This window comes from Heptranchias perlo, chromosome 1 (genome assembly GCF_035084215.1).
Source record: "Heptranchias perlo isolate sHepPer1 chromosome 1, sHepPer1.hap1, whole genome shotgun sequence".
NCBI lineage: Eukaryota > Metazoa > Chordata > Chondrichthyes > Hexanchiformes > Hexanchidae > Heptranchias > Heptranchias perlo.
Genome location: NC_090325.1, coordinates 73,543,907 through 73,688,085, shown reverse-complemented (window position 1 = coordinate 73,688,085; position 144,179 = coordinate 73,543,907). Strand labels below are relative to the sequence as shown.

At 44.3% G+C, this 144,179-nt stretch overlaps 1 protein-coding gene across 1 annotated transcript; it reads right to left on the bottom strand.

Moving 5' to 3' along the window:
• Positions 1 to 53,441: 53,441 nt before the first annotated feature.
• Positions 53,442 to 141,354, bottom strand: LOC137323287 (plasma kallikrein-like). The gene is made up of 20 exons (XM_067986780.1): positions 141,269 to 141,354; positions 140,500 to 140,603; positions 128,307 to 128,466; positions 124,863 to 124,969; positions 121,400 to 121,559; positions 120,880 to 120,989; positions 116,366 to 116,531; positions 110,538 to 110,647; positions 92,571 to 92,730; positions 92,194 to 92,303; positions 91,380 to 91,539; positions 91,043 to 91,149; positions 75,943 to 76,093; positions 75,759 to 75,865; positions 73,264 to 73,441; positions 72,352 to 72,527; positions 69,271 to 69,363; positions 55,986 to 56,125; positions 53,814 to 53,970; positions 53,442 to 53,677 (listed from the first exon to the last, which is right to left on the bottom strand). The coding sequence occupies exons 2-20, from the start codon at positions 140,582 to 140,584 to the stop codon at positions 53,670 to 53,672; spliced, it is 2,445 nt and encodes an 814-aa protein (XP_067842881.1). The 5' UTR covers positions 140,585 to 140,603; positions 141,269 to 141,354; the 3' UTR covers positions 53,442 to 53,669.
• Positions 141,355 to 144,179: the final 2,825 nt, after the last annotated feature.

Below are 144,179 nucleotides of genomic sequence, written 5' to 3'. Positions count from 1 at the left end.
ACCATGCTGGGACCAGTGTTCTGGCAAACGAATAACTAGGGCGGTAGAGAAGGCTTTAAACTAAATGCGGGGGGTGGTGGGGGGTGCTCAGGTGGGCGAAGTTTAGATTGATAAAGACAAAAGACAAGGAAGTAGTACAGGAAAGTGATGGGGGTAATGATAAACAGAGTGTGTCAGGAAGGGACAGAGCGTACAAACATAAGAGTGCACTAGCAAATAGGGCCAGGATAGGAGAGAATGGTAAAAAGATAAAATTAAAGTTTCTTTATCTGAATGTGCGCAGCATTCGTAATAAGATAGATGAATTGACGGCACAAATAGAAACAAATGGGTATGATCTCGTGGCCATTACAGAGATGTGGTTGCAAGGTGACCAAGGTTGGGAGCTAAATATTTAGGGTTATTTAACATTTTGGAAGGATAGGAAAAAAGGTAAATGTGGTGGGGTAGCTCTGTTAATAAAGGATGAAATTGGTATAATAGTGAGAAATGATCTTGGCTCAGAAGATCAAGATGTCGAATCAATTTGGGTGGAGGTAGAAAATAGCAAGGGAAAGAAATCACTGGTGGGAGTAATATATAGGTCCCCTAACAGTAGCTACACTGTAGTGTTAAATATTAATCAGGAAATAAGAGTGGCTTGTAAAAAAGGTAATGCAATAATCATGGGCGATTTTAACTTTCACATAGATTGGACAAATCAAATTGACAAAAATAGCCCTGAGGAAGAGTTCATAGAGTGCATTAGGGACTATTTCTTAGACCAATATGTCGGGGAACCAACCAGGAAACAGGCCATTTTGGATCTGGTAATGGGTAACGAAGCCGGATTAATTAATGATCTCAAAGTAAAGGATCCCTTGGGAAGGAGTGATCATAATATGATAGAATTTCACATCCAGTTTGAGAGCGAGGATCTTGGGTCTGAAACTACTGTATTAAACTTAAATAAGGGCAATTATAAAGGAATGAGGGTGGAATTGGCTAAAGTGGACTGGGTAAACAGATTAGATGGTATGATGATGGATAAGCAGTGGCAAACATTTAAAAAGATATTTTATGACTCGCAACAAAAATATATCCCTGTGAGCAGGAAAGACTCCACAAAAAGGGTGAACCAACCATGGCTAACTAAGGAAGTCAAGGATGGTATCAGGTTAAAAGAAAAAGCATACAACATGGCAAAGATTACTGGTAAGTCCAAAGATTGGGAAAACTTTAAAAACCAGCAAAGGATGACCAAAAAAATAATAAAGAGGGAGAAAATAAATTATGAGAGTAACCTAGCAAGAAATATAATAACTGACAGTAAAAACTTCTACAAGTATATAAAAAGGAAGAGGGTAGCTAAAGTAAACATTGGTCCCTTAGAGGTTGAGACTGGGGAAATAATAATGGAAAGAAAGGAAATGGCAGAGGAATTGAACAGATATTTTGTATCTGTCCTCACAGTAGAAGACACTAACAAAATACCAATGATAGTAGAAAATCAAGGGGCAAAGGGGAGGGAGGAACTAAAAACAATCACTATCACTAGAGAAAAAGTACTTGGTAAACTAATGGGTCAAAAGGCTGACAAGTCCCCTGGAACTGATGGCTTGCATCCGAGGGTCTTAAAGGAAGTGGCTATAGAGATAGTGGATGCATTGGTTGTAATCTTCCAGAATTCACTGGATTCTGGAAAGGTCCCAATGGATTGGAAAACAGCAAACGTAACACCCCTATTCAAGAAGGGAGTGAGGCAGAAAGCAGGTAACTATAGACCAGTTAGCCTAACATCTGTCATTGGGAAAATACTAGAATCCATTATTATGGAAGTGGTAGCAGGACATTTGGAGACTCATAATACAATCATGGAGAGTCAACATGGTTTTATGAAGGGGAAATCATGTCTGACAAATTTATTAGAGTTCTTTGAGGAAGTAATGGGCAGGGTGGATAAAGGGGAACCAATGGATGCAGTATATTTGGATTTCCAAGAGGCATTCGATAAGGTGCCACATAAAAGATTACTGCACAAGATAAGAGCTCATGGTGTTGGGGGTAATATACTGGCATGGATAGAGGATTGGCTAACTAACAGAAAACAAAGAGTCGGGAATATAAGGGTCATTTTCAAAATGGCAATCTGTAACTAGTGGGGTGCCGCAAGGCTCAGTGCTGGGGCCTCAACTATTTACAATATATATCAATGACTTGGATGAAGGAACAGAGTGTGTTGTGGCCAGATTTGCTGATGATACAAAGATAGGTGAAAAAGCAAGTTGCGATGAGAACACAAAAGGCCCGATATTACCATGGCGGGGGGTTCGCGGCGGGGCTAGATTGGGCGCATGGGTAACGCGCCCAGTGAAATCAGTCTGCTCTGCACGCAATCGAAGGCTGATTGGATCCACTTACCTGTTGTTCCAGGTTCCCCGCTGCTAAGCTGCGCAGTGGGCGGACTGCGCATGCCCAGTAAGGTCTGTCAGCTGGAGGAGCCCTATTTAAAGGGGCAGTCCTCCACTGACTGATGCTGCAAGAAATAGGAAAAATTACAGCATAGAGCAGCCCAGAAGGAAGGGTGCTCCCAGGTTAATGATGCTTCACTCCCGCTCTTATTGGATGGGGTGAGGAGGAGGGGGAGGACAGATATCTCCCCCCCAGTGGGGGGGAGGAAGCGGCCTGCCTCTGCCACCAAGAAGGCCTGGCTCGAGGTGGCAGAGGAGGTCACCTGCACCACCAACATATTGCCCACCTGCATACAGTGCAGGAGGCGCTTCAATGACCTAAGTAGGTCAGCCAAAGTGAGTACGCTTACTCATTCCCCTACACTCTGTCTGCCACGTTACCGCCCCCACCCCACATCTCCTTCTGCACAGCCAACACTGCTCTGTCACATCACCCCTCACACCCACTCAAACCTCATCCTCATCTTACCTGCACTTACTCACCTCGCCAGTACTCATCCCGCCACTACCACTCAACCCAATCCTCATACAATCTCATGGCTCTATCTCATACTCACCCTCTCGTGCATCTCTTTCACGGTCAGCCTCACTCAACCTGCCACTACCTGTGCTGCAGCCACAGGGCATGCATCACATATTTGCAGTAGGAAGCGTAAGGCAAACATGTCGTCAGCATGAAGGGGATGCACAAGGGTGTTTGAGGGTTTGTCATGGTTTTTACTTATATTTAATTTCTGACCAACTCACATTACATATTATATTGTCACCACTACTGCCACGTCTTTGCGAATCTTGTCTGGTTTGTGCAATAATGCCCTTTCCTGAGGATCACTATGAAGACCCACAACTGATGCTACCTATTGTGTCACTGCAGAGTGGGTGTAGGTGTATTTTCAGGGCTCTTTTGTGCAGATGACTGAGAGACGTCGGCGATGTCCCCGGTGGCACCCTGGAAGGATGCGAAGGAGCAGTTGTTGAGGGCAGTGGTGACTTTGACAACGACAGGTAAGAAGATGGTGCTCGGGCCAGCCGGGAGCAGCTCGGCATGAAGGAGGCTGCAGATCTCCACTACCACATGTCGAGTGTCTCTGAGCCTCCGTGTGCACAGATGCTCAGAGAGGTCCAGGAAGCTGAGCCTCGGTCTGTGGACCCTGTGGCAAGGGTAGTGCCCTCTGCGACGCATCTCTCTCTGCGGTTGCCCTCCCTCCTGCTGTGCAGGTGGATGTGTCACAGCACTGTGTTGTGCAGCTCCACATGTCAGAGGTGGACGGCGTGGCCGGCGAGGCTGGTGATGCTGTTCGCCCTCCGAGGAGGTCATGACTGCAGCTATGGCAGCCCCCATCTGGAAAATGTACATCTGAGGGGGTCCGCTAGGTAGGTAAATGTGTCTGGACACTGGGGTAAGTGTGCAAGTTGGTGAATTTTGTTGTTAGGAGGAGGGTGGTGGAGGCCAAACTTTGTCCCAAGTGACAGAGTGGCCTCCTGCAATGAGTGAGGGTCTTCCCCCCCCCCCCCCGTCCCCCACCTATCAAATGGACCTTTGCAGCTGCCACAGGCTGATGGCTGCAACACATCCATTTCAACTGGGAGTGCTTCCCCCAGTACCGGAAACAGTCTCAGTCAGCTGCAAAATCCCATCCCTGATAAAATAACAGGTCAATCAGGTCTGTAAACAACCTGAAGTACTTTAAGTGGCATTCCGCTGGCTTTAATTACAGGCGGGAGTCCCACATGCGGGGGCTGCGCGCACATGTGAGCGCGTCAGTGGGGAACCCGGAAGTGGGCGGGTTGGAGCCGGGCTCCCGACCCACCCAGGGAATCCCTGATTTTTGCAGCCCCCCCCGCCACGAACACACCCGATTGCGGGTGTGAAAATCGAGCCCAAAGTGTCTGCAAAGGAATATTGACAGGTTAAGCGAATGGGCAAAAATTTGGCAGATGGAATTTCATGTGGGAAAATGTGAAGTCATTCACTTTGGGAGAAAAAATAAAAAATCAAAATATTATTTGAATGGAGAAATACTACAAAATTCTATGGTACAGAGGGATCTGGGTGTCCTCGTATATAAAACACAAAAAGTCAACATACAGGTGCAGCAGGTAATCCGGAAGGCAAACAGAATATTGGCCTTTATTTCTAGGGGAATGGAGTATAAAAGCAGGGAAGTCATGCTACAGCTGTACAGGGTGCTAGTGAGACCACACCTGGAGTACTGTGTACAGTTCTGGTGCCCTTATTTAAGGAAGGACGTACTTGCATTGAAGGCAGTACAGAGAAGGTTCACCAGGTTGATTCCGGGTATGGAAGGGTTGTCTTATGAGGAAAGATTGAACAGGTTGGCTCTATACTCATTGGAGTTTAGAAGAATGAGAGGAGATCTTATTGAAACATACAAGATTCTGAGGGGACTCGATAGGGTAGATGCTGAGAGGATGTTACCCCTCATGGGGGAATCTAAAACTAGGGAGCATAGTCTCAGAATAAGGGGTCGCCCGTTTAAGACGGAAATTAGGAGAAATTTCTTCTCCCAGAGGGTCGTGAATCTTTACCCCAAAAAGCTGCGGAGGCTGAGTCATTGAATACATTCAAGGCTGAGTTAGACTAATTTTTGATCAGCAAGGAAGTCAAAGGATATGGGGAATGGGCGGGAAAGTGGAGTTGAGGTAAAAATCAGATCAGCCATGATCTCATTGAATGGCTGAGCAGGCTCAAGGGGCCGAATGGCCCACTCCTGCTCGTATCTCTTATGGTCTTATTGGTCAAAGTATGCGGGTTAGAAAGAACATGTGGTGGAAGAGGAGCAGGCACTTGCTCCCCTAAGCACCAGCTCCAGCAGGGAGAATCACACGCTTGTAATGGAGTCCATCTCATTTTCAGTCCATGTAGATTATTGAACGGAAAGTTGGATGAGCTATATTACAGCTGTGTGATCCTCTCCGCCCTTTTTCCCTGTGCATGCTCCACCCATGCTATGCTTTATGCTCAAGTGCTAAAAAGGAAAATCTGTCCTCATAAAAATTGATTTAAATGAATAATAAATGAATATTCTACTTCAGAGAAGCACACACCTATATAATAAAAGTAAACTACTTAACTTGCCAACCATGTTGTATAGAAAGAGGTATTAATTCTGTATATTCTTTTCACATTTCAGTAGCTTAACTTGCAGTCATGATTTATAACACTGGATACTTTTTGGTGATATATTTTTCCTGCAGTGACACTATAACTGTTCCCAGATATGTGTCAATTTTATTTAACTTTTGTCTTTTGAATCAAATACTAGTTGCCTGCTTGATTAACAGATAAATCATTGTTATTTTCTCTTACTATTAATGAAGAGCTAAGAATTGAAATTGTTACTTTTAAGGACAGTTTTAGAATATTCTGCCACTATTTATTGTAATATATCATCCGGTGAACATTAGTAAATAACTTTGAGGAATAAGAAAGAGCATTTTAGACCATTTTGCAGCTCAACAGATCAGATAATTGAAATCCCCATTTGTATGAGATGCACAGAATGTAAAAGCTTTAATTCAAACACGAACAGGAGAACAAACATGAAAAGGAGATTGCGATTTTAATATTCAACAGTGAAAACTGAAAGTACCAATACTAGCTATTGCAATTTTCTTCAGGGAGTGAACAAAGTGATCAATGATCATTCCTTACAGTTTCAGACAAGAAAGAATTCTGATTGCTTTGGTAGGATTTGTTTAATACCTTACTCCTGCACTCTGAATGCTGAAGATAGAGATATTTGTATAAATTGTGGGTAGATTTTCTGATCAGCTGTAGGTGCAGAATGTACCCAGACAGATTGTAAAAGTGGACAAGCGGTCCTGAGGCATGTTTTGCACTCGATTCCTTCTGTGAATGATTTTCTGGCCACTTCCATTTTGTGTGTTTTGAGTCATTTTGTGTCATTTTCTACGTTTCATGCCACAGCCTCATTAAGGCCCCAGAAAGCATACAAAATATCTGGTGCTCATGACAAAATATCTGGTGATCATGACAGCGTCTGAGCTGAAAGACCCACTGGTTGCTCGTTCCACACCAGGTGATTATCCAGCATGGAGGTGGGGGAGCGATACATTGCACACAAGGCGGGGTGGGCAAGGAGCCAGGAACGGCAAAAGGCAACGGTGCCAGAGGTTTTTTTTAAAATCCAGTGTCCCCTTCAGTGCCTGTTCCAATTGGGTGCAGTGTGGATTAAGTGCTGCTCAGGCATCCCAGCCACATTATGGGGCAGCTCATTAATGTTAATGGGCCCAAAATTGCTTGGCATTTCTAGTGCACTTCCCAGAGTGCAGTGGAAGGTGCCCAGAATTTAGTCAGGACTTGGATATGCCAGGAGTTTCAGCTGGGCTTCTAAGTTATTATTTATTGAATTATTTCTATTTACTCACTCTAATTTATTATTTTTACCTAATATGTTTTGAAAGTCTCTTTCTATCCTCCCTCCTGAAGGTATTATATAAGAAAAGTAGTAAATTAGAGTTCAGATGGATAATTACTTTAAAAATACTTAGCACTTTCTAGCTCCTTCTTGCCAATACCACTCTTCATGTGTAGATTGTTTTTTCTGGTAGGTGGAAGGGGGGCAGAAATAATCCAGTAATGAATTATTGGGGCTTTTACTAAGTAAAAGATGGCAGCGGTGGTGATGACGCCGAATGCAAATACCCAGTCTACAATTCGCTGTATCCTAATCAGCAAATCCCAGTGTTAGCGAAAACTCCAAGCATTCATTAATGGCCACCTTATTCAACTGGAGCCTGGATGATGCCCTGATGCCCTTTGAGGACTTCTTGCTCTCCAGGCCAAAAAAAGCTGTACCCTCCTTAGCCAGATTGCAGACAACATAGTAAAAGGATAGTCAAAGAAAGGATGGGGCCAAAAAGGAGATCTTCTTGTGGAGGCCATGGTTGAGCCACTAAATGAATAATTTGCAACTGCCTACACCAGAGAAGTGGATGCTGCCAATGTAGCAGCGATATTGGATAGAATAAAAATAGATAAAGAGGAGCTATTTAAAAGGTTGGCAGTACTCAAAGTAGAAAAGTCACCCTGTTCAGATGGGATGCATCCAAGGTTGCTGAGGGAAGTAAGGGTGGAAATTGCAGAGGCTCTGGGCACGATCTTCCAATCCTTCTTAGATTTGGGGACAGTGCCGGAGGACTGGAGGATTGCAAATGTTACACCCCGTTCAAAAAAGGGGAGAGGGTTGAACCCGACAATTACAGGCCAGTCAGCCTAATGTCAATGGTGGGGAAACTTTTAGTGACAATAATCTAGGACAAAATTAATTTTACTTGGAAAAGTATGGGCTAATAAATGAAAGTCAGCACGGATTTGTTAAAGGCAAATCATGCTTGACTAACTTGATTGAGTTCTTTGATGAAGTAACAGAGAGGGTTGATGAGGGTAGTGTAGTTGATGTTGTATATATGGACTTTCAAAAGGCGTTTGATAAAGTATCACATAATGGACTTGTTAGCAAAATTAAAGCCCATGGGATTAAAGGGACAGCGGCAGCGGGGATACAAAATTGTCTAAGGGACAGAACGCAGAGAGTAGTGGTGAACGTTTGTTTTACAGACTGAAGGGAAATATACAGTGGTGTTCCCCAGGGGTCGGTATTAGGACCACTGCTCTTTTTGATATATATATTAATGACCTGGATTTGGTATACAGGGTATAATTTCAAAGTTTTCAGATGACATGAAACTCTGAAATGTAGTAAACAATGAGAAGGATAGTAGTAGGCTTAAGAAGGACATAGACAGGCTGGTGAAATGGGCAGATACATGGCAGATGAAATTTAACGCAGAGAAGTGTGAAGTGATACATTTTGGTAAGAAGAATGAGGAGAGGCAATATAAACTAAATGGTACAATTTTAAAGGGGGAGCAGGAACAGAGGGACCTGGGGTGTATGTACACAAATCTTTGAAGATGGCAGGACAGGTTGAGAAGACTGTTAATAAAGCATATGAGATCCTTGGCTTTATTAACAGAGGTATAGAGTAGAAAAGCATGGAATTTATGCAAAACCTTTATAAAACACTGGTTAGACCTCAGCTGGAGTATTGTGTTCAATTCTGAGCACCACACTTTAGGAAGGATGTCAAAGCCTTAGAGAGGGTGCAGAAGAGATTTACTAGAATGGTACCAGGGATGAGGGACTTCAGTTATGTGGAGAGACTGGAGAAGCTGGGGTTGTTCCCCCTAGAACAGAAAAGGTTAAGTAAAGATTTGATAGAGGTGCTCAAAATCATGAACGGTTTTGATGGAGTAAATAAGGAGAAACTGTTTCCAGTGGCAAAAGGGGCACAGATTTAAGTTGATTGGTAAAAGAAACAGAGGCGACATGAGGGAAAAAAATTACGCAGGGAGTTGTTGTGAACTGGAATGCACTGCCTGAAAGGGTGGTGGGAGCAGATGCAACAGTAATTTTCAAAAGGGAATTGGATAAATATTTGAAGGGAAAACATTTACAGGGCTATGGGGAAAGAGCAGGGGAATGGAACTAATTGGATAGCTCTTTCAAAGAGCTGGCACAAGCACAATGGGCCAATGACCTGTTGTGCTGTATCATTCCATGGTTCTATGATTCTGACTGAAGTGTCTTTGCACTTGAGAGTTCTGTGCTCTAAAGAAACACCAGCCTCAGACATTGTAGTGAGTCACATTGTTGCAGACACAAAATAGCTGCATGATTCTATGATAATTTGTATCTCACTGAACTTTGCCTTTTTTCAGTCCAGCCCCTTTATCCTTAACTCTTCATTATCCTCGATTCTTCATTATCCTCTCTGTCTCTGGCAATACTCTTGACTAGAGGGTGCATCTCCACTCCAAAAAATCCATCTTTCTCTGTAATACCTCTTATAGAAGTACCTTGGAATGGTGTTCTGCCTCTGTGCCTTGCTTCAGCCATGAATTAAATGTGCTGTTTAAGGGTGGCCACAAACCCTTTTAGAGCTACAGCTATTGGATAACCTGACCCTAAGTGCCAGGAGCACAACAAATTCATTGAAATGAACTGACTCCACATTAAAGCAAGAGGTCTGCTGGGCAGAGCACAGGCGCGTGCAATGGCCAAAGAGCAGTAGTTTCACCATCACTGCAGCTGCACCGCATATCAGACATTCAAAAGGAATTGGGATAAATATTCAAAATAGGAAGAATGTAGCATAGCAGGAAAAGGCATGGGAATAGGATTAGAGTAGGCAGCTCCAGCTGGAAAACTATCACCATTAAAGCTGCGGTGGGCCAAATGATGTTTCTCAGTGCTACAGTTTCAATGGGGTAGATTTTCACATTTGGCAGGGGCAGAAAACTGATGGTAGTGGAGCGGCCGCCAGTTATGCACCGGCCTGATTTTCCTTTCATTGGGCAGGGTGCATAAAGAGTGGGCAATTCGCTATCATCAGTTTCTGCCCCCACTAAAAGTGGAAATCTACCTCTGTGTTTCTATGATCCTTAAACATCACAGCTCAGCCTGACCCTCTCCTCTGTTGCCACCTACCTAAATGTACACTTCCTGTAAGGGTCACTGGATATTGGCCCAGACCAGGAGCCCTTCCAATTTTTGATTTCCTACTTGCAGATTGTTGAAGCCCATTATTATATCTTCCTTTCCATCCCAGTTGGGGTTGGCTGATTCAGCATAGACCAATAATCGAAACTGGACTTAAACATGGCTCAGCACTGCAGCGCAGGGTCTATTTACCCGGTGAGCCACTGGGGAGCAGCTTGGCCCTTTTGTATTTCCTCCCTGTTCCAGATCATTCCAGCGTGACTTCGCCACTTGAACTCTCAGCATCCATTCACAAATTAGATAATCCTGGGCCAGATGCTACTTTAGGGATTTTACATGCCAGTGGCATTGTGTTTAGCTTGGTCCTATATCACCTCTGCCTGCAGAAGCTAAATCACTCAATCAGGTGAGCCTCCCTCTGTCCTTTGGACTCCAGAGCTTGTTGAATGCCGATATTCACTGATTTTTTTGCTCTTTTTCTATTACTTTTGTGTTCTATGGAGCAGAGGCTCCAGGCTGTCTGGTTCCTGAGCCACATGGATAATTTACACACGGAATATATTTCAAATGTCATGCAAGATTGCCTAAAGATATCTTAGAGTTAAGGTGGATGACGACAAGGAATACAATGAGAAATTTGTGCCTGGAGTCATATTATTATGTCTTGAGGCAATAGGATTTATTTCGTAGTTACCAGTTTCAATTTGTGAATCACTTCCCAAATCATAGAGTTTGAGATTAGACTACAGCAGTTTGCACAATTTGTCCAGCCTCAGGGCACAGAAGATATCAAGCTCAGTGTGCTGAGGCTGAATGTTTGACGTAGTCCATTGATGTTAACTGATAACATTTTTATTTTAAACAGGTTTAACAGGTTTATATTTTTGTTAGACAAGCAGGAATGTCATACAAATGCATGCTATTATGTAGTCTGATTTCACCCCATCTGTAAATATTCTAGAACTATAAAAGTTTACAGCACAGAAAGAAGCCATTTGGCCCATCTGGTCATTTGGTCATCAAGCCATTTGGTCATCAAGCCTGCCCCACACCATGATGGCTGGACCACCATGGCTAAACACTTCTTCTCTCCCCCGACCTCCTCCCCTCACATCCACCCCCGCAGCCATGTAATCTCCTGGGTGAGGCAAAAAACAGAAAAAAACACGGGCCAATAAAGGAAAAAATACTCTGTAAAATTCCTCTCCAACCCCCTCAGGTGATTGAAACCAGTCCAGGAGATCACATGGACCAAGTATTATCTATAAAGACACTTGTCTTCTATATGATGTGATCTCTGCCCCAGTCAGGAACCAGACCAGCTCCCTCTTGAAGGCAGAGAGTCAGCACCCACCACACCAGCCAGCAACACATTCCAGAGGCTCATAATTCTCTGGGAAAAGAAGAACTGCCTAACACCCAGTGTCTTCCTACTCTTCCATAGTTTAAACTCGTGTTTCCTGGTCCTTCCCATCCTGTTAAACTGGAATAAGCTATCAATAGGGATGCAATCCAGCCCTTTAATTATTTTACAGACCTCTATCAGGTCACCTCTAAGTCTATGCTGCCACTACCCTGCTCTCTCCCCTGTACCTTCCTCTGCTTCAAATATTTATCTATTCTCCCTTAAAGATGCAATGGTCTTTGCTTCAACTATTCCCTGGGGCACAGTATTCCCTGTTTTAACAATTCTCCCAGGAAAGAAGTTTCACTTAACCTCTTTCCTCACTTTATTAGTAACAATTTTAAATTGTTGACTTCTCCTCACTGAATTCCCAACCTGAGGAAATAGTCTTTTCCTATCATTTTAAAACCTCTATTAAATTCCTTTTAGCTTTCTCTGCTTCAGTGGAAACAATCCCAGTATCTCAAGTCCCTCCTCACAGCTGTAGTTTCCCATCCCATCTTTCTGATGGGTCTGCACTGTACGCTCTGATTTTAATGTCTTTCTATAACGGGGTGCTCAAAACTGCACAGAGTACTCTCATTGCAACCTAACCATTGCATTGTACAAATTTATCTTGAATAGGAGCATCTAAATTCTACCTTCACATCACAATAAAAAATAGCACATCGTATTATAGAAGATCAATCACAGGCTTCGGAGCCTAAAATTAGTCGTTAATTCTATCTTAAACTATTTATTCTCATTAGACTATGGTCTGACATTTTTGTAATCCAATTATAGGATTGAATGAACTGATCAGAGTCTAAATATTAAGCTTAGTTCAGTATTAATTCCAAGTCTGAATTAAATTGAACTGAAGAATTTCAATTCTTAAAGAACTGCATCATTACCAAGGATAAAGGAACAATATTCTGTTGAAGAGCTGTGAAATTTGCATTGATATTTTATCAAGTAAATCAACTTTTCTGTGATTGCTATTGGAAATATTTTAATTAATACTAGAATTAACTCTTCATTGCTGTTTCTTGATAATTACCTCATGACTTGTGTAAAAATATATAATTTCCTCAATTTGAGTTTTCCCAATTATAAAAACAATTGTTTTTGATTCATTCATATCTATACAAGTGTAATGCCCTTAACCCTTAGACTGGCAGCAGGTTAAGGAACATTTCTGTCTCTCTAGACTGACTCTTCAGTTTGTTTTGTGCTCACACAATCTGACACTGAAATGCACATTAATAAAGCTCCTACAACTCTATTATATTACAGTGGAGGCTCATTTATGCATCACAATGGAAGGCAGCCCCTTTCCACAGCAGATAAAGAAACTGGAGGATAATTAAATGTCCCCAATTTACTATATGCTGTTGATATCTCTGCCTACTTCAGTTCTCTCCAGTAGCACTCACCTCCATTACTCCTGCTGCCAAGATTTGTTGGTTCTGCAATAGTTCATCAATTAGCTGATATGCTGGCTCACAGCTCTCCGTGCATGTGCCAATGACTCCTGTCACGGAACCTGTCGCAGGCCCAACTGAATTGACCAAAAAACCACTCCCTTGGCTACAAAGCTGACTGCCAAACTTCAAGGTATAGTCACCTCCAGTTATTGAGGGAAAGCAGGGAGTCAGGAGGTGAGACACTCGCCGCAGAATACCCAGCCTCTGACCTGCTCTTGTAGCCATAGTATTTGTGTTAGCCTCAGGAGAACGGCTTTGGCTGGCTGGCTCAGATCCATGGCAGTCTAGCAGCTGTAGTCTCAGGCAGGGGTTTGGTGGGAGCTGTGAGAAGGCTGATCAGATGGTTAATCAGTTGTTGCAGCACCAGATCATCCTGCTGACAGAGGACTATACTCTGAAATAAAGAATGCCGCAGCACTGACTCCCACTATGTCCAATTATCCACAGAAATTATTTCTTTCTTGTTTATTTGGCCTTTTTTTGGCATCACAAATTGTTTGGGATGATTATGTGTAAATAAAACCAATTGACTTGTCTGCAAAATCCCTGCAAATTTCACATTAATTGAAGCATTTACAAGAGTTGTAAGAGTTGACTGGAGAAGCTGGGGTTGTTCTCCTTAAAACAGAGAATGTTAAGGGGAGATTTGATAGAGGTGTTCAAATTCATGAAGGATTTTGATAGAGTAAATAAGGAGAAACTGTTTCCAGTGGCAGAAGGGTCACTAACCAAAGGACACAGATTTAAGGTAATTGGCGAAAGAATCTGAGCTGAGATTAGGAGATTTTTAAAAAATCTGGAATGCACTGCCTGAAAGGGTAGTGGGAGCAGATTCAATAATAACTTTCAAAAGGGAATTGGATAAATACTTGAAGGGGTAATTTTGCATGGCCATGGGGAAAGGGCAAGAGAGTGGCACTAATTGGATAGCTCATTCAAAGAGCCGACACAGGCACGATGGGCCAAATGGCAGCCTTCTGTGCTGTATCATTCTGTGATTCTATAATTCTATGAGTTTGAAGCACATGGAAATAGTAAAAGAAGAGCAGACACTTAAGGGGATTCAGTAACCTCAGTGCAGCCCATGACCTGCTGCCTCACACATCACTGGATATACTGACAGAATGCCCAGCAGCAAGAGCATGGCAGGAGTCAGCTTGGATGAAAGAGTTGTTTCTCACAGTGACTCAACATACATGCCAACCAGCCACCCCACTTAAATGACCCATGCAGAGTCAGAAAGAAAGCTGGCCCATGCAGCCACCCAATTATCAGGTGTGGTACCAGCAGTTGCAAGGACATCGTATGACCCAGTAAAATGAGGCAAAGAGCCACTCTCATCTCAGAAAACACTCAGTGACACCCATCAGCCAATCACCTCTGATAGAATAATAAACTATTGGAAATGGTTTTTGACTTTGTGCAGAATTCACTTATATATTTCTGGAATGGGAGATGAACAGCTAGGTGAGCGCTGTAGCTGAGTTCGAGTAGAGGATAACAGTGTGTATGGGATTTGGTGCACCAGTACTTGTAGAACAAGTATTCAGCAATACTTGTCCTGAATGACTTGGATTTTTCATTGAAATTATTGTCTGTTAGATGCTGCCTCATTCGTCTTCCTTGCTGCAGCTCTAGTGCAGCAGAGAGCTCTTAGGCCTTGGGCTAATTCTAGGGCCTCTTTAGGACCTTCCTGACCACCCTTCTTCCATATGCTCCATGATGTCTCCTCTATTACTTTGGATACCACTTTTGGGGCTGTCCACCAAGGCAGCCCCGATTTGACCAAGCAGTGGAAATCTTGCTTCAGCATGCCGTGGTATGATCTGATTGTATCCTTGTGCCACATTATATTTTGTTTTAGCTGCGGTTGATAGGTTTTGGAATGGCATCATGAGCCACAACTCAAATGCATATCCCTGGTTCCCGCAGGATCCAAATGTCTAGGTGCAGTCGTACTTGTTTATTTGCAACTCACTTTATTGCAAATCCCATTTTAATGCAACTATTTCTATAATTCTAATTTTTCCTCTATACTTCCTATTGTGAAAAGCTTGTTTTATTGCAATTTCATTTATTGCATTTCCCTCTTATATGCAAATCTGGTGCACAGAAATCCCGCTTTAACAGGACTTTTCACCTTTGAACCTGAGGCTTTCACCTTTCTATCTCAATAGGTTTGTTGGTCAATTGGCTAACACTTTCAAAGAACAGGCACAGGCACGATGGCCCGAATGGCCTCCTCCTGTACCTACTATGAGACTATGAACGTGCCTAAAAAACGGTTTGGCCTGGTTTCCAGTCATCTCTAATGTTTGTTAACATTGTGTAGAAGTCGAATTGCTTTTCAATATAGCTCAACAATATAAGTCCCATGTCTTGTCGCTGCGCTAGTAAGTGTGAACATACGAACATACAGATAATGACGGACAGGGAAAGACCCTCTGGTCCATCCAGCCTATCCCACACAATTGTGATACCTTGGGCATCATAATATGTTCACTCCCTGCTCCACCTGAAACCATGTGATCTCCTGGGAGAGGCAAAAAAGGATAAAAACTCAGGCCAATTTTGGAGGAAAAAATCTGGGAAATTCCTCTCCGACCCCCTTAGATGATCGAAACTAGTCCAGGAGATCACTCTGACCCCAACAATTTTATGCTGTACCTACCTTTTGTACGAGGTATTTTATGAAGGAATTGAAGATTCAAAAGCTAGTTGTACAGAAGCATAGCATTCCTGAATTTCAGGTTTCTAGAATTCTAATAAGAAAAGTGGACATCTTGAAGGACTGTGAAAGAAATGAGAATGGGGATTGGAAACGGATGCATGGCCGATGTTGACAAAACGCTGTTTAGGTGGTTTAATCACAAACAGCTCAGAAAATCCTGCCTAATGGCTGCATATTGAAAGTTAAAGCTATGAGCTTGCCAAAGAACTTGCCATAGATTACTTTGAAGCATCAAATGATTTCCAGTACCACTGGAAAGTGAGATGCAACTTTGTTTACAAAAAGCTGTGCAGTGAAAAAGCGGACAGTGACAAATCGCCTGCTGATGCACGGACTGAGGAAGTGTTGCCGGGTTTGTTAGCAGACTATCCACCCGACTGCAATTCACAATTACATGAGGTCGGACTTATCTATCATGCCCTGCCTGATCAAACCTACGCAAACGAAGGAAAGTGAGCGGTGGCAAAATTAGAAACGAATGCCATACATTGTTGTTGTGCACCTGTCAAAGTTGAGGAGGTTGATGAAGGGATTCTCGATGGTTTGGGTGAGGTGGAGTTTGATCTTTTTGTTTTGACGCATGACGACCGTGACATTTACGGAGAGATGACTGATGCAAAAATCGTTTCTTCTCTGAAAGACTCAGAAACAGAGGCTGCAGAGGATGTAAATGAAGATGTTGCAGAACTGGAAATTCCCAAAGTTAGAGAGGTAGAAAGAAATAATTTGCATTTATATAGCGCATTTCACGATCTCATGACATCCCAAAGCAATTCACAGCCAGTGGAGTACTTTTGAAGTGTAATCACTGTTGTACTGTAAGAAACGCAGCAGCCAATTTGCGTACAGCAAGGTCCCACAAACATCAATGAGATAAATGACAAGATAATCTGTTTCAGTGATTGTTAGCGGATTTTCCTGTTACTGTCGCTACAAAAGGGTTATTAATCCTTCAACAATAACTGTCGTGTGATACAAGCCCAAGTGGTTATAAAATAGCAAGCTTTAATAGATTGACTCACAACAATATTTTAGTTATAATGCAACTGTCTTCAGATTATATTAAATGACAAGCAATCAATACAACCTGATTCCTCCGGCTTCAGGATGATCAGACCTGACCTGGCCTGTGGCAATGGACTTCCGACCATCCCCTCTCAAGAGCTCTAACTTTTGGGAGGGAGCATGTACTATCTTTACACTATTCGGCTGCATTGTTCTGCACGTAAACACCTCTGTCCTTATCTTCTGGTTGTAAAACATCCCACTCTGCTGACTCTGTCAAAAAAAACAAGGATGGTCATACTGTGTTAGCGTGGCTACCTTATCCCTTATCTCTGCTGCATAAACAACATGTTCACCTTGGCCTTGGCAGCTGTGGTGTCTTATTGCTTATGTAGCCTTTCACTGTTATCAGGTCTTAGTATGTTTATACTATTCGGTAAGAACTGTCTCTCGACTTTTACATGTTTTTCACCATCTAATGCCTCAGCATTCTTTCAATGACTTCTTGGGTTTCTGTAAGTTAACTTTCTCACAGAGATGCTGACTTTTTCCCTCCTTTAACATCCGCCCTCTTGCTAAGATGCTTGGTACTTTGCTAGCTGACATTTTTGTCCATGCTTGTTTCAAACCATATTCTTACAGTGATGTTCATTGATTGATAACTATTGGTCTTGACACTGGGGAGAACTCCCCTGCTCTTCTTTGAAATAGTGCCATGGGATCTTTTGTGTCCACCTGAGAGGGCAGACAGGGCCTCGTTTTTTTTAAATTCGTTCATGGGATGTGGGCGTCGCTGGCAAGGCCAGCATTTATTGCACAGCCCTAATCGCCCTCAAGAAGGTGGTGGTGAGCCGTTTTCTTGAACCGCTGCATTCTGTGTGGTGAAGGTTCTCCCACAGTGCTGTTAGGAAGGGAGTTCCAGGATTTTGACCCAGCGACAATGAAGGAACGGCGATATATTTCCAAGTCGGGATGGTGTGTGACTTGGAGGGGAACGTGCAGGCAGTGTTGTTCCCATGTGTCTGCTGCTCCTGTCCTTCTAGGTGGTAGAGGTTGTGGGTTTAGGAGGTGCTGTCGAAGAAGCCTTGGCGAGTTGCTGCAGTGCATCCTGTGGATGGTACACACTGCAGCCACTGTGCACCGATGGTGAAGGGAGTGAATATTTAGGGTGATGGATGGGGTGCCAATCAAGCAGGCTGCTTTGTCCTGGATGGTGTCGAGCTTCTTGAGTGTTGTTGGAGCTGCACTCATCCAGGCAAGTGGAGAGTATTCCATCACACTCCTGACTTCTGTCTTGTAGATGGTGGAAAGGCTTTGGGGAGTAAGGAGGTGAGTCACTCGCCTCAGAATACCCAGCCTCTGACCTGCTCTTGTAGCCACAGTATTTATATGGCTGGTCCAGTTAAGTTTCTGGTCAATGGTGACCCCCAGGATGTTGATGGTGGGGGATTCGGTGATGGTAATGCCGTTGAATGTCAAGGGGAGATGGTTAGACTCTCTCTTGTTGGAGATGGTCATTGCCTGGCACTTGTCTGGTGCGAATGTTACTTGCCACTTATCAGCCAAGCCTGGATGTTGTCTAGGTCTTGCTGCATGCGGGTTCGGACTGCTTCATTATCTGAGGGGTTGCGAATGGAACAGAACACTGTGCAATCATCAGCGAACATCCCCATTTCTGACCTTATGATGAAGGGAAGGTCATTGATGAAGCAGCTGAAGATGGTTGGGCCTTGGACACTGCCCTGAGAAACTCCTGCAGAAATGTCCTGGCGCTGAGATGATTGGCCTCCAACAACCACAACCATCTTCCTTTGTGCTAGGTATGATTCCAACCACTGGAGAGTTCTCCCCCTGATTCCCATTGACTTCGCTGGGTCAAAATCCTGGAACTCCCTTCCTAACAGAACTGTGGGAGAACCTTCATCACACGGACTGCAGCGGTTCAAGAAGGCGGCTCACCACCATCTTCACAAGGGCAATTAGGGATGAGCAATAAATGCCTGCCTCGCCAGCGATGCCCACATCCCATGAACGAATAAAAAAAATCATTTCCACCGAGCGGGGAGGGTTAAAATTGACACCTGCTTGTCAGTCAAATTTAAAGGGAAGGGATCAAGGTCATCCAGCCAGGTCTTGGGTGCAATACTTTTCACATTGACCTGTTCATGCATCTCTACCCATTGGTGTGGGGCAACTTGTCTTGACACCTTTCTGTCAACCATTGGGAACAGCATCTCCTTCCTCCTGCTCACTCTCTCAACAAGAACCACCAGAGCAGCATCTGAAAATCGGGGGGCCCTTGTTTGCATCAGTGGGGACACAGATCCGGGACCCAGTGGAATTGCGACAGCTGATATTGCCTTCTCTCAGGACAGCAGCACAAGCCAGGCTTCCAGCTTCTCCTCAGAGCACTATGCCAGTGGAATGTAGGAGACAACACCGGGCTGCCCAGGAATAAGCTCCAGAGATACAGCCAGCAGCTGTACCATTACATCAGGTGCAGTCTTAGTTCTAATTGACTACTCAGTTGCCCATTAGTTATAATGCACCTTATGTGCTAGAAAAAGCACAAAGTAAAGTTGAGCATTTCTAAGAATGTGTTAAAAAAGGGAATAAAACATTTTCCTAATTAAAACATTCTTCATGAATTAAGAGTAATTTCACCCCATCATGTTCAATATTATTGTTGAGTGGCCTACACTACCAGCTTCAGGGTTCTTGTTTTCCTTTGTCTTGATTGTTTTAAGCTTATTTTTCTTTCATCTGTTTAGTATACCATTTCTTATTCTTGTTTTCTTCTAATGTAATTTGGTCCATACCTCATCCATTCTCATTTCTTTGGTCTTTATGTTTTTGTTATTTCATTCCATGAAAGAAATCCTAATCTTTCAGAAATGTAAAGGATTGCAGCACAAAATTTCATTCAGACATCACACGGGTTACATAAATGCCCTCAGATCTGTTTTCGCTATTTTGAAGATTGACTTTGAACTTGTATTATGGACCCAGGGCAAAATAGAAACTTGAATTTACATTCTATCACCAGTTAAAGAATTTATCTCAATGACTTTCTGTGCTATTTCAGCATCTCATCTTCCTGGTAATGATTTTGGTTTGTATGGAAGGTCTTGGGAATAATGAATGTCTTTGATCATTATGTCTTATGATTCATTTGATATTTCTTAATACGCACCAAGTCTAGAGTACAGACAACTTTTGATTAGTCAAATAAAGATCACATTGTTATGAGGATAATGTAATCCAAAAAAGAAATCTTTTGATTTAAATCATCAAATTCAAAACATCCGGAGTCAATTTCTCTGTGGGAACAATTACTGCTGTTTTGTCAGTAATATATTCTTCAACAGACATCAGTAACTTTGTGAATGGACCCAAGAGCACTACCCAGTAACATGGGCTCTGAGTTTTGTACTTACTGGCCTAAAACATCAAAAGCTTGGTTCCTTTTTATGTTTTCAAAGTGATTTGTTTGAGGATATATTTAGTTCAGTTATCCAAATTTGTGTTCGCAAGGAGCTTTTAGGGTAAAATAGAACTATGACACAAAAAAGTAGGCACCTCCCTTTGCTAAATGTACTACAGCCTCTTGGATTTTTGAGAAAGGGTAGTGCAGTCGTTAACTTTTTCCTACAATGTTGTGCCTATATTTATGAAAGATAGATATCAAGTGGCTGTAGTTTTAAAAAGTCAAATCCATTCTTTATTTATCTTTACAATTTGGAACCATTGAATGTCCTTTCATTGGACTTTTGTAGAAATATGATCAAAAACAAAATTAAATGAAAAATCCTAGAGATGCACACTCTCAAAACTGGAGTGCTGATGGAGGGAATAAAGCACAGAAACTCAAATGCAATGTAGATTCATTGAGAATTATATTCATACATAGCATTGTAAATTAATTGTCATACCTATATATAACAATATGGCATAACTGACAGCGATCCCTTTGGATTATTGTGGACGATGTGAGGGAATGGAGAAATGCCCTTTTTGGGTCAGAAGGGCAACACACCGCTAAACTCGAACCCTGCAGGTGTGGGAGGCAATCACACAGGAGCCAACTTGTTCTCCACAACCCACCGTGCTTGGTGGGGATATGCAGAAGAAGTATGGCCAGATAACCAATAAGGATTACAACCTCTGCATACTGTAGCCAGGCACTCTTGCGAGAACAGGAAGTCACACCAACAGTATAGAGAGGCCGCAATCGCGCCATTAGCACGAGTGCACCACTGCGAGGAGAGAGAGACCTGTCCAGTACATTAACAGCTGTACTCTGGAAGAAGCAGGCCTGAGCAAGCCCCACCTGTACATCAGAACCCATGAACACAACAGCATTTGTCCCAACTTATCTTAATCTGCTTCATACCAAAGAAATAAGTGTCAGAAGACATTACCATATCACCCATCCCAACTTTTATTAGCCCTTACAATGTGTTGTGTAGGTGGGTTCAGTGGATTCTGCAGTGGTGTTTCCCCTTTGTGACAGTGTAAGGTGCGTGACTTCTGCTTCCTAACTATGTGCTCTCTCTAAGTGTTTTCCCCAGTGCAAAGAGGAAGTGAGGTGGATGGTCGCTGGGTGTCAGTCTCTGCCCCTAGGGGTGGAAGTGGCTCAGGAGCTCCTTGTGCTGTATCAGCAGATGGGTCTGTAACTTCAGGCACCATGGTTAATGATGCAGTGAGTGCCTCAGCTCGTGTGCTATGTAGCACCTCTGTAGTCATTTGAGTAGGGCTCCTGGACTATACAGATGTGGCTTTGCGCTGAGAGATAGCCCCATTTTCCATGCCGATACCTGCCACTCTCCTGCTGCTGGGCACTACCTCACCAGGGCCAGAGCGATGTATGGGAGCAGGCCACAGGGAAGCTATGAGGTTGTCAAAGCCCTGCATTATCTGGTTCCCCAACATTGTGATTGCAAAGATACAGACTGCTATAAATTAGAGACCAAAGTCTCTAGAGCCCCATTTGTTAAGAGAGCTATTGCCGAGCTTAGGACCTCAGCCAAAGGCACCTCCACCACAGAAGGCTCGGCATGATAACAGGAAGTCAAAGGAAGTAAAAACCACATTATGATTTTTAATAAGAGATCTATAGTCAGATAGGTAGAGATTACAATTAAATTATATTTTGAAGTGCAAAGTTTTGCCTGAAGGCTATAAAAACCTTATGGAGGTGTCAACGGCAATCCCTCATTTTATAGACATATTCAGAATCTAGGATGACTCCTCAGTCACATTTGTGGATTAGCCAATCAAAGGCAATTATATATGAAGCAGAATTAAAATTACTTTGAAATAGAAGTTTAAATATGACAGCCAGGTATGACAGAACTGGCTTAACAGTGTGATAGAGATGGTGTGGTGTGACAGGAAAAGCATGATGGGAAGTAAGTGTGCTACATTCAAGAAATGTGTGCCATACAAAAAAACCTCTAATATACTATATAGATTAACTTCAAAGTGAATGTTACATAGAATTTAAAGCACAGAAACAGGCCATTCGGCCCAACAGGTCTTTGCCGGTGTTTATGCTCCACACGAGCCTTCCTCATTTTATCTCAGCCTATCAACATATCCTTCTATTCCTTTCTCCCTCATGTACTTATCTAGCTTCCCCTTAAATGTTGTTCATTACTGAATGAAATTCTGTGGAAAACAAATTATTCGCCCATAAAATGGTTATAAAACTATGAAAAGATTTAAATTCTTCTGTATGTTTCTATGAATTTCTGCATAGTCCAATCTGGGAATGAGCCAAACATAATACACATCCATGAAGCTATTCCTTATAGTAAAAACCATTTGTATATTGTAAGGAATGTCTTCTTAGTACTCTGTTGCTGCCATATTGAGGAATCTCATGCAGTATCTTCCTGAGCACAGCAATAATTTGAGAAATGTATTTGACCATTACTGCTGATGTCCATGATTGCTCTAATGGGAGGTATGAAGAGTGCTAGTAACATGGAAAAACAGGACTGTCATCACATATGTTAGTACCAGCGTGATTAATTTGTGTTACTCTGACATTACGGAGGGAATTTTCTGACATCGCACTGTTAGCAGGAAAACTTGCCTAAAGCAGCACAAATTGTAAATTTGGGTTTCCAACCATTTTAATAAATGGTAAAAAAAAAATCATGTGCAGCACTTGAATGAATCTCCGACAGCTTCTGCTGGCAGGCAAAACTCCATGCTTGGCATATGAAGACGGAAAATTACCATTTACTCACCCTCCTTTTCTCATCATATGGGTTGTAGGACCCTGGAAATTGCCTTAAATGTGTCCTCAAAATGGAATTTCAGTTTAAACATTTTCTCAAAATGGAGTCAGTAGTTAAACTGAATGCTGGAAAAATCAAAGGATTAGTGCTAATTAAAACCACAAAACATTTCTTACCAGTGATAGAAGAGAAGTCATCATGGTCAAAGCCTAGAGATAGCTTGTTAGAGGAATATGAATATGTCATGCCTTAACTGGACCTTTGTGAGACCCTTTTTTAAAGAGAAATTGAGGAACTAGGGTGTAGAAGTGTGATCTGGCATGTGTGGATATGGATGCCTCATTAACCGAGAGATTCTCAGAGCTACCACCGCGGCTGTGTGAGGTGAATTCTTCTGACATATCTGTCACTCAGTTGAATGAAAAGGGGTTTCTTTGAAAATCAAGGGTATATAGTAAGGTATTTTGACAGGCAGAGCGAGACTTTGATGGAGTGAGAGGTTCAACAGAGTGAGAAGTCAATTACTTTGGGAGTTGAAAACAAAGGAGTTTGGTGCAGAGGGAGTTCCCTTCATCTTTACTCTTTTGTCTGCTGATACCCTTGCAGTTTTCTGTGCTTTGTCATTTCTTGCCTCTTTTTCCACACACAGGACACTTAAAACACTTCCAAATATCATGGCCACCTCTAGAGCTGTACCTAGAGGAGAGCATCTCCGGTGTGAAATATGTAACATGTGTACATCTAAGGTAAGTTTGGGAAGGGACGGCGTTGATGTTACGGTTCATTCATGTGCTCCAAATGTGTAAAAATTGAGAGTCTTTTAAGCAGGAGATCTGTAACTTGAAACAGCAAATAGAGGACCTGGAATACCTGATGAATTTTGATGACTTCCTTAATCAGACAACTGGTAAGTCTATTCCTCCACTTGACGCCACTTCTTTCTGTACCCTGGATTGTACTTTTGCCTCCGAGAAGAGGTTTGCAGCTCTCACACAGGAAGAGACCAATTCCGATGCAGAAGACAGCAGCACGTAGCCATGCCTGACAGCACAGCCCACGTTGCCTCCAAAAGACAACGAAGCAAGGAAAATCAGAACGGAAAGGTACAGTCAAAGGAAAAGAGATGGGTAAGTCATCGGAGACTCCATTGTCAGGCACACTGACACCACGCTGTGCAGGGGTAAGATGTTGTCCCGGAGCCAAAGTTCTTCACGACAGAGTGGATGACCTCATGAAAGGTGAGAAACATGGAACCATCGTGGCACTGCATGTGGGAACAAGTGATGTGATGGATAAAAAGTCCTTTCTCTTGCAGGATAACTACAGGAAGTTGGTTCATACACTAAATGACAAGGGAGCAAAGGTGGTCATCTTCGGCTTTCTTCCAGTGCTACAGGGTTCTGCAGAAAGGAACAGCAGAATCAATGGACTCAACCTATGGTTTGAGGATCTATGTAAGAGAGAGAGACTTACTTTTATAAACAACCTGGAAATTTTTCAGCGGCAAGGTAAGCTTTCTGGAAGGGATGGCCTCCATCTTAACTTTCTGGGTGCACAGATATTGGCCGAGAATTTTGAGGTAGCCTCTGGGGAGCATTTAAACTAGTTGAGCCAAGGGTTAGAATAGATAAACCAGCCAGTAGTTTTAATGAGGTAGGTAACAGAAATAGACTACCCAGATTTTCTAAAGGTAAGGCACAGAAAAGGAATGGTACCAAGGGTCAGCTAACTGACAAATCATTGAAATGCTTCTGTGCTAATGCAAGAAGTCTTAGAAATAAACTGCTGGAACTACAATCATACACAGCATTAGAAAACCCAGATGTTATAGGTATTACTGAGACATGACTAGATTTAAATGATGATGCCGAATGCCATATCACAGGATACAACTGTTTTAGGAAAGGTAGAATAGGTCAGAAGGGAGGAGATGTGGCCATATTTGTCAGAAACAATCTGCTTGCTGTGGCAAGAGATATTAGCACATCAGCAATACTGAAACTGTTTGGATTCAATTAGTCCAAGCCAATGGCCCTAAATTTATGAGATTTTTGTAGACACCATGAAAGATTGTTTCCTTTCACAGCATGTTGGTGAGGCAATTAGGGATAAACAAATTCTAGGTCTGGTTTTTAGCAATGACCCTAGTGCTGTATCTGCTGTGGGGGAACATCTGGCCAGTTCTGATCATAATATAATTAGATTTAATCTTATTGGCCAATCCAAGGCTGCAGCCAATCTAATGCTGGTCCCAGATTCTAAGAGGGCTAACTTTACAAAAATAGCTGAAGATCTGACAAAAGTTGACTGGGCAATCCTACTAGATAGGCAATCAAGTACCGAGGACAAATGCGCTCTATTTAAAACCATTCTCAAACAGAATGAAGTCATTTATGTCCCAATAATTAAAAGAAAGGCACATGGTAAAACAAAACCATTATGGTTGACAAGGAATGTACAGAGGCAAATTCGAAGGAAACAAAAGGCAATCTACACACTTAAGGCAATTAACTCACAAAAGAACAGGAAAAAGTATTGCATCCAATTAAGGGAGACAAAAACAGCCATAAGATTAGCTAAGAGATCTTTGGAAAAGGAAATAGTGCGTAATTGTGGCAATAATAGCAAAAGCTTTTTCAGCTATGTCAGTAGTCAGAAGACCATGAAGGACATATAGGGCCACTAAAGGATACCATAGGGCAGATTCAAACTGATTCTCAGTTCATGGCAGTGCTGCGAAATGACTATGTTGCATCAGTCTATACTCCTGTAGACGATGCTTATGTTCCAGATGAGGGCTGCTCCGTATTGAATAGTATTATTAATATTAAAATAGATAATAATGTCATTTTGGATCGATTAGGAAAGCTCAAAATTGATAGGGCTCCAGGTCTGGATAATATCAATCCAATGGTGATTAAAGAGATGGGACAGGTACTCTGTGAGCCCCTTGCCCGTATCTTTAATAGTTCAATAGAGTCAGGGATAGTTCCTTTAGGCTGGAAGCTAGCTCATGTAGTTCCTATTTTCAAAAAAGGGACAAATCAGAGCCAGGGAACTACAGGCCTATCAGCCTGACATCCATTATTGGGAAGATGCTAGAAGGGATGATAAGAGATGCCCTTTATGATCGCTGGGAAAGGGAAGGGGCCATTAGAAATTCACAACATGACTTCTGAAAAAATAGGCCATGCCTAACAAACTTGATAGAGTTTTTTGAAGAAGTCACTGGGGTAGTGGATGAGGGAAATCTGGTAAACATTGTCTACCTGAACTTACAGAAAGCCTTTGATAAGGTACATCACACTACGTTACTTCACAAGATAGAATCTTGTGGTATCAGAAGGAATTTGATATGCTGGATTAGGAATTGGCTCCAATCCCGCAGCCAAGAAGTTGGAGTTAACGGATGTGGTTCAGCTTGGAGACATGTTACTACTGGAGTCCCCCAGGGATCGGTCTTAGGCCTGTTATTCTTCACAGTCTTTATTAATGACCTGGACAGCAGTGTTGGGAGTATGGTAAGTAAGTTTGCAGATGACATCACAATCTGCGCATGGGTTAAGACAGTAGAGGAATGCAATGAAATCCAACAAGATTTAAATGTGCTGGGGAATGGGTCATACATTAGCAAATGGTGCTTAATTTAGATAAATGTAGTGTCATTCATGTTGGTAGGTCCAACACAGAATACACATATAATTTGCAGGGAACAATACTGAAAGAGGTTGAAAGAGAAAAAGATCTTGGTGTTACTGTGCACAGATCACTAAAGGTTCATGATTAATGTAGAGAAACTGTAGCTAAAGCTAACAAGGTATTGGATTGTATTAATAGAACCATTCAGTATAAATCAAAGGACACCATTTTGACACTATACAGGTCGCTGGTCAGACTGCATCAAGAACACTGTGCCCAGTTTTGGTCCCCCCACATGGTGGGTGATATTGTGGCCTTGGAAAAGGTCCAGAGGAGAGCTACAAGAATGATTCCTAGCTTAAAGATCCTCAGCTACTCAGATAGGCTCAAGGACCTTGGTCTATTTACTTTAGAACAGCATAGACTTAGAGGTGACCTGGAATACATTGCCGGCTGGTGTGATGGGTGTTGGCTTTCTGCATTCCTTCAAGGAGGAGCTGGACCAGTTCCTGACTGGGGCAGAGATCGCATCATATAGAAGGTAAGTGTCTTTATAGAAAACACTTGGTCCATGTGATCTCCTGGACTGCTTTCAATCACCTGAGGGGAGCGGAGACGAATTTTACAGGGTATTTTTTCCCTTATTGGCCCTGGGTTTTTCCTCTGTTTTTTGCCTCTCCCAGAAGATGACAAGACTTTGGAGGTGGGGGAGGGGGGAGGAGATCGGGGGAAGGAAGAAATGTTAGGCATGATGGTTCGGCCAACATGGTGTGGGGCAGGCTTGATGAACCAGCTGGTCTTTTCCTACCTGTCAATTTCATATGTTCATATGCATTTTGTTTTTTAGGGGGCTTTCTTCGCTTTTGTTCTCTGCTTGTTCGTATTAGTTCTTAAAGCATGTAGAAGGGTGGCTCTGTAAAAGGTGAAAGTGCTTCTTTGACAGAAAGAGAAAGAGAGAGAGAGAGAGGAGCACCAGAAATCTGATTGTATGGCTATAACGGTTACAAGCAGACTTAAGCATCTTAATTAGGTTTACAAGTTTTACAAGTTTCATGAGATTAAGGGAAGTGAGATTTAAGACAGCTAGTCCAGATACAGCTACCATCATGTAAGGTGAATTTGCTCAGAAGAAAAGGACCTGAGAGGAATGGATAGCACCTCTACAGAAGGGGCTTCATCACCCAATGTCCCAGAAAACAACATCATTGTCCCAGGATAAGGCAAGCAAACAGCTCAACCATGCAGTCCATAAGGATGAGGTTGTATAAGTTCTGGAAACACTGCTAACTACAAGCATATAGACTTTAATTTATTCAATAGACTGGCTGTTAACTTCTTAGCCATGTAAGGAGTCTAATCCTAAATTAATCTCACCAATTTATATCAATCTCAGATTTTTTTTTTTCAAAAAATATACTTTATTCATAAAATTTGCAGCAGTACATACAATACAGTTGTCATATCACTTTCCAAACGTACACAATACAGATTATACAATTTGCAGGTTACGTCAAGTGCAGTACAATGAACACATTGGACATAATTACAGTTCATGACACTCTAGGGTGTCTCATTGCATCATACTCAACACAGATTATTGCTTACAGATTCATTTCTGGTCCATTTCAGATTCATTACAGGTACATTACAGCAATTTGAATTTTACATTCTGCCCGAGGGGGTTTTTCCCTGATTGCAGCCCCTCGGTTTACAATGGCGGGAAGGCTCTAAACAGTTGCCTTTCCCCACAGGGCCTTTGCGGCGGCCGCACCCATCCTCAGTGCGTCCCTCAGCACGTAGTCCTGGATCTTGGAATGTGCCAGTCTGCAACACTCGGTCGAGGACAGCTCCTTGTGCTGGAAGACCAGCAAGTTTCGGGCAGACCAAAGGGCGTCTTTCACCGAGTTGATGGTCTTTCAGCAGCAGCCGATGTCCGTCTCAGTGTGCGTCCCCGGGAACAGCCCGTAGAGCACAGAAACCTGTGTTACGGAACTGCTCGGGACGAACCTGGACAGATACCACTGCATCTCTCTCCAGACCTTCTTTGCAAAGGCACATTCCAGAAGGAGATGGGTGACGGTCTCGTCTCCACCGCAGCCTCCTCTGGGACAGCGCGCGGTGGCGCTGAGAGTCCGGGAGTGCATGAAGGATCTGACGGGAAGGGCCCTTCTCACCACCAGCCAAGCTAGGTCTTGGTGCTTGTTTGAGAGCTCTGGCGATGAGGCGTTCTGCCAAATGACATTGACAGTCTGCTCGGGGAACCAACCGACAGGATCCACCATCTCCTTTTCCCGCAGGGTCTCGAGGACGTTACGTGCGGACCACTTGCTGATCGCCTTGTGGTCAAAGGTGTTTTCCTGCACAAACCTTTCCACGAAGGCACAGCTTGATGCAGCCGCACACAAAGGTGGCCATCAGGATGAGGGCCACGTTGGGCACGCCTTTCCCCCCTTTCTCTGGAGATTTGTACATCGTGACCCTGCAGACATGGTCCATTTTTGATCTCCAGACAAAGAGAAAGATGGCTCGGGTGACTGTCGCGGCGCAGGAGCGAGGTATGGGCCAGACCTGCGCCACGTACAGCAACACCGAGAGCACCTCGCACCTGATGACCAGGTTCTTGCCCACGATCGAGAGGGATCGTTGATGCCACAGTCCCAGTTTCTGTTTAACCTTGGAGATACGCTCCTCCCAGTTTTTGGTGCACGCCCCGGCCCCCCCGAACCAGATCCCCAGCACCTTCAGGTAATCCGACCTGACGGTGAAGGGGACAAAGGATCGGTCGGTCCAGTTCCCAAAGAACATGGCCTCGCTCTTGCTACGATTTACCCTGGCCCCCGAGGCCAGTTCGAACTGGTCGCAGATGCTCATCAATCTGCGGACCGACAGCTGATCCGAGCAAAAGACGGCGACGTCATCCATGTACAGGGAGGCCTTGACCTGAGTATATCAATCTCAGATACTGATCTCAGACAATAGTGCCGACTATAAATTGAAAATCAGCAAACCAGTTAATGTTGAATTACTATGATGCAACTGAGCTGCCTTTTTAGCCACTGTTACTTATTTTATTAGTTAACATTTATGTTTAATATTGAAGTTTAGGCATTGCTAATTATAATTCTGAAGTTAGTGAACAATTCATTCACCCAACAGCTTGTTTGTATCCCTAATTGGAGGTTGGAAGGGTCAATGTAAATACAGTCTGAACTGGATTATGTAAAACAGAATGGAGAGCCAAATCCTTCACTCCTAGGTGTAAACTGAGCAGTAAATCCTGGACAGTTCCTTTTTTGTTTTATTCGTTCATGGGATGTGGGCGTCGCTGGTGAGGCCAGCATTTATTGCCCATCCCTAATTGCCCTTGTGAAGGTGGTGGTGAGCCGTCTTCCTTGACAAGGAGTTAAGATGAAGTGGTTATGGATTCATCTGGTGCCTTGATAATTATTTGTCAGGGTATCGATTCCAATGTTCTTATAGGGTCATGCTTATTAAATTTAAATCGCCAAATATAATGTGTTACAGAGCAAACAATAAAATGAATACACCCCCTGTAAATTCTGAGAAAATAAGTCTCTTTGCTCAATCTCAGCGTGTTTATACCATTAATGAGCACTGAAGTAATACAATGGCCCAGATATTGCAGTCAAAAAAGCAGTGATGCTAATGGTGCTCACCGTTATTTAAGGGTAAATGGTACAGCAACTTCAGACGAGGGACGGATGTGCCGTTAAATGCCAATACCCTAAAGTTGCTGTCCGAGTTGTGCCGCTCTACCGTCAGCTTCGCAAAAACTACATTTCACTGTCTGCCTCACCATTGAAATGCAATGAATGGCATGAAGTTGCTGTATTTGCACAGTAGATACAAACTAAACTCATCACAGAAAGTTAAGTCTTGTAAAAGCGCAAGTACCCTTTTAACAACCTGATAACTGTTAATTACTGCCAATCAACCTCTCTGGCACTGAAAATTAACTTCTACAAATGTGGAGTCTCATTCCTTCATTAATTGTAGTTGGAGATTTTAAAAATGTCACATTTAATTTTTTTTTAAATGTTTACTTTTCCTTTCTGTCTCTTTTGACTCTCTCTCTCTTAATCCAATCTTTCTTTCCCTCATTATTTCTCTTTCTGTACCTGATTTGACATTGAATTCATCCACTAAATTTATATCCTTCTCCGTCGTTCCTCTGTTTATTTCTCAATCCTTCAATCTGATTGTTTAAAGAGATACACAGTTGCTTGCCCTGTTTACTCAGGTCCCAGATTCCCGGTTTCTGTTACTGCGACGTTATCAGCTCGCACTTTCAGCAACTTGCCATGCAAAAAGTTTAAAAACATAATTGTGCAAGGGTAAGTCTAACTAACAGCAGACACCGTTAGATGCCTTGCTAGAGCAAAATCTGGGTCAATGAAAATTGCCATTTTCAACAACACATTTAGACTGACACAGAATTCAGAGGAAAATAAAATCACCATTTAAGCTAAATTGCCTAATTAAATAAAGATCAAATGAAACATTGAACATGACGCAAATCTTAGACTGCCACACAATAGAATGTGCTTCCAAATTCAATATAAAATGAAAATTGGATTTAAGCAATTTTATATAACATTAGGCCATTATTTCACAGAATCATAGAATCATAGAAAGGTTACAGTGCGGAAGGAGGCCATTCAGCCCATCAAGCCCGTGCCGGCTCTATGCAAGAGAAATCCAGCTAGTTTCACTCTCCCGCCCTATCCCCGCAGCCCTGCAAATTTTTTCCTTTCAGGTACTTATCCAGTTCCCTTTTGAAGGCCATGATTGAATCTGCCTCCACTGACCCCCTTGGACAGTGCATTCCAGATCCTAACCACTCGCTGTGTAAAAAAGTTTTTCCTCATGTCACCTTTGGTTCTTTTGCCAATCACCTTAAATCTGTGTCCTCTGGTTTTTTACCCTTCGACCAATGGAAACAGTTTCTCTCTATCTATTCTGTCTAGACCCTTCATGATTTTAAATACCTCTCTCAAATCTCCTCTCAATCTTCTCTGTTCCAAGGAGATCAACCCCAGCTTCGCCACATAATTAAAGTCCCTCATTCCTGGAATCATTCTTGTAAATCTCTTCTGCATCCTCTCTAAGGCTTCACATCTTTCCTAAAGTGCGGTGCCCAGAACTGGACACAATACTCCAGTTGTGGTGGAACCAGTGTTTTATAAAGGTTCATCATGACTTCCTCGCTTTTGTACTCTATGCCTCTATTTATAAAGCCCAGGATCCCTTTTTTAAACCACTTTCTCAACCTGCTCTGCCACTTTCAACGATTTGTGCACATATACCCCCAGATCTCTCTGTTCCTGCACCCCCTTTAGAATTGTGCCCTCTAGTTTATATTGCCTCTCCTCGTCCTTCCTACCGAAATGTATCACTTCGCATTTTTCTGCGTTAAGTTTCATCTGCCACTTGTCCACTCATTCCACCAGCCTGTTTATATCCTCTTGAAGTCTATCACTATTCTCTTCACTGTTCACTACACTTCCAAGTTTTGTGTCATCTGCAAATTTTGAAATTGTGCCGTGTACGCCCAAGTCCAAGTCATTAATATATATCAAGAAAAGCAATGGTCTAGTACCAACCATTGGGGAACATCACTGTACACCTCCCTCCAATCCGAAAAACAACCGTTCACCACTACTCTCTGCTTCCTGTTACTTAGCCAATTTTGCATCCATGCTGCTACTGCCCCCTTTATTCCATGGGCTTCAGTCTTGAAAACAAGCCTATTATGCGGCACTTTATCAAATGCCTTTTGAAAGTCCATATACACATCAACCGTATTGCCCTCATCGACCCTCTCTGTTACATCACAAAGGTCCCCGTTTGTAAGTTCCAAACAGTTTTCATCTATACCTATTATACTCCTGAACAACCTTTGCAATTACAGCCTCCTGGAGCACTTATTTTGCCAAATTAGACAGTATACTATTATAAGCAGGTGCAGGGAAGGGCTGCACCAAATCTCCCAATATACTATGTGTACTGTTTAAATAGACTACAGGTACATGAAATGCAAATAACAAACATTTATCTTTTCCCTTTAAGAGCCCTTCAAAACACCAAAAAAATAAAGATGAATGGGGGTTGGGGACAACCTACCCAAGAGTTCTTCACGTCCCCGGCCTTTCAGTAGCCAGGTGGATCACTGGCAACTAGTCTGCTGGGTGAGACCAGGCATGCCAGTCCCCTACCTGGCACACGCAGCGACCAACTGAAGGTGGAGGCCAGTCCCCAACCTGGCACACGCAGCGACCAACTGAAGGTGGAGGCCAGTCCCCAACCTGGCACACGCAGCGACCAACTGAAGGTGGAGGCCAGTCCCCAACCTGGCACACGCAGCGACCAACTGAAGGTGGAGGCCAGTCCCCAACCGGGCACACGCAGCGACCAACTGAAGGTGGAGGCCAGTCCCCAACCTGGCACACGCAGCGACCAACTGAAGGTGGAGGCCAGATCCCCAAAGAGGAGCCAGAATTTTATGAAAAATTTTGGCCCACTTACAGAAATCCGAGGGGGCACCTCTCAGCTCTTTCCAGTGGCGAACCAGCGCATTCTGCCCTCCCTCCAGACCAAGCAACCAGCGGCACAGTTTGCAGTCTCCATCATTGGGTAGGCATCCCAGAAGCACTCCTAGTGCCAGAGGTGCCTGCCGTTGCCATGCAGAGGAGAGAATCTCCCCGTGATCCTGGAAAGTCCACCAGAGACCAAGGCAAAGGTTCCCGGCGGGAACATCGCTGTAGTTGCACTAGGATTCAGCTGTAGATTTTCAGCCTCAAGTTCTGTGGGCAAAATGGAAATTGTTTCCTTTGCACCAGCAGCCTTGGAAGCAAAGATAACTACTGTAAGTAAAAATATATACCAATATGCTTTTTACTTAAACTGTTCTTGTCCTTAATAAAGGCTGCAAGGCTGTTGGTTCCAAAGTATAATAGCTTCACTAAGAAGTTATAACAAATAACAAAGATGTTTAAAATACAGAAGTACAATCAAGCATGCTGGTTAGATTGATACAATCTGACTTAGTGTTCACGTAACAGCAGACCCCAAAATGCACCTTTGGCAGCCTGATCTATACAGGCATCCAGCCTCGGCCCGAGAACATTCTGGTTAGTTACCGAAAAGCACCTCACACAGCCAATTCGATTCACTCCACGTGATATCAAGAAACGGCTGAGTGCACTGGATACAACAAAAGCTATGGGCCCCGACAACATCCCAGCTGTAGTGCTGAAGACTTATGTTCCAGAACTAGCCGCACCTCTAGCCAAGCTGTTCCAGTACAGCTACAACACTGGCATCTACCCGACAATGTGGAAAATTGCCCAGGTATATCCTCTCCACAAAAAGCAGGACAAATGCAATCCGGCCATTTACCACCCCATCAGTCTACTCTCAATCATCAGCAAAGTGATGGAAGGTGTCATCGACAGTGCTATCAAGCAGCACTTACTCACCAATAACCTGCTCACCGATGCTCAGTTTGGGTTCCGACAGGACCACATGGCTGCAGACCTCGTTACAGCCTTGGTCCAAACATGGACAAAGGAATTCCAGAGGTGAGGTGAGAGTGACTGCCCTTGACATCAAGGCAGCATTTGACCGAGTGTGGCACCAAGGAGCCCTAGTAAAATTGAAGTCAATGGGAATCAGGGGGAAAACTCTCCAGTGGCTGGAGTCATACCTAGCACAAAGGAAGATGGTAGTGGTTGTTGGAGGCCAATCATCTCAGCCTCAGGACATTGCTGCAGGAGTTCCTCAGGGCAGTGTCCTCGGCCCAACCATCTTCAGCTGCTTCATCAATGACCTTCCCTCCAACATAAAGTCAGAAATGGGGAGGTTCGCTGATGATTGCACAGTGTTCAGTTCCATTCGCAACCCCTCAAATAATGAAGCAGTCCGAGCCCGCATGCAGCAAGACCTGGACAATATCCAGGCTTGGGCTCATAAGTGGCAAGTAACATTTGCGCCAGACAAGTGCCAGGCAATGACCATCTCCAACAAGAGAGCGTCTAACCACCTCCCTTTGACATTCAATGGCATTACCATCACCAAATCCCCCACCATCAACATTCTGGGGGTCACCATTGACCAGAGATTTAACTGGACCAGCCACATAAATACTGTGGTTACAACAGCAGGTCAGAGGCTGGATATTCTGCAGCGAGTGACTCACCTCCTGACACCCCAAAGCCTTTCCACCATCTACAAGGCACAAGTCAGGAGTGTGATGGAATACTCTCCACTTGCCTGGATGAGTGCAGCTCCAACAACACTCAAGAAGCTCGACACCATCCAGGACAAAGCAGCCAACTTGATTGGCACCCCATCCACCACCCTGAACATTCACTCCCTTCACCACAGACGAGCAATGGCTGCAGTGTGCACCATCCACAGGATGCACTGCAGCAACTCGTCAAGGCTTCTTCGACAGCACCTCCCAAACCAGCGACCTCGACCACCTAGAAGGACAAGGGCAGCAGGCACATGGGAACAACACCATCTGCACGTTCCCCTCCAAGTCACACGCCATCCTGACTTGGAAATATATCGCCGTTCCTTCATCATCACTGGGTCAAAATCCTGGAACTCCCTACTCAACAGCACTGTGGGAGAACCTTCACCACACGGACTGCATCGGTTCAAGAAGGCGGCTCACCACCATCTTCTCAAGGGCAATTATGGATGGGCAATAAATGCTGGCCTTGCCAGCGACGCCCACATCCCATGAACGAATGAATAAAAACGTATATACGTTTTAAACACAATAAGCTCTGTATGTCTGTGTGAGCTTCCCATCAATCATCCTCTCTGCCTTGAAGCGGGGGAGGCGGCTATCAGACCCTACTCCCTTGATTCCCAGAAGGCACTAACTATCCTCTCTTGTTGAGCCTTTGGGCCCGATGTTACCAGGGCTGCGGGTTCTCGGCAGGGGGGCTATCGGGCGCGTGGGTAATGCGCCCGGCGAAATCAGTCAGCCACTCGCGCGATCGTAGCCCAATTAGATCCACTTACCTGGTCCTCCGGGTTCCCCACTGCTGATCTGCGCGTCGGGCGGGCTGCACATGCGCAGTAAGATCTGTCAGCTGGAGGAGCTCTATTTAAAGGGGCAGTCCTCCACTGACAGATGCTGCAACAAATAGAAAAAATTACAGCATGGAGCAGCTCAGGGGGAAGGCTGCTCCCAGTTTAATGATACCTCATTCTAGGTATCAATACATGGGGTGAGGAGGAGGAGAGGACAGAGATCTTCCCCCCGGTGGGCAGGAGGAAGCGGCCTGCCTCTGCCACCAAGAAGGCCTGGCTCGAGGTGGCAGAGGAGATCACCTGCACCACCAACATATCACCCACCTGCATACAATTCAGGAGGCACTCCAATGACCTCAGTAGGTCAGCCAAAGTGAGTACACTTACTCATTCCCCTACACTCCATCTGCCACATCACCGCCCCCACCCCACACCCCCTTCTGCACTGCTAACACTACTCTGTCACATCACCCCTCATACCCACTCAAACCTCATCCTCATCTTACCTGCACTTACTCATCCCGCCACTACCACTCAACCCAATCCTCATACAATCTCATGGCTCTATCTCATACTCACCCTCTCGTGCATCTCTTTCACAGTCAGCCTCACTCAACCTGCCACTACCTGTGCTGCAGCCACAGGGCATGCATCACATATGTGCAGTAGGAAGCGTAAGGCAAACGTGTCGTGAGCATGAAGGGGATGCACAAGGGTGTTTGAGGGTTTGTCATGGTTTTTACTTATATTGAATTTCTGACCAACTCACATTACATATTATATTGGCACCACTACTGCCACGTCTTTGCGAATCTTGTCTGGTTTGTGCAATAATGCCCATTCCTGAGGATCACTATGAAGACCCACAACTGATGCCACCCATTGTGTCACTGGAGAGTGGGTGTAGGTGTATTTTCAGGGCTCTTTTGTGCAGACGGCTGAGAGACGTCGGCGATGTCCCCGGTGGCACCCTGGAAGGATGCGGAGGAGAAGTTGTTGAGGGCAGTGGTGACTTTGACAGCGACAGGTAAGAAGATGGTGCTCGGGCCAGCCAGGAGCAGCTTGGCATGAAGGAGGCTACAGATGTCCACGACTACATGTCGAGTGACTCTGAGCCTCCGTGTGCACTGCTGCTCAGAGAGGTCCAGGAATCTGAGCCTCGGTCTGTGGACCCTGTGGCGAGGGTAGTGCCCTCTGCGACAGCCCTCCCTCCTGCTGTACAGGTGGCTGTGTCACAGCACGCTGTTGTGGAGCTCCACATGTCAGAGGTGGACGGCGTGGATGGCGAGGCTGGTGAGGCTGGTGATGCTGTTCGCCCTCCGAGGAGGTCCTTACTGCAGCTACGGCGGCCCCCCATCCAGAAGATGTACATCTGAGGAGGTCCGCAAGGTAGGTACATGTCTCTGGACCCCGGGGTAAGTGTGCAATTTGGTGACTTTGATTGTCAGGAGGAGGGTGGTGGAGGCCAAACTTTGTCCCAAGTGACAGAGTGGCCTCCTGCAATGAGTGAGGGTCTCCCCCCACCACCTGTCAAATGGACCTTTGCAGCTGCCACAGGCTGATGGCTGCAACAGGTCCATCTGAACTGGGAGTGTTTCCCCCAGTACGGGAAACAGCCCCAGTTTGCTGTAAAATCCCACCCCTCCTCACATAATCCCTTAATCAGGTCAGTTAATGACCTGAACAAGCAAACTAAATAGCTTCAAGTGGAACCCCGCTGGCTTTAATTGCCCGCGGGATTCCCACATGCGGGGGCTGCGCGCACACGCCGGCGCGTCAGTGGGGAACCCGGAAGTGGGCGGGTTGGAGTCGGGCTCCCGACCCGCTCCGGGATTCCCCGATTTTCGGAGCCCCCCCGCCAGGAACGCACCCGATAGCGGGTGCTAAAATGATGCCCCTTATCTTCACACCAAGCATTTAAACTTCTGAATAACTCCCTTGTACATTCCTCCGGCAATACTACCACCTCCCTAATGATTAGTGGCCTCTAGGAGACATCTTCAAGGAAATCACAACAAGACTTTCTGTGACTCCCTTTCCCTGTTCCACAGACAAGGCCCTTAAGATGGCACCAGGTGCTTATTAGCCAAAAAGGGTCTTCTCTTTCACAAGGTCGTAAAAAGCTTGTTTTGATAAAGACAGCAAGCCCTTTGTTCACAGCTAACAAACATGTGTATTACTTTAACATAAGGTTTACAATAATGTAGGAAGCTTGTATAGTGCTAAGGTTTACAATAATGTAGGAAGCTTGTATAATGTAAGGTTTACAATAATGTAGGAAGCTTGTATAGTGCTCAGGTTTACAATAATGTAGGAAGCTTGTATAGTGTAAGGTTTACAATAATGTAGAAAGCTTGTATAGTGCTAAGGTTTACAATAATGTAGGAAGCTTGTATAGTGTAAGGTTTACAATAATGTAGGAAGCTTGTATAGTGCTAAGGTTTACAATAATGTAGAAAGCTTGTATAGTGCTAAGGTTTACAATAATGTAGGAAGCTTGTATAGTGTAAGGTTTACAATAATGTAGGAAGCTTGTATAGTGTAAGGTTTACAATAATGTAGGAAGCTTGTATAGTGTAAGGTTTACAATAATGTAGGAAGCTTGTATAGTGTAAGGTTTACAATAATGTAGGAAGCTTGTATAGTGCTTTTCTTACATTTCCAAACAATTCAGTTGGCTTTAATGATTCATGATTTACATTTAATGCAAATTGGGATACTCTGGGTTATTTGCAGATAAGTTGAAGGCCACTTTCAATTGAGAATGAGTCATAATTAGTGAACTACCCTGCTCTTCTTCAAATAGTGCCGTGGGTTAGGAGCATAGAGGGAAAAATTGGATAAGACTTATTACTGGGCACGGATAATGGGATCTGCTATAAACCCATGCCCAATGGCCCCTGCGCAGGCAGGAAGAGAACTTCATCCGGCCTCAGTACACGCCTTCAAGCAACGCTGAAATCTAGGCCTTGCATGTCGATTCAAGTAAATGTGCACTTTTTACCAACGGGGGGGCCCCAACCTCTTAAAGGCAGGCTGTCTCTTAAAATCTCTTAGAGGTAGCTGGTACCTGTTATTTGCTGAAAATAACAGTCTGCTGTCTGCATGGAGTCTGAACGGAGATCAGATATCGCACACGTAAAATACAGATGTATGTCCCGTCTCTGCGTTTACAAACTGACGAGTTATGTTAAAACATTGAATAAAGGTTGCGCACTACTAAATCCCACATCCTCCAATCTGCATACCAGACCTCACCAATCTGCTGATCTGAGTTGGTACCAGGCCTGCGAGAGTGTGTGCACCAAGGTTCTCTACTAATGCACTAGAGGCTTTGGTGCAAGAGGTGGACAGAAGGAGGGACTGATAGGATAGCTCTTTCAAAGAGCCGGCACAGGCTCAATGGGGCGAATGGCCTCTTCCTGTGCTGTACCTACTATGATACTGTGTAGTACTCGGCTAGTCTTACAGGATTTTTTCTTTATACACTTCTTGTAATAATTTCATTCAAAGTTCATGGATATTTGTTGTCTACCATTAATTTGCCTACATGATCACAATCCAGAAGGTGAAGGTGATTTTTCCTGATTCCAAGTTCATGGGAGGTTGGTCCCATCTATTAGTTGTTCTTACTTTGCGATGAAAGATTAAATTTAGTTTTTGTGCTCTCTGTTACATGTTTTATGATTGTCGATTAAGGCAGCTCGCCTCCTGCTCTAGCTGTGGGGTTCCATTCTGTTCTAACAACAAACAACAATGACAACATAAGAACATAAGAACATAAGAAATTGGAGCAGGAGTAGGCCAATCGGCCCCTCGAGCCTGCTCCGCCATTCAATAAGATCATGGCTGATCTGATCCCAACCACAAATCTAAAGAACACAAGAAGTCGGAGCAGGACCCGGCCACATAGCCCCTGGGCCCTCTCCGCCACCCACAGGGCTTTGACCGATCCGAACTCAGCTTCATGTCCAATTTCCTGCCCGCTCCCCATAACCCCTAATTCCCTTTACTTCTAGGAAACTGTCTATTTCTGTTTTAAATTTATCTAATGATGTAGCTTCCACAGCTTCCTGGGGCAGCAAATTCCACAGACCTACCACCCTCTGAGTGAAGAAGTTTCTCCTCATCTCAGTTTTGAAAGAGCAGCCCCTTATTCTAAGATTATGCCCCCTAGTTCTAGTTTCACCCATCTTTGGGAACATCCTTACTGCATCCACCCGATCAAGACCCTTCACAATCTTATATGTTTCAATAAGATCGCCTCTCATTCTTCTGAACTCCAATGAGTAGAGTCCCAATCTACTCAACCTCTCCTCATATGTCCGCCCCCTCATCCCCGGGATTAACCGAGTGAACCTTCTTTGTACTGCCTCGAGAGCAAGTATGTCTTTTCTTAAGTATGGAGACCAAAACTGTATGCAGTATTCCAGGTGCGGTCTCACCAATACCTTATATAACTGCAGCAATACCTCCTTGTTTTTATATTCTATCCCTCTAGCAATAAAAGCCAACATTCCGTTGGCTTTCTTGATCACCTGCTGCACCTGCATACCAACTTTTTGATTTTCTTGCACTAGGACCCCCAGATCCCTTTGTACTGCAGTACTTTCCATTCTCTCGCCATTAAGAAAATAACTTGCTCTCTGATTTTTCCTGCCAAAGTGCATAACCTCACATTTTCCAATATTATATTGCATCTGCCAAATCTCCGCCCATTCACCCAGCCTGTCTATATCCCCTTGCAGGTTTTTTATGTCCTCCTCACTCTCTACTTTCCCTCCCATCTTTGTATCATCTGCAAATTTTGATATGTTGCACTCGGTCCCCTCCTCCAAATCGTTAATATAGATTGTAAAGAGTTGGGGACCCAGCACCGACCCCTGTGGAACACCACTGGTTACTGGTTGCCAGTCCGAAAATGAACCATTTATCCCAACTCTCTGCTTCCTGTTCGATAACCAATCCTCCACCCATGCCAGAATATTACCCCCAATCCCGTGATTTTTTATCTTAAGTAATAATCTTTTATGTGGCACCTTGTCGAATGCCTTCTGGAAGTCTAAATACACTATGTCCACTGGTTCCCCTTTATCCACCCTATACATTATATCCTCGAAGAACTCAAGCAAATTTGTCAGACATGACTTCCCCTTCATAAAGCCATGCTGACTTTGTCCTATTAAATTATGCTTATCTAAATGTTCCGTTACTGTCTCCTTAATAATAGACTCCAAAATTTTACCCACCACAGATGTTAAGCTAACTGGCCTATAATTTCCAGCCTTCTGCCTACTACCCTTTTTAAATAACGGTGTTACATTAGCAGTTTTCCAATCTGCCGGGACCTCTCCTGAGTCCAGGGAATTTTGGAAAACTATCACCAAAGCATCCACAATCCCTACTGCCACTTCCCTCAAGACCCTAGGATGGAAGCCATCAGGTCCAGGGGATTTATCCGCCTTGAGTCCCATTATTTTACTGAGTACCATCTCCTGAGTGATTTTAATCGTATTTAGCTCCTCCCCCCCGAGAGTCCCCTGTTTGTCCAGTGTTGGGATATTCTTAGTGTCCTCTACTGTAAAGACTGAAACAAAATATTTGTTCAGCATTTTTGCCATCTCCATGTTTCCCACCATTAATTTCCCGGTCTCATCCTCTAAGGGACCTATGTTTGCCTTAGCCACCTTTTTTCTTTTTATATAACTATAGAAACTCTTGCTATCTGTTTTTATATTTTTTGCTAATTTCTTTTCATAATCTAACTTCCCTTTCTTAATCAATCCTTTAGTTACCTTTTGCTGTCTTTTGAAGAATTCCCAATCTTCTATCCTCCCACTAAGTTTGGCTACCTTATATGTCCTTGTTTTTAGTCGGATACTATCCTTGATTTCTTTACTTAGCCACGGATGGCTGTCATTTCTTTTACACCCTTTTTTCCTCAGTGGAATATATTTATTTTGAAAGTTGTAAAATAACTCCCTAAATGAACACCACTGCTCATGTACCGTCTTACCCTTTAATCTATTTTCCCAGTCCACTTTAATCAATTCCGCTCTCATACCATCATAGTCTCCTTTATTCAAGCTCAGTACGCTTGTTTGAGAATCAACCTTCTCACCCTCTAATTGGATATGGAATTCAACCATGTTGTGGTCGCTCGTTCCAAGGGGATCCTTAACTAGGACATTATTAATTAATCCTGACTCATTACACAGGACCAGGTCCAAGGTTGCCTGCCCCCTTGTAGGATCAGTTACATACTGCTCAAGAAATCCATCCCTGATGCACTCAATGAACTCGTCCTCAAGGCTGCTCTGCCCAATTTGATTTGTCCAGTTAATATGATAATTAAAATCCCCCATAATTATGGCTGTTCCCTTATTACATGCCCCTCTAGTGTAGAAAAATGGTCTTGAGGCTTTTTGTGGTCGCTGAGCTTTTGTGGGGGGGTTAGAAGAGATTACTGAAAACTTGGGGTGTAATGTTAACCTAACCTGCCCAATCTTACTTTTTATTGAAGCCAGGTTTGTTAGGTCAATGAGGATGGAGGTGAAGGGCAGGCAGGACTTGGTGCGAGACAGGGTTTCGGTGGTGAGTTTTTGGATGATTTGCAGTTATCTCTATTCTCTATTCCCTATTTATTACCAGGACACATCTATCCTAATCTTGCTATGTAACCATGCCTATGTAACTTGAGTTTCCCTGTGCCCATTTGTGTGCACATTTTGGTTGTCGCTCCGAACCTGAGCCCATCGCTTCTATTTCCCCCCTTTTTCCCATTTTTTCTTCTTTTCACTTTACCCCTCCTAGGCCCTTCTCTCCTGTCATCATGCCTCCTTTAATTTTTCCCCTCTCAAGTATTCTGCCCCCCCAAATACCTACCCCAACCCTTAAGCACTCCTCAATCTTTCTACTCTCCCAGGCTTGACTCCCTCTGAGATAAGACTACAGCTTCCCTCCATGCCTCTCCTCGCATCCTCCGAACGGCCCATCGAGGCACTCGTTGCTGCCTCCTTACGAGCAGCAACCCCAACTGCCCCATTGTACTCTCTCAATGACCTTCCTGTCCAGCGGGCCTGCTGGGGCTAATCTTGCCAATCTCCTTCCCATTCCACTCACCCCTCCCAGCGCTGACCCTGTGGACTCTGGCAGCGGATCAGATATCACCGCCCCTCTCTGAATCTCCCTCCAGAATGTCCGTTCACTTGTGAACAAGGCCCTTGCCATCCATAAGCTTATTGTGGATGATTGCATTGACATCATTGCCTTAATGGAAACCTGGCTGATGGGTGATGACACCTTCCACCTTAATGAAGACTCCCCGCCTGGCTATGCCTTCCACCGCTTGCGCCGCCCAGACCGCTACGGTGGTGGTTTGGCCCTTATCACCAAATCACACTTTAGTCTGTCCTTCTCTGGCACCTTCTCCTCCTTTGATTATCTCACCTTCACTGCTTTCCTCCCGCAGCCTCTGCACTGAGTGACTTCTCATCCTTGGTGACTTCAACCTCCATCTCAACTCATAATGCTCTCTCTCCTCTGAGTTCACTGCCCTCCTATCCTCCCTTAATCTCTCCCTCCATATAAACTCCCCTACTTATAATCATGGCCACCCTCTCGACCTTGCCATCTCATGTGGCCTCTCTACTCCCATTGTGTCAATTACAGATAAGGCCATCTCTGATCATTTCCTTGTATCCCTCTCCACCCACATCCCCCTCCCAACCCCACTCCCTTCTGTGTCCACCACTGGAAAAAACTCTCCCCCAAGTCACTTACAACTGCACTTTCAAATTCCCAACTGTTTAGCCTTTGGCCCTCCATTCACCATGATGTTTCTGCAGCTACCGATCTGCTCAATCACACCCTCACCTCTACCTTTGATGTTCTTGTCCCCATTAAAACCATTACTCTCTCTCACCCTGGTCGTCCACCCTGTACAGCGCTCATCTCCGTTCACTTAAGTCCAAGTTTATGGCAGACAACTGGTTTAGCCATTCATCGCCAGATCTGGCTGGACCACATAAAGCACTACTGGGTGCTTGGGGGGGGAGGGGTCAGGTGAGGAAAAATTTAGAAATCTAATGAGAAAAGTTAAGACAATAGAACAGTGTAGTGACTTGGGTAGAGATAAGCAGAGTGTGACAGGAAGGGACGGAGAGTTTACCAATAATAATGCTACAACAAGTAAGGTCAAAGCAGGAAAAAATGGTGAAGAGTCAAAATTAAAGGCTCTTTATCTGAATGCATGGAGCATTCATAACAAGATAGATGAATTAATTGCACAATTAAAGATAAATGGGTTTGACCTAATAGCCATTGCAGAGACATGGGCCCCGATATTAGCGGGGAGGCGGGAGAGCAATTGATTGACAGGCTGGCTGCCGTCAGGAGCCGCAACGCGAGGAGGGGAGCAGGAAAGGGAGCGAGATGTCATCCGCGCTGGAACGGAAAACCGGGTGGGGGGAGGGTAAGATCGGGGTGGGGAGAGGGGAAGACCGGGGGAAGAGAGGGGAAGATCGGGTGGGTGAGATCGGGGGGAGATCGGGAGGGTGAAGAGGGGGATATCGGAGCGGGAGACATCAGACATCGGATCAGGTTTCAAAGGTAGGTGCTTTTAGTGTTTTCACTTTATTGCATGCTTTTTTATTGGGTGGGCAAGCCGCCCAGGTAAGTTAAAAATCTTTCTAATCACTTACTCTGTCACAGGTAAAGTGCCTTAAGTATCTCAATGAGAAACTCAGAAGCCGGCGGGTTGGAGGCAGTTTCTGAAACCAAACAGGATTTCCCTGATTTTCGGAGCCCCCACGCCCCCAACGCACCCGCAATTGCCCACTAAAATAACCCCGTTGGTTGCAAAATGACCAGGTTGTAAATATTCCGGGGTATATGACATTTAGAAAAGACAGGCAGAATGGAAAAGGAGGGGGTGTAGCCCAAATAATAAAGGATGACATAAGGACAGTGGTGAGAAAGGATCTTGGCTCAGAGGATCAGGAAGTGGAATCAGTATGGGTGGAAATAAGAAATAACAAGGGTCAGAAGACACTGGTGGAGTAGTTTATAGGACCCCCTAATAGTAGCTATACCATTGCACCAAGTATTGATCATGAAATAATAGGAGTTTGCAGCAAAGGTAATGCAGTAATCATGGGGGAATTTAATCTGCATATCGTCTGGGCAAATCAAATTGGCAAAGGTAGTTTAGGAGAGGAGTTCATGGAATGTATTTGAGACAGTTTCCTAGAGCAATACATCATGGAGCCAACCAGGGTACAGGCAATTCTAGAACTTGTATTATGTAATGAGACAGGGTTAATTAGTAATCTCACAGTAAAAGAACCTTTGGGGAACAGTGATCATAATATGATAAAATTTCACATTGAGTTTAGAAAGTAACGTACTTAAGTCAGAAACTAGAGTCTTAAACTTTAAAAAAACAATTACGTAGGTGTGAGGGGAGAGTTGCAAAGGTAGATTGGGAAATTAAATTAAAGGGTTTGACAGTTGAAAAGCAATGGCAAACATTTAAAGAAATATTTCAATATTCTCAACAAATATACATTCCATTGAGAAATAAAAACTCTATGGGAAAAGTGATCCATCCGTGGCTGACTAAAGAAGTTAAGGAGTGTATTAGATTGAAAGAAGAGGCCTATAATGTTGCCAAGAAGAGTAATAAATCTGGGAATTGGGCAAGTTTTAGAAACCAACAAACAACGACCAAAAAATTGATAAAAACGGAGAAATTAGAATATGAAAGTAAACTAGCAAGAAATATAAAAATGGATTGTAAGAGCTTCTACAAGTATGTAAAAAGGAAGAGAGTAGCAAAAGTAAACGTTGGTCCCTTAGAGGCTGAGACAGGAGAAATTATAATGGAGAATCAGGAAATGGCAGATGTGTTAAACAAATATTTTGTACCTGTTTTGACAGTAGAAGACACGAAAAGCTTACCAAAAATAGTGGGGTATCAAGGGGCAAATGAGAGTGAGGAACCTAAAACAATTAATATCACGAGAGAAAAAGTACTGGACAAACTAATGGAACTAAAAGCGGACAAATCCCCTGGACCTGATGGCTTACAGCTGAGGTGGCTGCAGAGATAGTGGATGCATTGGTTATGATCTTCCAAAATTCTCTAGATTCTGGAATGGTCCCAGTGGACTGGAAGGTAGCAAATGTTACCCCACTATTCAAGAAGGGAGGGAGAGAGAAAACAGGGAACTACAGACCAGTTGGTCTGACATCGGGAGAATGCCGGAATCCCTTATTAAGGAAGTGGTAACAGGGCATTTAGAAAATCATAATATGATTAGGAAGAGTCAACATGGTTTTATGAAAGGGAAATCGTGTTTGACAAATTTATTAGAGTTTTTTGAGGGTAGATAAAGGGGAACCAGTGGACGTAGTATATTTGGATTTTCAAAAGGCATTCAATAAGGTGCCACATAAAGGTTGTTACACAAGGTAAGGGCTCATGGAGTTGGGGGTAATATAGTAGCACGGATAGAAGATTGGTTAAAGGACAGAAAACAGAGAGTAGGGATAAACTGGTCATTTTCGGGTTGGCAGGCTATAACTAGTGGGGTGCCGCAAGGATTGGTGCTTGGGCCTCAGCTATTTACAATCTATATTAATGACTTGGATGAAGGGACTGAGTGTAATGTATCCAAGTTTGCTGATGATACAAAGATAGGTGGGAAAGTAAGCTGTGAGGAGGACACAAAGGGCTCGATTTTAGGATCGTGTTTCCGGCGGGTTCCCAGCGGGGTGGCCCCGAAAATCCCGATATCCGGTCACGTGACCGGATCGCGACGAAATCCCGGCCACTTCCGGGTACCGCGCTGACGTGCGGGGCTGCGCGCGCAAGCCCCGCTGGTGGGAATCCCGCAGGCAATTAAAGCCAGCGGGGTTCCACTTGAGAGTACTTACCTTGCTCGTTGTGGTCAGTTAATGAGCTGAAGCAGCTGTCAAAAGAGGAAGTGTGGGATTTTCGGTTCAAGGCAGTGAGTTTCCCACACTGGGGGAAACAGTCTCCCTCCAACCAGGCGTGTTGCAGCCAGCAGCCTGTGGCAGGTGCCAAGGTGCGCTCCACGGGGGAGAGCCCTCACCCACGCAGGAGGCCACCGCGTCACATAGGGCAACCCCTGCCCTCCACCACCCCCCACCAAGCCAGAGGACAGACCGACACAAAACCGCAGCCCCAGTCCGAGGAACCACACACCTACCCTGCACAACCCCTCAGACCAACACCTGCCAGTTGGGTGGTGTGTGGACACCCTCGGAGGACGAAGAGCATGACCAGCACCAGCAACCTCGCAGTCCACGCCGTCCGCCGCAGAGACGTGGATCCCCCCAACACGGTGTTGTTGCACGCCCACCTGCACAGCAGGAGGGAGGGCTACCGCAGAGAGAGACGCGTCGCAGAGGGCACTACCCTCGCCACAGGGTCCACAGACCGAGGCGCAGCTCCCCGGACCTCTCCGAGCAGCAGTGCACAGGGAGGCGCAGATTCGCTCGACATGTAGTCGTGGAGATCTGCAGCCTCTTTCATGCCGAGCTGCTCCTGGCTGGCCCCAGCACCAACTGCTTACCTGTCGCTGGCAAAGTCACCACTGCCCTCCACACCTTCTCCTCCGCATCCTTCCAGGGTGCAGCCGGCTACACCGCCGATGTCTCTCAGTCGTCTGCGCGGACGAGCCCTGCAAATACACCTGCACCTACTCTGCAGTAACACGATGGGTGGCATCAGTGGTGGGTCCTCATAGTGATACCCAGGAGCGGGCATTATTGGACACAACGGACAGGATTCGCGGAGACATGGCAGTGGTGGTGTCAATATAATGTGTGCTGTTTGTTGCTCTGAAATTCAATATGGGTAACCCTCAGACACCCTTGTGCACCCCCTTCAGGCTGACGAGACGTTTGCCTTACGCTGCCTACTGCACATATGTGATGCATGCCCTGTGGCTGCAGCACAGGTGGTGGCAGGTTGAGTGAGGCTGGCCGTGAGGGAGATGCACGAGAGGGTGAGTATGGGATGGAGCAATGAGATTGTATGAGGATTGGGTTGCATGTTAGTGGCAGGGTGAGTACTGGCGAGGTGAGTAGGTGGAGGTAAGATGAGGATGGGGTGTGAGTGGGTATGAAGGGTGATGTGACAGAATAGTGTTGGCGGTGCCGAAGGAGATGTGGGGTGGGGGCAGTGTTGTGGCAGACGGAGTGTAGGGGAAAGACTTCGTGTTCTCACTTTGGCTGACCTACTTAGGTCATTGCAGCACCTCCTGCACTGTATGCAGTTGGGCCATATGTTGGTGGCGCAGGTGACCCCCTCTGCCACCTCGAGCCAGGCCTTCTTGGTGGCAGAGGCAGACCGCTTCCTCCCGCCCGCCGGGGGGAAGATCTGTGTCCTCCCCCTCCTCCTCACCCCATCTGATGATACCTGGGGTGAGGCATCATTAAACTGGGAGCAGCCTTCCCCCTGGGCTGCTCCATGCTGCAATTTGTCCCATTGGTTGCAGCATCTGTCAGTGGAGGACTGCCCCTTTAACTAGAGAGCCTCCAGCTGACAGATCGTATTGCGCATGCGCAGCCCGACCGACGCGCAGGCCAGCGCCGTGGACCCCGGAGGAGCAGGTAATTGATTCCTATTAGTGGGTTGCCTGCTACGATCGCGTCGGCAACCCACTATTTTCGCCGAGCGTGTTGACCACGCTCCCGGAGGACCACCCGCTGGGAACCCGCAGGCCTGCTAAATTCGGGCCCAAAGAGTCTGCAAAGGGATATAGACAGATTAAGTGAGTGTGCAAGAAGGTGGCAGATGGAGTATAATGTGGAGAAATGTGAGGTTATTCACTTTGGTAGGAAGAATAAAAAAACAGAATATTTTTTAAATGGTGAGAAACCATTAAATGTTGCTATTGAGAGAGACTTGGCTGTCCTCATACAAGAAACACAAAAAGTTAGCGTGCAGGTACAGCAGGCAATTAGGAAAGCAAATGGCATGTTGGCCTTTATTGCAAGGGGGTTGGAGTACAAGAGTAAGGAAGTCTTACTATAGTTGTACAGGGCATTGGTGAGACCTCACCTGGAGTATTGCGTACAGTTTTGGTCTCCTTATCTAAGGAAGAATATATTTGTGTTAGAGGCGGTGCAACAAAGATTCACTAAATTAATCCCTGGGATGACAGGGCTGTCCTATGAAGAGAGGTTGAGTAGAATGGGCCTACACTCTCTGGAGTTTGGAAGAATGAGAGGTGATCTCATTGAAACATATAAGATTATGAGGGAGCTTGACAGGGTAGATGCTGAGAGATTGTTTCCCCTGGGTAGAGAGTCTAGAACTAGGGGGCATAGTCGCAGGATAAGGGATCGGTAATTCAAGACTGAGATGAGGAGAATTCTTCACACAAAGGGTTGTGAATCTTTGGAATTCTCTACCCCAGAGGGGTGTGGATGCTGAGTCATTCAATATATTCAAGGCTGAGATGGATAGGTTTTTGGACTCCAAGGGAATCAAGGGATGTGGGGATCAGGCAGGAAAGTGGAGTTGAGGTCAAATATCAGCCAAGATCTGATTGAATGGCAGAGCAGGCTCGAGAGGCTGGATGGCCTACTCCTGCTCCTATTTCTTAGGTTCTTATTTAACTTCATGTTTGAATCCCTCCAATCAGGTTTCCGCCCCGCCATAGTACTGAAACGGTCCTTATCAAGGTCACAAATAGCATCCAATGTGACTGTGACCGTGGTAAACTTTCCCTCCTCATCCTTCTCAACTTGTCTGCAGCCTTTGACACGGTTGACCACATCATGCTCCTCCAACACCTCTCCTCTGTCGTCCAGCTGGGTGGGACCACGATCGCCTGCTTCCATTCTTATTTATCCAGTCGTAGACAGAGAATCACATGCAATGGCTTCTCTTCCCTCTCCTGCACTGTTACCTCTGGAGTCCCCCAAGGATCTATCCTTGGCCCCATCCTATTTCTCATTTACATGCTACCCCTGACGAAGGAGAAAGCCTCCGAAAGCTTGTGATTTTCAAATAAAACTGTTGGACTATAACCTGGTGTTGTAAGATTCCTTACATTTAACTTTTGAGCTGGCACCAGAAACAAATGACCATGCCACATAGTTTTAAAAACCCAGCTGGTTCAATAATGTCATACAGAGAAGAAAGGCTGCCATAAAATATAAGAATTTTCAATAACACAAAAATCCTGGCTCAATCCTACTTCCCCAACTTCTTATTCTAGCCTCAATGCCTTCTTTCTTCACAAATACATCTAATTGTCTCTTGAATCCATTCATACTGTTTGCTTCTGTGATCTTAACTAGTGAATTATTCTACAACTCTCTATTACCCTCTGGTGGAAAAAATTCGACCCAACTTCCCTCTTTAGTCCTGTCTTCCTAATTTTCACTTGTATCCCCTGATCTTGGAAATCTTCAACATGGTGAACAGGATCACTTTTGTCAAATCCCTTCACAGTCAATGAGAGATGGGAATTATAGGGCTTATGCCCTGATCGGGTGTTTTCAGCGAGAAGCGGTGTTTGCGAGGCGCATGCATTGGGAAATTAGCAAGCCCTCGGCTCTGGATTTTCTATCAGTTCATCTAAATAATAGAATGTGCTATATAAATGCACCCAAATATTGTTTCTTCCTTGAAGTGCTGACAATCATCATGAGGAAATCACTGAACGCTGGAGATGGTCCATTAGATTGGAAACATAGCACTCATATTAAAAAAAAGGGGAGAAATGTAATCCAGGCAATGACGGGCCCATCTGTCTTACATCAATAACTGGTAAAATAATGGAATAATGGAGCAAACTTAAGCATTGCCTGTACAAGAATAGTTTAGCAAATAACAAACACCAAGGTTTCAAAATGGAATATCCCGCCTGAGCATCCTGTTTGGTTATTTTTGAAGAAGTGATATCCCAAGTGAACTGCGGAAAATGATTTGGCATGGTGGAGTATATTTCTCAATCAGTAATCAAAATTCACGTATTAATACTTGACACGCTCAAACCACATTCCTCTGTGTGGGTACCTTGCACAGGGATTAAACCCATTTAAAATAAAAGGGTTAACAGCCCCCTAAAAATAACACTCAGAGGAATGTAGCACGAGCACATTAAGCATTCGCATGTGCATTTCAATGATCGGAAAAAATGCCCTGGTGCACCTAGACCTGGTGCAATAAAGTACCTGACACTGAAAACAGTAGTGCAAGGTAAAACCTAAATGTGGATAAGAAATTAGCTGAGGGAAAGGAAGCAGCAGGTATTTGTTAGGGGAATGATGTGGTAGGAGGAAGTGTTGAGCGGAGTGCCCTAGGGATTGGTGCTGGGACCCTAGTGTCCTAATGGACACAAATGACTTGGTTCAGAAAGCCAATGCAAATTGTTTAAATTTGCAAATGATACTAAACTAGAGAAATAGTTGCGTCAGAGGAAGCCTATAAAGGAATTAAAATAAAATAAGCACCTGGAAGATGAAATTTAAAACAGACTTGCAAGCTAACTCACATTGCAAGGATAAATGGCTCCATACTTGTATTATGGATGCTATTGTAACAGTTAAAGGTAAAGTTGAAAGGTATCTGGGGTGATAGTTAACTCAGCATTTTATATGACATCACTGGAGCAACAACAAACAAAACAAATTGGCCCAGAAATTCCTGATCTGGAAGGGCAAAACGAAAATGCAAGTCAGATGGCAAGGGCCAGAATTTGGTTTGGCTTCGTCTCTGCCTCTTTATTACGTTTGGTAAATCCAATGGTGGGGGGGGCTGATCCTTCTTGCACCCACCCCCTCTATTCTGGCATCACACAACGAGGCAGGACTGGCAAGCTGACATCCCCTGACAGAAATTCCATCAGTTCCACCTTTCTGGCGAAAGTGGGGCTCACTGAGTCATTCTTCTAAAGACAATCTATCCTAGAGTCAACGACTGCCACTAGAAAAAAAGCAAGTTGTTCAATGTATATGATTGTATTCAGGTCCAGCAGCCCACCATCCCAACAAAGCAGCAAGGTGCTGTTCTCCTATTCCTTGCATCCCATGAGGCAAAGATACAGGAAATGATGCAAGTGGTGCAGGCATCTACCCTCTTTATTCTACACTAGCACCCAGATGTTTCACCTCACTGCACTTCCAGCAGTAGAGCAGGGCTTTATTTTCATTCGTTCATGGGATGTGGGCGTCGCTGGCAAGGCCAGCATTTATTGCCCATCCCTAATTGCCCTTGAGAAGGTGGTGGTGAGCCGCCTTCTTGAACCGATGCAGTCCGTGTGGTGAAGGTTCTCCCACGGTGCTGTTAGGAAGGGAGTTCCAGGATTTTGACCCAGCAACAATGAAGGAACGGCGATATATTTCCAAGTCGGGATGGTGTGTGACTTGGAGGGGAACGTGCAGATGGTGTGGTTCCCATGTGCCTGCTGCCCTTGTCCTTCTAGATGGTAGAGGTCGCGGGTTTGGTAGGTGCTGTCGAAGAAGCCTTGGCAAGTTGCTGCAGTGCATCCTGTGGATGGTACACACTGCAGGCACGGTGCGCCAGTGGTGAAGGGAGTGAATGTTTAGGGTGGTGAATGGGGTACTAACCAAGTGGGCTGCTTTGTCCTGGATGGTGTCGAGCTTGTTGTTGGAGCTGCACTCATCCAGGCAAGTGGAGAGTATTCCATCACACGCCTGACTTGTGCCTCGTAGATGGTGGAAAGGCTCTGGGGAGTCAGGAGGTGAGTCACTCGCTGCAGAATGGCCAGCCTCTGACCTGCTCTTGTAGCCACAGTATTTATATGGCTGGTCCAGTTAAATCTCTGGTCAATGGTGACCCCAAGGATGTTGATGGTGGGGGATACGACAATGGTAATGCCGTTGAATGTCAAGGGGAGGTGGTTAGACTCTCTCTTGTTGGAGATGGTCATTGCCTCCACTTGTCTGGCGCAAATGTTACTTGCCACATATCAGCCCAAGCCTGGATATTGTCCAGGTCTTGCTGCATGCGGGCATGGACTGCTTCATTATCTGAGGGGTTGCGAATGGAACTGAACACTGTGCAATCATCAGCGAACATCCCCATTTCTGACCTTATGATAGAGGGAAGGTCATTGATGAAGCAGCTGAAGATGGTTGGACCTAGGACACTGCCCTGATGAACTCCTGCAGCAATGTCTTGAGGCTGAGATGATTGGCCTCCAACAACCACTACCATCTTCCTTTGTGCTAGGTATGACTCCAGCCACTGGAGAGTACACACTCATGGAATTTCAGCCCCATGCTGAAATATAAGACATAAGAGCAACATTAAGTTGATGGTGATGGTGCACAGAAGATCCATTAGGCTGATACCTGTCACCAAAGGATGACAGAAGACTGAAGAAATTGGGGCTTAGTCTTAAAAGTGACTGAGAGTGGACCTTATAGAAACAAACAAGATGTTGAGGGCACTATTTCAAGGTAAGCCAAGGTATCAGAACAAAGGGTCATAGGTTGTACTGGTGAAAAGACCACTTAGGCCTGATGGCTAGAGGAACTTCTTCAGAGAGTGATCAACACTTGGATGGTCATCCAAGTAGGGTAGTAGACAAGAAACCTTTAGATATATTCAAGATACAGGCAGATGATGTGAAGGGGTAACTATAACTTTTTTTCCTGGGTGGACAAATGATCTCCCTCATCCATATTTATCTTTTGATTGTGTGATCTTGTGAAAAATGGTGCTTCACTTGCAGCATGTGTAAAAAAGTGTGTAATACCTAGTGCAAAGAGTAACTTTTAGTGCAACCTTTATCACAAAGAAACTATAGTGTATTTTGTAAAATGCATCCAATATTTTCCAAACACCCAGTATAAAGATAATATATACATGAATTAGCAATAACTTTAATTTGGTTTTAATTACATCACTGTTACAGAATATTAAGAAAAAGATATCAGAAATGTCTAGAATAGTAAATCAGATGGTAGTTATAATTTGGCTTTTCTTCTCCCAGACACCGAATCAGAAAGCAGTACTCTGTGATAATCATGTTTCTAGAACTTGGTTTTCAATTATAATTCCAGTTGACTTCCTACTGGGACTCTCAGCTTTCCATTTATGATGCTGGAATTTTAAAGCAAGATGTTTAGTCTCTTTGCACATATTTAAATCTTTTGGATTGTTTCTCAAAATAATGAAAAATAAGGTGCATAAAACAATTCAAAGATAACAGTGTACAGAGTAAAGAGGTGACTCTTACCATTTGAAATCTTTTTGTGTATCCAATCTTGAAATTTTGACACAAGTGTATAAATTCCAGGTTTTCTTTCTTTAGCACATCTATCACCCCAGCTGGTAATTCCAACCAAATACCAAACACCTTCATATTCACATGCTAAAGGACCTCCAGAATCTCCCTGTATAAAAATATATTAGAAGTTATTATTCAATTTTTATTTTGAATGACTCATTGCACGCCAAATCATAAAACAAACTTTTCTTCTCACTGGCAGTTCGATCAGAGAATCAGCCCTGTTATCTATAGAGGGGTAGAGTATCATCTTGATAAAGGGCAAGTTAAGGTGCTTTTTCCAGGGCTCCATAAATAGCCCTCGTGCACCCAGCGAGGAGTGGAGCTCACAGGCAAGGCTGGTCGGGAAACTGCATACCTGATTTTCTGTTCCATAATTTAAATGGATGGAAAATCAGGGACTGCTCCTCACTGGCCGCTCGATCAGTGAGGCTAATTTTCAAAGTGTATGTCAGAACGCCATATGTGCTCCACAATTCAACATCAAATTAGTCTTATTCTTTACTTGTTCTTGGGTCATGAGCCATGCTGGTAAAGAAGGCAGTTATTTCCAATCCCTAGTTGCCCTGAGAAGCTGGTGGTGGGCCTTCTTTCATTGTAGCGACATCATCCGAAAACACGACGTCAGGTTCCACATGTATGCTGACAACATCCAACTCTTGCTCACTACCACCTCCCTCGATCCCTTCACTGCCTCTCTGTGTTGTCAGACTGCTTGTCCGACATCCAGTCATGGATCAGCAGAAATTTCCTCCAATTAAACATTGGGAAGATCAAGCCATTATCTTCAGCCCCCATCACAAACTCCATTCCCTAGCCACTGTTTCCAACCTCCTCCCCGACCACTGACTCAGGCTGAACCAGACTGTTCGCAACCTCTGCATCCTATTTGACCCAGAGCTGAGCTTGCTAGGCCACTTCAGAGGGCAGTCATGTGGACATGTACTATGGGACTGAAGGCACATTTTGGCCAGACTGGGTAAGGGTGGCAGGTTCCTTTCCTTGAAGGACATTAGTGGATTAATTAGGCTTTTATAGCAATGTACATACTCAAAAAACAGACTGTCAGATCAGAAGGTGCTTGCTGCAATTTTTAGCTGTAGTAGAAATCTGCTCACTCAAAAGCTCAGATGGCAATTGAGCTATAGATCTAGAAGGTTCCAGGTTTAATCCTAGGTCTGAGTTAGCTGATTTCAGCTAAGGTCAGTAAGAGTATTATCACTGGCCTCAGCTCCTCAAGGCTGGTGAGGGGGAAAAAAACAATCGGGATTTCCACTATTGATTCTGTCCTATGATTGCTACTAGAAACTAGATTCCTACTGGACAGCAGGTGAGGAAGTGACTGGTCTTGACTGTGGTGCCCCCAGGCCAGATTTTATGCCACTGTCTGCCCAAATTTGGAGCAGTAATCAGGCAGCTGGGGATGGAAGGTGGCTGGAAATCCTGCCCTGGTGCCTTTTTTGGTATCCACCTGACATATGCAGGTGCCTCATTTAAATATTAATTTAGTAACTTATCAACCCTGCATACCACTTCCTACCATTTTGGTCTACAGGAAGTCTGATGTTCATCACGCCCATGTGTCATGGGTGCCAAGGGTTACTGGGCAACAGTAAATATATGGAGATCATGGAAAGGACGCAGTGATTTAAAGATAAGCATATTTCAGTCATTTTTTAATCTGTTTTCTTTTTCTCTCCCTGCTGGCACTAAGGTTCTTTGTGCCAAATGTCGTACATTATTCCTTCTTTCTTTGAAGGTCCAGACCTAATCTCGGCTTGGATTCCCCATGTAGACCCTGATTCCACCATTTGATGTGTAGGTGCAACTGGTGTCACTGGGCCCTACACCGAGTCCCAATGAAGTTCTTTGGTGCAGGAGTTCAGTGTCTCTGCCCTAGGCCCCTCCCCCAATGGCTTTGCAAGGGGCAGGCAGAGGCTCCACTCCCACTAGGTCATCTGGAAACTGGCACCAAACCAGAACTCGACATATCTGTGCCCTGGTCTAATTTCTGACACTTCTGGTGGGAGTTATGGTGGAATAACAGCAAAATGGTTGAGGATTTTCGGTGCCATTATGAATAATTATTAATATTATAACATGAAAATAATTTTACATTACCTGACAGGTGTCCGTTTTGCCTTCTTCATAACCAGCACAGATCATGTGTTCTGTTATTTTATATTCTGAATAACGTGATTGGCATGTCTCATGATTTATTAAAGGAACATGTGCTTTCAAAAGAACCTGAGATATTGGAGCTAAAATGTTCACAACAGATTATTAAAGTATGTAATAGAGATGTATATGCATTTTAGTGACTATCCCTGCTTATAACAAACCAACAAACTAATTTATTTTATGTTAATGCTTTCCTTTACACACATAAGCTTTTAGCCCAAATTTTATGTCACAGTCCCCCCAATTTTAGAATGGTAATTGAGTGGGCAGGCGTGAAAAATAGTTGGAAGAACCTTTTCATCGGAACTCTGCCCCCGACACAAATCCCCCCTTTTCTCTCCCTATATTCATTGGGTTATATTTTATCCATCCCAGGAATGTCTTAGTTTTCAGCCCTTTAAGCATATCCAAAGACTCTGCTTTAGCAATGTCAAAGAATCAGAGCATACAAGACATGTTTGATGTGGACAACTTCCATAATAAAAAGCTTAGCATGATAACTCTCATGTTCTTCCTCATTTTCAACTCCATATAGGTTCCTTAGAGTTTTAAGTTCCTCCCTGACTACTTCCTTACTGTTATACTATTTTTATATACATTGGGCCAGATTTTGCTGAAAAGAAATCACGTCTGAACAATCCTCGTCATTGTTAATGCGCAAATCAGCTAGCAACTTGTAGTGAGGAAGAGATACCCCATGAATTGCAAATCACCACAAGTTGCTGGCCAATAGCTTCGCAAAAACAGCATCTCGCTGTTAACCTCCCTGTGATTTTCATGAAGTTGCTGCATTTGCAAATTAATTGCCCACTAAACTCACCACTGAAAGTTAAGTCTTGTAATTATCAGCGTAAGTATCCTTTTAACAACAAGATAATTGTTACTGACTGGCAATCAACCCCTCTTACCCAGAAAGTAAACAATTATAAGGGTGGAGTCTCATTCCTTCAGGTTGTGAATTGTTTTAGGAGATTTTAAATTTTTTTTCTTTCTTTTCCTTTTTCTCTCTCACTTAATCCAATTTTCTTTCCCTCTCTTTATTTCTCTTGCTGTACCAGATTAGACATTGAATCCATCCACTCTACTTCACCCTCCTTCTAAGTTCTTTCTCTGTTTATTTCTCAATCCTTTAATCTCAATCGTTAAGGGAATTGACTATTTGTCCCGTTTGTTCACCAATGTCCCAGATGTTATGTTGCCCTTGCTGTGCCGTTATCAGCTCGCATTTCCAGTAAATTTGTGGGTGAAACATTTTTAGAACCTAAATCTGCATGAACAAGTCTAACTAACGGGGCACACCTTGAGATGCCCCACTCCATCAAAATCTGACCCTATATGTTTTACTGCAGCCATATCTCTTTCCAGTTCTCTCGGCATGAAATCCTTTTTTTTTACCTGTTTCTCTATTACCTTGTCCTTTACCTATTGGTTGCCCTCTCTCTTCCTAAAAACATTGTCTTTTTAAAAAATTTCTCATTTAATTTTTTGTGTGCATCATTTCAGAGCATTTTTATTCACTTTGCCTTTTCTGCATTTAGATAGGTACTCGTCCTCCATAATGCTTTTGAAGGACATCTCTTTATTCTCAACAGATTTATTCTTGAGCATTGCACTCAGTCTATATTACTAAACTCGGCCTCATTCCCCCGAAGTTTGCTCATCTGAAGACGTGTACTAGAAGTAGGGAATATGCCAGCATTTTTTCCCAAGTCAAATCAAAAGTTATTGTGCTATTATCAGTATCAACTAACAGTTCAGCTAATTCTACTCCCTGAGTAATGTCTGGGTCAAAAGAACCAAGTTTAGATGGGAGCACCTCTGATGGCCTCCTTGATATACTCAGTAAAAAGGCAATCGTGCACTACACTCACAAGTTCCAAACCATTCCGAATTGGGCATTCCCAAATTCATGAACCTAAATGTGCATGAGCAAGTCTAACTAACAGGGCACACTCGAGATGCCCCGCTCCATCAAAATGGATGGAGCAGGGATGAAATGTCACTTTCCATCATCACCATCTTCCATTTCTCGCTTGCTTTTCTAATATCATTATAAAGTGACAAGTTATTCCATTTATTTTGACCAACTGGTCTGTAGCAAACCCAAATGTTGTCCCAGTTCTTTTCTCATTGAACACATTTATCATACCGTGGCTTTTCCTGTGATGCTGTCTCAACTATCTTAATCTCCCAGATGTCCCATACTTATAAGGGCACCCATCCATCTATCTTTCCTGAATTTCTTGTACTCTTGCAAGCTATATTCATTTCTATTATTCTGGTTTAGCCATAACTCTATGACATTGCAATTACCAGATGTCGTCGTCACCTCTAGTTCCACCAGTTTACTTGAATGCTTTTGGTATTCATATATACAGAACCATAGACGTTTACAGCACAGAAGGAGGGCTTTCAACCCAAATATTTTTCCCAAAAAAAATCTTCTCTGACTCAACCATTCCATCATCCATGTGGCAAAGCATTTCATACTCCAACTATACTCTAATAAATTTCTCCTAATCTCTCTCTTCACTCTCTTAGTTACAATTTTAAATTGATGACCCCTCACCACTGATTTCCCAACCAGAGGAAATTGTTTTTCCCTATTCATTTTATTAAAACTCTTCATAATTTTGAAAACCTTTATTAAACTTCCTCTTAGCCTTCTCCGCTTCCATGGACATGGTCCCAGTATTTCAAGTCTAACCTCAGAACTATAACTTCCCATCCCTGGCATCCTGGTGAATCTACACTGAATGCTCTCAATGGTTTTACTATTCTTTCTATAATGGGCACCCAAAACTGCATTCAGTACTCTAATGGTGACCTAACCAATGTTTTGTATTAATTCATTATTACTTCTTTATTCCTGTACTCTGTTCCCCTATTTATATAACCCAAAATTACATTTGCCTCTTTTATAGCTTTATCCATTTGCATTCGCCCTTTCAGAGAATTATGTATTTGAGCCCCTAGGATTCACTGTTCATCCACACTCTTCGGTGTCTTTCTATTAACTGTATACTCCTATTCCTTGCTTTGTCTCCTAAAATGTATTATCTCACATTAAATTGCATCTGACACTGTTCGCCCACTTTGCTAACCTGTCTATGTCTTGCTAAAATATTTTACAGTCCTTCTTACTGTTTGCAAATGTTGAAATTATGTTCCCAAAACCCAAGTCCAAATCAGCTATGTATACCAAGAATGAAAGTGGACCCAGCAGCAATCCCTGGAGTACACCATTTCCGTGCCTTTTCTAATCTGAACAACATGGAGTTACCCTAACTCTTTGTTCTCTGTGTGTCAACCAACTTTCTACCCATACTGCTACATTTCCTCCTATACCATACTTCTGAATTTTTCTAACAGGCCTCTTGTGAGACACCTTATCAAACACTTTCCGAATCCATACACAGTACATTTACTGCATTCCTTTTATCTATCCAATTGTTGACTTTTCAAAAACTATTAAGGTTGTCAAACATGGCCTGTCTTTAACAAATCTGTGCTGGCTGTCCTTGATAAACCTATGCATTTCTAAATGCTCATTAATTTGATCTTGAATTATGAGGGTCAATTTTAACTCAGGATGTGAATCGGACGGGCAGAGGGCACAGCACTTCCTTAATGCAGCTGTGAACTACAAACTGTGAAATGTGGCTGATGTCTCCTGTTTCAAACCGAAAGGATCCAATGACATAAGAATTCAGGGCTACAGCGACTTTGAGGGCCATTGGCATGGCATAGGCCTTCAGTCCAGCAGGCAGCAGTTCCTGCACTGCTCCTCAGATAGGTCCAAGAAGGTGAGTCTTGGCCTGTGTGCTGGGTATGGCCACTTGCATGCAGCCTTCTTCACCTGTTGTCTTCTGAGAGGCCCGAGTGCAAGTGGTAGAGGCTGCTGCTGCTGCTGCTCTTCATCCTCCAATCTTGCTCCACCCACAAGAAAGAAGCAAGACTAGCACCCATAGTAAGTAGATAAAGCTGACTGAAGAGTTGTAAGGCAACAAAAATGTGAAAGTAGTGATCTGGAAGCTGGAAGCTCTCCTGAAAAACCAGACAGCAAAAAATCCTCTAATCCAGTGAATTGCAACTGAGAACCCCTTTTTATACAGTTTCAGGAGTTGTCAGACACTAATCCCGCTGGGTTTTGCCGGTGGATCCAAAACTGGACTGGGCATCCGCAATTTCAGGTTAAAATGCAGTGGGGGAGGGTATGATGTCATCAGAGTGTGACTTTGATCTTTTAATTAGGACCTCACTTGCTTGGGTAAACATCTGGCACAAACTGGTGAGTTAAAATGGTAGAGGGAGGGGGCAGAAATGCTGCCGGGACACCCAGCACGATGTTAATCCCCCACCCCGACCTGCCCTGTTCCTGCTGGGTGAGCTGGGTTAAAATCGGCCCTATGGATTCTGCCCACAACTCACATTAGACAATAACTGGCCCAGAGTTACCCAGTTTATCTTTCTCTCCCTTCTTGAAAAAAAGTGTTACATTATCTAAGTACATGAGGGAGAAAGGAATAGAAGGATATGTCGATATGATGAGATGAAGTAAATAGAGTGGGAGGAGGCTCGTGTGGAGCATAAACACTGAATGGCCTGTTTCTGTGGTGTGAATTCAATGTAGCTACTCTCGAATCCCATGGCACAATTTGCATAATTAAGGAGGGTTGAAAAATTCTGGCCAGAGCCTCTGCTATCTCCACACTGACTTCCTTCAACAGATTAGGATCCATGTCATCAAGGCCCGGTAACTTATTTACCATGAGTTCTGGTATATTTTCAGAACCAATTCCTTTTCTACAGTTATCTCTATCAATTGTTCCAGTACATCTATGTTCTCATTTCCACCATTTATAAAAAAAAATGCAAAATATTTATTTAATATCTGACAAAGCTTTTAATTCCCTTCTTCTTCCTTGAATGGTCCTACCTTCTCTTTAGCTATTCTTCTACTTTTTATACGCTTATAAAAACTATTTCCTTCTATATTATCTGCTAGTCTTTCTCATATTCCTTTTTAATCCTCCCGATCTCTCTCTTCACCTCCCTACAATACCTATTATATTCCTCATGATTATCTTTAGGATTGTTTGCCCTACCTTTACCATTTTCCTCCCTTTAAAGTTTCTCTATATATCGACAGAACTCTACAGCGTAGATTTTAACTCCAAGGCAGAAAGCTGGCAGAATGTACGGGCCGACCGCACAGAAGGTGCTGTGGGAAGCCAGGTCCATTTTAACATACGGGCCTCATTTGAAAGCAGCAGGCAAGCTGCCCTCCTGAAACGGGTGTCCAGAGGAAGCTCACTGGCTTCGAGTTGGCAAATATTGAGCAGCTTAGAGGCCATCCGGCAGGCGCTCAGGTAACGCATCGCTGGAGTTTGGGACAGTTTCACGGATGGGGGGCAGTCCAGGTAGCAGCAGCCCAAAATTTATTTGTGGGGCCTGGAGGACAGAGGGTGGTTGTAGAGGGTTGTTTTTCAAACTGGATGCCTGTGTCCAGCGGTGTGCCTCAGGGATCGGTGCTGGGTCCGCTGTTATTTGTTATTTATATTAATGATTTGGATGAGAATTTAGGAGGCATGGTTACTAAGTTTGCAGATGACACCAAGATTGGTGGCATTGTGAACAGTGAAGAAGGTTATCTAGGATTGCAACGGGATCTTGATAAATTGGGCCAGTGGGCCGATGAATGGCAGATGGAGTTTAATTTAGATAAATGTGAGGTGATGCATTTTGGTAGATCGAATCGGGCCAGGACCTACTCCGTTAATGGTAGGGCGTTGGGGAGAGTTATAGAACAAAGAGATCTAGGAGTACAGGTTCATAGCTCCTTGAAAGTGGAGTCACAGGTGGATAGGGTGGTGAAGAAGGCATTCGGCATGCTTGGTTTCATTGGTCAGAACATTGAATGCAGGAGTTGGGATGTCTTGTTGAAGTTGTACAGGGCATTGGTGAGGCCACACTTGGAATACTGTGTACAGTTCTGGTCACCCTATTATAGAAAGGATATTATTAAACTAGAAAGAGTGCAGAAAAGATTTACTAGAATGCTACCGGGACTTGATGGTTTGACTTATAGGGAGAGGTTAGACAGACTGGGACTTTTTTCCCTGGAGAGTAGGAGGTTAAGGGGTGATCTTATAGAAGTCTATAAAATAATGAGGGGCATAGATAAGGTAGATAGTCAAAATCTTTTCCCAAAGGTAGGGGAGTCTATAACGAGGGGGCATAGATTTAAGGTGAGAGGGGAGAGATACAAAAGGGTACAGAGGGGCAATTATTTCACTCAAAGGGTGGTGAGTGTCTGGAACGAGCTGCCAGAGGCAGTAGTAGAGGCGGGTACAATTTTGTCTTTTAAAAAGCATTTGGACAGTTACATGGGTAAGATGGGTATAGAGGGATATGGGCCAAGTGCAGGAAATTGGGACTAGCTTAGTGGTATAAACAGGGCGACATGGACATGTTGGGCCGAAGGGCCTGTTTCCATGTTGTAACTTCAATGATTCTATGATTCTAGGAGGGTTCCTGCTCCTCCTGGTCCCACAAAATTAAGTTTAGCACTTAGGTTCTGGGGCCTCTGATTCTGCTCCAACTGCTTCTACTGAGTGGAGTGTCCACGGCAGATTGTCCATTCAGAAGGCCATTAAATTGGCTTCATCTAAGAGATCAGTCCCCAATTTCCATACATTTATGAGTTTCTTGCCTAAGTCACGTGGGTACCTTACCCACCCTGAAAAGCAATGGTGTAAGAAAGGCCTTGGAGTGGAATCAGGGTGTATTACTTTCACCTCATCTCTGTTCTACCCAGTTGATGCACCCATTTTTCGCCTTACAGGAGTATATTTATTCTGTAATCCATGCACCTTATATTTGAAAATTTCCCATTGCTGATCCATTGTCCACTTTGCTAATTTATCTGCCCAGGACCAGATCCCCTTTTATATTATTGAACGTTGCCCTATTCTAGTCCAGCGCCCTTATACTTGACTCTTCGATATCCTTTTCTATTGTTACATTGAATCTACCTATGTTGCAGTCATTATTTCCCAATTGTTCTCCTACTCTCATATCAATTATTTGCCCCATTTCATTTCCAGGAATTAATTCAAACGATGCATCTTTTCTGTTGGACTAGAAACATTCCGATACAGGAAGCAGTCCTGGATGCATTCTAAAAAGTGTTCCCCACTTTGACCACATTACCCTTATTCCAGTCTGCCTTGGGATAATTAAAATCATCCAATATTATTGCCCTGTTCTTACAATGCTCTCTGAGCTGCCTGCATATCTCCCCCTCTACCTCATCTCTACTGTTTGGTAGCCTGTAATTCACACTAAGATTTGTACGATTTCTCTCCCTATTTCTGAACTCTATCCATTTATATTCTGTATTAACACAACTCCTATTTGAACACTACCACGCAACACAATCCTCATACAATCTCATGGCGATGTCTCACACGCACCCTCCCATGCGTCTCCCTCACACTCAGCCCCACCCACACCAATGCATGCAACGGGTCACCATGCAACCATCACTCAATCACGCTTCTGTGTTTTGCCTTGATAGGAGAAGAGATGCCAGAATGCCTGGGAGAGGGCAAGGACCGGAGGGGGCCCGCCACACCAGGTGGCCTTAACAGATGCGGAGCAGCAGGCACTCTAAATAAGCCGGACACTGGAGTGCCTGTCCGTGACGGTCGCCGAGACTGGGAGAGCACAAGCGGCTGGTGATAGAAATCTAACACTCAGCAATCATGATAGCGAATGATCTTAGCATCACTTGGCATCTGCAGCACCTCAACATCTGTCCACATGCTTAATATTGCTTTCTGTTCTCTTGCAGGTCCATCTGCGACCGCCTTGACTGCGGAGGGCAATTCCTCAGAGGACCTGCCGGTCTCTAGGGTCCATCGTCACATCTGAGACAGCCATCCACCAGTGCAGGTACACACACCTTGATGGGTCCCCGTCCTCACTTAGTTGGGCTTGCACATGGTGAGTCACCACGCAAATGTGAGCATGAGTCGACCCTGGTGGCAGGGGCAGCCGTGGAAAGTCCGCGTCGGTGGGAGCACTCTTCTCCAGGCTCTGCTCAGCTGGACCCAGATGCTGAACCCTAGGGGCCAGCCGTGAAAAGGAGAGTCATCGAGGGGCAGCAGCACATTGCTGAGGTACTGGAACAGTTGCCATGTGCACTCTCTACAATCACGCAGAGGATGGAGGAGTCCAACTCCTGCATGAGTGGAATACTGTCACAGGGACGTGAAGGCATCTCTGAGATAGTGTCGCGGGTAGGTGCGGGAATGTCTGCGATGGAGGAAAGGCAAGCCTCCATCGAGCGTCAAGCACGGCTCAAGAATGAGTCCATTCAGGCCCTGACAACGGCCGTTCGGATTCAGGGTGAGCAACATTCTGCCGCCTTAAACAGGCTGACAGATACCTTACAACTGGCCTTCCAAGGCTTCACACAAGTCCTCCAAACTGTCGTCCAGCAGGGTGGAAGGAGTGATGTGGGCCTGGACCAGGAGAGGGATGATGGTGAAAGGGGACATGGAAGTGGGGACCCCACTCAAAGCGCTCCCACATCTCACCTGTTGCCCCCCTCTCAACCTGTACCCACAATGCTGCCTCCTCTCCAGGTGGCCGAGTCTGCCCCTGCACAGGTGCAGGTGGAGCAGTGTTTGGAGGGGCCCTCACGGGCACCAAAACCCAGAGTGCATCCGCACAAAGCAGCTCATCGGTCAGGGCATGGACAAGAGCAACCTGCCACTACCTTTTATGAAGCCACAGGGGTAGCACCACGTAGGGGTTCCCGTAAATGTAAGGCGAAGGATTTGTGAGCACAAAGGAGATGAACAAGGGTGTAAGACGAAATGTCATGTTTTTCATTTATTTTCCTTTGTTTAACAAAAAATCATTAAAAATTGTTATCACCACAACTGCCACGTCTTTGAAAATCTTGTCTGGTTTGTGCAATAATGCCCTTTCCTGAGGCTCACCATGAAGACCCACAACTGATGTCACCCACTGTGTCACTGGAGAGTGGGTGTAGGTGTATTTTCAGGGCTCTTTTGTGCAGACGACTGAGAGACGTCGGCCATGTTCCCGGTTGCACCCTGGAAGGATGCGGAGGAGAAGTTATTGAGGGCAGTGGTGACTTTGACAGCGACAGGTAAGAAGATGGTGCTCGGGCCAGCCAGGAGCAGCTCGGCATGAAGGAGGCTGCAGATGTCCACGACTACATGACGAGTGACTCTGAGCCTCCGTGTGCACTGCTGCTCAGAGGGGTCCAGGAAGCTGAGCCTCGGTCTGTGGACCCTGTGGCGAGGGTAGTGCCCTCTGCGACGCATCTCTCTCTGCGGTTGCCCTCCCTCCTGCTGTGCAGGTGGATGTGTCACAGCACTGTGTTGTGGAGCTCCATGTGTCAGAGGTGGATGGCGTGGACGGCGAGGCTGGTGATGCTGTTCGTCCTCCGAGGAGGTCATGACTGCAGATATGGCGGCCCACATCCGGAAGATGTACGTTTGAGGGGGTCCGCAAGGTAGGTAAATGTGTCTGGACACCGGGGTAAGTGTGCAAGTTGGTGAATTTTATTGTTAGGAGGAGGGTGGTGGAGGCCAAACTTTGTCCAAAGTGACAGAGTGGCCTCCTGCAATGAGTGAGGGTCTCCCCCCACCACCTGTCAAATGGACCTTTGCAGCTGCCACAGGCTGGTGGCTGCAACACATCCATTTCAACTGGGAGTGTTTCCCCCAGTACGGGAAACAGTCTCAGTTGAGTTCAAAATCCCACCCCTCCTAAAATATCCTACAAATCAGGTCTGCAAATGACCTGAACTATCTACTTAATTAAAGCCAGCGGGAACCCGGAAGTGGGCGGGTTGGAGCCGGGCTCCGGACCCGCCCCGGGAATCCCCAATTTTCAGAGCCCCCCCCACCATTCGGACGTCCGAAAATGGAGCCCCACATCTCTATTCAAGCTACTAAATTATACCCCTTCATAGTTATTAATGCTTCTAACTCTCCAATTTTGTTTTGAATACTTTTTTCATTCACACACATACCACTCAATCTTGATTCCAATTTTTTCATATTTTGTTTTCATTTAAATTTTTTTCTCTCAATACCTCATAAGCTGTTTCTTTCCCTTTCTAGCATTTTCCACTACTTATCTCAGCTAAGCCTTTTGCTTCTATTCAAATAGCTTTATTAATCCTGCTCTTCTTGTTTCATTTTGGTATTGGTAGGAGTGACCACCGCACAGTCCTCATGAAGACGAAACCCTGTCTTCACACTGAGGACACCATCCAACGTGTTGTGTGGCACTACCACCGTGCTAAATAGGATAGATTCAGAACAGATCTAGCAGCTCAAAACTGGGCATCCATGAGGTGCTGTGGGCCATCAGCAGCAGCAGAATTGTATTCCAGCACAATCTGTAACCTCATGGCCCGGCATATTCCTCACTCTACCATTACCAATAAGCCAGGGGATCAACCCTGGTTCAATGAGGAGTGTAGAAGAGCATGCCAGGAGCAGCACCAGGCGTATCTAAAAATGAGCTGCCAACCTGGTGAAACTACAACTCAGGACTACATGCATGCTAAACAGCAGAAGCAACATGCTATGGACAGAGCTAAGCGATTCCACAACCAACAGATCAGATCAAAGCTCTGCAGTCCTGCCACATCCAGTCGTGAATGGTGGTGGACAATTAAACAACTAATGGGAGGAGGCTCTGCAAACATCCCCATCCTCAATGATGGCGGAGTCCAGCACGTGTGTTCAAAAGACAAGGCTGAAGTGCGTGCAACCATCTTCAGCCAGAAGTGCCGAGTAGATGATCCATCTCGGCCTCCTCCCGATATCCCCGCTATCACAGAAGCCAGTCTTCAGCCAATTTGATTCACTCCACGTGATATCAAGAAACGGCTGAGTGCACTGGATACAGCAAAGGCTATGGGCCCCGACAACATCCCAGCTGTAGTGCTGAAGACTTGTGCTCCAGAACTAGCTGCGCCTCTAGCCAAGCTGTTCCAGTACAGCTACAACACTGGCATCTACCCGGCAATGTGGAAAATTGCCCAGGTATGTCCTGTCCACAAAAAGCAGGACAAATCCAATCCGGCCAATTACCACCCCATCAGTCTACTCTCAATTATCTGCAAAGTGATGAAAGGTGTCGTCGACAGTGCTATCAAGAGGAACTTACTCACCAATAATCTGCTCACCGATGCTCAATTTGGGTTCCGCCAGGACCACTCGGCTCCAGACCTCATTACAGCCTTGGTCCAAACATGGACAAAAGAGCTGAATTCCAGAGGTGAGGTGAGAGTGACTGCCCTTGACATCAAGGCAGCATTTGACCGAATGTGGCACCAAGGAGCCCTAGTAAAATTGAAGTCAATGGAAATCAGGGGGAAAACTCTCCAGTGGCTGGAGTCATACCTAGCACAAAGGAAGATGATAGTGGTTGTTGGAGGCCAATCATCTCAGCCCCAAGGCATTGCTGCAGGAGTTCCTCAGGGCAGTGTCCTAGGACCAACCATCTTCAGCTGCTTCGTCAATGACCTTCCCTCCATCATAAGGTCAGAAATGGGGATGTTCGCTGATGATTGCACAGTGTTCATTTCCATTTGCAACCCCTCAAATAATGAAGCAGTCCGAGCCTGCATGCAGCAAGACCTGGACAACATCCAGGCTTGGGCTCATAAGTGCCAAGTAACTTACGCACCTGACAAGTACCAGGCAATGACCATCTCCAACAAGAGAAAGTCTAACCAACTCTCCTTGACAGTCAACGGCATTACCATCGCCGAATCCCCCACTATCAACATCCTGGGGGTCACCACTGACCAGAAACTTAACTGGAACAGCCATATAAATACTGTGGCTACAAGAGCAGGTCAGAGGCTGGGTATTTTGTGGCGAATGACTCACCTCCTGACTCCCCAAAGCCTTTCCACCATCTACAAGGCACAAGTCAGGAGTGTGATGTAATACTCTCCACTTGCCTGCATGAGTGCAGCTCCAACAACACTCAAGAAGCTCGACACCATCCAGGACAAAGCAGCCCGCTTTATTGGCACCCCATCCACCACCCTAAACATTCACTCCCTTCACCACCGGCGCACAGTGGCTGCAGTGTGTACCATCCACAGGATGCACTGCAGCAACTTGCCAAGGCTTCTTCGACAGCACGTCCCAAACCCACGACCTCTACCACCTAGAAGGACAAGAGCAGCAGTTACATGGGAACAACATCACCTGCACATTCCTCTCCAAGTCACACACCATCCCGACTTGGAAATATATCGCCGTTCCTTCATAGTCGCTGGGTCAAAATCCTGGAACTCCCTTCCTAACAGGACTGTGGGAGAACCTTCACCACACGGACAGCAGCGGTTCAAGAAGGCAGCTCACCACCACCTTCTCAAGGGCAATTAGGGATGGGCAATAAATGCCGGCCTCACCAGCGTGCCCACATCCCAGGAACGAATAATAAAAAAAAAAATTATTTTCTAGACTTTCCCACCCCGTACCATATTAGTTCATGTGCTCCCTCCCCACTGCTCTATTTACCCTCTCTCCAAGGACCTTGATGCCATATCAGTTCAGGTGACGGCCATCCCATCAGTATAATCTTCCCTTGTTCCAGAATTTGCTCCAATTATCCAAGAATGTGAACCCTTCCCCCCTGCACCAGCCCTGCAGCCATGCACTGACCTTCTTTATCTTCTCTTTAACCTATTCAATGTGCGGCACCGAAAGCAATCTGGAGATTACCACCCTTAAGGTCTTGTTTTTAAATCTAGTCCTAAGTCCTTAAACTTCCTATGCAAGACCCAAAATGTATTTCTATCTACGTCATTGGTTCCAACGTGGACCACAACTTATAGCTGTTCTGTCCCTTTCCAGAAGTTTTCCCACCCATTCCGTGATGCCCTCCATCCTGGCACAAGGGAAGCAACATACCATTTGAGACTCCCATACATGGCAAAAAAAGAAAGCTGTCTGACTGTAGAATGCCCCACTACTATGCTTGTAGTCGACCTGCATCTCACCCTCTTGGATAGTCCCTTGTTCCCTGTGCCACAATATTACTCAGATCTTGCAAACTGTGCTTCTGGCACCAGAACATCAGTTCGTTCACTACTCGGTATGTATTATTTTGCAGCATTTCATCAGATGATATTATCCTTGTAACTCACCTGACTCAGTTGCCCCCCAACCTGTTATCCAGCATAGGTTTCCCATAGCAGCATTTCCTTCTGAAGTTGGAAGACATATTGGCATTTGATAATCTGTGTAAATATTATGTAGTTATAAAATCTATTGAATAATATAAACATGATAAAAAAGCATTAGTTATTTAAGCTGTAACATCACAATATATTGCCTTAATATAGCAATTCTTTTTCAAAGCAGCTGTGATCTCACCTACGTGAGCTCCTTATGGAAAATGGCAACTCGGTGTGCATATTTAGAAATAAATCAAGCTCTAAATCCTTTCTCAACCAAAATGGTCAAAAAATGGCTGAGAATTTATTGAAAGTTACTGCAATATCTGTGTGGAAAATACCTTCATATCATCTCCAACCAAAGCTCTGACTGAAACATTTTCCTAATAAAATACTGGCACATTTTCAAGTGTTGTTGTAGTCTTAAATTCTGATGACTATCAGAACAGAGTGGAAGGGCTGAAGCAGATTTTGGGTCCAGAAATCCGTGGGGGATGTATCCTGGTGTAACTCTCAGCATACACATGCCCAAGAACTCGGTAGCTGACCCTGCCAAGACTGCTGGGTCAGGGGGGATCCCTTTGTGTGCATGTGAATGACGGATGTCAGGGCCACTCCAGCTGCATCTTCGGTGACTGCTTGCCCCAGGAGGCTGGGAATTTTGGCCTATGTCAGCCCACTTGGGAGTGTGTCGGGCTCCTTCCCTGAAACTAAAAAAATATGCTGCCTATTGGTCCCCTTTGTAAAAGGGTTGAAAATCATTCCAAAGTTTTTTAAAACTTGTGGGGGTCCTGGCCCCATTCTGGTAGGGCCTAAACATACCTTTGGTGTCCTGTTTAATATGTTCTCACCAGTCTGTTCTCTCCACAGGTGCTGACTGACCTGCAGGGTGTTTCCAGCATTTTCTGTTTTTGTTTCAGATTTCCAGCTTTCTGATTTTCATTTATACAGTTTAAAATTTTATGTCTATCATCTGAAACTTATAGGGAGCTGCAGTCAAATATGAATAAAGTTGAACAATTTACAGATTTTGGAAGAATCTAAAAAAAAATCTAAAATATTCTCATCACAACGATCGCCTACTTCCACGTCTGCAACATCACCTGCCTCAGTCCACCTGCCACTGAAACCCTTATCCATGCCTGTGTAACTTCCGCACTCAACTATTCCAATGCTCCCCGGCTAGCCTCCCATCTCTACTCTCCATGAACGACAGCTCATCTAAAACTCTGCTGTCTGCATCCTAACCTGCACCAAGCCCTGCTCACCCATCACCCCTGTGTTCGTTGACCTACATTGGCTCTCAGTCCCCCAGCATCTCAAATTTAAAATTCTCATCCTCATGTTTAAATCCTTTCATGGCCTTGCTTTTCCCTGCCTCTTTTTCCTCCTCCAGCCCTAGAAAGCCCCAGAATTCTCCATTCCTCTTACTCTGGACTTCTGTACATTCCCCCTCCCTTAACCTTACTATTGGGAGCTGTGCCTTCAGCCGCCTAGGCCCCGCACTCTGGAATTATTACCCTAAACTCCTCCAACTCTTCACTTCCCTCTCCTCCTTTAAGGCGCTCCTTAAAACCCGCCTCTTTGACCAAGCTTTTGGTCACCCCTCTTAATCTCTCCTTCTTTGGCTCAGTGTCCATTTTTTGATTACATCTCTGTGAAGGACTTTGGGATGTTTTTCTATGTTAAAGGCGTTATATAAATGCGAGTTGTTGTAAATATCTGTTGAAATTGCAATTTTTTTGCGTTAACCTACAAATTGTCATTCATAATGTTAATAAAGTTATTTTATGATTGTTCAGGATTTTAACTTTCTTTGGATAAAGGGAAATGCATTCAAATAGTTTGGATCTGTTATAATTTGAATTTTGGACTTGCCTCCTTGTATGTAATGTCACAGGGATCAATATCAAATATCAAACATGTATATTGAAGTCAATGGGAATCAGGGGGAAAACTCTCCAGTGGCTGGAGTCATACCTAGCACAAAGGAAGATGGTAGTGGTTGTTGGTGGCCAATCATCTCAGCCCCAGGACATTGCTGCAGGAGTTCCTCAAGGCAGTGTCCTAGGCCCAGCCATCTTCAGCTGCTTCATCAATGACCTTACCTCCATCATAAGGTCAGAAATGGGGATGTTCGCTGATGATTGCGCAGTGTTCAGTTCCATTCACAGCCCCTCAAATAATGAAGCAGCCCGTGCCCGCATGCAGCAAGACCTGGACAACATCCAAGCTTGGGCTGATAAGTGGCAAGTAACATTCGTGCCAGACAAGTGCCAGGCAATGACCATCTCCAACAAGAGAGAGTCTAACCACCTCCCCTTGACATTTAACAGCATTACCATTGCCAAATCCCCCACCATCAACATCCTGGGGGTCACCATTGCCCAGAAACTTAACTGAACCAGCCACATAAATACTGTGGCTACAAGAGCAGGTCAGAGGCTGGGTATTCTGCGGCGTGTGACTCACCTCCTGACTCCCCAAAGCCTTTCCACCATCTACAAGGCACAAGTCAGGAGTGTGATGGAATACTCTCCCCTTGCCTGGATAAGTGCATCTCCAACAACACTCAAGAAGCTTGAACCATCCAGGACAAAGCAGCCCACTTGAATGACACCCCATCCACCACCCTAAACATTCACTCCCTTCACCACAGGCGCACTGTAGCTGCAGTATGTACCATCTACAGGATGCACTGCAGCAACTCGCCAAGGCTTCTTCGACAGCACCTCCCAAACCCACGACCTCTACCACCTAGAAGGATAAGGGCAGCAGGCACATGGGAACAACACCACCTGCACGTTCCCCTCCAAGTCACACACCATCCCGACTTGGAAATATATCGCCGTTCCTTCATCGTCACTGGGTCAAAATCCTGGAACTCCCTTCCTAACAGCACTGTGGGAGAACCTTCACCACACGGACTGCAGCGGTTCAAGAAGGCGGCTCACCACCACCTTCTCAAGGGCAATTAGGGATGGTCAATAAATGCCAGCCTCGCTGGCGACGCCCACATCCCATGAACGAATAAAAAAAAAACACACTTACCTTTAAAGAGAATAGCTCGTTCGAGCTTTAGGAGTGCAATATCAGAACCTTCAGTCACATCAATGTATTCTTCATGGGTAATTATCTTTTCAATTTTGTAGAATGAGGTTGTGTTTGTAATATCTGATAACTTCACTATTCCAGAATACACCCTCCAGTATCTGAGATCTTTCGTCCTGCAAAATATCCAAATTACAGTATAGCAACAAACTAAAATGGTACACTCTATTAAAATGTGTCATATCAACATTTGTGTATTGCAATTTTATTTAAAAGGACAGATATCAGGATCTTTGTTTTATTATCTGCCTTACTTCCATGCAAAAGAAATAACAAAAAAAAAGAAATGTGAAATGTTTGTGATAATGATAACAACACTGGATAAAAGTGTTACAAAGGCTCGTTATCTATTTTGTATACTAGCAGATCTCCCTGTGGCATTGCTGATGGTGAATCGAGGTTTTATTAAAAAAAATAGGGTGTTATAACCAGGGACACTAACATTGGGGACAGTAGTGGGATCTTGAAGCACTGGGAAGGGGACACAGGTAGGTTTTGACAGTACTTGGATGGGGGGGAATGCACAAAAGAACTTGATGAGCATAAGAAAAATAAATGTAAAAGCACACAAAGGAAGTTAAATCTATATAAATGTCACAAACTATATTTCTCCATAAATAGAAATATATCAAAACTGCAGGAGACTGGGTGAAATGAATTTGGGTACTAGCAGTCTAATTCAATTAAAGCTCTAGTCTGCAGCCACAAAACAAACACCAAATTAATATTATCAGTCAGAAGATGACAAGTATGTCTGTTGCAGGAAATAGAAATGTCATACTAGTGCAATAGGGATTAAGGAATATAACTGGACATTGTGAAGATTTTCATTTCCTGAAGCAAAGCTCATACCTTTCAAAGCAGTGAGCAGCTGTGATAATCCAATGACTGGCAATAATGGATCCACCACAGAAATGGTCGAATTTATCCCATTGGTCAAAATAGATAGACACTTGCCACGGCCATTCACCAGAAACAGAAACATTTCCACCAAAAATTCTGGCCTTCATTTGTTTTTTTTGCCCACAAACTGAAAACAATCCATTTAACATATTATTATTCTTCTCATGCATTTATAGTGAATATGACTCATTAATTTTTTTTTACACATCTGCATGCACTTCCTGTCAATTTTTTCCATTCTAAATTCCAAAGTCCACATTTACAATAGAAACTGCCTATGTAAACTTGTCACGCTACAATTACATCCTCTCACCAGTGATGGCATTGTAGCACCTCAATTTTGCATCTCCCAGCTTCTCGGCCTGTACTGCAGAGAAACTCGTCTGCTCCAATCAACTTTACTTCTCTGTTCCCCAAACTGCTGTATGTTTTGCTATTTAACTACAAATAATAATATAAAATCAAGTTATATATAAATAAGAACAAAATATATGATTTTAAAATGGCGAGTGAATTAAGTCTAGACAACCTGGTCTAATCATCCCCTGCCTCCTAACTATACTTCACCTGGTCTTTACTCCCGTGCATAACACCATTGGAGATTGCCTAGTACAATCGAAAAATTCTAAGGCTGTTACAATTGTCCAATTTCTAAAATTCATTATTCATTATTGGGATGTGGGTGTAAGTGGCAAGGTCGGCATTTATCGTCCATCCTTGATTGCTCCTGATACAGATAGAGATAGACAAGTAGAGATGGACAGATAGAGATAATAGACCAATAGATAGAGATAGACAGAGAGAGACATAGAGAGACAAGTAGAGATACGGATATACAGATAGAGATAGACAAAGAAAGATATAAATAGATAGACAGGTAGGCCACTTCAGAGTGCAGATAAAAGTCAACCACGTTGATACACGTACACTTTCACAAGCTCCACAGAGATTCTGTTGCAACTTTCAAGTGTACAGAATAAAAGACCTCGGACTGAAAATCCTCGGGCCCATTGCGCCGGTATAAGTGCGGTGGAGAGGGAATGTCACTCTGTCGCTAACCTCCACTCCTGACTCCATCAGAGTACACAGGTTCAGGCCGGGGCCATTTTATTTAAATATTTTTGTCAGGTGCCCACGCCAGTATGAGGGGTGGGAGAGGGAGGGCTGCGGATAAAACAACCTTTATAAGGGACCCAATTTCCCTGAGAATGCTGGCATTCTTCAGAGGTGTCCAGGCCAGAATCTATTTCCACCCCAGAAATGACCTGCAGACTGCCAAGTGAAAAGGAGGTGGGAACCACAGGAATTCCAGCATAGGTGGTGTTCTGATGGCCTTGTCACCCTGCCATGTTACAGGCCTTGTAGAGAAGGGCGGTCAGAAGTTGAACCTTTCCTACGCCCCAATGCCAAATCCTGCTGGGTTTCTCATCCTGGAGCTCACCCCTCCCCCACCGAGGCCCGTCTCACTTCTCCCCCAGGACCTACCTGCGGGCCGGTGCTGCAACCGAGCCACCCGATATTGCGCTGCAGCAGAACATTCATTCCAGACGTGCAGCTCGCCAATGGCATGGAAATTAGGCCTGGGCCTTGAGATGGTTCGGGCCTCCTGCCTGCAGAAGTGGCGGCCCAAAATTTAAAATCTACCCCAGTATTTGCAGGTCCTTCCCGATTTTCTTCTTTCTCCGCTGCATTTCCAGAAGACTTATGCCCCAGGAATGCACCCCAGACACCAAGGAAATTCAGGGCCCTTGACTTGAGTGCTGGTGACAATAGAGTTGACAATAACCCTGATGGAAGTGTAACTTACAGTCTTGGGGCAGTAAGAATTCAAAATATTGGAGCATGATAGATCTCATCTGTTTGTCGGTTCCATCATCTAAGAGTTAGCTCATTTGATGTTATGAGCCCACTATTGGAAAGTATTTGCTGCTAAGCAATGCCATGAACAAATCTGTGATATGCTAAAAACATGAAAAGGAACTTCAGTGCCATGAATGCTGCTATCCACCTGGCTGTAGATTGGCATCATAATTACTATTACTCAGAACATAATGGCCCAACTGCACTAACCCATGCCTTCTGCATTAGAGTTATTGAACTGGGCATTGTAGATTCCTTACTGCGAGAGCTACAGCTGGAAAAGGGGACAATCTCTATTCCACACTGGCTTTGAGTGATACAGTCAAACTGACACCATATCCAGTTCTGTTGTTAACAAGGTAAGAAGTGTGAGAATATTCTGTCTGAATCAAAAGTGGATACAAAACACAGATGTAAAGGATAACAAATTGTTTTTAAACCCCTCCTCTTTTCAGTAAAAAGTCATTCATAATCATAATGAATTGAGTTCTTCAACTGTAAGTGTACAGAATTTCAAGTATTATATATATAGTGTAAGGGAAATCAAAGGAATGAACAAAATGCTGAAAGGATGAAAAACTTACTTTCCTTCGAAGTGCACAGCCTCAAAGAAAAGCCAGAGACTGCTCCAACAGATTTATCTATTCTGGATGGTAATCCAGTTCTAGTCATTTGCAAAGAGCAGTTGCACCTAAAACAGATAAAAGTCATCAGCGACTTTCATTACTTTTAATGTGAAAACTAAAAAGTAAAATAAAATGATTATACGTTTCCTGTTTGCAGGTCTCTTCGTAGGTAAAAAATTGGCAACGGCTATTGTCTGTGCAGATTTTCTGACATTCTCCATAACTCTCAACTTCTTTGACATGCAGTATCTGTCCTTCAAATGTTCTGTTATAATAAACATTGGACAGGCAATCTATAAAATAAAAAAGTTAGACTTATAATTACTCCTGTCAGACAAGTAAAATAGTACAAGATCCCACATTTAGAGAATCAGTGCAATAGGACTCCAATGGTGGCAGAGATAGCATTAAACTTGATAGTCATGGATGGAAAAATCTCTAACTGCAAAGATACGTATCTCTATTGATTCAGTTTAGGCTCATAAATAAAACTTTTGTGAGCACATCTAGCTGAGTGTTCCTGTAATATTAGCACATAACTGCATCGTCTTTCATTATTTCTGAATATTACCCAGATACGCTAGGTCCCAGCCTTGCCCAGATTTCCTGAATGGTCTTGAGGGAGTGGAGCCTCCACCCACTCCTTACAAGGCCATTGTTGTAAGGGGTAACAGGGACTCTGAATGTCAGAGAATTATACTTAACAAGATAGGTCATACAAATTGGGAAGATTAAATGGGGGTCAAACAGAGTGGTTTTTTAAATATGAAAGGCTTTTAGAGGTTAAATAGTGTAAGATTGGGGCAGACTTTCCTCTTTAGTGCTAGAGCATAAGAGACTGGCAGGGCAGAAGCACGCATCACAAAGTCAGGCACAGGCTGTCCATACATTTCCACCCATTAATTTTCAATGGACAGAAAATCATAAACAGCTCATGCCTAAACTTACAACAGGTGCTTCTGCCTTGCAATCGTCCTACACCCAGAAACTGAAGAGGAATATCTGTCCCATTGTTTGCACTGGTTGGTGAATAGGTTACAAGAAAATAATAGTTGGTAGAATTTTTTTCACACAGAGGGATATTAGAAAATGGACTGCAACCACAAAGTGTTATGGAGGCAAATACAATAACATCAAAGACACGATGGGGGAAAAATTTGATAAGGGTCCGCTTTGGGCGGTGGTAATGCGATGCACTACCACCCCGCGCCCGACGGACCCTGCACAAGTTTGGACCCTAGGGAGCACTTACCTGCAATCGGTGGTCCTTTCCAGGCCTTGCACATGGAATCAATGCAGTTCGCACATTCCACCACCAGAGGGAGTTCAATCTCTTAAAGGGAGGATGTTGCTTGTACCTGTTATTTGCTGAAAATAACAGTCTACTGTCTGCATGGAGTCTGAACAGAGCTCAGACATTGCACACGTAAAACAAAGATGCAGATTCCATCCCTATGTTTACATACTGATGAGTTATATTAAAACATTGAATAAAAGTTGCGCACTACTAAATCCCACATCCTCCAATCTGCACACCAGACCTCACCAATCTGCCGATCTGAGTTTGTACCAGGCCTGCGAGAGTGCGTGCACCAAGGTTCTCTGCTGTTGCACTACAGACCTTGGTACAAGAGGTGGACAGAAGGAGGGACATCCTATATCCGCAAGAGGGGCACGAGGCCCTCCAGACACATACTCAAAAGGCAGTGGGAGGCAGCGGGGCACGAAGTCATTGCCAGGTGCACAGCATCATGAAAATGGATGCAATGCAGGAAGAAATTCAATGCTTTGACATGAGTGGTCAAGGTGAGTGAGGTCAACTGTCAAGTGGTGTCTTCTACCAACTGCACCACGCACTACACCCCCATCCCCCACATACCAATAAACTCTTTCCATCAGTACACAACTCTTCCAATCAGATGCTTCCTCTCACCCTTACACATTACCACTATTTCAAGTCGCCCACCCACAACTCACAGGCCACACACACTGGCAGCTATTCAACCATGACAGGCACATCACCCAGGCACACGTCCCGCATTCTTGATGGAGAAGGTGGCACATATCAAGAAGCAGCAAGTGGCCGTGGCATTTAGCCCCTCGAGCCTGTTCTACCATTCAATGAGATCACGGTGGACCTGTGACCTAACTCCATATACCCGTCTTAGCCCCATATCCCTTAATCCCCTTGGTTCACAGAAATCTATCAATCTCAGATTTAATGTTCACAAGTGAGCTAGCATCAACTGCCGTCTGCAGAAGAGCATTCCAAATATCTCCCACCCTTTGCGTGTAGAAGGATTTCCTAACTTCACTCCTGCACGTCCTGGTTCTAAATGTTAGGTTATGTCCCTGCGTGCTAGTATTGAAGTCAAGGAGACCTCCAAAAACAGTTACAAATGTCTCCGCAGCCAGAGGCAATAATCCAGCTACTAACCTGTAAATCCTGCATGGTCCCTTTAAATAGCGCCAGTGTGGGGGTCCTCCAGGCACTCTAAGACACTTCAGATGGTCGGGGTTAAGACTGTGCTTCGAGTTGAGCGTTAAGTCCCAAAATGGTGTCTATCTAAACAACGGGCGCTACACGGCCCAATTTAACGCCCTATATCTTCATTTAAAAGGGAATTGGATAAGGAAGAACTTGGATAAGTAAAAAAAAGGGAAAGGATGAGCTCTGATTGAACAGTTAGCAACAACACGAGCAGGATGGGCCAAATAGTCTCTTTTTGTACTGTAATTTCTAGGATTCTACTAATATGTTGCCTTCTATCATACAATTGCAGGCTCCTCCCCTTGTCAAAAATTAACTTTAATGCATGTGATGAAAAGGATATATGAAAAATTATGGCCATAAGAGGGGTAACTTTACGAGCCCATGCCATCAGCGGGGAGCCTTGCCTGCCAGCGGTGCATTTGGGTTGTGCCTCCCTTGATTCCCTGCCCATTAATTTTAATTGTTAGAAAATGATGGGCAGCGGGCATCCAAAATTCCAATATGTGCAGTCGCAAGAGAGACTTCCACCAGCAGTGTGCAGTCGTAAAATTAGCCCTCAACTTTCAAGGTAATTACTGAATTTTGGAATTCTAGTGATGGCTCTAAACTACTCAACCTTTGTTTATATTATGAATGAATTGATTACAGAGCATGCATGCACAGAAACAGGCCATTCAGCCCAACAGATCCATGCTGGTGTTTGTGCTCCACACAAACCACCTCCCACCATACTTTATCTAACCCCATCAACATATCCTTCTATTCCTTTCTCCTTCATGTGATTATCTAGCTTCCCTTTAAATGCATTATTGCTAGTCACCTCAACTACTCCTTATGGTAGCGAGTTCCACATTCTAACCATTCTCTGGGCAAAGAAGTTTCTCCTGAATTCCCTATTGGATTTATTAGTGACTATCTTATATTTATGGCCCCTAGTTCTGGTCTTCTCCACAAGTGGAAACATTTTCTCTACGTCTACCCTATCAAACCTTTCATAATCTTAAAGACCTTTATCAGGTCACCCCCTCAGTCTTCTCTTTTCTAGAGAAAAGAGACCCAGCCTGTTCAATCTTTCCTGATAGGTATAACCTCTCAGTTCTGGTATCAGCCTAGTAAATCTTTTTTGCACCTTCTCCAGTGCCTCTATGTCATTTTTATAAAATGGAGAATAGAACTGTTCACAGTACTCCAAGTGTGGTCTAATCAAGGTTCTATATAAGTTTAACATAACTTCCCTGCTTTTCAATTCTATCCCTCTAGAAATGAACCACGGTGCTTTGTTTGCTTTTTTTATGGTCTTATTAACCTGCATCGCTACTTTTAGTGATTTGTGTATCTGTACCCCTTGGTCCCTCTGCTCCTCTACCCCATTTAGACTCTTATGTGGCCTTCTTATTCTTCCTAACAAAATGTACCACCTCACACTTATCTATATTAGAACCATAGAAAAGATACAGCACAGAAGGGGGCCATTCGGCCCATCGTGTCCACGCCGGCTTGAAGAACAACCAGGTGCCCATTCTAATCCCACCTTCCAGCACCCGATCCGTAGCCCTGCAGCTTACAGCACTTTAGGTGCAGGTCCAGGTACTTTTTAAAAGAGTTGAGGGTCCCTGCCTCTACCACCAATTCGGGCAGTGAATTCCATACACCCACCACCCTCTGGGTAAAAAAGTTTTTCCTCATGTCCCCTCTAATCCTTCTGCCAATCAGTTTAAATCTATTTCCTCTAGTTCTTCAACACTTAGCTAGGGAAAACAGGTACCTCCTGTCTACTCAATCTAGGCCCCTCATCATTTTGTACACCTCAATCAAGTCTCCCCTCAGCCTCCTCTGTTCCAAGGAAAACAACCCCAGCCTATCCAATCTCTCCTCATAGCTGCAATTTTCAAGCCCTGGCAACATTCTTGTAAATCTTCTCTGCACTCTCTCCAGAGCAATTACGTCCTTCCTGTAATGTGGTGACCAGAACTGCGCACAATACTCCAGCTGTGGCCTTACCAGCGTTTTATACAGTTCCATCATTACATCCTTGCTTCTGTATTCTATACCTCGGTTAATAACGGAGAGCATTCCATATGCCTTCTTCACAACCTTACCTACCTGTACTGCCACCTTCAAGGACCTATGCACATGCACTCCAAGGTCTCTCACTTCCTCTACCCCTCTCAATATATTCCCGTTTACTGCGTATTCCCTTTTATTGTTTGCCCTCCCTAAGTGCATTACCTCACACTTCTCCGGGTTGAACTCCATTTGCCACTTTTCCGCCCACTCCACCAACCCATTGATATCTTCTTGGAGTCTACAGCTATCCGCTTCACTATCAACTACACGGCCAATTTTTGTGACGTCTACAAATTTGCCAATCATGCCCCCTACATTCAAGTCCAAATCATTTATACCACAAACAGCAAGGGACCCAACACTGAGCCCTGTGGCACATCACTGGAAACGGATTTCCATTCGCAAAGACATCTATCGACTTTTACCCTTTGTTTCCTGTTACTGAGTCAATTTTGGATCCAATTCACCACATTTCCCTGTATCCCATGGGCTTTTACCTTTCTGACCAGTCTGCCATGTGGGACCTTGTCAAATGCCTTACTAAAATCCATGTAGACAACATCCACTGCATGACCTTCATCAATCCTCTTTGTCACTTCTTCAAAGAATTCAATCAGATTTGTAAGGCATGACCTTCCCTGTACAAATCCATGCTGACTATCCCTGATTAAACCATGCCTTTCCAAGTGACAGTTTATCCTATCTCTCAGTATTGATTCTAATAGTTTGCCCACCACCGAGGTAAGACTGACCGGCCTGTAATTGTTCGGCCTTTCCCTCGTACCCTTTTTAAACAAGGGTACTACATTTGCAGTCTTCCAGTCCGCCGGTACCTCCCCTGTATCTAGTGAGGATTGGAAAATAATCCTCAAAGCATCCGTTATTTCCTCCCTGGCTTCCTTCAATAGCCTAGGAAACAATCCATCCGGCCCTGGTGACTTATCAACTTTCAAGAATTCCAGTCCCTCTAGTATTTCCTCTCTCATTATGTTTACCTTATCTAATATTTCACATCTCTCCTCTTTAACTACTATGTCCGGATCATTCCTTTCCTTTGTGAATACAGAGACAAAATATTCATTTAAAACCTGACCCACATCCTTTGCTTCTACACACAAGTTACCCTTATCATCCCTGATAGGTCCCACCTTTTCCTTAGCTAGCCTCTTGTTCTTAATGTACTGATAAAACATCTTTGGGTTTTCTTTAATCTTATTGAAATTCATTTGCCAATTATGCATCCATTCTACAAGTTTATTAATGTCTTCCTGTATTTTGTCACAGTCCTCCTCAGTATTAACAATTTGGTGTCGTCCGCAAATTTTGAAATTGTACTTCCAATTCCCGAGTCCAAATCATTTATGTAAATAGTAAACAACAGTGGTCCCACCACCGATCCTTGTGGAACACCACTTCCCACATTTTGTCAGTCTGACTAACTGCCTTTAACCCCGACTCTCTGTTTTCTGTTTTGTAGCCTGCTTGCTATCCATTCTGCTACTCATCCTTTGATTCCATATGCTCTGACCTCAGTCACAACACGGTACCTTATTGAAGACCTTTTGAAAATCCAAATATATTACATCTACTACATTACCCTTATCCGCCCTTGCTGTTACTTCTTCAAAGAATTCAATAAGTTTGGTCAAGCATGACCTTCCCTTTTGAAATCCATGCTGACTGGTCTTTATTATATTTTCAGTTTCTAGATGTTTTTCTATTACATCTTGAGTAACGAATCCATTATCTTTCCTACCACCGATGTTGGTCTATAGTTCCCTGGACTTCTTCTATCTCCCTTTTTAAATATAGGAATCACATTAAATGTCCACCAGTCCTCTGGCACTATTCCCTTTTCTAATAAATTTTTATATATATGTAATAGTGCCTCTGCTATCTCTTCCCTAACTTCTTTTAATATGCGCGGATGCAATCCATCCAGACCAGGGGTTTTATCCTCCCTAAGTTTGATTAGTTTATCAATTCTCTCCCCCCTTTCTATCTTAAATGTCTTTATATCTTTTTTGATCTCTTCTTCTAATGTCATGCCCAACTTGTTAGTCTCCCTGGTAGTACTGAGGCAAAGTATTCGTTTAATATTTCTGCCATTTTGCTGTCATTATCTGTGAATTTATCTTGTGTATCCCTTAGTGGCACTATCCCTATCCTGATTTTTCTTTTGTTATTTATGTGTCTGTAGAATACTTTACCATTTCTTTTTATATTCCTTGATAATTTAATTTCGTAGTTGCTCTTTGCCTTCCTAATTGTTTCTTTAACTTCTTTCCTAATAATGTAACTAGTAGAAAAGATAAGAAGGAACCAGTGGATGTGGTGTATTTGGATTTTCAGAAGGCTTTCAATAAGGTTCCACACAGGAGATTGGTGAACAAAGTTAGAACACATGGAATTGGGGGTAATATACTGGTATGGATTGAGAATTAATTAACAGACAGAAAACAGAGAGTAGGAATAAACGGGTCTTTTTCAGGTTGGCAGACTGTGACTTGTGGGGTACCTAAGGGATCAGTGCTTGGGCCCCAGTTATTCACAATCTATATCAATGATTTGGATGATATGTAATATTTCCAAGTTTGCTGATGACATAAAACTAGGTGGGAGGAGGATGCAAAGAGGCTTCAAGGGGATATAGACAGGCTGAGTGAGTGGGCAAGAACATGGCAGATGGAATATAATGTGGAAAAATGTGAAGTTATCCACTTTGGTAGGAAAAACAGAAATGCAGAGTATTTTTTAAATGGTAGGAGATTGGGAGCTGTTGATGTTCAAAGGGACCTGGGTGTCCTTGTACATGTGTCACTAAAAGCTAACGTGCAGGTGTAGCCAGCAATTAGGAAGGCAAATGGCATGTTGGCCTTTATTACAAGAGGATTTGAGTACAAGAGAAAAAATGTCTTACTACAATTAGATAGGGCCTTGGTGAGCCGGACCTGGAGTATTGTGTACAACTTTGGTCTCCTTACCTAAGGATATACTTGCTATAGAGGGAGTGCAACGAAGGTTCACCAGACTGATTCCTGGGATGGCGGGATTGTCATATGAGGAGAGATTGAGTAGACTAGGCCTGTATTCTCTAGAGTTTAGAAGAATGAGAGGTGATCTCATTGAAACATACGACAGGGTAGATGCAGGGAGGATATTTCCCCTGGCTGGGGAATCTAGAGCTAGGGGTCACAGTCTCAGAATAAGGGGTCGGCCATTTAGGACTGAGATGAGGAGAAATTTCTTCATTCAGAGGGTGGTGAATCTTTGGAATTCTCTACCCCAGAGGGCTGTGGAGGCTCAGTCATTGAGAACATTCAAAACAGAGATCGATAGATTTCTAGATATTAAAGGCATCAAGGGATATGGGGATGGTGCAGGAAAATGGCGTTGAGGTAGAAGATCGGCCATAATCTTGTTGAATGGCGGAGCAGGCTCGAGGGGCCGGATGGCCTACTCCTGGTCCTATTTCTTATGTTCTTATGTATCCTTTACATATTCCCTTTTGTAATCCTCTCTTTTTTGTCTACGTACTTAGTGTGTGCCTTTTTCTTTAGTTTCAATTTTGCCCTTATTTCTGTATTCATCCATGGTGTGTCATTACTGCCTAGTTTATTCTTGCTTTTTAATGGGATATATTTCTCGTGGACTTTATTGATTACCATTTTAAATGTTTCCCACTGCTGTTCTATTTAATTGTTTGTCAGTAAATTTTTCCAGTTTATTTTCCCTCGTTCCATTCTCATCCCCTGAAAATCAGCTTTTTTCCAAGTTATTACTTCGGTCTTTGTCTTACTTAGGTCCTTCTCAATTTTTATCTTAAACCTTATTATGTTGTGATTGCTATTGGCTAGATGTTCCCTTACGCTTACTTCTCTTATCTGTTCTGCTTCATTTCCCATTACTAGATCCAGCAGTGCTTCCTCTCTCATTGGGCTTTGTACATACTGGGCAAGAAAGGAGTCCTTCATTCCCTGTACCTACCTCTTCTTGTCAGTTTATTTGGGGGTAGTTAAAATAACCCATGATTATTATTCTATGTCCTTTACTTGTTTCACATATCTGCTTATGTATTTCTTCTTCCACCTCCTTTCCTCTATTAGGTGGTCTGTAGTATGCCCCTATTAGCGTGATCAATCCCTTTTTATCTTTTATTTCAATCCATGTGGAATCTGTTTCTATCCTTCTGTTAGTTATGTCCCATTTTTCTACTACCATTGTGTTATCTCTAATTAGTACAGCTACTCCACCTGCACCCCCCACCCCTTCCTTCCCTATCCTTTCTGATTATGTTATAACCTGCAATATTTAGTTGCCAATCCTGTTCTTTACGTAGCTATGTTTCAGTTATTCCTGCCACATCTGGTTCCTCGCTATGGATTATTGCCTCCAGTTCCCCCGTTTTGTTTTGGATGCTGTGTACATTGCTGTATGGACAGTTTAATTCATCTTTAGTAGTTGTTCCTTTCACTTTATTTTAAACAGTCCTTTTATACTTCTGTTTTCTAACTGTATTTGTGCCTTGACCATTTATGTTATCTTTATTCCTTACCCTGGTCTGACCTTTACACCTGTTTCTTTTATATTTAGGCTTTTGTTATTGCTACCAGATTCCTTATTAGGTTACTGCCTTGTAATCACACCCAGTTATTCACTATTTTCTAAATCTAGTACACATATGGGACATCTTATCGAGAGTAACTTCAGGATCGTCTGTACAACAATAACCGAGTTAACAGTAGTCAGCGGGATTCAGAAGAGGAAGATCCTGCCTGACCAACCTCTACAACTGAGATAAGCCCTATGACGTGATGTACCGTGACTTCCAAAAGGCTTGTGATAAAACTCCATTTGAAAAGCTTTAATTAATTATACTCTAAGTTGTGGGGATTCAGGGTAAACCCTAGGAATGGATAAGAAACTGGTTCAAGGGCATGAAACAATAACTACTCATTGGAGGAGTTATGTCAGAGTGAAGGCGGAAGTGCTGAGTGGGTACCTCAGGACTCAGTGCTGGGGCCTCTACTGTTTCTAATTTACATAAATGACTTGGATTCAGAAACTCAAAGTAAAGTGGTCAAATTTTCAGGTGATACCATTCCAGGAGGGGCAGCGAATCAGAGGAAGCAACTCAGAGCGAGTTGCACAAAATATGTAAAAGAGCAGAACAAGGGCAGATGAAACAGTGCAGAAATGTGTAAAGTGCTGCACATAGAAAGGAAAAATAGATGACATATGGGAGCCAATTTTTGTCTCCCTACCACCCTATTTTTCGGGACGAATGGGATGGTAGCAGGAAAAAAAATTCTAAAATAATATTCTTATTGGCGCTTTAAATTCACTTATATTTGCTGCTCAGCACATAACAACCCTAGAAAGTGAGGACTGTGATGGAATACTCACTCCTCACCTGGATGGGTTCTGCTGTAACAACATTCAAGAAGCTTGACACCATCCAGGACAGAACAGTTCAATTCATCAGCACCCTTGCCACTGAGCCTTGTAGGTGCTGGAGAGGCTTTGAAGGTTAGGGAGGTGAGCCACTCATTGCAGACTTCCCAGACTCGACTCTGCTATTGTAGCCACAGTATTGATATGGCTGGTCCAGTTAAGTTTCTGGTCCCACGATATTGATACTGGGGGACTCAGCAATGGTATCATTGAAGTTTGGGAGAGATTAGTGTACTTTCTCATGTGAGAGATGGTCATTATCTGGCATTAATGTGATGTGAATGTAACCTTCCATTTGTCAGCCAAGCTTGGAAGTTATCCAGCTCCTGCTGTAGGGTGGCATGAGTTGTAAATGGAGCTGAACACTGTGGAATCGTCAGTAAACAGCCCACTCCTGGACTTGATAGTTGGGTCAAGGATGCTGCCCTGAGGAACTACTGTAGCAATGTCTTGAAGTTGTAATCATAGCCTCCGGAAACCAAGACCATCTTCCTTTGTGTCAGGTATAACTCCAGCCACTGGAGGGTTTTGCTAAGGTTCCTTGGCACCATACTCAGTTGCATGCTGCCTTCCATTCTCCAGCATTAAAAGAATTTCTTATCTTTATGGACGCACAACCATGCAAGCAATATAAACACAACACACGGCGACAAAAGAGAGTCCAATTAAAATATTAATGATGACCATTCTTTAGATTTTCTTAGAGATATCAACCCACAAGGGTCAATTTTAATCCACCCCACCTGGCGGGAACAGGGTCTTTAAAATGGACTATTTGGCCTTCCCGCCCGGTCTCCACTATTCACTGCCAAGGACAAGGCAGCTGCTGAAAGCAAGTAGATGCCTCATGAATTAATGTAAATCAGGGTCCTATTACATCAATGGGACCCGGATTGCATTTTAACCCTAGGCCAAAGCGCAGAAGCCACCACAGCTTTCCCGCCAGGTGAAGGCAGGTTGGCAGCTGTCGGAAAGGACAATGTCACACAGATTAAATATGTACATGATAAGTTAAAGTCTATTTTGTCTTTTAAAAATATTTAATTGATATGTATTTTACATATTGTTCTGCTGCAAGATTTAAATATATCCTTAAAATGTTGTGGACTTTATTTTCCAAATGGTGAGGCACATTAATATTAATACATTCTACGCAGAAATCTGATTACATAATGCAATCAGCAGCATTTGTTAGCATAAGCATATTTTAAGATAATTTCCTTGTTCTTATACAATGGTATTGGTATTTACACACTTAATTTCAGCTATGGCTTAATTCTCAAGTCGGCTACCACGAGCTGCCCCCAGGTTGAGCAGTCGTGTTCTAAGGGCCAAAACTTTGCTGGTGCCTTGCAACATCTAATGACTTGTATGGGAGGGAAGCAGCAGTTTGCACTTCGTGTCGTTTTTTATCAAAAGAACTTCTGATGGTTCTTCAGCTTTGCATAGAATCATGGAATGATACAGCACAGAAGGTTCCATTCAGCCCATCATGCCTGTGCCGGCTCTTTGAAAGAGCTATCCAATTAGTCCCATTCCCGTGCCCTTTCCTCAAAGCCCTGCAAATTTTTCCTTTTCAATTATATATCCAATTCTCTTTTGAAAGTAACAATTGAATCTGCTTCCACCACCAAAAAGTAAGAACTCCAAAGAGTAAGAACTTTTTTGATGAGAGTTGTACATATTTGAAGGTTATTTTTATAGAAACAACTACTTAATAATTCTGGTGACCTTATACAAATGGCATATGAACCAAATGAACATTTCCTCTTATAAAGACAAATTTTTTCAAGAGGGAGTCTTACCAATGGGAACCAATTGTAATATCAGTCACCAGGAATTAGCTCTAATGTTCTTTATCCTTTGTTCTCATCAATTTCCGAAGCTTTTCGAATATATTTGTTTCATCTGTGAGCGCTGATAATATCATCAGTAGTACTGGCTCAGAGAATTAACTGAGCCCAGCTGTACAAAGGAGCTAAATTAACATTAGTGGCGATACAGGAGTTAATTTTCATTTGCCAATCGCCCTATATTTTGGCATGAATGGGGCAAAGGGAGGCCGAAAAATGCAAAAAAAAGGAAAATCGCTGAGTTTCCACAGGAGTACCACACATTGCGATTTTCGAGTAGACCTCAATTTGGACAACCAGAAATCCTGCCAGAAACAGGCAGGAACCTAGTAAATATATTTAAATGAGTGTCCTATAACAATAGGATAAGGCTTTGGATTTCATACAGATTGCAGGCTTCCCCCAAGTCCAGGGCTTCATTGACTACACACTCATCGCCATGCAGGCTCCTGCAGATAATCCCACTGCTTTCCTGAATTCAATAGCTTTCATTCCATTAATGCGTGACTGGTGTGCTATCACCAGCAGCACATTATACCTGCTTTCCTGGCGACTGCCATAGTGTTTTTATATTGCTACTATCTTCCATCCCCTCACTCTTTGCCCCTGCACAGCAAGTCAGAGGCTGGCCACTCGGGGATAAGAGCTTTCCCCTGCACACTTGGCTTATGACTTCTCTCAGGAATCCCCGCTCGGCGGCCAAATTGTGCTACAATCAGATCCGTGGGTCAACTAGAGCCCTCATCAAACAGACTACTGAAGTCCTCAAGCAACAATACCACAGCCTGGACAGGTGTGGTGGCATCCTTCAATACAACCCAGAAAGAGAATCCCATTTCATTATGGCTAACTTCATAACTTTGCTATACAACAGGTACAACACATGGAGCCACCATAGAATAAGGACTACACCAACTTATCGCCAAGGTCCAAAGCGTTTTAATTTTCCTGTCAATCCTGACAGTCGTAGCTTCTGCCGGAAACAGGCAGAAACGTCATGAATAGCTGTTAATTAGAGTCCAATGATGTCATTATGATCCATGACGGTAGTTTTGTCTCTGCCCGCTGGATTAGCATCAGTTCCTGTTCGTGCAAACCAAACATGGATAACATTCGGGAAGGGATCATTTTGTGCGTACATTAAAAGGATCCTTATTGCAATCAGGGAAAGCTGGAAGCAGGTTTGAAACTCATTTTATTACAGTCACTTGTGGGTTTTGAGCTTTAACGGTTTCCGTATTTATTCTCCTTGATGCTGTAGTTGCAAACATTTTGCCTACTGCTCAAAAATGATGCTTCCTTTCACTCCCTCTGCTTCCACTGTGGAAAATCATAAAGAAACGCCTTTCCAAAATTAACTTTCTAATACACTTAAACCATAAAGCTGACCATATTAATGTAGAAATACTGAACCATAAAAGAAGCAAAGCATGATGGAATAAGTTGACCATGTTAGCTAACCAGCTGAAAATAATGAGAAGCTTAAAGTGTTCACGTTCCCAGCAAAGACACAGATAACTGTCTGACTAACTGAAATGAATGACCATATAGCCTTGAGACTGAGTACAGAACTGATAATAAAGACATTTTCTTAGGGGAAAGGCACTTTCCCCTGACATTGTCTCGTGATGTTGAACAGGCATGGGAACCTAGAGGTTGGGTTCCCTATTTTTGATTGACTAACCACTTGAACCAATGAGAGTGTACATGTACGCCCATATTCTATGATGGACAGACATTACTAATTGAACTGTATAAAAGTTAACTGTTTCATCTGCTCAGCGAAGAGGTGGTTCCAACCATTGTCTTGGAACACAGCTTCCCTTGAGCTCAAGCTTCTTAATAAATTCTTACTTGTCTGAAAATAAGTGTTTGAAGTTAATGCATTGTGTATAATAGGTAATTAAGTTTTCGACATCACCCTTTTTCTTTAGGGTGCTGTAACAGGTCCTACAAAATCGGCCATCCTACAGGATTTCCTGCCCCCAGATTGGCAAATTGCCTACAAGAAGTGCATTTGGTGCTGCCAGCTTGTTAAATTCATACAAATCAGACCCAACCACGAAAATGGCTCGGGCCCCACACTGACTCCTTTGGATGGATGTAGTGCCCACCCCACCTACCGCCTGCTCCATTTATGCTGGAATCAAAAATCGCCTCCTGGAATTATTAGCAGACTCAATGCTACATATGTCTAACCAATGCTGAGCAGCAAATGAACAAAGTCAATAGAGCAGTGAATGACATTGCCAAAACAGTACAATACAAGTGAGAGGAAGTAATGATCAAACTGTATAGTGCTCTGGTTAGACCACAACTTGAATGCTGTGTCTAGTTCTGAAATAGGAGAGGCATTCCATTGCTGGAGGCAATGCAGAGAAGAAATGGGTTTTGAGAGAGTAGATGGGGAGAAACTGTTTCCAATGGCAGGAGGGTCAGTAAACAGAGAACCCAGATTTAAGATAATTGGCAAAAAATCCAGCGGGGGAAATGAGAAAATTTGTTACGCAGCGAGTTGTTATGATCTGGAATGCACTGCCTAAAAGGGTGGTGGAAGCAAATTCAATAGTAACTTTCAAAAGGAAGTTGGACATATAGTTGAAAAGGAGAAATTTTCAGGGCTATGGGGAAAGAGCAGGGGAGTGGGATTAATTGGATAGCTCTTTCAAAGAGCCAGCATAGACAATGATAGGCCAAATGGCCTCTATCGGTACTGTATGATTCTATGATTCTGTAAAAAATACTAGACTGACTCCAGTTGTCAGGGGTCTCAATTATAAGGAAAGAGTGGAGAAACTTGGGGTTTTCAGTCTAGAAAAGAAGTGTCTGAGAGGTGATCTTATAGCATGTAGAAAAAAGTTAAGCTAGAATATTACTCTAAACTAAACTGTGGAAGAACAACTATGGTTCAAACTAGCAAAAAGCTAATTTTAGGACTGATATCAGGAAACTGTTCTACATGGAAAGAGTGATCAATGCGTGATATAAACTTCCAGATAGATTAATGGAGGCAAAAACCCTGGAATCATTTAAGAAATAATTGGATGCTACAATGGTGTGGGGGCACTAATTTCTCTCTGGATGATTGAATTAAGATGGGCCAAATGGCCTTCCTTATCCATAATTATCTTGTGATCTCTCTTCCAGTGCAGTTCTTTGTCAGGATCTGTTCCGGCAGCAAAAGCCCTATTCATTATATGTCATTTGGATCTAATGCAGCATCACTTAAAAGAAAATGTTAGGCCATATACAATATTGTTCAAATTGTTGAGATACAAAATCCAAAATCTCTGCAACTTCAAGTGTGAATTTGTTAAAGGTGCTTGAAAAGAAAAAAACTGAGAAACTAGTAAAGCATGATAAATTCTACATACCAGGAATGGTTGGGCAAGTTCGAAGTGAATAACCAGATACTACATTTCTTAATGGCTTTGACAATGAAGGGAGTCCCATGTCAGTTTTCTTCAAGTAACAAAAATTTCTGTGAAGAAATTGAAAATTAGTATAAAACTGTGTAAACTTTTTAAATTTTTACAATCAATATTTCTCAATTTATGAATAAGTCAAGCACTGGTGTCAAGTAAAAATTTCCCCAAAATTAACCATAGGGCCTGGTTCTGACCCCTTCAATATCGTTTCTAACCTAATAATATTACAGCTCAATTGGACAAAGCAAATAAAATACTTTGACATTTTTTGACTGAGACTTACTTCCTGGAGTCCTTGATCCAATTGCTTTTTAAGTATGTAAAAAACAAACAATTAGGATAGTATGTGCAAATCAGTTGGCATGTTTCAGCGTTGGGAGCCAGTACACTAGTAATATCATCTCCAGGAAAATCAACATCCTGCAAAAGCGCCTTTTTGCAAACTGTGTATCAGATAAAATGAAAAAGAGTTCAATGGATTGCAGAAATCCTACAATATTTTAAATGTTCAGCAAGGAAAGACTATGGGGGATGATTTCCTCTGTGTGCTCTGTGTAATGAAACTGTTAACCCGTTTATAAAGAACAGGTTTACCATTTCATTACACATGGTGCAGAGCAGAAAACTTCCCCCTTATTCTGTATATTTTTTAAGTATTGACAGGCATTTGGTCAGACTGCAGTACTTTGGGTTACTAGTAATAGCCCACTCTGCTTATGAATGTCTCATTATTAGCCATAATCCAACAGCTAAATTGTTTTTACCACTCCTCCCCTGAAGGTGGCGACTGTTGCTGCAGTGTGATTCTGTGGCCATTTCAATCATATAAGAGAGACCATTTCTCAGTCCCTCACTGCTCCAAAGACAGTCTTAAATTACTTACATAATGCTATTGCTATTTTTTGCCCCATAATTCTGAAATGTCCAACATACAAAATATTAACTCAGTGAATAAAAATACAGGACAATTGAGTTCAGTTAGCTGTTCCATAGCTTTATAGCTCTGTTTTATACACAGGCTTATGGCAGTGCTGTATAAAATCAGCCCTGACTGATTCATTTCACAGATCAAAAGATTGAATAGGTCACTCCTTTACCTGCAGCAGATAATCCACATCCCTTTAAAGAAAATCCAGATACAACATTGTCGAGAATATTAATTCTCGGTGGAATCCCTTTTTCACTCTTTTTCAGGTAGCAGATCTTACTAAAGAGGGGCAAAACAAGCACACGGTAAACTTCTTTATTTTCTGGTAATCCAACTAGAAACAACTTCACCTTTGCAGACAAATGTTTTATTTATTGTGCTTCCATCGTTGTGGCTTGCTGATAAATCTATTATTCTGTAGGTTGCTGTATTTATTCTGGTTCTAGGTTGAGTATGATCACATAAAAGGAACAAGATTCTGGTCTAGTAACACCAATTTTTGAGTCGCTTAGATTTAGAAGGTCACATAAAAATGTATGAACCTACCGCTGAACAACATTATGATAATCATGTGTTACATATGTAAAGAACTGACAATGGCGATCTTCTGTACACTCATCTTGACAATCCTGGTATTTCTTCACATCAACTGTCCGAAAGTCATTCCCCAGAAAATCCAATCCCTCATAGACACTGTAAACACAGGCTGTGGAATTATTTTAAAATGAGTTCAAATATACACTGTATAACTCTCATTTGTATGCATATAATTATTCACTATAAATATTTTATAGATAAAAGAAACAAATAAATCTCCAAAAACATCAGAATCACAAAAGAAAGAGTAAAGCTAACCAATGATCCCATTCTGGTGCTATTTTCACTGGTAATCTGATTTAATAACAGTGATACAATATATTGGCTCAAATAAACACAACTGTAGTTTCTTCATACAGTTGATGTCAATAAGGTTTAGAATGACTGATGCAATTCGGTACCAGGACAAATTATATTGAGATGATTACGTCTTGCTCTTCTTTATTGACACAGTTACTCACCAACCTCCTGTCAATGTTTACAGTCAGTATATCTATCACTCCATTATATATCTATATAAAAATCTTATGTCTGCCTACAGTTCCAGTCTACAAAACCTTACTTCCTGTTGGTAGCTTTTCCCATTACAAATTCCTATGCCATTTACAATAGAAACTGCTCATGTAAACTTGTCACATCCTAATTACACACTCCCATCAGCGATTCGATTTTCATCTCCCAGCTCATCAACCTATAGTGCAGAGAAACACCTTTGCTCCAACCAACATAGCATTTGTAAAGAGAAATGGCAGGTAATTATATTCCGAGTGTTTGACCGTTTATCAGAACAAAGTGTTATTGGAGAAGTGGGCACCAATGAATTAATACATTCATACAGGAGGGAGCACACAAACAAATCAATAAAGTAATGGAGCAACAGACACCAGTAAACTAATAAATTTGTAGACCAGCGGGTAAGGCAATTAATCAATAAATTAATGGAGCAGTGGGCATCAGTAGATTAATGAATAAACAGAGCAACTGGCAAACTAGCAAATTAATAAATTAGTAGAGCCAGTAAACTAATACTATGTTTCTTCTACCTTTGTCATCACTGCCTCCTACCCAGGTAGCCACTAATTGACTGTAATTGGTTTCACTGGCAGTTTACCATTCAAAATGCTTTGAGTCCTCAATATTTTTGTTAACTGTAAAGCTTTTTATAAAAAGCCTCAAAGATGTGAGCTAAAGAGAGGTTTTTGATTCATTAAGTTACTTAAAAAGTTTACACTGTACATTTGCACAGAATAATGAATTTAAGTGCTTGAAAAGAATTTGTGTTATTTATAACTTCAAAGGCGGCTTAGCTACCATGAGGATCATTGGGAGGAAAGGTCCCAGGGATCAGGGGTGCAAGTAAGGGTGCTGGGTATGTTGGGGGTTGAAGAGTTTGGATGGGAAATCAGGAGGTTATGAGTCACGATGGGCCAGAACTCATAGGGGTCAGAGGTCGGGGGAATGAGATCTGAGCCTCCTCGAAAGCTTTTCAACCAAGCTTTCAATCATCTCGCCTGTTATTCCTATTCTCTTCAGCATCTGTTTCTCATTTGTGAAGTGCCTTAAGACATTTACTATGTTAAGATGCATTGTTGTTGTTTTTTCTTCTTCTTCTGTAAGTCTCTACTTCCTTTTGTCTCCTTTCTCTTCTGTATGTCTCCCAATGTCTATATACTGAGTTGGAGACAGGTACCAGGATCAGACTGCCTGTAAACTGATAAAAAACACACCACTGAAAGAGAAAGTGAGGCATTGTGGTCAGTGGTTGAGGTCAGAAGAGAGTATAAGGGCTGGGACCTGAGTTTGGAGGTTGACATAGAGTGAGCATAGATGGCATGGGATTGGGTTGGAGGGAGTGATAGACTATGGCTTTGGGAGCAGAGCAAGGCAGCACTTTGGCAGTGACCGGGACCCGGTAGTACTTGACGGAGAGGGGAGGGGTGGGAGGGATGGGGGTACTATGCCAAGGCAGCATTTAGGGTGGGAGGGCTGAGACATGGCAGCACTCAAGGGAGGTACTGTTGGGGATTGGCAGCGCTCAGGGGAAAGGAAATGGGGGCTGACATCAATGAGGGATGGGGGAGTTCTGATGCTGCAGTACAGGGGAAGGGGCTCAGAACTAGTAGCACAGGAGGAAGGTGTCAATCAGGATGAGGTGCACCCACTGCACAAGTCAAAAATGTTCCCGTGCCCTAAATATACTTCTTGCTCTATGGACACTGTGCACTAGATGCAAAAATATAGATACAGAGACAGGCAGACAGGTGGTTAAACACTTTATAACAGCTCTAGCTATATCCAGAGCTCTTCAAATTCTAGGATGTTAACTTGCAGCAGAGTGCAACTTGGAATGATGATTGATTACTGAGATGAAACATTGATAAAGGGCTGATCTTAGATCGAACAACAACAACTTGCATTTGATTGAAGAGTGAGTAGAACGATGCTTGGCATCAAGGTAGTAAGGCATGTGAAAATGATGGCCCTGAATTTCCTGGAAATTTTCAGCATTCTGATTTACGTCGGTTTTACGCCGAAACAATGGTACGTACAGATTTCCTCGATCGTTTGCGCTGTTTCTGAAATACAACCGCCAAAACCCACTGTCGCTCATTTGCATAGCTCCACCCCATGCAAAAGACCTGCTCACATGACTTTCCAGCATTCACACCAGTAATGCACCGGCGCCCAGAAATATGAGCACAGTACAGACCAAAGTCATCTGATATCGGCATAATTAAGATTTCTGGAGTTCAATAGTGATTTTCTTCACATTGTAAAAAAAAATTCTGAGGCCTGCACTATATTTAACCAAAGTGCTCTCAATCTCAGTGCACACGTTTTTGAGCCCTCACCCACCCATCCCGCCAACACCCACACATTCAAAAGGACTAAGCAGCTGGAATGGCCCACCCAATAGGCATATCCCTGTTATGAATAAAAATGGCAAAGGAGGAAGAGCAGCAGGTTCCATGAGTGGGGTACCATGGTTTCATGCGTGACGTGCGCTAGGCGCCATCTTGGTAGAGGAGTTAGCGCAGGCGCAGATAACGAATGCTGGAATCATGTAAAGTAGGAAGAAAATAGCTTCAATCAGTGTGCAACGCTGATTTAAAGTGGTAGACACCATTTTGGAACTTAACGCTTAACCCTGACCATTTGAACGTGTCTTAGGAACATAGGAATATAGGAACAGGAGTAGGCCATTCAGCCCCTCGAGCCTGCTCCGTCATTTGATAAGATCATGGCTGATCTGTGATCTAGCTCCATATACCTGCCTTTGGCCCATATCCCTTAATATCTTTGGTTGCCAAAAACCTATCTATCTTACATTTAAATTTAGCAATTGAGCTAGTGTCAATTGCCATTTGCAGAAGAGAGTTCCAAACTTCTACCACCCTTTGTGTGTAGAAATGTTTTCTAATCTCACTCCTGAAAGGTCTGGCTCTAATTTTTAGACTGTGCCCCCGACTCCTAGGGCTCGATTTTAGGGTCGGGTTACCTGCGGGTTTCCAGCGGGGGGGCCCCGAAAATCCCGATCTCCGATCACGTGACCGGATTCGGACGAAATCCCGGCCACTTCCGGGTACCGCGCTGACGTGCGGGGCTGCGCGCGCAAGCCCCGCTGGTGGGAATCCCGCAGGCAATTAAAGCCAGCGGGGTTCCACTTGAGAGCACTTAACTTGCTCGTTGTGGTCAGTTAATGAGCTGAAGCAGCTGTCAAAAGAGGAAGTGTGGGATTTTACGGTCAAAGCAGTCAGTTTCCCACACTGGGGGAAACAGGACCCTTCAAACCAGGCGTGTTGCAGCCAGCAGCCTGTGCCAGGTGCCAAGGTGCGCTCCACGGGGGAGCGCCCTTACCCACGCAGGAGGCCACCGCGTCACATAGGGCAACCCCTGCCCTCCACCAACCCCCGCCAAGCCAGAGGACAGACCGACACGAAACCGCAGCCCCAGTCCGAGGACCCACCCACCTACCCTGCACAACCCCTCACACTAACACCTGCCAGATGGGTGGTGCGTTGACATCGTCGGAGGACGAACAGGATGACCAGCACCAGCAGCCTCGCAGTCCACGCCGTCCGCCTCGGAGACGTGGGGCCCCCCAACACGGTGCTGCGGCACACCCACCCACAGCAGGAGGGAGGGCAACCGCAGAGAGAGATGCGTCGCAGGAGGCACTACCCTCCGCACAGGGTGTACAGAGCGAGGCTCAGCTTCATGGACCTCTCCGAGGAGCAGTGCATACGGAGGCTCAGAGTCAATCGCCAGGTAGTCGCCGACATCTGCAGCCTCCTTAACGACGAGCTGCTCCCTGATGGACCAAGCAGCATCTTCTTACCTGTCGCCGTCAAAGTCACCACTGCCCTCAACTTCTTCGCATCCGGTTCCTTCCAGGGTGCCACCGGGGACATCACCGGGGTCTGTCAGTCCTCTGCACACAAGTGCATAAGGCAGGTCACCGATGGGTTGTTCCGCAGGGCCTCCCACTACATCAACTTCGCCATGGACGAGCGCAGCCAGATGGAGAGGGCGGTTGGATTCCATGCCATGGCCGGCTTCCCACGGGTGCAGGGTGTAATCGACTGCACCCACATCGCAATACGGGCACCTCCGCATGAGCCAGGGCTGTTCATCAACAGGAAGGGGTATCACTCCATGAACGCCCAGCTCATCTGTGACCTCCGCCAGAGATTCCTACACGTGTGCGCCAGATACCCCGGCAGCTGCCACGATGCCTTTGTCCTCAGGGAGTCCGCCGTCCCGCCCATCCTGCAGGCACCCAACGCCGGCAACGGCTGGCTCCTCGGCGACAAGGGGTATCCCCTCCACACGTGGCTCATGACACCTCTGAGGAACCCCATCACCGAGCCGGAGCGTCGGTACAATGACAGCCACACTGCTACCAGGTCTACAATTGAGCAGACCATAGGGCTTCTCAAGATGCGCTTCAGGTGTCTTGATCGTTCTGGGGGAGCGCTCCAATACACACCATTCAGAGTGGGACGAATCATAGTTGTCTGCTGTGCCCTGCACAACATGGCCCAACAGAGAGGGGTGCCGCTGGAGGAGGCCCCATCCACACCCGCCACCCACATTGAGGAAGGCGAGGGCGAGGAGGAGGAGGAGGAGGAGGAGGAGGAGGAGGCGGAGGCGGAGGAGGCGGAGGAGGAGGACGCGCCCGAGGATGTTGGACGACCCATGCGCCGAGCCGCGACTCACCGGGATGGTCGCCGGGCCAGGGACGCACTCATACGTCAACGGTTCTCCTAGAGTCAGACACTGCGAGGTGCTCGCATCTCCTCACCTGCACATGCGAGCGGCCATACCAGCCCCCTCCACTGAAGAGTGCTGCCAGTAATCCTGCACCCACAGCAGTGTGCCCAATGGGTGGCAGCAGGTGTTCGCCGTCATGATGGCCTCCACGGAACGCAACTACTGCACAAGCCGCGGAAGAATGGACGAGAGGTGGCAGGAGTGGTGAGAATAGACTATTTAATATGTGGAATGTGACATCATTTAAGAAACAAAGTACAAAATAATAAACACCCTGGTGTATTCCCTTTGTGATTATAAGGCCTTTGGAATTCTTCTCCGGGAACCCCTACGTGGTGCTACCCCTGTGGCTCCAGCAGAGGTAGTGGCAGGTTGCTCGTCTTCTTGCCTTGACCGGGTAGATGCTTTTGGCGGACGGCCCCTGGGTTTCGGTGCCCGTGAGGGCACCTCCACAGACTGCTCCTCCTGCACCGGGGCAGGGGCAGACTCGGCCACCTGGAGAGGAGGCACCATTGCGGGTGCTGGTTGAGAGGTGGGCGACGGGTGGGACGTGGGGACGCCTTGAGAGGCGTCCCCGCTTCCATGTCCCCGGTCACCATCATCCCTCTCTTGGCCTCGGCCCACATCACCCCTTCCACCCTGCTGGACGGCAGTTTGGATGGCATGTGTGAGGCCTTGCAAGGCCACCCCTAGTGTATCCCTCAGCCTGTTGGTGGCGTCGGAATGTTGCTCACCCTGAATCCGTACAGACGTTGTGAGGGCCTGCAAGGACTCGAAGTGGAGCTGTGCGTGACGCTCGAGGGAGGCCAGCCTGTCCTCCACCGCAGACAGTCCCGCACCTACACGCGACACTGTGTCGCCGGTACCCTCCTGTGCCTGCGCCACCAATGCCCACATGCAGTAGGTGGACTCCTCCATCGTCTGCGCTATTGTGGACAATGCGCGCGGCACCTCTGCCAGCACCTCAGCAATTAGCTGGTGGCCCTCGACGACTCTCCTTTTCTCTGGTGGCCCCCTGGGTTCAGCATCTGGGTCCGGCTGCGCAGAGCCTGGAGATGAGTGCTCCCTTCGTCGCGGACCCTCCGCGGCTGCCCCTGCCACCAGGGTCTGCTCATGCTCACTCGTGCGCAGTGACTCACCAACTGCTACCCCAACTAGTTGGCGAGGGGGACCCACCGAGGTGCGTGTCTCTGCGCTGGTGGATGGTTGGCTCTGATGTGACGATGCACCCTCAGAGACCGCCATGTCCTCTGAGGAATCGCCCTCCATGCTCGCTTGATCCAAAGACGCACCTGCAAGAGAACAGAGGGCACTTTGAGGCATGTGGACCAACTTGACAGTGCGCCTGATGGCAGGTGATGATACGGTCACTCGCGATCATGGGTGTTGAGTGTCAGCTTTCCCTTACCGGCCGTTTCGGCAGCGACACACTCGCCATCGGCCACCGACAGGCAATGTCGCGTGCGGGCGAGGTCGAGCGCCTCCACCTCTGCGTCGGTGAGCTCCACCACTTGCGGCGGCCCACCTCCGGTGCGTGCCCTTTCGCGGTTGTTCTTGCTCCTCTTCTCCTGTGAAGGCAAAACACAGATGTGTGAGTGGGTGCGTCTTGCATCGTGAGACGCATCGAGCATCGGTGTGGTTGGGTTGAGCGTGGCGCGGAACGGATGGGAGGAAGTGTGGGCCACGTGCCCATCCCATTGCATGGGGATTGGGGTGTGTGGTAGTGTTCGGGTGGGGTCAGGGACGGTGGGTACTTGCGTGCACGGCGAGGATGGTGAATGAGTGGCTGTGAGGATTGCTGATGGAGCGCAGTGGTGGCTGTGCAGGAGGGGGTTGTGATCTGCTTGGCGTGATGGTGGGGACGGGATGTGGGAGGGTGCGTTGGTGTACTCACCTTGCCAGACCTAGTCAGGTCATTGAAGCGCTTGCGGCACTGCTCCCAAGTCCTTGGGGTGTTGCCCCTGCTGCTCACCTCCGCCGCCACCTCTGCCCATGCCTTCCTGGTTGCGGCGGCAGGGAACTTGCGCCCATCCTCAGGGAAGAGTGTTTCCCTCCTCCTCCTCACGCCCTCCAGCATCAGCTGCAGTGCCAGATCTGAAAAACGGGGCGCAGCCTTTCCCCTTGGCTGAGCCATCGTCTCAAACCTCTTGCTTGCAGCAGGAGGGGCTTTGGGAGACTGCCCCTTTAACTGGAGCTCCTACATCGCGTCGACGGTACTGCGCATGCGCAGCCGGCCGGCTCGCAGCTGGGGAGCGCAGAACCCGGAAGCAGGCCTTAATGGGTCCAATTATCCCGCGATCGCGTGGGGGACGCACACAATTACCCGTCCGCGTTTTCGACGCTCCCGGAGGACCACCCGCTGGGAACCCGCAGGCCTGCTAAATTCGAGCCCCTAGAATCCCCAACCAGCGGAAATAGTTTCTCTCTATCCACCCTATCTGTTCCCCTTAATATCTTATAAACTTCGATCAGATCACCCCTTAACCTTCGAAACTCCAGAGAATACAACCCCAATTTGTGTAATCTCTCCTCGTAACTTAACCCTTGAAGTCCGGGTATCATTCAAGTAAACCTACGCTGCACTCCCTCCAAGGCCAATATGTCCTTCCGAAGGTGCGGTGCCCAGAACTGCTCACAGTACTCCAGGTGCGGTCTAACCAGGGTTTTGCGTAGCTGCAGCATAACTTCTGCCCCCTTGTACTCTAGTCCTCTAGATATAAAGGCCAGCATTCCATTAGGCTTCTTGATTATTTTCTGCACCTTTTCATGACACTTCAATGATCTATGTACCTGAACCCCTAAGTCCCTTTGGACATCCACTGTTTTTAACGTTTTACCATTTAGAAAGTACCCTGTTCTATCCTTTTTTGATCCAAAGTGATGACCTCACATTTGCCTACACTGAATTCCATTTGCCACAGTTTTGCCCATTCACCTAATCTATCAATATCGCTTTGTAATTTTATGTTTTCATCTACACTGCTTACAATGTCACCAATCTTTGTGTCATCGGCAAACTTAGATATGAGACTCTCTATGCCTTCATCTAAGTTGTTAATAAATATTGTGAATAATTGAGGCCCCAAGACAGATCCCTGCGGGACTCCACCAGTCATATCCTGCTAATGTGAGTACCTACCCATTATCCCTACTCTCTGTCGCCTTTCGCTCAGCCAACTTCCTAACCAAGTCCGTACTTTTCCCTCAATTGCATGGACTTCTATCTTAGCTAACAGTCTCTTATTTGGGACCTTATCAGATGTCTTCTGGAAGTCCATATAAATAACATCCATTGACATTCCCCTGTCCACTACTTTAGTCACCTCTTCAAAAAATTCAATCAGGTTTGCCAGGCACGACCTACCTTTCACAAATCCATGCTGGGTCTCTGATTAACTGAAAATTCTCGAGGTGTTCAGTCACCCTATCCTTAATTATAGACTCCAGCATTTTCCCCACAACAGATGTTAGGCTAACTGGTCTATAATTCCCCGGTTTCCCTCTCTCTCCTTTCTTAAAAAGCGGAGTGACATGTGCAATTTTCCAATCCAGAGGGACAGTTCCTGAATCTAGAGAACTTTGAAAGATTATAGTTAGAGCATCTGCAATGTGCTCACCTACTTCCTTTAAAACCCTGGGATGGAAACCATCTGGTCCTGGGGATTTGTCACTCTTTAGTGCGATTATTTTTTTCATTACTGTTGCTTTACTTATATTAATTTTATCGAGTCCCTGTCCCCGATTCAATATTAGTTTTCTTGGGATTTCCGGCATGCTATCCTCTTTTTCTACTGTAAATACTGACGCAAAGTAATTATTCAACATGTCTTAGAATGCCTGGAGGACCCCCCCCCCCACCCCGCCGCCCCAACCAGCACTACTTAAAGGGACCATGCAGGATTTACAGGTTAGTGGCTGGTTTTTTGCTTCTGGCTGCCGAGGCATTTGTAACTGTTTTTGGAGGTCTCCTAGACTTGAGTACTAGTACCAGGGGACATAGCCTAACATTTAGAGCCAGGACGTGCAGGAGTGAAGTTAAGAAATGCTTCCACATGCAAAAGGTGAGAGACGTTGGGAACGCTCTTCTGGAAACGGCAGTTGATGCTTGCTCACTTGTGAACATTAAATCTGAGATTGATAGATTTCTGTGAACCAAGGGTATTAAGGGATATGGGGCTAAGGCGGGTATATGGAGTTAGGTCACAGATCCACTATGATCTCATTGTATGGTGAAACAGGCTCGAGGGGCTAAATGCCACTGCCACTTGCTGCCTCCTGATATGCGCCACCTTCTCCTGCAAAAAAGCGGGACGTGTGTCTGGGTGATGTGCTTGTCATGGTTGAATAGCTGCCAGTGTGTGTGGCCTGTGAATTGAAACAGTGGTAATGTGTAAGGGTGAGAGGAAGCATCTGGTTGGAAGAGTTGAGTACTGATGGAAAGAGTTTGTTGTTATGTGGGTGATGGGGGGTGCAGTGCTTGGTGCGGTTGGTATGAGACGCCACTTGACAAGTGAATTCACTCACCTTGACCACTCATGTCAAAGCATTGAACTTCTTCCTGCATTGCATCCATGTTCATGATGCTGTGCGCATGGCATTGACTTCGTGCCCCGCTGCCTCCCACTGCCGTTTGGATATATGTCTGGTGGGCCTCTTGCCCCCTAACCCCCATCCCCACCACAGATATAGAATGTCCCTCCTTCTGTCCACCTCTTGCACCAAGGTCCCTAGTGCATCAGCAGAGAACCTTGGTGCACGGACTCCCGCAGGTCTGGTGCCAACTCAGATCGGCAGATTGGTGAGGTCTGGTATGCAGACTGAAGGATGTGGGATTTGGTAGTGCCCTTTATTCAATGTTTTAACATAACTCATCAGTGTGTAAATATAGGAATGGGACCCACATCTGTGTTTTACGTTGCGATGTCTGATCTCCATTCAATCTCCGTGCAGACAGTAGGCTGTTATTTTCAGCAAATAACAGGTACCAGCTGCCTTTAAGAGATTTCTAAGAAACATCCTCCCTTTAAGAGACTGAGCTCCCTCTGGTGGTGGAAAGTGCAAATTGCATTGATTCCTCGTGCAAGGTGTGGAATGGAACACAGATTGCAGGTGAGTCCTCGGGCCAGCCGAAACTTGCATCCTGCCTGCACAGGGGTCATTGGGCACAGGGTAATAGCACATCACACTATCTGCACCCAAAAACAGCCCCTATCCAATTTCTCCCCCATAGTGCCTTGTCACATCAAAACATCTCAAAATGCTGCTTGCAATGAATTAGTTTGAATTGCAGTGGCTGTTGTTGCAATAGGCAAACACAGCAGTTGTTCTGTGTCAGCAACATCCAACAAACACCAATGAATGACCAGTTAATCTGTTTTTGGTGATGTTGGTTGAGGGAGGCGTATTAGCCAGGACACTGGGAGAACTCCCTGTTTGCCATTAGATAGTTCTATGGGATCTTCAACGTCCACTGGCACAATCAGAACAGACAGATGAGACCTCAGCAACACCCATACATTTCTCCTGTTAAATTTTGTGCAAAACTTACACGAGTTGTATTTAATTCTGAATTACAAATGCTTTATATTTATGCATTCAGAATAACACAAAAATCAAAACACAAGTGCTTGCAAACTATTCTCTTTTATGTGGAGATGCCAGTGAAGGACTGGGGTGGACAAATGTAAGGAGTCGTACAACACCAGGTTATAGTCCAACAGTGAAGAAGTCAACCAACCAAATCAACCAACGGTATACACCAGATACATCGACGACATTTTCTTCCTATGGACCCACAGCGAAGAATCACTGACGAGACTACACAATAACATCAACAAGTTCCATCCCACCATCAAACTCACCATGGACTACGTCCTCGTAAGAACGGGATATGACGAGGTGTGATAACGGGCAGTTGGAAAGATTATCTGTAATCACCAGGCATTGTTCTCTGACTATATATGCTGTGCCTTTATGGAACCCTTCACTCACCTGACGAAGGAGGAAAGCTCCGAAAGCTTGTGATTTCAAATAAAGCTGTTGGACTATAACCTGGTGTTGTAAGACTCCTTACATTTATTCTCTTTTAAGATAAAGACAGATAAAGCTGGAAATTACTTTTGATGAGCCATTTAATGAAGAGACACACCCAAATCTAGTAATTGATAAAGAGGAAGAAAATAGAATATGAGTGTAAACTAGCAAGAAATATAAAAACAGACAGTAAGAGCTTCTACAAGTATGTAAAAAGGAAGAGAGTAGCGAAAGTAAACATGGGTCCCTTAAAGGCTGAGACAGGAGAAATTATAATGGGGAATAAGGAAATGGCAGAGATGTTAAACAAATATTTTGTATCTGTCTTCGCAGTAGAAGACAGAAAAAACATACCAGGAATAGTGTGGAACCAAGGGGCTAATAAGAGTGAGGAACTTAAAGTAATTAAGATTAGTACAGGAAAAGTACTGGAGAAATTAATGGGACTAAAAGCCAACAAATCCCCTGGACCTGATGGCCTACATCCTGGAGTTCTAAAAGAGGTGGCTGCAGAGATAGTGGACGCATTGGTTGTGATCTTCCAAAATTCCCTAGAATCTAGAATGGTCCCAGTGGATTGGAAAGTAGTAAATGTAACCCCGCTATTCAAGAAAGGAGAGAGAGAGAAAACAGGGAACTGCAGGCCAGTTAGCCTGACATCAGTCATCGGGAAAATGCTGGAATCCATTATTAAGGAAGTGGTAACAGGGCACTTAGAAAATCATAATTTGATTAGGCAGAGTTAATATGGTTTTATGAAAGGGAAATTGTGCTTGACAAATCTATTAGAGATTTTTGAGGATGTGACTAGAAGGGTAGATAAGAGGGAACCAGCGGAAGTATTGTATTTAGATTTTCAAAAGGCATTCGATAAGGTGCCACACAAAAGATTGTTACACAAGATAAGAGCTTATGGGTTGGGGGTAATATATTAGCATGGATAGAGGATTGGTTAAAGGACAGAAAACAGAGAGTAGGAATAAACGGGTCCTTTTTAGGTTGGCAGGCTGTAACTAGTGGGGTGCCGCAAGGATCCGTGCTTGGGCCTGAGCTATTTACAATCTATATTAATGACTTAGATGAAGGGACAGAGTGTAATGTATCCAAGTATGCTGACGATACAAAGTTAGGTGGAAAGGTAAGCTGTGAGGAGGACGCAGGGTCGTTTTCGGGCAGGGGTAGCGTGATGCGCTAGTACTCCGCGCCCAATGGCCCCTACGCAGGCAGCACGTGAATTTCGTGCTGCCTACTAATTATCATGATATCTCCGTGCAGCCAGCACTATCCGCGCTGCTGAGAGACTGCACGGAGAATGAGGAAGTTGGAATGGGGCGTGCACAGTGCACATCATCAGCAACCTGCACCTCTTAAAGGTGCAGGTGCACATTTCAAATGGCAGGTACACAGCTTACTTGGAGGAGGAAAAGATGGCCACAAGGATAGCAGGACCAGCACGAGAGAGAGAGCTCCATACTTCTTCGATGATGCTCTGGAGGCCCTGGTGAAAGGGGTGGAATGAAAGAAGGGCCAACACGTACCCGCAGGGTGGCCAGAGACCCTCCAGACTGCAGCTCCGCAGGCATTGGCAGGCTGTGGCGCAGTAAGTAAACGCTAGGAGCATTGCACCATGCACATGGGTGCAGTGCTGGAAAAAATTCAATGATTTGACACAAGTGGTCAAGGTGAGTGAATGCAAGTGACAAGTGGCTCATCCTACCAACTGCATCACACTCCCCATCACCCACCCACCAACAAACACTGCCCATCCATACGCAATGCTGCACTCGGCATGCTGCAGCTCACCCGCACATGGTACTACACTTGCAGGCCACACAACCACCACTCACAAGTCACATAAACTGGCAGCTATTCGACCACAACAGGCACATCACCCATACATCTTGCAAGAGGCTCACTAACATACTGTCCTCTCTCTTGCAGGAGAAGGTGGCGCATAACAGCCGGCAGCAGGAGGGACCTGAGGGTGGATGGGCATGTTTACACGTCCTCACCCCCCTACAGGAAACAATGCTTAGGATCATTGGGCGGGCCGTCGCTGCTGTTGTGACAATATGCCGCGCTGGAGGTCCCGATGAAGGGGGTCTCTGCATATCTAATGCTCCTTCTCCTTTCCCACACCTCCCTCCTCCCATAACTTTTTGTGACTCACATGCTGCAGATGCTGTCAGCACGTACGTCTTACTTGCTCCTCTCCCCACTCCACAACTCAACCTGTTTCCCTTTGTCATTGCAGATATCCAAGAACACGTGACAGCACCGTCCAAGGAGGAGGAGGAGGAGGACACTGAAGCCACACCGTCACTTGATCTGACACTTGCTTCCACCAGCTCAGAGACTGACACTGCGTCCTTTAGAGGTGAGGTTAGAGGAGGGATCTGCACATGGTGAGACACCGAGCAAGAGCCGGGGCGGAGGGAACGGATACCACAGGTGCCAGCTCACCGGAGGGTAAGGTCGCTCACTACTTCTGCTGCAGAGGAATCAGATGAGGACTTCGATGTTCCGGGCTACAGAAGACGGCTGATGGGCGTACACCATCAAATGCTTGGGGCACTGGAAAGCCTGCCAGAAAGCCTGCGCACAATGAGAAGGGGCACAGAGGAGTCCAGCTCCAACTTGGCACAGGGCTTTGTGCAGAGCTTGGAGCCCATCCTTTCCAACGTGGAACGGGTGGTCACCTCCATCAGCACACCTGTGGAATCCACCATGATGCAGCGTCTGATGACTGATGTCACAGCTTCCATTGCAGCACAAACATCTGCCATCCAAGGTCTGACTGCTGCATTTGGAGCTCAGACTGCTGCTATCGTGGCTCTAGGGACCACTGTGGAACAGGGCTTCTAGGGAGTCACAGCACTCCAGCAATCTGTTCTCCAGCTGATCACCAGAATTGCTGAGGCGCCGCCCCGGGAGAGTGGCAGTGGCTCCATGGAACACAAACCTGCTGTCCTCTCTCAGGATGACAGCATTCCCGCTCCCACCCCTGCCACTCCACCAGTGCCCCTGTTGTTGTCTATCAGCCAGCCAGGTCAGACTGCTGCAGCCCATGCTGAGATGGTGCAGTCTGAAGCCAGGATCTCCCGGCCCAGAGCTGCTCGAGGTCGTCCTCCAAGGCGATCTGGACGTTCCTCCATTGAAGGCCAGCAGCCTCCCACCACCCATGCTCCAGCCACTGGGGAAACACCTTGTAGGAGCACTAGGATAGGTAAAGGCACACGGACAAAAGGCACTAAGGGAATGCACAAGGGTGAATAGTTCTGTTATGTTTGCATAATTTCATTTATTCATTGATAAATGAGACTTTGATTTTGCATTTGGTGGTGGTTTTTATTTATACGATGAGCTGAGAGGGAAACCAATGTGTAATCAGATGGAGGGAGATTTGATTGTCTTGTGGGAGCGGAAAGGTGGGGAATGTAGGACTGTTGGTGAGTTGGGGGATGTAGTTCAAATTATTGATAGCAGGCGAGCACAGACTTTGCAGACCCTTGTGTCTTCCTCCGCTTCCTCTTCCGGCTCCACCCCCTTCTCCTCCTCAGTCTCTTCCTCCTCCACCTCTGGTTCAGGGTGGCAAAGGCTGGTCCCTCATGATGGCGAGGTTGTGCAGCATCCAACAGACCACCACGAATCTGCCCACCTGCTCAGGGGAGTACTGCAGGGCTCCTCCAGACCGGTCTAGGCAGCGGAAGAATTGTTTGAGGAGGCCTATGGTGTGCTCCATGATGTTGCGTGTGGGAGCATGGCTCTCATTAGAGGCCTGCTGTGCACGTGTGCATGGGTTCGTGATCGTGTCATGAGCCACGGCGTGAGGGGATAGCCCTTGTCACCCAGTAGCCAGCCTTTGACTTGCCGAGTCGGGTGAAAGATAGCTGGCACGTTGGACTGTCGCATGACGAAGGCGCCATGACTGCTCCCAGGGTAGTGGGCATCGACCTCCATGATTCGGTGTGTGTGGTCGCATACCAGCTGCATGTTAAGGGAGTGGAGGCCCTTTCGGTTGACGAAGACGGCTGAGTTGATGTGCGGGGCATGCAGGGCAATATGCTTGCAGTCAATGGCAGCCTGCACCATGGGGAAGCCAGCAATGCGAGCGAACCCCTGTGCTCGCTGGTTCTGCTTGTCTCTGTGGAGAGAGAAGGTGATGAACCTGTTCCTCATCTGATACAGAGCGTCTGTGATCTCCCTTATGCAGCAGTGCACTGCATACTGCGAGATGTTGAACATGTCGCCAGCAGAGGCCTGAAATGCTCCTGAGCCGTAGAAATTCAACGCCACACTGACCTTCACAGCCACAGGCAATGCTGTCCTCACCCTGCTCTGAGGCTGCAGTTGTGGCCGCACCAGTTGACACATCTTGGTCACGGCTTCCTTGGTGAACCTCAGACGTCGGATGCAATCCTCCCCAGTCATGTTGAGGTTAGAGAATTGGTCCTGGAAGGCCCTCATTGGGTAGGGCCTCCTGCTCAGTGTCCTGCACCTCCTCGTAGCTTGACCTGCTGGGCGTGGCCTCTCTGCACGCTCCCAGTCGTGCTCAATGCCCAGCGGGAGCCCTAGCAGACCACCCATGGTTGGCAGGAATGTTGTTCAACCACGGTTGTAACTTTCCGAACCTTAAGGCAGTACCTGCCAAACCGCTCTCAAATGTAGTCTAGGAACTCTCAGTAAGAATAGGGAGCTTCAAAAAACACTTCCTACCCCATCAGCAGCCAGAAGCAATAATCCAGCAACTAACCTACAACACTTGCATGGCCCCTTTAAATAGCACTGGTGAGGGGACCTTCAGGCACTGTAAGACACATTCAGATGGTCGGGGATAAGACCGTGCGTTGAGTTGAGCGTTAAGGTCGAAAATGATGTCTATCACTTTAAATCAGCGTTGCACACATTTTCTCCCTACTTTACATGCTTCCAGCGTTCGGTATTTGCGGATGTGCTAACTCCTATACCAAGATGGCGTCCGGCGCACATCACGCTGGAAACGTGCTTGCGCATCCGTCAGAGAGGCCGTGTAGCACCGAAACAACTGTGAGGTTATTCACTTTGGTAGGAAGAATCGATTTTTTAAATGGTGAGAAAAACAGAATACATATTAAATGTTGGTGTTCCGAGGGATTTGGGTGTCTTTGTACTCGAAACACAGAAAGTTAACATACAGGTACAACAAGCAATTAGGAAGGCAAATGGTATGTTGGCCTTTATTGCAAGGGGGTTGGAGTGCAATTGTACAGGGCTTTAGTGAGAGCGTCTGTGATCTCCCTTATGCAGCAGTGCACTGCATACGGCGAGATGTTGAACATGTCGCCAGCAGAGGCCTGAAATGCTCCTGAGCCGTAGAAATTCAGCGCCACGGTAACCTTCACAGCCACAGGCAATGCTGTCCTCGCCTTGCTGTGAGGCTGCAGTTGTGGCCGCACCAGTTAACAGATCTTGGTCACGACTTCCTTGGTGAACCTCAGGCGGCGGATGCAATCCTCCCCAGTCATGTTGAGGTAAGAGAATTGGTCCTGGAAGGCCCTCATTGGGTAGGGCCTCTTGCTCAATGCCCTGCGCCTCCTCGCAGCTTATGTGCTTATGAAGTACTGCGTACAGTTGTAACCTCCATACCCAAGGAAGGATACACTTGCCTTAGAGGCGGTGCAACAAAGGTTCACTAGATTGATTCCTGGGATGAGAGGGTTGTCCAATGAGGAGAGATTGAGTAGAATGGGCCTATATTCTCAGGAGTTTAGAAGAATGAGAGGTGATCTCATTGAAACATATAAGATTCTGAGATGGCTTGACAGGGTAGATGCTGAGAGGCTGTTTTCCCTGGCTGGAAAATCTAGAACTAGGGGGCATAGTCTCAGGATAAGAGGTTGGCAATTTAGGACTGAGATGAGGAGAAATTTCTTCACTCAGAGGGTTGTGAATCTTTGGAATTCTCTACCCCAAAGGGCTGTGGATGAGGCAGTCTTGCTGCAATTGTCCAGGGCTTTGGTGAGACCACACCTGTAGTACTGTGTACAGTTTTGGTCTCCTCACCTAAGGAAGGATATAGTTGTCTTAGTTGTGCAACAATGTTGAGTATATTCAAGTCAGGTGACGAAAGCTTGTGATTTTCAAATAAAACTGTTGGACTATAACCTGGTGTTGTAAGATTCCTAACATTTGTACACCCCAGTCCATCACCGGCATCTCCACATCACGAGTATATTCAAGGCTGAGATTGATAGATTGTTGGACTCTAAGGGAATCAAGGGATATGGGGATCGGGCGGGAAAGTGGAGTTGAGGTCGAAGATCAGCCATGATCTTATTGAATGGTGGAGCAGGCTTGAAGGGCTGTTTGGTCTACTCCTGCTCTTATTTCTTATGTCTTTATGTTCTGATGAATGGTATCACATTATAAATCTTAATCTATCTTTCGCATTCAGATGCATTTCCAATGTTTTCTATTTTTATTTCAGATTTAAAACATTTACAGTTCTTCTTATTCTCCTCATGAGAATACTTGCAAACTTGATGGGTTAAATGGCTTTTATTCATTTATGTCTTCTCAAGCAACAATTAAAAAATGAAAATAAATGTGACTATTTACTTGCTTACTTACGACTTATCAGGTTCTTGCACCATTTGAGGGAAAATCCGGAGACAACATTCCGTAACTTTGTTTTTCTTGATGGCTTGCCAGTTCTAGTTTCCTTTAAATAACAGTAAAATCTGGAAAATGTTCAATTATAAATGATAATGTTAATCAAAGTGCTGCAATCCACTGATAACCACAAGTGTCACTAGAACAGATTTTAACCAAATAAATATACAGGAGGTGTAGCGAAATTATAAATACTTTCTTTATGAAAGCATGATTTTGTTTCCCCCAGCGAACAGAAAAAATCCTCTCCCTCATTGGTAATAGGTGACATTTATGTGTTTGAGTGCGTAGTTTGTCAATGACATGCAATACAGGGAAGGAGTGCTGCCTTAGTTAGATCTTAGAGTCAGCTAAATATAACATGATTTACAAGTAGTTGGTAGAAGAACATGGTAGAAGTATATTCAAGACTGAGATTGATAGATTTTTGGACTCTAAGGGAATCAACGGGATCGGGCAGGATGGATTAAAAAATTATCAATTCCACTTAAGTAAGAAACAATGTGATGAAATATATCTAAGAAATCTAATCCAAAGTTGGGCCAGTCATCTCTCAAATAATGTTAAAAATTAGAAATACTGAAAGCAAAATTTGCAGGGCTATGCGGAAAGGGCAGGAAAGCGGGGTTAATTGGACAGCTCTTTTAAAGAGCCAGCACAGGCACATGGCCTCCTTCTGTGCTGTAAGATTCTATGATTCTACTACAGACTGGAATTGTACTATCAAGATAGAAGAAGCTATTACAAAGAAACTTGAGGTTTAAACACATTCTTAAATTGTATTCAGCAGAACTTTTTTAGCCAGTACGTAGCAAGCCCAATAATTGGGGGGGGGGGGGGGCGGGGAGGCAGTCCTGGACTTAGTTTCAGGAAATGAAGCAGGTGGAAGGAGTATCTGTGGGAGAGCATTTTGCTGGTAGTGATCATAATTCAGTCAGATTTAGCATAGTTATGGAAAAGGACAAAAACAGAACAGGAGTAAAAGTTCTCAATTGGGGAAAGGCCAATTTTACTAAGCTGAGAAGTGATTTAGCAAAAGTGGACTGGAAACAGCTACTTGAAGGTAAATCAGAGTCAGGGCAGTGGGAGGCATTCAAGAGAGAGATAGTGAGGGTTTGGAACAAACATGTTCCCACAAAGCATAAGGGTGGGACTGCCAAATCAAGAGCACCCTGGATGACAAGGAGCATACAGGGTAAGATATGACAAAAAAGGGAAGCTTACGTCAGATATCAAGAGTGCAATACTGCAGAAAGCCTAGAGGAGTATAGAAAGTGCAGGGGTGAAATTAAAAAGGAAATTAGGAAAGCAAAGAGAGGGCATGAAAAAATACTGGCAAATAAAATCAAGGAAAACCCAAAGATGTTTTATAAATATATAAAGAGCAAAAGGATAACTAAGGCATGTACTGGGCACTGGTGAGACAACATCTAGAATACATAGAAACATAGCAACATAGAAAATAGGAGCAGGAATAGGCCATTCGACCCGTCGAGCCTGCTCCGCCATTCAATATGATCATGGCTGATCCTCTATCTCAATACCATATTCCCACACTCTCCCCATACCCCTCGATGCCTTTTGTGTCTAGAAATCTATCTAGCTCCTTCTTAAATATATGCAGTGACTTGGCCTCCACAGCCTTCTGTGGTAGAGAATTCCACAGGTTCACCACCCTCTGAGTGAAGAAATTTCTCCTCATCTCAGTCCTAAATGTCTTACCTCGTATCCTGAGAATGTGACCCCTCGTTCTGGACTCCCCAGCCAGGGGAAACATCCTCCCTGCATCCAATCTGTCTAGGCCTGTTTATATGTTTCAATGAGATCCCCTCTCATTCTTCTAAACTCGAGTGAATACAGGCTGAGTCGACCCAATCTCTCCTCATACGACAGTCCTGCCATCCCAGGAATCAGTCTGGTGAACCTTTGATGCACTCCCTCTATGGCATGTATATCCTTTCTTAGGTAAGGAGACCAAAACTGCACACAATACTCCAGGTGTGGTCTCACCAATGCCCAGTACAACTGCAGTAAGACATCCTTGTTCCTATACTCAAATCCTCTTGCAATGAAGGCCAAAATACCATGTGCCTTCCTAACTGCTTGCTGCACCTGCATGTTTGCTTTCAGTGACTGGTGTACAAGGACACCCAGGTCCGTTTGTACATCAACATTTCCCAATCTATCACCATTTAAATAATACTCTGCCTTTATGTTTTTCCTTCCAAAGTGGATAACTTCACATTTATCCCCATTATACTGAATCTGCCATGTATTTGCCCACTCACTCAACTTGTCTAAATCGCCTTGAAGCCTCTTTGCAACCTTCTCACAACTCACAATCCCACCTAGTTTTGTGTCGTCAGCAAACTTGGAAATATTACATTCGGTTCTCTCATCCAAATCATTGATATATATTGTAAATAGCTGGGGCCCAAGCACTGATCTCTGCAGTACCCCACTAATCACTGCCTGCCACTCCAAAAAAGACCCATTTATTCCTACCGTTTCCTACCTGTTAACTAATTTTCAATCCATGCCAGTATATTACCACCAATCCCATGTGCTTTAATTTTGCACACTAACCTCTTATGTGGGACTTTATCAAAGGCCTTCTGAAAATCCTAATGAACCACATCCACTGGTTCTCCTTTATCTATTCTACCAGTAGGTTTGTCAAACATGATTTCCCTTTCTTAATTCCATGCTGACTTTGTCTAATCCCGTTGATATTTTCTAAATGTCCTGTTATCACATCCTTTATAATAGACTCTAGCATTTTCCCTACTACTGATGTTAGGCTAACCGGTCTGTAGTTCCCTGTTTTCTCTCTCCCTCCTTTTTTAAATAGTGGGGTTACATTTGCCACCCTCCAATCTGCAGGAACTGTTCCATAATCGATAGAATTTTGGAAGATGACAACCAATGCATCCACTATTTCCATGGTTATCTCTTTTAGTACTCTGGGCTGCAGATTATCAGGCCCTGGTGATTTATCGGCTTTCAGTCCCATTAATTTCTCCAGCATTATTTCTTTACTAATACTAATTTCCTTTAATTCCTCCTTCTCACTAGTCCCTTGGTTCCCTAGCATTTCTGGGAAATTATTTGTGTCCTCTTCCATGAAGACAGAACCAAAGTATTTGTTTAATTGTTCTGCCATTTCCCTGTTTCCCTGTGCAGTTGTGGTCTCCTTATTTAAGAAAGGACATAATTGCTTTGGAGGCGGTTCAGAGAAGGTTCACTCGACTGATTCCTGGGATGAGGAGGTTATCTTATGAGGAAAGGTTGAACAAGTTGGGCCTGTATACACTGGAGTTTAGAAGAATGAGAGGTGATCTAATTGAAACATATAGGATCCTGAGGGGACTAGAAGGGGTAGATACTGAGAGGATGTTTCCCTTGTGGGAGAGACTAGAACTAGGGGACACAGTTTAAAAATAAGGGCTCTCCCATTTAAGACTGAGATGAGGAGAATTTTTTTCTCTGAGGGTCGTGAGTCTGTGGAACTCCCTTCCCCAGAGAGAGGTGGAGGCAGGGTCATTGAATATTTTTAAGGTTGAGTTAGATAGATTCCTGATTAACAAGGGAATCAAAGGTTATAGTAGGTAGACGGGAGAGTGGGGTTGAGGTCACAATCAGATCAGCCATGATTTTATCAAATAGCAGAGCAGGCTTGAGGGGTCGAAGGGGCTACTCCTGTCTTAATTCATATGTTTGTATGTTTGTAAGGAAAGAGTAGGGCCAATTAGAAACCAAAAAGGTAACCTATGTGTAGAGGCGGAAGCAGTGGGTACGATTCTGAATGAATATTTTGCATCTGTCTTCACAAAAGAGGTGATGTGGAGATGCCGGTGATGGACTGGGGTTGACAATTGTAAACAATTTTACAACACCAAGTTATAGTCCAACGATTTTATTTGAAATCTACAAGCTTTCGGAGGCTTCCTCCTTCCTCAGGTAAATGTTTACCTGAGGAAGGAGGAAGCCTCCGAAAGCTTGTAGATTTCAAATAAAATCGTTGGACTATAACTTGGTGTTGTAAAATTGTTTACAATTCACAAAAGAGGGGGACAATGCAGAGATTATAGTGAAGGAGGAGGAGTGTGAAATATTGGATGGGATAAACATAGTGAGAGAGGAAGTATTAAAAGGTTTCGCATCTTTGAAAGTAGATAAGTCGCCAGGCCCAGATGAAATGTATCCCAGGCTGTTAAGAGAAGCAAGGGAGGAAATAATGGAGACTCTGACCATCATTTTCCAATCTTCTCTGGCTACAGGCGTGGTGCTGGAGGATTGGAGGACTGCTAACGTTGCACTGTTGTTTAAAAAGGGAGAAAGGGATAGACCAAGTAATTATAGGCCAGTCAGTCTAACCTCAGTGGTGGGCAAATTACTGGAATCAATTCTGAGGGAGAGCATAAATCATCATTTAGAAAGGCACGGGTTAATCAAGGACAGTCAGCATGGATTTGTTAAGGGAAGGTTGTGTCTGACTAACTTGATTGAATTTTTTGAGGAGGTAACAAGGAGGGTAGATGAGGGTAAAGCATTTGATGTAGTCTACATGGATCTTAGCAAGGCTCTTGACAAGGCCCCACATGGCAGATTGGTCAAAAAAGAAAAAGCCCATGGGATCCAAGGGAAAGTGGCAAGTTGGATCCAAAATTGGCTCAGTGACAAGAAGCAAAGGGTAATGGTCGATGGGTGTTTTTGTGACTGGAAGGCTGTTTCCAGTGGGGCTCCACAGGGCTCAGTACTAGATCCCTTGCTTTTTGTGGTATATATTAATGATTTAGACTTAAATGTAGGGGGCATGATTAAGAAGTTTGCAGATGTTACAAAAATTGGCCGTGTGGTTGATAGTGAGGAGGAAAGCTGTAGACTGCAGGAAGATATCAATGGACTGGTCAGGTGGGCAGAAAAGTGACAAATGAAATTCAATCCGGAGAAGTGTCAGGTAATGCATTTGGGGAGGGCAAACAAGGCAAGGGAATACACAATAAATGGAAGGATACTGAGAGGTGTAGAGGAAGTAAGGGACCTTGGAGTGCACGTACACAGATCCCTGAAGGTAGCAGGACAGGTAGATAAGGTGGTTAAGGCGGCATACAGGATACTTTCCTTTATTAGCCAAGGCATAAAGTATAAGAGCAGGGAGATTATGCTGGAACTGTATAAAACATTGGTTAGGCCACAGCTTGAGTACTGCGTACAGTTCTGGTCACCTCATTAAAGGAAAGATGTGATTGCACCAGAGTGGGTGCAGAGGAGATTTACGAGGATGTTGCCAAGGCTGGAGAATTTTAGTTATGAGAAAAGATTGGATAGGCTGGGGTTGTTTTCTTTGGAACAAAGGAGGCTGAGGTGTGATTTAATTGTGGTGTATAAAATTATGACGGGACTAGATAGAGTGGATCGGGAGGACCCAATTCCCTTAACAGCGGGGTCAGTGACCAGGGGGAATAGATTTAAAGTAATTGGTAGAAGGATTAGAGGGGATCTGAGGAGAAATTTTTTCACCCAAAAGGTGGTGGGGGGGGGGGTCTGGAACTCACTGCCTGACAGGGTGGTAGAGGCAGAAACCGTCAACTCATTTAAAAAGTACATGGATATGCGCTTGAAGTGCCGTAACCTAAAGGGCTACGGACCAAATGCTGGAAAGTGGGATTAAGCTGGATAGCTCTTTTTCGACCAGCACAGGCACAATGGGCCAAATGGCCTCCATCTGTGCCTTAACCTTCTATGATTCTATGATTACTAAACACAGGTAGCTGCCATATTACCTTCTGTTGTCAGCACTCCACTCTCTTGTCATAAAGGTAAAGAATAGACATCGAGGGTGGTAAGTGCAGACTTTTTGACAGAAGTTAGCATCAGGTGCTAAGAGCCAGGTAATAGTATTTCCAGGAAAATTTATGTCTTCAAGAACATCAGCTGTGCATTCTGAAACTAAGTAAAACAGTATGTGACTTTACAGAGCAAAGACATAAATGGACAGTTTCTTTATGATAGCCACTGTCTAGATACAAAACTGGAACCACAATTAAATACAATTTAAAGCAACAGCCTTTTCTTTAAATGGGAGATCTTTGTGACCTCATTGGGTCCTGTAATTTTATTAATATCCCCCATATGATCCTATGTAGCTAATTTAAAAATACAGTGTGTTAAGGAGTTTGCACTATAACTGTCTTATTAGTCCTCCTCCCACCCCCGCAGCCACCCCCCCCCCACCCCCCACCAGTTGGCAGAAACTGTGGGCCACTGGTTAGAATGCCCATGTAACAGACATGAAAGCAGTCATTTATCTTTTGCAACAAAAATAAGTCCAGATATGTAGAAGATATTAATAACAGTTGGACCCATAAAGGAGCAGCATATGCGACTGAGCATCCCAAAATTTTACAGTTGAAGAGGAAGAAGATTATTTAACTTAAAGAAGAGTCCATTCTAGAGAGGGAAATGGAATGGAAATCTAGTGGAGGAAGGAGAGTGGAGGGTAATAGAATGGAAATCTAGTGGAGGAAGGAGAGTGGAGGGAAATGCCACAGGAGACATAAGCAACAAAATACATCTTTTATTTCAAGAAATGCAAGAATATTGCAGCTTGTCACACTGTAAAACCAGTAGCAATATAAGTGTAGTTACCTTCACTATAACCTTAGGTAGTAACTATAACAAAATATATCAGTGCCTCTATGCAATATCTGAAATGTGACAGTAATTCAGTTCACTACTAGAACATGCACTACTAGTATGTGCAGTGGTAAAAGCAATTAAAAAGACAAGAATATCATTTTATGAATATAGGATGACTTAGCACAACCTGGGCGCTACAAGTTTGTTCACATAGAAATATAGAAAATCAAAGCAGAGGTAGGCCATTCGGCCCTTCGAGCCTGCTCCGCCATTCAATACGATCATGGCTGAACGTCTATCTCAATACCATATTCCCGCTCTTTCCCCATACCACTTGATGTCTTTGTGTCTAGAAATCTATCTAGCTCCTTCTTAAATATATTCAGTGACTTGGCCTCCACAGCCTTCTATGGTAGAGAATTCCACAGGTTCACCACCCTCTGAGTGAAGAAATTTTTCCTCATCTCAGTCCTAAATGTCCTACCCCATATCCTGAGACTGCGACCCCTTGTTCTGGATGCCCCAGCCAGGGGAAACATCCTCCCTGTATCCAGTCTGTCCAGCCCCGTCAGAATTTTATATGTTTCAATGAGATCCCCTCTCATTCTTCTAAACCCAATCTCTCCTCATACGACAGTCCTGCCATCCTAGGAATCAGTCTGGTGAACCTCTGCTGCACTCCCTCTATGGCAAGTATATCCTTTCTTAGGTAAGGAGACCAAAACTGCACACAAAATTCCAGGTGTGGTCTCACCAAGGCCCTGTATAACTGCAGTAAGACATCCCTGCTCCTGTACTCAAATCCTCTTGTAATGAAGGCCAACATACCATTTGCCTTCCTAACTGCTTGCTGCACCTGCTTGTTTGCTTTCAGTGACTGGTGTACAAGGACACCCAGGTCCCTTTGAACATCAACATTCCCCAATCTATCACCATTTAAATAATACTCTGCCTTTATGATTTTCCTTCCAAAGTGGATAACTTCACATGTATCCACATTATACTGAATCTGCCATGTATTTGCCCACTCACTCAACTTGTCTACATCGCCTTGAAGCCTCTTTGCATCCTCCTCACAACTCATGATCCCACCGAGTTTTGTGTCGTCAGCAAACTTGGAAATATTACATTTGGTTCCCTCATCCAAATCATTGATATATATTGTGAATAGCTGGGGCCCAAGCACTGATCCCTGTGGTACCCCACTAGTCACTGGCTGCCACCCCGAAAAAGACCCATTTATTCCTACTCTCTATTTCCTGTCTGTTAACCAATTTTCAATCCATGCTAGTATATTACTCCCAATCACAGACTTGTAAAGTACTGGACGTTAGCCTCTGGGCAGATTTTGGATTCAAAAGGCAGCACTGTAGACTGGAGACCACCTCTGCCACAGAAAAACTGAACAATGGCTCCTGTAAAAAGATTTTCATAGAATTTGGCAGAGTTCTGAATGGCAACATTTCAGAGCTCTGCAGAGGAGTATTCCTGGTTTTGTATCAGCGTGGTGAGCAGAAAGCCAATGGACTCCGCTGACTGTGTCCAGCCCAATTCCGTAACATTGGCAAGTATGTCAAGGCATTAGTGTCTGTCTATCCAGCTGACATGTCCCCTGCTGCCTGTTACAAATCCTCCAGCTTCCGTGGTATATCCTAGTGAAGGCCACGTGAAGAATGAGGCTCTCCTGTGGTGATCATTGAATTTTCATGATTTTGACTTTGTGAGATAATATGGTCTATTCGACTGTACTTCGTCCAGTTAATCCAATTGCAAAGAAACCATCTTTGAATTTGCTGTGTCACAAAGTGAGGCTGTATCCTATGCCACCACCAAGGTATGATGTTGCATTCATTAGTAAAGGTCATGACACTCATCTTTGCTCATTTAGGAGCTAGTGTTAAATAATTCCAACTAATTCCTGGTTGGGCAGTAAATAACGATGCTGATGCTGGGCAGTTCATTTCCCTGGGACAATAAGTGCAACCTTAAAGTTTACCACAAGAAAACTGTCTGAAGTGCATTAACATCCAGAAGTTGGGTATATCACTTATAAACTGCCAATTATCAGAATGAATCAATATCTGCATTTCTAAGAACCATAATTCCTTGATAGGATAGAAGCTTTACCAGACCATTAAAATAGCAACAGAAACACCGTGGAGTCGATTTTTGTCTTTACTACCTGGACGATAAGCATCACCTGGGTGGAGCGCAGAGAGGAAAATCTGGTGGGTGCATTGCACGCCAGCAACAGAACCCATCAGATTTGCTTCCATTAAAATTAGTGGAAGGAAAATCCGACAGGTTCTATAAGGGGCTTGCGATATTTTCCTCCCTACGTTCTGCCCAGGCAATGCTTAACATCCAGGTGGTAAAGATAAAATTCTACACCACTGTGTTCCATAAACTGTGCTTTCTATTATAATTATTTGTAACAATACCAGTGATACACTCAGTAATTGTGGCAAGCTTATAAAACATTTCATCTCACGTAACATGGCAAGTGAGAAAAGCAGTACCGTAACTGCAAATCAAATCACTACAGTACAACCTCAAAGCTACCAATGCTTTAGAACTGAAGCAGTCTGAAATGTGAATACATAACATGCACAACGCTCAGATGATAATAAACTATTTAATTCCGTGAAACAAACACACAGCAAATCTCCAAATTTAAAAGAGATAAATAACAGAGTAGCCATCGATGAAACAAAGTACAGAGCTGTGCTTTATTATAGCAGGTAACGTAGAACAAAACAGCATGGCACCCACGACACAAAATTGTGTCCATTATATGAAAGTATCCATAGCTCTAGGGCGCCACTGTATTATAAAGATAAATGTCATTCTCAGTTTAACCAAATTAATTCAGTCTCAAGATTCAAAAGCATTAATAAAATACTTTGTCTGTATCTTATTTTTCTCTTTTAGTTTCTGTTTTGGGACTTCCCACCCATATGCCATGTACCATTTTCCAGCTAAAATTGCACCTGCTGTCTGCTTATGCAGTTCTTGAGCCAGCTGTCAAGAAGTGGGTGGCATTGTCATTGGATAATGGATAACAGGACAGGAGAGAACAGGTTGAGGACTGTGAAGGGTACATTTAGGAAAGAAGTGAGGAAACATTTCTTTACACAAGGTGATCGCCAGCTGGAACTGGTTGCCAGAAAAGATCCATCATACTCGACTCCTTTAAAAAACAATTAGATGCTACAGTGGGAAGATGGTAAAGTTGGTATTCTGGAAGGATGGGATCACACATAACGGCTTCTTCATCTGAACCTATCTGGTGTCAGACTGTACAATTCGTGCCACTTTAACTGGTGCAATTCTTGGGACTCGAACTGCAGGAAAGTGTCATTCAACTCCTCCTGAAGTTTCTTCTGTGTGATATTTGTGTAAAAAACATGTAAAGTTGTTTATAAAGAATGGGTTTACTCCTTATGCACAGAGGAAATTTCCTCCTCTTCTTGAGAATTCTGGACATGAGTCACAATGCATGAATTCATCAATGAGCTGCACTATCAGGCTGTACATTATCTCGTTTGTTTGGATAAAGTAGAATATGTTACTAGAAATAAGAAAGATGGAATTTGTATTGATAGTTAATTTCTATATCACAGTTTTAAAACTATAAATGGGAACAAAATGGAATTACCTGGGTTATCGACTCCACATTCCCTTAAAGAAAATCCAGATACAACATTCTGAAGAATATTTATTATTGGTGGAGTTCCTCTTTCACTCTTTTTGAGGTAGCAAATATAGCTAAAGAGAGTCACAGAAATATTACAAAGGACCTGGTTTTGAAATATTTACAAAAGCATTAAACATACTGTGTGTATACATGTTTTTTTCTGCTACTGATATTGGATGAATTTAGTTCTCTGAGCTCATCATGTACGCCACAGATGGGTATATGAAATCACACTCCCATCGTGGAATCTCACCAGCCAGGAACACTTATTGGGAATTCAAACTTGTGCTCCCAGAATTTTTAAATTAACGGGTAAAATCATAAAAAGACTGAATACCCAAGTTCTGGACAAGGCTCCATACCAAAAGTGCAGATTCTTAAAACTACACCACAAATGGAAAATGATAACAGATAATTACTTTAATGATGCGATTTTTTTTATTTGCTTGTAGATGATAGGTTATTTGAATAATTGACTAACCGTTGTTGATCATTGTGATATTCTCCTTTCATAAATGTGAAAAACTGGCAGTCAGGCTCTTCTGTACATTCTTTTTGGCAACTGTGTTCATCCTCTACTACAGATTCATGAAAGTCATTTCCCAGAAAGTCCACATTATCATAGACAGTTTTAAAACAGGCTGAAAAAGATGGGAACAGGAATTGATGAATGACTGGAAAACAATAACAAATATAAAATAAATGTGAAAAATTTAGTAGCATTTTTAAAGGTAACACATGTGTGCTCATAACATAGTTGCTCTGTTCCCGTTCAAAATGCTCCAAACATTGAATCATACGTTTCTTGATTGCAAATGCTCCCTGTAGAGTAATTATCACAATTTTGGGATTTTTACGCTAGATATCTTCTTGGATTCAGGGTCACCAGTCACTCCTGTAAGTAGATCTTGCATCACCTACGATCCAAGTGCACCTTTTCTGCCCAATATCTACGGAGAATCCTTATTCTGTGCCTCAACTACTGGAATATATCAGAATGGATATTCCTGGGTTTAGCGCCCAAATAGTGACGAAAAATGGGTGCTACACACAGGAAAAAAGGACACTAAGGGAGTGAAATTTGTCTTCGACAGTAGTGCAAAATGGGCTCTTGGCAAATCAACAGTGGAAAGTTAATAGAAAATAAAATCAGCGGCAATATTAAAATGACCCTGATTTTATCACTACTCCATTTCACCTGGAAAGAAAGAAAAGCCTTACAGTCAAACCAGAAACCTCCTCCTGTTCCCGTACAATTATTCTTCAAACCCATACTTGGTTTCCTTATTCCACCCATTGGCTACCTAGCCTTAGGCAAGTTCATTCAATTCATTGCTAAATGGTTAGGCCTCAGTTGAAGTATTGTGTTCAATTCTGAGTACCTCATTTTAGGAAGGATGTCAAGGCCTTAGATAGGGTACTAGAAAGGTGCCAGGGATGAGGGGCTTCAGTTGTGTGGAGAGACTGAAGAAGCTGGGGTTGTTCTCCTTAGAACAGAGAAGGTTAAGAGAAGATTTGATAGAGGTGTTCAAAATCATGAACAATTTTGTTGGAGTAAATAAGGAGAAACTGTTTCCAGTGGCAGAATGGTCGGTAACCAGAGGACACAGATTTAAGGTGATTAGCAAAAGAGCCAGAGGCAACATGAGGAAACGTTTTTTTACGCAGAGTTGTAATGATCTGGAACGCACTGCCTGAAAGGGTGGTGGAAGCAGATTCAACAGTAACTTCCAAAAGGGAATTGGATAAATACTTGAAGGGGAATGGGACAATTGGAAAACTCTTTCAAAGAGGTGGCACAGGCATGATGGGCCAAATGGCCTCCTTCTGTGCTGTACCTACTATGATACAATGATACTATGATAAGCAAAGTTTCACTTATTCAAAGTTTAATCCTCCAAACAAGGTGAAGTACTTACAAATTAAGCAAACCCGATTTGGAGAAACGAGGTCTATCGAGCATACAGCTCTTGAGCTCAAACTTCCCGGGTCAAATCCAAATTCTCGATACAATTCCGCATGTTTTTTCATACCTTTCTTGATCACTAATCTAAATGTCCTTTTAAGGCTGGACTACCTCTAAAGTACAAGAATAAATATCTGATGAAAGGTCTTCGACCTGAAAGGTTAACTCTGTTTCTTTCTCCCCATATGCTGCCTCACTTGCTGAGCTTTTCCAGCATTTTCTGTTTTTATTTCAGATTTCCAGCATCCCCAGTATTTTGCTTTTGAAGATGTATATATTATCAATGGGCAAAGTTATATTATTGATTGAATTGTCATCTCATAATGCTATTTCCCTTCACTGTCCCATAAATCTTATCTTCCTTATTTGAGATTGTGGACCCACTTCATTTAAGTCTCACACTGTACATTATAGTAAAATGTATGGGTTCTTTCATACTGGACAAGATAAGCATGCAGGTGTTTATCTTATCTTGGGGGCCCAGTTTTCGCATTCTAGTAGAGATGGTGAGTGCATGTGGTTCTGTGTTCAACCTCTGCTGCGCCTTTAAAATACATTTCACCCTTTTTCTTCCAATGTCTCCATGTACTGCTTGCCTCCCTCTCACCAGCTGCCTCCAAGGAAGCCCACAGGTTTCCCAGAGACTGGCCTTGGCTGCTGCGAGCAAGCCGGCCATGACACAATACAAAGGCATTCAGACGGATAGGCACCGTAAAATAATTGGCAACAGCAGTGTCCTTTAAAAGCCACTTGAGATTCGTTTGAGAAAGCAAGGTGCCAAAATTTGGACAAAAAATGAGGGACTACTAGAAGTTTTAAGCATTTAAGTATGTGGAAAATATGTCGAAATATGCATCATACAGGTGAACTAATATTCTCACTTTCACTCCCACCAGCAGCAACATCCACTTGCACAGCATCAACAACATTCATGTTGGTTAGCAATACAGACTTCAGAACAATGGATTCAAACCTCATGTGTGCTGTCAGTGACAACACAGAACTCATGCACTTAAAGAGGTTTGTTGCTTCAAAGTCATCCATCAGTGCCAGCGTCAGTTGCAGCTGCAATCGTGATCAATCTACAGTTCCAAAAAACAATTAGCAGTGGACTCTGCTTTTGGATGTTGATGCTTCACGAGGGGGGTAAAATTCAACGGGCAGTAGCAGATCCGCCGTCCGCCATACATCCCAAAGCAGCACAATTATATTAGAGGTGAAGTTCCGTAGGGTTCTCCTGCTCGGCCACCACAGGGGGAAGAACCATGGAAACCCCAGAAAAGAGTGTCAATGCTGTTTAAATTGTTTTTCCAGGGTCTCCGTGACTCTTCAGCCCAAGTAGCAGCAAACGAGCAGGAGAATGCCAGTGGAATTTCACCCCGTAAACTTTTGAAAATTAAGCTCGTTGATTCCAAATCACTTTTATCAAATTTCATGAATTGCCTACAATGTTACGTCAATATATGAGTGCACATATCAATAAATTATATATTTAATTGTTCAAAGTAATAGCTGATGCAACCTAATGATTTTTGCTAAACCAAATTGGTTACGTCAGTTCCAAAACTTTACAGAACATTTTTTTTTATCTCGTGGATACCCTCTCAAGATTTAATTTTATATATAAATCAAAGATAATATAAACAATTTTACAACACCAAGTTATAGTCCAACAAATTTATTTTAAATTCCACAAGCTTTCGGAGGCTTCCTCCTTCGTCAGGTGAACGGTGTTCACCTGAGGAAGGAGGAAGCCTCCAAAAGCTTGTGGAATTTAAAATAAATTTGTTGGACTATAACTTGGTGTTGTAAAATTGTTTACAATTGTCAACCCCAGTCCATCACCGGCATCTCCACATCAAAGATAATATAGCTCATTGAACGGTATTGCGCAATAACCGATAATCTGCATGGAAATAAGATTGAAACAAATAAAAACCATGAATTAACTGTGTTGATGTGTCAGCATTTTACTTACAACTTTGTGTCACGCACTGTTTCAGGGAATATCCTGAGACAACGTTCTGTAAATCTGATTTAACAGGTGGTTCTCCCGTCATGGTCGTCTTCAGATAACAATAAAATCTGAAAGATGAAATGACAAATAGTTCTGTTAGAATGTTGATAACTTGAAGTATTGAAGTTTTAAAATGTTAAAACTGGTCAATTAAATCTATGCTTTGGGAAAACAGTGAGATTGGTATTGTGGAAGGATGAGATCAAAAGGGCCTTCTTCATCCAAATCCATCTAATTCAATCCATTTGCTTTGATTCCTCGTGGTCAAATTGGAAGGGGAGAGGGTGGGATTTGATCATCAGTTACCTGGAGAATGTCGAATTCCTGTCAGAATGTGCTTCTACCAGGTGGAGTAACAGGTGTGCAGTGATGACGGTGAGATGCTTCTTTATTCATTTCCAATCAAAAAAGAAAGTGGCACAGGGAAGGTTAGTTGATGCACTAACCTGTGTTATCAGGATTTGCCCCAGGCTTGTTAAGTGCTGACATTTGAATTCGGAAGAAGCTGAACTCCAAATGTTAATCTTTACTGTTAGATTTGGCCTAATGACATATTGTTTACATAGACATTCCACTAGATACTCAAATTAAATCGGAAGATTCTCAAACATTCTTCTGGTGAAAGCTTTATTTCTAAAATAAATGTGATTTATTGCCAAAAATAGTAACTAGCAGGATTTAGCTTTCAACAACACTAGGACTATGATAACAATCAACTATTGAGGAAATATAAGAATTATAGTTCACTGGACCATTGTGAGGAACTGCTCCAATTTTAATCAGTGTTACATTTGGTCCATAGGCCTTAGTATAAACAAACTTGGATAGTCCTCCCTCAGCTGATGAATCAGTCCTCCTCCATGTTGAGCACCACTTGGAGGAAGCACTGAGGGTAGCAAGGGCACAAAATGTACTCTGGGTGGGGGACTTCAATGTCCATCCCCAAGAGTGGCTCGGTAGCACCACTACTGACCGAGCTGGCCGAGTCCTGAAGGACATAACTGCCAGACTGGGCCTGCGGCAGGTGGTGAGCGAACCAACACGAGGGAAAAACTTACTTGACCTCGTCCTCACCAATCTAGCTGTCGCAAATGCATCTGTCCATGACAGTATTGGTAGGAGTGATCACCTCGTGGAAATGAAGTCCCGTTTTCGCACTGAGGACACCATCCAACATGTTGTGTGGCACTACCACCGTGCTAAATCGGATAGATTCAGAACAGATCTAGCAGCTCAATACTGGGCATCCATGAGGCACTCTGGGCCATCAGCAGCAGCAGAATTGTATTCCAGCACAATCTGTAACCTCATGGCCCGGTATATTCCTCACTCGACCATTACCAACAAGCCAGGGGATCAACCCTGGTTCAATGAGGAGAGTAGAAGAGCATGCCAGGAGCAGCACCAGGCGCACCGAAAAATGAGGTGCCAACCTGGTGAAGCTACAACTCAGGCTAAACAGCGGAAGCAACATGCTATAGACAGAGCTAAGCGATTCAACAACCAACGGATCAGATCAAAGCTCTGCAGTCCTGCCACATCCAGTCGTGAATGGTGGTGGACAATTAAACAACTAACGGGAGGAGGAGGCTCTGCAAACATCCCCTTCCTCAATGATGGCGGAGTCCTGCACATGAGTGCAAAAGACAAGGCTGAATCGTTTGCAACCATCTTCAGCCAGAAGTGCCGAGTGGATGATCCATCTCGGCCTCCTCCCGATATCCCCACCATCACAGAAGCCAGTCTTCAGCCAATTCGATTCACTCCACGTGATATCAAGAAACAGCTGAGTGCACTGGATACAGCAAAGGCGATGGGCCTCGACAACATCCCAGCTGTAGTGCTGAAGCCTTGTGCTCCAGAACTAGCTGCACCTCTAGCCAAGCTGTTACAGTACAGCTACAACACTGGCATCTACCCGACAATGTGGAAAATTGCCCGGGTATGTCCTGTCCACAAAAAGCAGGACAAATCCAATCTGGCCAATTACTGCCCCATCAGTCTACTCCCAATCATCAGCGAAGTGATGGAATGTGTCGTCAACAGTGCTATCAAGCGGCACTTACTCACCAATAACCTGCTCACCGATGCTCAGTTTGGGTTCCGCCAGGACCACTCGGCTCCAGACCTCATTGCAGCCTTGGTCCAAACATGGACAAAAGAGCTGAATTCCAGAGGTGAGGTGAGAGTGACTGCCCTTGACATCAAGGCAGCATTTGACCGAGAGTGGCACCAAGGAGCCCTAGTAAAATTGAAGTCAATGGGAATCAGGGGGAAAACTTTCCAGTGGCTGGAGTCATACCTAGCACAAAGGAAGATGGTAGTGGTTGTTGGAGGCCAATCATCTCAGCCCCAGGACATTGCTGCAGGAGTTCCTCAAGGCAGTGTCCTAGGCCCAACCATCTTCAGCTGCTTCATCAATGACCTTGCCTCCATCATAAGGTCAGAAATGGGGATGTTCGCTGATGATTGCACAGCATTCAGTTCCATTCCCAACCCCTCAAATAATGAAGCAGTCCGAGCCCGCATGCAGCAAGACCTGGACAACATCCAGGCTTGGGCTCATAAGTGGCAAGTAACATTCGCGCCAGACAAGTGCCAGGCAATGACAATCTCCAACAAGAGAGAGTCTAACTACCTCCCCTTGACATTCAACGGCATTACCAGCACCGAATCCCCCACCATCAACATCCTGGGGGTCACCATTGACCAGAAACTTAACTGGACCAGCCATATAAATACTGTGGCTATGAGAGCAGGTCAGAGGCTGAGTATTCTGCGGCGATTGACTCACCTCCTGACACCCCAAAGCCTTTCCACTATCCACAAGGCACAAGTCAGGAGTGTGATGGAATACTCTCCACTTGCTTGGATGAATGCAGCTCCAACAACACTCAAGAAGCTCGACACCATCCAAGATAAAGCAGCCCACTTGATTGGCACCCCATCCACCACCCTAAACGTTCACTCCCTTCACCACCAGCGCACAGTGGCTGCAGTGTGTACCATCCACAGGATGCACTGCAGCAACTCGCCAAGGCTTCTTCGACAGCACCTCCCAAACCCACGACCTCTACCACCGAGAAGGACAAGAGTAGCAGGCACATGGGAACAACACCACCTGCACGTTCCCCTCCAAGTCACACATCATCCCGACTTGGAAATATATCACCGTTCCTTCATCGTCGCTGGGTCAAAATCCTGGAACTCCCTTCCTAACAGCAGTGTGGGAGGATCGTCACCACACGGACTGCAGCAGTTCAAGAAGGCGGCTCACCACCACCTTCTCAAGGGCAATTAGGGATGGGCAATAAATGCCGACCTCACCAGCGACGCCCACATCCCATGAACGAATAAAAAAAGATATTCCATTTAAACTTCTGACTGAAGTAGTTACAGATTTACCTTCGTTGATCAGCGTTCCAATCTCTTGTCAAAAAGGTGAAAAACTGACAACGTGTGTCATCGGTGCACACTTTTTGACAGTAGTTGGCGTCTGGTGCAAGGACTGAATCAATATCATTTCCAGGGAAATCTACGTTTGCAACCAGGTCACGTACACATCCTGCAACAAAATTAGATTAATTTCTTTGGTATAAAGAGCTGTTATATTCAATATCCCCCCATCTCCTTCCAGGACAAAAACAATGTCGAAAATAAAGTTCAACAAATGATAAAACAAATCAAAAACGAAAACAAACTGATATTGTTCAGCTCTTAATAGGATGAAACACACCCCAGAAAGTCCTTTGTAAAGATTGGGCTTCCCTTTCCCTTTGAATTGACAATCCAGTCACATACAGGAATGCTTAGAATATCCTTTATCACAAGAGTTTTCAGAATACCAATAATTTGATCAATTAGTAAACAAAAGTCAATGTTTTGAGTGAGTACTTTGTAACAATAGATTCTCCCACTGGGAATGAACTGGGCCTCCACACCAATATGAGAATTCACTTTGCTATACAGTGGTGTGACAATTTTAGTCATATTACAAGATATATCTTTTAAGGTCCATATCTATTATTATGAAATTGAAGGACAATAGCAAATTATGTAGAACAAGTCTGCAATACATCTCCAGCATTGATGCTCTTTCAGAAACTCCATTTCACCAGGCTACTTGGGATAAAATAATATTGGTGCAATACTTTCACTATAATTAGTCACATTGTCACATAAATACTGTGGCTACGAGAGCAGGTCAGAGGCTGGGTATTCTGCGGCGAGTGACTTACCTCCTGACTCCCCAAAGCCTTTCCACCATCCACAAGGCACAAGTCAGGGGTTTGATGGAATACTCTCCACTTGCCTGGATGAGTGCAGCTCCAACAACACTCAAGAAGCTCGACGCCATCCAGGACAAAGCAGCCCACTTGATTGACACCCTATCCACCACCCTAAACATTCACTCCCTTCACCACCGGCGCACAGTGGCTGCAGTGTGTACCATCCACAGGATACACTGCAGCAACTCGCCAAGGCTTCTTCGACAGCATTTCCCAAACCCATGGCCTCTACCACCTAGAAGGACAAGAGCAGCAGGCATCTGGGAACAACACCATCTGCACGTTCCCCTCCAAGTCACGCACCATCCCGACTTGGAAATATATCGCCGTTCCTTCATAGTCGCTGGGTCAAAATCCTGGAACTCCCTACCTAACAGTACTGTGGGAGAACCTTCACCACATGGACTGCAGCGGTTCAAGAAGGCGGCTCACCGCCACCTTTTCAAGGGCAATTAGGGATGGGCAATAAATGCTGGGCTTGCCAGCGATGCCGACATCCCATGAACGAATAAAAAAAAAACACCACTGGATGCTAGATTAGCATTCTGCCAAATTGTGTTCCATTCAGACTCTGTAAATTCTGTTTTTACATCTTCTTCCCATATTGTCTCTTGTACCAACCCAACCACTACTTTATTAAATATGTTGTATACTTTTGCTACATTCATAGGTGTATGTAACTCTTCTTTCATGAAGCTATCCAGCCCTACGTGATGACAGATACCTGACAACTAATAAAATCTTCAATACTTCCCTAATTTTTAAATATCTATCATTTTTAGGGCCAGTTAATTTTCTTTCATAGTATTGGTGAATGTCCTTATTACCCTCTCCTCCTACATGCATCTCCATAATTCCAGTGCCAACTCCCATCCATTTATTAAACCTGCAAGGTTTATAATCAACCTCAATATTGGCATTCACCCAAAGTAGAACTTCTGTGGATCAGAATAAATATATCCAACCAGCATACATACATCACCTGGTACCATTTCTGATATTATTAATGCCATTAATCAATTAGCATCTGGTGCTGCTAGTTCAGATAGAGTGGCATAAAAGCACAGAATTGCCAATCAATGAAGGTCACATGTAAATGCTTAACATGCTCATACCACATTCATGTGTGTGCTACTGTCACTTTTTCCGACATTACAACAGTGACTACATTTCAAAACTACTTCATTAGCTGTAAAGCGCTTTGGAACGTCCTGATGTCATGAAAGGCGCTATATAAATGCAAGTCTTTCTTTCTTTTGGGATTTCTATTTACTTGAAAAGAAACGTAGTGAAGGCAAGTGCAATAAATGTCCATTTTATTTCTAAGACTGCTAACCATACAGTTTTTGATTCGCTGCATAATCAAAATCAAATAGGTAGATTGTTTATGTAAAGCTTTGATTCAAGGAGTAGCACATTTGTGCATTAGCAACAAACATCTGAGAATCCTGGGTTTTAAGCTTACATCCTTAATTCTCACAGTCACTTCTTGGTGTCAGCTATGGCTCAATCAGACGGTCATGGGTTCAAGTCCCACTCCAGAGACTTGAGCACAAAATCTAGGCTGACAGTCCAGTGCAGTACCGAGGGAGTGCTGCATTGTTGGAGGTGCTGTCTTTCGGATGAGATGTTAAACCGAGGCCCTGTCTGCCCTCTCAGGTGGACATAAAAGATCCCATGGCATTATTTCAAAGAAGAGCAGAGCAGTTATCCCCGTTGTCCTGGTCAATATTTATCCCTCAGCCAACATCACTAAAAAGAACCCAGATTATCTGGTCATTATCACATCGCTGTTTGTGGGAGCTTACTGTGCGCAAATTGGCTGCCGTGTTTCCTACCTTACAACAGTGACGACACTTCAAAATGCATCATTGGCTATAAAGCACTTTGTGACGTCCTGCAGTCGTGAAAAGTGCTATATAAATGCAAGGCTTTCTTTTTTCTTTCTTATCTGGTCATTGGTAAAACATGGCAGTACTAGAATGGGATCTCAAAGTATTTTGAAAGGTGCTGCCAGGATCTGATAGCACTCAGGAGGTGGTGGGGGGGGGTGGATTCCAGGGTCCTTTGAACACTGGAGAAGAAGGCTCCAGGAACAGTGGGGCAGATCCAGGGATCTGGATCACGAGGAGAGGAATCCTGGGTTCTGTGGACATTGGAGAGGGAAATATCATGGTCTTGCAAAAATGGGGGATGAGGGGCGGTTCTGTAATCAGAGAAAACAGTGTTTGCAGTCTAGGGGTTCGTGATCATCGAGAGGGTGTTCAAGGATCTGGAGGGGGGATTTTGGAGCATTTAGTTGGCAGTGTAGCTTAGCAGAATTCTAGGCTGCTCACATCTCACAGTACTGTGGAGAGGGCGGTCTAACCGCTTTGTGGATGAGGGGTGCTTAGGACTCAACTGCTCTTGGTCCCTTTCAAACCATCAGGTCACAATCTTCCCCTACCACCTTTCCTATTGCCATCCAGCTTCTGCCTTCATGCTCCTGCCTTAAACATGAATATTCTTCTTATTATTTTTTTAATATAAATTAATGGGATGTGGGTGTCTCTGGCAAGGCCGGCATTTATTGCCCATCCCTAATTGCCCTTGAGAAGGTGAAGATGAGCCGCCTTCTTGAACTGCTGCAGTCCATGTGGTGAAGGTTCACCCACAGTGATGTTAGGAAGGGAGTTCCAAGATTTTGACCCAGCGACGATGAAGGAATGGCAATATATTTCCAAGTCGGGATGGTCTGTGATTTGAAGGGGAACGCGCAGGTGGTGATATTCCCATGCGCCTGCTGCTCTTGTCCTTCTAGGTGGTAGTGGTCCTGGGTTTGGGAGGTGCTGTCAAAGAAGCCTTGGCGAGTTGCTGCAGTGCATCTTGTAGATGGTACACACTGCAGCCACAGTGCGCCGGTGGTGATGGGAGTGAATGTTTAAGGTGGTGAATGGGGTGCCAATCAAGCGGGCTGCTTTGTCCTGGATGGTGTCGAGCTTCTTGAGAGTTGTTGGAGCTGCACTCATCCAGGCAAGTGGAAAGTATTCCATCACACTCCTGACTTGTGCCTTGTAGATGGTGGAAAGGCTTTGGGGAGTCAGGAGGTGAGTCACTCACCACAGAATACCCAGCCTCTGACGTACTCTTGTAACCACAGTATTTATATGGCTGGTCCAGTTAAGTTTCTAGTTAATGGCGAGCCCCAGGATGTTGATGGTGGGGGCTTCAGCAATAGTAATGCCATTGAATGTCATGGGGAGGTGGTTAAATTCTCTCTTGTTGGAGATGGTGATTGCCTGCCGCTTGTGTGGCACGAATGTTACTTGCCACTTATCAGCCCAAGCCTGGATGTAGTTCAGGTCTCGCTGCATGTGGACATGGACTGCTTCATTATCTGAGGAGTTGCGAATAGAGCTGAACACTGTGTAATCATCAGCAAGCATCCCCACTTCTAATCTTATGATGGAGAGCAGGTCATTGATGAAGCAGCTGAAGATGGTTGGGCCTAGGACACTGCCCTGAGGAACTCCTGTAGCGATGTCATGGGGCTGAGATGATTGGCCTCCAACAACCACTACCATCTTCCTTTGCGCTAGGTATGACTCCAACTAATGGAGAGTCTTCCCCCTAATTCCCATTAACTTCAATTTTACTAGGACTCTTTGATGCCACACTCGATCAAATGCTGCCTTGATGTCAAGGGCCGTCACTCTCACCTCACAACCGGAATTCAGCTCTTTTGTCCATGTTTGGACCAAGGATGTAATGAGGTCTGGAGCCGAGTGGTCCTGGCGGAACCCAAACTGAGCATCGGTGAGCAGGTTATTGGTGAGCAAGTGCCGTTTGATAGCACTGTTGACGACACCTTCCATCATTTTGCTGGTGATTGAGAGTAGACTGATGGGGCGGTAATTGGCCGGATTGGATTTGTCCTGCTTTTTGTGGACAGGACATACCCTTGTAATTTTCCACTTTTCGGGTAAATGCCAATCTTATAACTGTACTGGAACAGCTTGGCTAGAGGCACGGCTGGTTTTGGAGCACAAGTCTTTAGCACTACAGCCGGGATGTTTTTGGGGCCCATACCCTTTGCTGTATCCAGTGCACTCAGCCGTTTCTTGATATCATGTGGAGTGAATCGAATTGGCTGAAGACTGGCTTCTGTGATGGTGGGGATATTGGGAGGAGGCCGAGATGGATCACCAACTCGGCACTTCTGGCTGAAGGTGGTTGCAAACACTTCAGCCTTGTCTGGATGGGGATGTTCACGGAGCCTCCTCCTCCCGTTAGTTGTTTAATTGTCCACCACCATTCTCGATTGGATGTGGCAGGACTGCAGAGCTTTGATCTGATCTGTTGGTTGTGGGATTGCTTAGCTCTATCAATAGCATGTTGCTTCCGCTGTTTTGCACGCATGTAGTCCTGTGTTGTAGCTTCACCAGGTTGGCACATCATTTTTGTCTCCACAAGGACTGTGCAGTGGTCACTCCTACCAATACTGTCACGGACAGATGCATCTGTGACAGGTAGATGGGTGAGGACGAGGTTAAGTAGATTTATCCCTTGTGTTGGTTCTCTCACCACTTGCCGCAGGCCAAGTCTGGCAGCTATGTCCGTTAGGACTCGACCAGCTTAGTCAGTAGTGGTGCTACCGAGCAACTTTTGGTGATGGACATTGAAGTCCCCCACTCAGAGTACATTCTGTTCCCTTTCTACCCTCAGTGCTTCCTCCAAGTGGTACTCAACATGGAGGAGGACTGATTCATCAGCTGAGGGAGGACGGTAGGTGGTAATCAACAGGAGGTTTCCTTGCCCTGGTGTTAGAAAATTTAGTGCACAATAAGTGAGTTTACCAACTTATACACCCTTTAATAAACATGAATTTCTATAAATGAACAAAAATCTCATAAAATACCCAGAAGTTCATTGTTTATGCAGTTTTTAGATTTAAAAAATTCCTGAAGATTCAAGAATGTTTCAGAAGAGAGAGATTTTTAACTCAAAAAAATGACAAAAAAAAATTAATCTTCTCCAGACAATTTGTCTTCTTCTCTAACCATCATCTACTATAACAGGTGTTGCTGCTCATACATGCAGCCTCTCGCAGGTGTTGCTGGTCTATGAGGACTTCATTACAGAATAACGGAGTTGATAATACAATTATAAAAATTCTTCATTTACCTGAAATAATTTCAGAGTTCAAACTTCAGTTTCTTTCAAAGCTTTTTTGAAAAAGCAAAGGAACTCTACTCCTTACAGGAAGAAGGGTACACCCTTCAACCTGTCAACAGATTGCATGCTGGGAAACATCTTCCAACCACACATGCTCAAAAAGCACAGATGTGGTTGAAAGCTCTCTCACACCTGTTGTGAGGTTAAAAATAAATATCCACTCGAAGCCTCGGCTCCTAAGACAGGCTGAGGCCTTAAAAGTAAAAACTTTAATGAAGGTATTAAAAGATACAAAAGACAATTCAGTCAATAAATTTATTCATGTTATTGAAGACAGTCTTCAGCCAATTTGATTCACTCCACGTGATATCAAGAAACGGCTGAGTGCACTGGATACAGCAAAGGCTATGGGCCCCAACAACAACCCAGCTGTAGTGCTGAAGACTTGTGCTCCAGAATTAGCAGCGCCTCTCGTCAAGCTGTTCCAGTACAGCTACAACACTGGCATCTACACGACAATGTAGAAAGTTGCCCAGGAATATCCTGTCAAAAAAAGCAGGACAAATCAAATCCGGCCAATTACCATCTCATCAGTCTATTCTCAATCATCAGCAAAGTGATGGAAGGTGTCGTCGACAGTGCTATCAAGCGGCACTTACTCACCAATAACCTGCTCACCGATGCTCAGTTTGGGTTCCGCCAGAACCACTCGGCTCCAGACCTCATTACAGCCTTGATCCAAACATGGACAAAAGAGCTGAATTCCAGAGGTGAGGTGAGAGTGACTGCCCTTGACACCAAGGCAGCATTTGACCTAAGTGTGGCACCAAGGAGCCCTAGTAAAATTGAAGTCAATGGGAATCAGGGGGAAAACTCTCCATTTGCTGGAGTCATACCTAGCACAAAGGAAGATGGTAGTGGTTGTAGAAGGCCAATCATCTCAGCCCCAGGGCATTGCTGCAGGAGTTCCTCAGGGCAGTATCCTTGGCCCAACCATCTTCAGCTGCTTCACCAATGACCTTCCCTCCATCGTAAGGTCAGAAACGGGAATGTTTGCTGATGATTGCTCAGTGTTCAGTTCCATTCGCAACCCCTCAGATAATGAAGCAGTCCATGCCCGCATGCAGCAAGACCTAGAGAACATCCAGGCTTGGGCTGATAAGTGGCAAGTAACATTCGCGCCAGACAAGTGCCAAGCAATGACCAACTCCAACAAAAGAGAATCTAACCACCTCCCCTTGACATTCAACAGCATTACCATCACTGAATCCCCTACCATCAACATCCTGGGGGTCACCATTGACCAGAAACTTAACTGGACCAGCCACATAAATACTGTGGCTACAAGAGCAGGTCAGAGGCTGGGTATTCTGCGGCGAGTGACCCACCTCCTGACTCCCCAAAGCCTTTCCACCATCGACAAGGCACAAGTCAGGAGTGTGATGGAATACTCTCTACTTGCCTGGATGAGTGCAGCTCCAACAACACTCAAGAAGCTCGACACCGTCCAGGACAAAGCAGCCCGCTTGATTGGCACCCCATCCACCACTCTAAACATTCACTCCCTTCTCCACCAGCGCACCGTGGCTGCAGTGTGTACCATCTACAAGATGCACTGCAGCAAATCGCCAAGGCTTCTTCAACAGCACCTCCTAAACCCTAAACCCGCGACCTCTACCACCTAGAAGGCCAAGGGCAGCAGGCACATGGGAACAACACCATCTGCACGTTCCCCTCCAAGTCACACACCATCCCGACATGGAAAAACATCGCCATTCCTTCGTCGTCACTGGGTCAAAATCCTGGAACTCCCTACCTAACAGCACGGACTGCAGCGGTTCAAAAAGACGGCTCACCACCACCTTCTCAAGGGCAATTAAGGATGGGCAATAAATGCTTGCCAGCGACGCCCACATCACATAAACAAATAAATATTGTGAAATATGTAATCTTTTCAATTTTTTATTTTGTTTAAAATATTATTATGGATTTTGGAACTTTCACTCACTTAGAAAGAAATGGACAAATATTTGATAGGTTCATCAGCAAAGCATTACAAGCAACTGTTTACATTGGGGGATTCATTTATAAACATTTACAAAGGGACTTACGTCATAGACAGCTTTCCTCATAACAGCAGCGCAAAGGAGCACCAAATCAGCTCCTGCCAGAAGCCTTCATCTTTGTAGAACCAGGCTGCCAAGGGGCCCATGATAAAGAGTCAGCATGACCATGCATCCATCCCAGGACTTGAGGCCTTGTGAGAGAACAGCCACATCCATCCCAAGAGGCTCATAATGTTTTTCAGCAGCCATCCATATCTCAGACCCCAGGGCCTCAGGTGACACATAGAAGAAGTGTTAGAATAGCACAGACCAAAGCTTGCATGGTCGCAAGGACTGTGCACAACCATAGAACCAACTGCTGCTCAGACCTACTGCTGCTGCATTGCCTTAGTTTCACCGGAAGTGTAGTGGAAGCCCCAGTTACAGGCATAAACAGGGCTTCCGCCACATCTCCGGTGAAGTTATGGTGATGCAGCGGTAGAACATCCGAAGAAATTCAGGGCCGTTAGTTTCTATAAATAGTTGCAATAAATCACTAAAATATATGATGTAAGGACTGCTTGGTGTTTGGTTCTCTTATATGACAATGGGAATAGATAATATGCTGATGATGAGGCTCAGGATTAGGATGTAATGGCTAGCTATAATTAGCTATGGCCATGGAGAGTTTGTTGAGAGGAGAGAGTTCTTTGATGGGCTAAGACTTCCATATGAGAGTGCTCTTTATATCTGTGAATGAGTGCCAAATGAGTTTCTCTCGCAGCTGTTGCCACTGTAGCTGCTTCCTGTTCTTCATGGTCTCGGTCTACAGAATCAGCAGTGTCAAGCATCTTCTGGGACATCTACTATCAGTCCTTTCCAAACTAACACCCCCTCCTAACCTAGGAATTTCAGGGTCTATGTTTCCACCATTTCTAGCCCTTGAGTTCTTTCTGCTCAAACTATTTTTTAAATAAATTGAAATCGACAACACATGTTTAATCTGAATTACAAATTCAAACACTTGATTTGTCTTTAGACATAATCCTAATTTTAAGGATTATTAAAATGTTCTTTTTGCATCGTTTCTAGCTGATTTTCATTAAATGAATTGAATTACAAAACAAATATTTCGGCCACTTTCGATTACAGCGCTGCCACTGATGGCAGCCTGATGTTGGCAGCATTGCTGTAACTTCATAAGACAGTGCTACTGTCTCTGAAAGAGACAAGAGTTCTTTGAAGAGATGGTTTTCCCAGCAGCAGTGCCAATTATAAATGTTGGTGCCATGAGTGCTGGCTATTATCTTTTCTGTGCTTTCAGTCTTCTGGTCTGAGGACTTTCCTCTTATACTGACCTTGCTCTCCAAGTGAGAAAGACAACTTTATAGCAGAAGTGCTTAAGTATTTGTTGATAAATCACTCAGCATCAGTAAACAGTAATAGGCCGAATATTACGTAAGCAACAATTCCGGTTATCCTCAATCTGTGTTATTTTAATCATTATTAATGAAAAGTCAATTGAACCAACTAGCCCAGCAAATCAAAGCAAGATTAATATTAGCACACATTAAATTTAAGCAACCTTGAACACCTTTCTTTCATAAGTTAATTGAAATATATTGTCACACAACTAAGACTGGTTTATATTTCATAATTTTATAAAATATATATGTAGGTTATAGGTTCAGCAGTTATTATCGGTAGATTTCCTCTGTGCTTTTGTTTAGTGAAATCATATACCCATATAAAGAATGCATTAACAGTTATAATGTGGAGATGCCGGTGATGGACTGGGGTTGACAATTGTAAACAATTTTACAACACCAAGTTATAGTCCAGCAATTTTATTTTAAATTCACAAGCTTTCGGAGATTTTCTCCTTCCTCAGGCAAATGTTTCAAGATCTTGAAACATTTGCCTGAGGAAGGAGAAAATCTCCGAAAGCTTGTGAATTTAAAATAAAATTGCTGGACTATAACTTGGTGTTGTAAAATTGTTTACAATTAACAGTTATAGTGGAAGGGGGAGATGCAGTGGATGTAGTGTATGTACTTGGACATTCAAAAAGCCTTTGACACCACGCTGTCTAGCCCAATGTACAATCATTGATATACACAGTGAAGAGAAGCGATCCCAGAACAGAGCCCTGTGAGACACTGATACCAACTTCCAACCATTCTAAGAAACTGCCCTTAACTTCTACCCTTCTGACCAGTTTTAATCTAATTTGAGATGTCAGTTTATTGCCTCATTCCCATTTTTCCCAGCCTACCCCTAATTCCATCACCCTTAATCTTCTCCAATAGTCTCCTATGTTGACAGTAATAGGCCGAATATTACGTAAGCAACAATTCTGGTTATCCTCAATCTGTGTTATTTTAATCATGAACATGAACATAGGAGACTATTGGAGAAGAGTGTCGCAGTGTCTGCATGGCGAGACCATGCAGACACTGCGACAACGGATAAATGGACACCGCGCAACAATCGCCAGACAGGAGGGTTCCCTCCTAGTCGGGGAACACTTCAGCAGTCAGGGACATTCAGCCACCGATCTTCGGGTAAGCATTCTCCAAGGCGGCCTTCGAGACACACGACAACGCAAAATCGTCGAGCAGAAATTGATAGCCAAGTTCCGCACCCATGAGGACGGCCTCAACCGGGATCTTGGGTTCATGTCATGCTACACGTTACCCCACTAGCGAACAAAAGCTATCTGTTTTTAATATAATGGGTCATTTGCTGGCTTTCTCTGCCTTCCGGATGTTTCTGCCTCTCTCTCTCTGTTTTTTTTCCTGTTTGTTTTTTTGTTGAATGTGTATTCGGGGGTTCTGCAGGTGACACCTCTCTGTCTGAACACGGTGATTGCCTTGGCAACGGGCAGTTGCAGGGGCAGTCTGTAAACACCATGTATTGTTCTGTGATGTATAAATGCGTAGGCTTCAAGGAGCTCCTGAACATTTACCTGAGGAAGGAGGAAACCTCCGAAAGCTTGTAGATTTCAAATAAAAATCGTTGGACTATAACTTGGTGTTGTAAAATTGTTTACAATTCAGTGTTCTGTTCTGGGATCGCTTCTCTTCACTGTGTATATCAATGATTGTACATTGGGCTAGACAGCGTGGTGTCCAAATTTGCAGACAATACTAAAATAGTAAATAATTCTGAGGACCAAACGACACTGCAAGGAGATATTAATAAGATGGTGGAATGGGCAAAAAAGTGCCACTTCAAGGTGAATAAATGTGAGGTGGTTAAAAAGAAAACTACTAGTTATGCTTTGAATGGGAAAGGTTGGGTGATGTGGAAGAGCAGAGGGATTCAGGGGTTCCAGTTCGCAAGACATTGAAAACTGCACTTCAAGTGGATAAGGCGGTGAAAAGTTAATGGAATACTGGGTTTTATGCAAAGAGACACAACGGTAGATTTTAACTATCAGGAGGCCAGCCTCTTCAATGTCAGGTTTTACTGAGAGGAGCATCCACGGCGTATACTCCACCCAGTAGACTGCTAAAATTGCATCATAGGATGTACATCATAGTACCCTAATTTAACATAGATTAATGAGGCTTCTGCCTGATTCAGGGGACCGCCTGGGCAGCCCAGCAAAAAGGCCTGGGAAAAATGGGAACAAGGCAATATGTTGACCATCTCAATGTTAACTCCACTACTGCTCCCTTTCAGCCAGACGGAGGGAGTTAAAATCTCCCCTATATAATATAAAAGTCGAGATGTAATGGAGATTGAAGCAGAGACCATATTAACATTTAAGAATAGGTTAGATAGGAGGTTAAAGGAAAGGGAAATAAAGACATGTGGGAACAGGGTAGGCATATGGGATTAGGACTGCTGCTTGTGTGGAGGATAAACACCAGCATGGACTAGTTGGGCAGAATGACCTGTTTCCATGTTGTGATTCTCTATGTAATTCCAATTTCACTACACATAGTACACAGGGGAAATCTTCACCCAAAGTCTTTGTGGGGACTAAATTGCATGAATAATTGTTCTGTCTTCTAAAATGATCAAAGTTTAATTCATCAACTCTTCTGTAATACATGTTGAAACTTGATGTACAACAAAAAAATGGAGAGAAGAAAGCCTTACCTTCATTATTTTGTGAAAGAAATTCAGGTAAACTCCCCATGAAATAAACCAAATATAGAAGTTTCTTCATCCTCCAGCTGCTCATTAATCCTTTTGTTCAATTGCTATGACAATAAATACATGTTTTTGTTAGTTGCCGGATTTGTAAGCAATACGAGATCAAGATTTCATTATTCATTATGTAATATTATCCAAATATATCTCAATGTTATTTTGTTTGGAAACATCATCAAATCCATTCTAAATTGGGTATTCATTCTATACTAACGAAGCGTCATGTTAAATTTAGTCTGAAACAAAACACGTTCCAATCAAATCATTTGTTATCTGGCTTAGTACAAGGTGATTGAAAAATATTATGGAACAGACATACACAGAAGCACAAAACCTTGTATACATTGGGTAGTGCATTTCTTAATGGTGGAAGTAGCACAAAATACATCTCTTAAAAAACGAAGTCAGGCAAATTTACTTTTGAACCAACATAAAAGATCGCGGAAACTCGAGCGTAAATGTTTATGGGCATAACTTACTTAGGATTTAAATTCCGCGATCTTTTGCGCTATTTCAGTTGATTCTGTTGATATCTGGGCGGAAAACATTCCAGGCCAAGCTACCTTTGGGGCAGGACTGCATTAAATTAGCAACATGTTACATTTATTATAAAGTCTTTTAGAATCTTTCAGAATAAGATTTTTGAAGATTTCTGCAAATACTGCATTATTAATTCCGTACTATACTATTATGTCATTACGAAAAACATAATTACCTGATTTTGTCTCAAGCCAGATCTTTATCAGATTTCATTAGGGGATTCTTTATCTCCAGCAATGTTTCCAGAGTGCACTTACACAGTGATATCCTTTGCAATCTGGCAAATAGAACCTTATTGCAAAACATGTATATTTGACCAAGCAAGGGAGTGAGTTGCATGAAACATTATTAAACTTTAACTAGTGTTTATGATGAAATACTGACATTTATCAAAGGCCTGAATGCTTGGAACTGACTTCACTTCACAGATACCTGAAAATATGAAGATTTTAAGTGCAGATGGATTAAATAAGAGTTACTTCATCTCTGTTTGGGTGGTGATGGATCATTCAAATTGGCCGCAACATCCAGTGATCCTGCTTGAAAGTGCGTTTTTTTGGATGTTGAGTGAGGACAGGAGCAGGCGTGACTGTGGTGCCCCCCACAATTGAATAGTTGGGTCCCACTCACTGTCACTAGTTCAGGTTCAGGTTCACTAGATTGATTCCTGTGATGAGAGAGTTGTCGTATGGGAAGAAATTGAGTAGAATGGACTTATGCTTTCTGGAGTTTAGAAGAATGAGAGGTGATCTCATTGAAACATACAAGATTCTGAGTGGGCTTGACAGGGTAGATGCTGAGAGGATGTTTCCCATGGCTGGAGAGTCTAAAACTAGGGGGCAAAGTCTCAGGATAAGGGGTCGGCCATTTAAGACTGAGATGAGGGGGAATTTCTTCACTCAGAGGATTGTGAATCTTTGGAATTCTCTACCCCAGAGGGCTGTGATGCTGAGTCGTTGAGTATATTCAAGGCTGAGATAGATAGATTTTTGGACTCTAGGAGAATCAAGGGATATGGGGATCAGGCAGGAAAGTGGAGTTGAGTTCAAAGATCAGCCATGATCTGATGGCGGAGCAGGCACGAGGGGCCGGATGGCCTACTCCTGCTCCTATTTCTTATGTTCTTATCTTCTAGTCTACACTCAGACATGAATAATGGCCATTTGGACAAAGTATGGATGACAGGCAATTATGGCAAAATCCTATTCCACCATGAGCTAATGCCTTCACAGGAGGTGGGGAGGATATTCAGGGCAAAAATATAAAATTAAACAAAGCATGCATAGGTGCAAACCAAATAATAATTAAAAGCTCAGGCAATTATATCATACACAAAGGCTGACCATAATCTTTTAAGCCGAAAATTTGACTGATTTGTCCCCTTCCTTCACTCAAACTTGACTGACTGGAACAGGCTGAGCTGCAACTGGAAGTTAGTCAACTTAGAATCAGAGAATCTTACAACACACAAGGAGAACTATCGGCCCATCGAGCTTGTGCCAGCGCTTTGAAAGAGCTATCTAATTAGTCCCACTCCCCCACTCTTTCCCCAAAGCCCCGCAAATTTTCCTTTTCATATATCAAATTTCCCTTTAAAAGTTACCACTGAATCTGCTTCCACCACCCTCTCAGGCAGTGTATTCCAAATCGTAACAATTTGCTGCGTAAACAAAATTCTCATCATCTCACCGGTGGTTCTTTTGCCAATTATCTTAAATCTGTGTCCTCTGATTACTGACCCTCCTGCCAGTGGAAACAGTTTCTCCTTATTTACCCTATCAAGACCCCTCATAATTTTGAACACCTCTATAAAATCTCCCCTTAACCTTCTCTGCTCAAAGGAGAAAAATCCCAAATTCTCCAGTCTCTCCACATAACTGAAGTCCCTCATCCCTGAAATCGTTCTGGTAAATCTGCTCTACACCCTCTCCAAGGCCTTGACATCTTTCCTAAAGTGTGGTTCCTGGAATTGGACACAATACTCCAGCTGAGGTCAACCAGTGTTTGATCAATGTTTAGCTAACTTCCTTGCTTTTGTACTCTATGGGGGTGATTTTAAAACGGAGCCGGGGAGGGGGCGGGGGGGTCAAATTGAGGTCGGGAAACCCATTAGTACGGGTTCCCCGGACTTCCTTACGATCTTGACATAAGGACGGCTTTTTTTTTTGTCGGTTTTCCGTCCGATTGACCGGCTGATTGACAAGCTGGTCACAGTCGGACGGGAGACCAGCCAGGGAGGGGACGTCTTCAGGTAAGTCTGCAGGTAGGTCTTTGTTTGTATGGATGGATGGGCAGGGGGCACGGGGAGGCATGGGTGCACACATGGCACATGGGTGGGCAAGGGGCATGGGTGGGCACAGGGCATGGATGGACATCGGTTGGCATAGGTGGGCACGGGTGGACAAGGGTGGGCAAGTCATGGGGGATGGGACCGGGGGGTCAGTCATGGGGGGTTGTACCGTGGGGGCCCGCAATCGTTGAGGGGGAGGGACAGGGTAGGAGGATCGGGGTCGGGGTGGAAGGGTCAGAGTGGGGGGAGGATCGGGGTTGGGGGATCGGGGTCAGGGGTCGGAGGGTGAGGATCTGGGTCGGGCAGCTGGGTTGGGGGGTCTGCATCAGGGGTCGGGGGTCCGCGATCGGGGTAGGTCCGCGATCAGGGGTCGGGGGTCCACAATTGTTGGGGGGGGGTCAGTGCTGGTAGGCTTGTTGGGCTTGAGGAAAGTACTCCTGCTTCTCTGGGCCCACAAGCTGTGCCTTTCTAGGCACCTATCTGTTAGTCTCGAGCCTTCTCACCTCCTTTCACGAGGTGTAAAACAGAAGGCCTGGGAATCCTGGCCCCCACCCCGGGTCGAAATCAGGAATTGGTGAAAAATGGAGGAGTGAAGCCTCCTTGAAAGGTTTTAAGGCCTGACCCGCCTCCTGGGAGCAGGTTGGTTGCCCACCCCTCGTCCCACCCCGGTGAAAACTGGAAATGGACGGGTTGGAGGCGAGTCTGAAATGGTGGCAATTTTCAATGCCCTCCCGCCCCAACCCACCCGTTTTTTAATTTGAAAATTGAGCCCCATGTCTCTATTCATAAAGCCAAG

What these genes read in the sequence shown, in the direction of transcription:
- LOC137323287 (XM_067986780.1), bottom strand. Translation starts at nt 140,584, where the DNA reads ATGAGCAGCTGGAGGATGAAGAAACTTCTATATTTGGTTTATTTCATG. An exon ending in TATCATAATGTTGTTCAGCG is followed by an intron (nt 92,304 to 92,570) that starts GTAGGTTCATAC and finishes GCCCCTCTTTAG; the next exon opens with TAAGATCTGCTACCTGAAAA. An exon ending in GCAAAACGGACACCTGTCAG is followed by an intron (nt 53,971 to 55,985) that starts GTAATGTAAAAT and finishes ATTTTTATACAG; the next exon opens with GGAGATTCTGGAGGTCCTTT.